Consider the following 144179-nt stretch of genomic DNA (forward strand, 5'->3'; position numbering starts at 1 on the left):
CAAGCACTGGCACTAAATGTGCATCTCAAGTCCCACTGGGGCTCTCAAAACAATATGGCCCCTACACTGCTCCAGGCACCGACAATGTGCCTCGGGGGAGCTCATCTGGGGCCGCCATCAGGCCCCACCATACACTGGAGCACACGGGCTCTCAGGGAAATGCACCAACAAAAAGAACTTGCCCCCTCTGCTGCCTTTAAACAAATATGGCCCACGTTGGAGCCAGATAGGCTCTAGAAATAACATGTCCCCACACGAGGAACTGGCACCCAGCGTTGGAGCCACATAGGCTCTGTAACAAACATAGCCCACGTTGGAGCGGCCCGCTGCACAAACGGGGCCGCTCTGACCGGGTGCCTCTGCCAGGCACCATTCATGTGAGCCCCACTCACCTGGGCTCTTTGCTGGCGAGGATCTCCGGCACCTGGGGAAGGCCTGCGCGCATCCCTCCTCTCACGGGAGCCCCGCTCGGCCTCTGCTACCTTCCCTCTTTACCCGGGCTCCCTCCTGGGACCCGGGACTTCTCTGCACATCTGGCAGGGCTCTCATCGGCATACGAGAGCCCCGCTCGACACTGCTTCTCTTCCTCGCGTTTCCGGGCGGGCGGGACTTCCTTTAGGGAGGCGGAAGTTCCGCCCCGCCCAGGCATTGCGCTGCCTGACTTCCGCCCGGGCCGCAGCGGTGATTTCTTCTCGGCGGGCACAATGAGGGGTAGGCTCCCTCAAATTCCATATAGACAGCGGGGTGGGCATCCGCCATTTAAGCTAAGATAAGCGGGGTGGGCACCCGATTAAAATCATGAAAATAAGCGGGGCGGGCTCCCGCTCGACAAGGCAAATGCGGGGGAATCCCTACGCTGGGGATTCCCTCTGAGGCGACGTGCAGCCCAGTGCTGCGACGATCCAGCGCTTCTCTCCCACATAAAGCGCTCTTCCAGGCGCTAGGTTGAAAGTCCTTAAAAAGTAATGGAGCAAAAAGCTCCCAGCAAAGAGGTCTTCAGGAATGAAGGGGCAGTGCAGGGCCCAGGGAGGCCAGTCTCCCAGCCATCCTCAGGCCAGGTAGGAGGGTCCAAAAGAAGTCCGCCAGTATCCAGGACATCCAGGGGCTGGGCAGGGCCCAGGGAGGCAAGCCTTCCCCTGGGCCCCAGCAGCAGCACGCCCCTGGTAGATTCAAGTCAGAATACAAGAACATTTTCATGGGGTCACAGCCCCCCTTTTATACACCAAATCCTTTGTCTCCAAAGGAGCAGGGAAGGGGCGAACCAGATGCAACTGGTTCCTGAGCACTTTGTTTTGCTCAGCCCCTCTCCCTATTCACAGGACAGGCCAGGGACATTAGACGCACCACAGGGGGTGGAGCCAGCATTGTGTGGGGAAAGCCCAGCCCTATTCAGGTCCCAGGTGTGCTCCTCCCACCCATCTGGCTGCTGACCTCCCCATTCACCACTGGGTGACTCATCCTGTCTCTGGGGATTCCCTAGCCCATCACATGACCTCAGCCAGCCAATCGCCAGACAAGGCACTCATCTCACACTGCACACAGAAATGCCAACTTCTAGAAGTGGCACTTCCACACTAGGTACATTGATGCCGCACACATCATCGCGCAGCATTTCATCACACGAGTCCGCACATACCAAACTCGCACCTGCACTCCCCACGCATCAGGAACTACCAGGGACACATACATTCCCCCATGCATTTCTATGGGAGGGCAGGCCAACCTCACTACACGCACGCACTTTACCCTGGGACACAGTGGTAAAGTGCGCAGAAGCCAAAAATCACTAACATCAGGTCACCATAAAAAGCAAAAAGTTCAGGGGTGAACCTGCCCGAAGGGCCGAGTCCAACACAACCCCCTTCCAGCCAAAACGCAGGGTAGACCAATCACCACCGTGATGGGCTTCCCTGCTTTGGGCGATAGAACACGGACGCGGGCCCGCACGGCAGGGACACCCTCCGGTTCTACGCCACTCTGAACCAACGTGGTTCCCTCTGAAACAAACTCTCAGGCCCAACTAGGCTACCCCACTGGTACTCCCTAGTTGTCCATGGCCAGGACCAGGCCCTAGGCCACCCAGATACCACTGTTCCTTGCCAAACCACAGAGTGGGGGGTAGTAACCCCTGGCATACAAGCCATTCTCCGCTCTCCCTCTCAGTGTAGTTCCCAACTACCACTGATCCTTCAACCTAGGGTCCGCACCCTCAGGCTGACCAGAGGTCACGGGCAAGAATGCCCCACCCTACCTCTACTTCTGGGGTTCCGCGCCCTCCCAGGGAAGCACCCACCAGAACACCACTCTCCTACCAGTTCAGGACCTCTCTCCATCAACTGGTCTACCACCTGGGATCTGGAGACTCTTGTCTTCGGAAAAACAAAGCACACAGCACAGTTTCTCTTCAAGCGGGGGGACACAGCACACAGCAAGTCCCTTAGTCCTCTAGCTCAGCAGAAACAACAAACTATAGGTTAGCCCCCAGACACACATCAATGGCGGCACTCAGCATCGAAAAACAAGCAACAGGGTCAGTCCTGAGACCCTGGGGAGGCGATGAGACAACCCCGCTGCATGCAGCGGGCGTGTGCGACGAATCCGGTCTGTATGGGGAGTGAGGCGATACTTGTATGGATTCCAAGGCGTAGCTTTTCCTAAGTCTATTTAGCTGTTCTCTTCGGCAGGGATTCCCCCTCGACCACGAAGTTTCCAAGCCTCCCAACCTAGGGTCTAAACCCTCAGGTTGCACCAGGGTCAGAGGCGAGGACGCCCTCCCTCTGCACCCCCTTCCAGAGTTCTGCACCCTCCCACCTAGGAGCGGTACCCCTGGAAGACGAACCGGTCAGGACACTGATTACAGATGCCCTTCCCTCCAGGTCAGGCTGAACCTGAACCTGGCCTCCCCAACCTCGGGGCTTAACCCTTTGGTCAGACAATTGCCCAGCGAACCAGGACTTCCGGGAGAGCACGCATGCCCCCCCCCCTTGAGGGTGACACATAACTAATGGGTCGTGTGACAGTCTGCCTGGCTCGAATCTCGCGACCTCCTGTCCACCTGACAGGGCGCAGAGATACCCCAGGACAGAAGTGGCGTCACCATGGTCACTCATTGGTGGTTCAGCCCTTCTGGCTGGCCCCTGACCCAATGGCTCTTCCACTGGGGACTCTTTCCCCCTTTCACCCCTCAACCAGGACTTCTGCACCCTCCACTTAGGAGCGGTACTGCCCAACACCAGGACCCCTGGAGCTCTGGTTACAGACACTCCACGTCCTCTAGACACTGGAAGATCGTCCTCAAATGACCTACAAGTACAGCCTAGGCCCCCGACCTGGTGCTCCCTTAGGGAACCCTCCAGGCCCTGAGACGGGGTTTCAGGCCACCGTGGGACACACCGTCCCACACTCACTCCATCTCCACTGAGACCGGACGTGAGCCCCTACACCCCTCCCATTCCACTGGGACCTAGCTGGGCTACACTGAACCTCTTCCCCCACACAGGAACAGAAGATACCCAAGCCACTACTTTTTGAATCACTCCCCAATGCCTCTACAAGACCTCTAGCACACAGCCAGAGGTCCACCTTCCATGCAAGCTCCCTATCACCAAAAGAACTCACACTCCTTTGTCCAGTGCAATACATCACTCATCCACACACGCCCCCCCCCCAGACTGGTGGGACAGTTCCTCACTGCCCCTGAATCTTAACCTGCACCCCTCTTACTGAGTACCAGGTACCATACTCTGGGAACGGAATGGGGCTTCCTGCACTGGACACACTTCTGCTGCCACCACTGGATCCCCACCTTACTGGTGAATCCAGACACTCACACTACGCTCAGGGGATAACCACCTTCCTGAGCTAGCTGTTTCTCCTCCACACTCCCTCTCTTCCCTCCTATCTACTCACACCTCTGGGGACAGGAACAGGGATTTGGCACTGGACCCAGCAAGGGACTCCCTATCGATGGGAACCTCCCCACCTACTGGCGTCCCGCCCTGTCATTTTCTCTCTTCTGCCACACAACATAAAGGCGCAGAAAACACCATTTAAAAATGACACTCTTGAGGAGAAAACAAAATCATAAACAATAATCCCCACACATGTGACTATCTAAAATGCAGAGTTTTGTAGTGTAGCCAGCTGTCGCTGTGGTACTGCGCAAACGCAAGTCCTAATCCCACCGCTGATCACCAATGTTAGAAATGGGATTACTGGTTAGCTAGGGCTTGCGCCAAAGCCAGGCAGAAACCACCACTCTAGTCAGGGCTGGGGAGTTACACGCCAAAGATAACCCCTGCTCACCCCCTTGGTAGCTTGGCACGAGCAGTCAGGCTTATCCCGGAGGCAATGTGAAAAGCATTTGCGCACGCACACAGCAACAACATCCCAGGCACACTACAAAAGGAACTCCACACAAGGTTATATCAAAAATAGCCTTTGTATTCTCATAACACATTAGAATAGTAATCACACAATATACACTGTGCCAACTGGCACTGGGCAATATTTACAAGGGATTATTTACACGGGACAGGGCCACATGGACCACTGTCAGAATTAGCACAAATCACCAATTGTAAATGTACAACATATACTAATGGTAACACAAATTATCACTGTAGAGCACAACCAGTAACTACTGGCGCAATAATGACCTCAGCGTCATCACACTAGAATCAGGTATAAAACCTATCCTGCATCCATCACAGGGGCATAAACACATTATGCAGTTTCTCATTAGTCTAACGCATTAGACCTAACCACCTAAGTATAACTACACTAGGGGCGTATATCACACAGGGAAGTATAACCTCCCTAACATCAACCTAAACAGGTGAAACAACCTCACAATCATAAGACCACATTTGGAGGTATAACACAGGGTGCGTAAAACATACTACATGAATTACATTTCCTAGCACCAAAATCACATTAGAAATCTAAACGCATTAGACACTAACATCCTAATCATAAATCACATTTAGGGCCGGGCGCCCTACAAACCTAACGATCCCCCCGGCGAACTGGCCATCCCAAAGAGGGGCTCAAATGCCCTGTGTCCCAAAAGTCAGGGCGCACTGCCTATGCAGCGCAAGTCAAGGGTGCGCACTTTTGCGTAGACCTAAACGTTGCAGCTGCCCACTAGTTGCTGGGAAAGATGGCCAGCGAAAACAAGCACTGGCACTAAACGTGCATCTCAAGTCCCACTGGGGCTCTCAAAACAATATGGCCCCTACACTGCTCCAGGCACCGACAATGTGCCTCGGGGGAGCTCATCTGGGGCCGCCATCAGGCCCCACCATACACTGGAGCACACGGGCTCTCAGGCAAATGCACCAACAAGAAGAACTTGCCCCCTCTGCTGCCTTTAAACAAATATGGCCCACGTTGGAGCCACATAGGCTCTAGAAATAACATGTTCCCACACGAGGAACTGGCACCCAGCTTTGGAGCCACGTAGGCTCTGTAACAAACATAGCCCACGTTGGAGCGGCCCGCTGCACAAACGGGGCCGCTCTGACCGGGTGCCTCTGCCAGTCACCATTCACATGAGCCCCACTCACCTGGGCTCTTTGCTGGCGAGGATCTCCGGCACCTGGGGAAGGCCTGCGGGGCTTCCCTCCTCTCACGGGAGCCCCGCTCGGCCTCTGCTACCTTCCCTCTTCACCCGGGCCCCCTCCTGGGACCCGGGACTTCTCTGCACATCCGGCGGGGCTCTCATCGGCATACGAGAGCCCCGCTCGACACTGCTTCTCTTCCTCGCGTCTCTGGGCAGGCGGGACTTCCTTTAGGGATGCGGAAGTTCGCCCCACCCAGGCATCGCGCTGCCTGACTTCCGCCCGGGCCGCTGCGGTGATTTCTTCTCGGTGGGCACAATGAGGGGTAGGCTCCCTCAAATTCCATATAGACAGCGGGGTGGGCACCCGCCATTTAAGCTAAGATAAGCGGGGTGGGCACCAGAATAAAATCATGAAAATAAGCGGGGCGGGCTCCCGCTCGACAAGGCAAATGCGGGGGAATCCCTAAGCTGGGGATTCCCTCTGAGGCGACATGCAGCCCAGTGCTGCGACGATCCAGCGCTTCTCTCCCACATAAAGCACTCTTCCAGGCGCTAGGTTGAAAGTCCTTAAAAAGTAATGGAGCAAAAAGCTCCCAGCAAAGAGGTCTTCAGGAATGAAGGGGCAGTGCAGGGCCCAGGGAGGCCAGTCTCCCAGCCATCCTCAGGCCAGGCAACAGGGTCCAAAAGAAGTCCGCCAGTATCCAGGACATCCAGGGGCTGGGCAGGGCCCAGGGAGGCAAGCCTTCCCCTGGGCCCCAGCAGCAGCACGCCCCTGGTAGATTTAAGTCAGAACACAAGAACATTTTCATGGGGTCACAGCCCCCCTTTTATGCACCAAATCCTTTGTCTCCAAAGGAGCAGGGAAGGGGCGAACCAGATGCAACTGGTTCCTGAGCACTTTGTTGTGCTCAGCCCCTCTCCCTATTCACAGGACAGGCCAGGGACATTAGACGCACCACAGGGGGTGGAACCAGCATTGTGTGGGGAAAGCCCAGCCCTATTCAGGTCCCAGGTGTGCTCCTCCCACCCATCTGGCTGCTGACCTCCCCATTCACCACTGGGTGACTCATCCTGACTCTGGGGTTTCCCTAGCCCATCACATGACCTCAGCCAGCCAATCGCCAGACAAGGCACACAGAAATGCCAACTTCTAGAAGTGGCACTTCCACACTAGGTACATTGATGCCGCACACATCATCGCGCAGCATTTCATCACACGAGTCCGCACATACCAAACTCGCACCTGCACTCCCCACGCATCAGGAACTACCAGGGACACATACATTCCCCCATGCATTCCTATGGGAGGGCAGGCCAACCTCACTACACGCACGCACTTTACCCTGGGACACAGTGGTAAAGTGCGCAGAAGCCAAAAATCACTAACATCAGGTCACCATAAAAAGCAAAAAGTTCAGGGGTGAACATGCCAGAAGGGCCGAGTCCAACAGAAACGTTGGTCAGCTATAGAGAGGGAGGCCTTTGCTGTGGTGTGGGCCCTGAAGAAGCTGAGGCCATAGTTGTTTGGCACTCACTTCATAGTTCAGACTGACCACAAGCCCCTCCTATGGCTCAAACAGATGAAAGGTGAAAACCCAAAACTTTTCAGGTGGTCCATTTCCCTACAGGGGGATGGACTATACAGTGGAACATAGACCTGGGACCCAACATGCCAATGCAGATGGACTCTCAAGGTATTTCCACTTAGAACACGAAGACTCAACTGGTCAAGGTTAGTTTAGTGTCTGTGCGTTTGGGGGAGCGGTTGTGTAGGAGAGTAGGATCTGCCTCTTATGTTGCCCCCACTTTTTTTTCTGATGTTAACACTGGTTTCTGGCTATAGTCGGTCTGCGACCCTGCTAATCAGGGCCCCAGCCTCTCTGTTCTCTCTAAACAACATAGAGTGCATATTAGGTGCACTAGTGATTGGATACTGTGGTACCGTATGAGCCCCTAGTATATGGTACCTTAGGTACCAAGGGCATAGGTACTTCACAGGCCTACCAGGGGCTGAAGCATGTATTATGCCACCCCTGGGAAGCAGCCTAAATCTGACACCACAGGCCTGCTGCTGCAGCCTGGGCGAGGTAGTGTTAGCACTCCTCACTGAGATATAGGTACACTATATCTCTACCTGCACACACATATAGAGCTATCAGTCACTCCTAAGGCAGGCCCTATCAATCCTGAGGGCAGGGTGCTTGGTTTCCATGTGAGGGGGTGCCTCTGCCTGAGCAGGGCCCCTCTGCAGCTCTCAGTGTCCATTCTCTGGGGCTGTTTGTGAATGCAGTTAAACCATGTACTCTTAAGTGCATTATAACCTCGCGGTAAATGCTAACTCTGGGATGGCTGCATCAAAACATGTTGTGTTTGGTGTCAAACGCTTTGGAATCATACCCCCACACCAGTAACAGGTGTGAAAGTATGAAGCCACCCTTCTAGAGGGATAGACATGTACCCACTGTGGAAACACTGTAGAATCCTGAAGAGCCCTGGCATCACAAAATGGATGCCACCAGTCACAGACACTGAGCTGCCCTCCTGCTGCTGACCGAAACTCGCAGTAGAGGAGGCCCAACAATAGGCATCCTGTCACAGGGAGGTGTAACCACCTCCCAGACAGGGTTTAGTGTATTGGGGCTGGGTGGGTGCACTCCTAGAGTGCTTTGAAGTCCCGCACTGGGGGAGCAGTAGGCTCCTCTGTGCATCCACCAGTTCAAACCGGCTCAGGGGCTACCTGCCCCTGCTCTGGCGTGAAACTGGACAAAGGGAAGTGAGTGTAGCCACCCACTCCCCTGACCCTCCCATAGGAGGGGTCATAGAGCTAGTCCCTCCCTTCCTTGTAGTATAAGTTAGGGAACCCTTGCCATTGCAAACTAGATATCCCTGGACGACGCTCTGAAGAAGAATCCTGGACCTTTGACATTCCACTACCTCTGGAAGACGGAAGAATCTCCCTTGGAGTCAAGGAGTGACTCCCCTGCTTGGCGGGCACCCAATCGTGCAATCAACGGTCGCAAACTTTCCCACTCCCGCCGGAGTCCGAAGTCCCTGCAGCCCCGAAAGTAGATTTCTTGACTTCTCCAAGGCCATCGTGAGTCCCCTGCGACGCTGAGGCAAGTGGACCCCACGAGTGACGTGGAACCGCAATACCTGGGTCCGGGCACTATTTTCGAGTGCAACTCCTTCACGACATTGTACGAACTTATGCATTGGACCACATGTGGTCCGAGCCTCCAGCAGGATTTCCTCCGAAGATCAGAGGCCTACCTCATCCCGAGTGACCGTGGGCTCCTGGTGAGTGAATCCTCCCGAGTGAATCCTCTTGAGGCATCTTCGCGATCCCTTGCCGGTTGGCTTGTGAGTCTCCAGAAGACTTTTCTACAGTTTCAAAGGGCTCCCCTGGTTGCTCCAGGCCTGCCCTGTCTTACCCTCGCTGGGTGAGTCCCTCAGACCTTGCTGGTCTGCACCGCTGACTTTTTATCCTTTCCACGAGACTTGCTGTTACCAAGGCTTGTTGGCTCCAGTCTGGTCACCGACACCGCAATAATCTGCAGACTTTGTGGGACACTGTGAATCCAGCTCCTGGTTGTCGTCGACGCCTCCTGGACCTCATGGCTGAAGAGTCAAGACACCCGTGATCACCTGAAATCACCCGACGACTGTGGCCATCTTCCTTGCCCGGGTCACTGCCAAGTGACTTTGAACACTGTCCCTTCTGCTTTCAGGTCTTCCTTCTTCTGAATACAGCCTTGTATTCCACCGGACACTTCTCCTGTCTTCATGAGCAGCAAGTCTTCTTTGGCTCCCATTGAAAACGACGCCGTGACCCGACACCAAAAGACACCTATGCACCCGGCTTCCCTGGGTGAGGTAACTTCAGCACTACGGTGCTCCTGTGGGTGTTGGCTCTAGAACTACTTACCCTGTAAGTGACTTGCTTGTAGACTCTCCCGAAGTATCCTTAAACTCTAAATTTCCAATCGTGACTTGCTCCATTGAAGTCAATTGGGATCCGCGGCTGTGTTCTCACACTGCATGCGTCTCCTGTGGGTCCTTTACTTACCTGCCTTGGGTGGATTAGTGAGGCCCCAGTGCTTCTGAAAGCCCTAGACCTTGTCCCTTCTCAAGTCGTTATTCTTAAGTCTCTTTTTTAGTATATGGTCTGGTACGCCCCTAGGGCCCCAGCCATATTTGTGCTTAACTTGTTGTGAAATGTTGATTTGTGCATATGTTCCTGACTTCTAATCTCATAAAGAGATTAGCAGAGAGTTGTTAGTAATAAATACATATATATTTTATATATATACCTGTGTGGTGTCCTTTCATTTAGTGATTCAAGAGATTATAAGGTAAAACAAGCTGCTTTACATTTCTCTAAAGACTTAGCTGAAGGCTGCTCTCCACAGCTACCACTAGGACAGCTTTCTTTAAAAGGTTGTCTTAAACCTATCTACCATAAAAGTCGAATTGTACTGGTGCAAGGTGGCCACTTTAACTAGTGACCAGCATATACCAGGCCAACTTCTCACAGTGCCGAACCACGTTGGCTAGGGGATTCTGGGAGGCTGTGTGCTTCTGGGAGGCTGGTTGCTTCCTGCTACAGAGAGGACAGAGGCGAGGCGGCAGCCGGCGGTACGCAGCTAGGTGTTTTTTTTATTTTTGTATTCCCCTTTCCGTCCACTCCCCGCCCCACCACCCTCGTTCGGTAGCAGCGGCTACTGCACAAGAGTGGGTCTTAGGTCCAACTAGAAGAATATATATCTGTCACATACTGCTATTGACTGCTTTGTGTATCATTCTGCCTACTGTGGAGTGCTTGCACTGTAATGCACGAGGACTATTTTACTTCTAAAAAGCACACTTAACCATCACACTTTTGTCACCATCAATTATTTTTCTCATACATGCAATACCAGCATCGACACATCACCAAAACCAACACGATTATTATTATTGAATCTTGTATAGCGCGTGGTTACCCTTGGGCATCCCAGCGCTCGTCCAGAGTACACACCAAACCAGCAGAGCACTAAGCAGGGAACAGATGAGTCTTTAAAAGTTTGCGAAATCGCAAGGTGCCAGTTTCGGAGCGAAGGGCATGCGGAAGGGAGTTCCATAATGCTGCCACGTTGACGGAAAATCTTCTACCGCCAGTCCTGGCTTTTTTAACTTTCGCGACTTGCAAGAGATGTTGGTGGTCTGAGCGGAGAGCGCGAGAGGCCCTATAAGGTTGGACCATACTCCACAAGATAGGGGGCCCTTTTCCCTGCAAGATTTTGTGAGCCATGCAGAGTGCTTTAAACTTCACCCTCTCTCTCACAGAGAGCCAGTGGAGCGCCTTCAACGCAGGTCGAGCTGACTGCCGCCTGGGAAGGTCCGTCAAAAGCCTGGCGGCAGCATTTTGCACTTGTTGCAATTTGTTTAGAGTTGATTCTGGAGCCCCCAGAAACAGCGCATTGCTGTAGTCCAGCCGTGAAATGATGAGACCCTGGATTAGTAACCTCCTAGTGGCCATCGGGAGGAGGGGTAGGATCTTCCGGGCTGACCGGAGCAGGCCGAAACACACGCCTGCGGTCTTTTTTGCGTGTGTCTTAAAGGATAGGTCCTGCTCCAGCCAAACCCCCAAGCTCTTAATCTTCTGTTTTGGGGTAGGTGGCGCTCCCAGACAGCTAGGCCAGCTACTAGGGGACAAGGAGGGAGGGGAGTTCCCCAGCATCATCAGTTCGGTTTTTGAACCATTAAGTTTAAGTGCTGAGTTGCACATCCAGGTGAAGACCCTGGCTAAACATGTGTGCAGCAGGTCGGGTTGGTTCGCCGGCTGGGGAAGCCCAACCACCAACTGGCTATCATCCGCATAGCTGATGATCTTGATACCCAGTGGCAGTACCACACTCTCCAGTGGGGCCATATAGATATTAAATAGTGTGGGGCTCAGCGATGAGCCCTGTGGCACACCACACTGGAGGGGAACCGATGTTGACTTCTCGTGGCCTTCCCAGACCTCAAACGTCCGATCTTCTAAGAAGGACGCGAGCCATTTCAGGGCCAACCCGGAGACCCCCACCCCCGACAGCCGCTGGAGTAACACCTGATGGTCTACGGTGTCAAATGCCGCACTAAGGTCCAGGAGGATCACTGCCACCGATCCCCCTGAATCCAAAATGCTCCTGGCATTCTCCACGACTGCCAGCAGGGCAGTGTCCGTCCCCTGGCCAGGGCGAAATCCCATTTGGGAGTCACCCAAGAGAGAGTTGGATTCCAGAAAACCCGAAAGGCGCCTATTCACAAGTTTCTCCGCCACCTTGCTAAGGCCGGGGAGCAGGGAGATAGGCCTAAAATTAGCAAGGTCAGCGGGGTCCAGGCTGGGCTTCTTCAGGAGGGCCTTAACTACCGCTCCTTTCCAGCTGGGAGGCACAACTCCTTGGGTGAAGGATAGGTTCAAAAGGTCCGTCACTGGGCCGCCGATGGTAGAAGCTACCTGCTTCAGGTATTTCATCGGTACCGGATCTCTCGGAGACCCACTCTTCAGGGTCACCAAGACCCCAAGAGCCTCGTCCACAGTGACTGGGCCAAAGGAGTCCAGCTCTGCTGTCCTCACCCCAGGCTGAGATCCAGGGTTGCATTCGGAGGATTGCTCCTGCGCTAACCGAGGGAGGGACGCCAAGATGTTTTCTATCTTAGATTTAAAGAACGTGGCTAATTCTGAGCATTTTTCACGCGGGTTGTCATGAGTGACCGGAGGTTCGGGGGTTTGCAGAAGTTCTCTGATGACCTTAAACGACTCTTTCGAGGAATTAGAAGAGAGTCCTATTCTCTCCTCAAAGAACTAAAATGCCGCTGCCCGGATGGCGGATTTGTATATGTTAAGTGCTGCCCGGTATTCTCTCCGGCTCACTTCGCCCCAGTCCCTCCTCCAGATCCGCTCCTGCCTCTTGCAACCCTTCCTCAAAGCTCTGAGCTCTGGCGTGTACCAGGGAGCTGAGCCCACTCTCTTACCCCTGGTGAGTAGTCTTTTCTTAGGGAGGATAGCATCGAGCGAGTTGGTCAACCAGGTGTTTAAGTTCGAATCAGCGACTAGCGGGTCAGGCCCGGGGGGGGACGTGTCGCCTCCAAGTGTACTGCCCAGGTATCCACTGGGAGCCTAGACCAGGCTCTTTCCACCGTGTATACTCTAGGTGTAGGTACCACTGGGACATCAAACTGCCACAGGGCCGGAACCATAAAATGATCTGTCCAGGGCAGAACCAGCGCGGGCAGTACTTTAAGGCGTTCCGAGTTCGAAAAAATGGGGTCGAGCAAGTGTCCCTTCCCATGCGTTGCACCTGAATTGACCAGCTTAATCTCGAATGCTTTCAGATCACCCTGAAGATCTACTGCCAGAGAGTCAGAGGGGTCATCAAAATGGATGTTAAAGTCACCTAGTGCCACAAAGTTGACTGTGGAAGAGGCAAGAAGCGCGACCGTTTCAAGAAAAGAGTTGAGGAAGTTGCCAATGGTCCCAGGTGGGCGATAGACAAGGAGGCCTGCCAAGGAAGCGGTATGCGACAACCGTAGAGAGAATTGACAGCTCTCACAGTCGCTCATCCCTCCATCCTGGACCTTACAGGTTAACGTATCCCTGTAAAGGATGGCAGTTCCACCTCCCCGCCCTACTGGTCTATCTAGGTGAGATATAAGAAAGCCTGGTGGAAGTGCTCTGACCATATCCGGGCCGGAGCTGGAAGAGATCCAGGTTTCTGTTAAAAACAAGACGTCCAACTTGTGGTCGAGAATGAGGGAATTAATTTCTGTCGCATGACTAGGGAGGGACCGACAGTTCAACAGGGCCATTGACAACAAACAATTGTCTTTGGCCGTTACCAGACCCGTATTACAGGCCCCGCAGGGCAGGAACGGTTGCCCTCCCTCGTGAACATACCTACATGCGGCGAGTTTCGGTGGCCGTCAAAGCATGAGCTCATCCCTCGTGTACCTGATGAAAGCCGGAGATGGCATCCGTGAGTCGGGCAGGGGGACCGGCCCTATGCCCGTCTGGGCCCGGACGGGCACAGACAGGCTGAACTCTGGCGTAACTCCAGCGTCAGTCCGGCGTGACCGCTGCGCGTGACCGCTGCGCGTCAGCATGGCTACCTATAAGCACGCCTAGCGAAATAGAAAGGGGACTAGAGTGCGCGCGAAGGATCACCCACACCCAATATGGCCGCCACGAGTCGGGGGCAAAGGACCCGCAAAGTACGGTGTTTTTCAGGCAATTATAGTGCAGGTTAGATGTCAGCAGTGCGAGTATGCGAGGCCAGACATAAAAACAGGGGATAAGTGTCCAAACACAAACTAAAGTAAAAGACAAAAACGGGTCATTAAAAACACAGAGCTTCCACAAACAAGCGCTGCAAGTATGGCGACACCGCTGGAATAGTAATACCACCACCATTATACCACTGCCCGCAAGTACGATCATTACCAACACTACCACCAAACACCTCCATCTATATGTCCAACAATATGCATACCAATACCACAGCCAGCACCAGCTAAACCATGGTAAATATTACCACCAATATCAACAATAATACCACCAGTACCTCTAATACCACTGCATCACCCAGTAACATACAAATACTCTCCACCCCTGTACCTACGAATGTCACACCACCACCAATACCACCACACCCACCAACACCATACCAGCACCACCATCAATGCCAATACCACCATCACGACTACAACCAATACCCCCACCATCTATACCACTACTAAAATCACCAACAATGCCATAACTGGATTCCCAATATCATCACCAACACAGCTACCAACACCAAAATACGAATACCACCATCACCACTTCCAATATCACCACTACAACCACCAATACCACACTACAATAAATAACAGAATTAATTCAACTACCACCAAATATCATCATACTACCACAGCAATATCATGAACAAGCACTGGCAAAGCCAAACGTCTGACCTAACTGTGCTATCACATGAAAATAAATGTCTGCATGCTTTTGTTTACATGGGCAGACAGAGTAAAATCAGGCCTGTTACTTTGCTGATTCTTGTTCATGTTTGCTTCCTTCCTATGTTCCTGAAGTGATGCGTTGCCCAATACAATGTCCTCTATAAATAAATATGATTTGTGTTACGATAGCCTGCTTAATGTACTCTCAATGAGCCTCATTCACAAAGTCCTGAGTCTGTAAATCGGATATGAGCTCCATTGCATTACTCATACCTTTGCAGATGGTTTAAGAAATTCAGAATGGCTCCATCCAGCCGGTACTCCAAGAAATGATTGTCACTCTGTGAAAGTCATGGCCACATTTAAGAAACCTAGCCAACTCCATCTTGTTTAGATCATGCGCATGAGCACACATCAGGGTTAACATTAGAATTCGTAAAATGGTATTTTGCAGAGATCTACCTTTCCATGCTTTGAAAATTACTATGTATTATGTCCACGGTGTCCTGTTCTCAGACTTCTTGCTGCGTTTCAAGGTCAAATACATGGTGGAAAGAATGTTTCTTTCTCGTTAGTCTTATCAGCTGTACCAGGATGAGCTGTAACGTATTACTAATAAATGCTTATAGTATCTCTGTATGCGCTGTCTGAAAATTTCCTTGACATGTGGTAGCCGAGGCCGGCTTTTGAGGTATTATCAGCTGGAATAAACGCTTCACCGAAAGAATTTCCCAACTAAAAGTGATTATTGAATTGCACTCTTGCAACTAAAATGTTTGCAAAACTTCAATGTGTAGCATTTACTCATGCAGATTTTTCACCATGCGGACCATTCAGCATCTGTAAGTATAAAACAAAAGCTCAATAAAGAAACATTTTCCATACTGGGACTATCCTCTCCTTAATCATCCCTATTTTTCAAGGGGAACAAATGTTAGTGCCATTGTTAGATTCCCTGTGCGTTTTTTTTATCTAATGTTAAATTCTGAATCAATCATCAGTGCGATTTATGTTCACCAGGGGTGTTTTTTTTAATTTCAATAGCTATATATTTTTTTTTACAGCATATGACATATAACATATACTCAGCATCGCTTGTTGTTACACGGCAGCCCATGTTGACTGTGTTAGTTATAGTACAGTTTACCTATTTTGGCTGCCCCCCATCCACTGTCCTCGTATGGATCAAAGTAAGCAAAGGGAGGGACAAGAAAAGGGACCAGAGCAGAGAGAGAGAAAAGATATCGCATGCAGGGAGAATTAGCCTAATCGCTATTGTCTAATGAGGGTTGCTTTCCTGGTGGTTATACCAGGCCTTTTCAGGGCGGGTCATATGGGTCTAGGTACTTGTCCAGGGATGCCCACATTTGCCTGCAGGGCTATCTCCATGGTGGATCACGTAGGGCCACTGTATCCGCTTCTCTGAGATACGTCACCCAGTTGAGCCATCCCTTAAATGTTGCCTTGGAGGTGTCTTTCCATTTATTGAGTACCATTTTGACTCCTGCTGTTAGAAGGAGATCCAGTAGGTCTCTGTCTTGTTGTGAGTCTGCATCTGTCTTAATAAAGGCAGTTACCAGGGTGGCAGGGGTGTTTTAAAAATGAGTTGGAGTAATTATCAAGTTTGTTTCTTGCAGATTTTTTGTCGATGCCCCCAACCTTGCGTCTTTATAGACCAGTGATTTTTAACCTTTTGTCTTCTGTAGACTCCTACAGAATCATTACTGTAAACCTGGGACCCCTACTGAGTCAGTACTGGGAACAAGGGGTCCCGGCCTTAGCAATTTCTATGATTTGAACTTCATAACTATGCACCAAAAAAAAGAAACAAGTTTGGATCAAACACAATCAAAAATGATGAAATATTGTATTGCATTCACACACATAGAAAAAAAGAAATTTTAATTTAAATGGGAAGGTTGGACTTTTCTAATTCGGTTTAATTCCAAAAGACGAAGCAACATGCTAGACTCTAGCATTTCAATTTGCCTTTTTGCTCCTTAAGGATGCGCTCTTCAGACGACATTTCAATTGAGACCACCCATCATAACACTATATTCATTTTTTTGCTTTACTTGTGCTTCTCCCACCAATCAAGCTAAATATGCCAACTTAATTTTTGGGCTCCACTTTCAAATATCTTCACGTTTACAAAATGTTTTAAACTTTCCAATTTTGCTCAATTCATATATATTTTATTAATCTGCAAATATTATTTCACTTTCTAAACAGTCACAGACCCCAGAATAGTCCTGGTCCACGCACACAGGTTAAGAACCACTGTAATAGAGGTTCCAGCTTCAGTCTTCTGTGAGTGGCAGCAGTGTAAATGACATGTAAGGAACAAAGAGATGCCTAAAACCACTCTCGAATCCTCGGGACCCAAAGAAGTCCTGCGGCATGAAAGGAACAAACACAGCTCGTTTTCTTGTGAGAACAAATGGATAAGAAAAATGCGCGCTGTACCACACACACAGACGCCATACTCTGATATCTTTGTACTGCACTTTTTCCTGGACGTGTTGCATTCTTTCAGAACCACGGGACAGACATGAAACGGGGTCTGAGCTCAAGGGGCTGTAGTTCTGCCGTGCTGTCTGTCATGTGTCAGATAATAATAATCCCTACCGAAATGACGTCCACCGGGGGTATTTAAACTCAAAGCTGCAGGGCTGAAGTTTTTTTTTTCTGCCGTTACACTTGCGGGCAGAGAGACTCTGACACACGTATTTTACTCGTTCGCTCCAGTCATCCGCCGTGTGTACTGGGGGTAACCTTTGAAAGCTATAAAGGGCGTTGTTAGGCGTGTTTGTTTATACGGTATTTTGGACTGGATCTAGCGATGGCGCAGCATTGCCTCAGAACGCTGTCCGCGCTCTGGGGGGCGCTGTTCTGGCTGGCAGCCTTTCGGCTCGTCCTCGTGCACGCCCAGTTCCCCCGGGCATGCATGACGGTGGAATCGCTGGTGTCCAAGCAGTGCTGCCCGCCGCTGGGGCCAGAGCCTTCCAACGTGTGCGGTTCTCTGCAGAGCCGGGGCAGGTGCGCGCCGGTACGCGTGGACGAGCGGCCGTGGAGCGGCCCCTACAACCTGCGGAACGTGGACGACCGGGAGAGGTGGCCGGTGAAGTTCTTCAACCAGACCTGCCAGTGTACAGGTAAGAGGCGCGCACATTGCAGCGAGCCGACGACTTCGAGCCTGAGGTACGGCATGCGTTACTTCATTCTGTATGTGTTCAGTGCTTTCAAACTTCCCAGGTCTATGGGAGGAACTCATAAGCGCCCTTATTAAATCAGGACTTCAAGTCCCAGAATGCCATTAATTGGATTGCATAGGCTAATTACTGGACACTTGACAGCCCTGTTATTTTTCACACTCCTATTGCAACGTTGGGGCTCTGAGCGCATGCCTACGTGGGTAGCGCGCTACCAACAAAAGTCGGGTGACGCTAGATATATCTCTCACCCACCCTCCCCATTCAAAAGCCACACAGATGGAGGGAATGTAGAGCAAATCAAACATCCACCCCAGTCAAGAGACGTGGGTTAAATCCATCCTACTTTTGCCTGCCATGCCACCCCAGTTTAGACCCAGCCATATGCAAATCAGTCTTGACCCTGTGCCTCATGGGAACAGTCCAGCCTGAGCTGCCACAGTAGGTCCTCCCTGGACCAGAAACAAGCATCCTCGGACCAGTTTCGGGGCATCACCCCTCCTTCCCCCCCCCCCCCCCCCCCCCCATCAGCCAGGCTAGTTGATTCCAGTGGCACTTAACAAATCGTGACGTAAGTTAGAAACTATGCAGTAGTCCCATGGACAGACGGGTAGCTGGCCAGAAGCCATGTGCCTTCTCTATCCAGTCATAGCATTTTAGCCAAGAACGCGTTTAAAAGCAAGTAGCTTAGTACTTAATATCGTGTGTATTCGAAAATCTAATCATGAAAGTGCTCACGGCGAAGAACGTAGTGTTGGCTGAAGGTGCCGCACGTGACGTGGGGTCACCTGTTAGCTAGCCATTCTAAATGGGGAGTATTTCATCATATCGATTTGCGAAACCTTTATTACGTTTGCAATACTTGGAGTTGGTGTTAGTAATATTTTTTAAACTGTCTGTGCCACAAAGTTAACAGAATCTAAGGGGCATATTATCAAGCCTGGCGATAAAATTATCGCCGCTAAAACGGCGATAATGGGCTTGATAATATGCTCTGTGGAATTCCAATTGAAGCCCATGTTGGATGTCCTTCACATCTAACGGGCTTCAATTGGAATTCCATAGAGCATATTATCAAGCCCATTATCGCCGTTTTAGCGGCAATTTTCTGCCGCTAAAGCGGCGATAATTTTATCGCCCTACTTGATAATATGCCCCTAAATGCGTGACTGGGCCGTCACTTTCGACTGGAATGGCGTCTTCTAAGCTCTCCTCTAGAGTGCTGTAGGCCTCGATGATCGCTTCCGCCCTCCCCCACCAACTTTGAATGAATTCACACCCTCATTTATACTTTATTTCCTTGCGCAAATCACGGAGTGATTATGACGAAGAAATGCTGATAATATAAGCATTTTTCCCGCTGTTGCACTGCAAATTAAATCGTTTTTTAAAAACTTACAGTGGGGAGGATGTTGTGCGGTGAAATACCGGATCTTGTAACCGCACATTATCCACTTCACAACTATTTATGGAGGCTTGACTCAATGTCTTGTGTGTTAGCCAGACATTGCGCCGGCGGCTTATACAGGAAGCCTTACATTTGTGTGTGCCAGCCGCCTTTGATGTTACCCTTAAAACCCCCAAAAGTGATTTTGCCTCTACCTGACATTGGTACAAATTTGGCCAGTAACACAAAACCTCAAGTGTAATTGGCTTAGGCCCTTTTTCCTGTAACATTTTGTTGCCCCCCCCCCAACCTCTCCTTTGCCCAGTATGCCAACCATAGGGGAGACTACCAAAGATTTGTGTGGCTAGGTGCCTCCCTCCACAGTTAGCGCAGTCGTGCCTGAACTTGCATTGCGCTCTTGTGCAGGACCCCTTGTTAAACCACCAGCAAGCCCCATTTCGAGGAAGGTATCCTCTTTCTTGCCACCCACCCCAATAGGGGGATTCCCTCAAAAGGACTTGTACTGTAGTGGAAGACCGCTTGCTTATGTACCAGGGGGGCAGACCACACAGGAGTCATCCACTATATCAATAACTGCTTATCTCCATCTCCCCCCTCTTTGTCCGAATTTGCCGCCAATGTGCAGTAAATTCCTCTTCATAGCGGAACCACCATAATCCATCGGGGCCCTCCACACTATATCCATATATTTGAATTATGTGACGTGACCCCTCTTTCTCCCCCAAATGGCATTGTCCATAAACAGTAGCATAGATCAAAAGGGGAGAAGTCCTGCTAACTTGAGTCCTGCTTTCTATGGTAGTGGGTCTATCACTAGCTCCCATTCTCCTCCTTTGACCCTCCTCTGCCTGAATCCCCCTGTCCGGCAACTTAAAACATCCATAATGTGTGTGTGGGCATCGCTTATCTCTGCATGCACACAACCTAAATCAGGGCGATCCCATCATGGTGTTCTTTGCTAGCTTGTTGTCTTGGTATGTGTGGTAAAGGATTCGGTAGAATCTGAGTATTTGAAACCCAGTTGTACTTGCTGGTGTATAGGCATGGCGGATCCATTGTCAGAAGCTGTCCTTTGGAAGGTTGCTAGTGTGTCCATTGGTCCACCTCAGATGGAAGGTGAGTGGCACTGGTCCCGTGCTTAATTTGGTTAGTGACTGGTGGAAATTCCACCTGGGGAGGGGTGAAGGTAGGATAAACTAGTGACACATAGGACTTCTTGGGCATGCACAGTCACACAGGTGTTTAAGCTACAGGCTGGATAAGTTAGATCACCTCAGGCACCTAACAGAAAGCAGGGGTTTGTCTGGTGATTCTTCAGCTCTTCCTGTCTGTTGGGAGTATTGCGGGTTGTCCACATGGATGTCTCCCAGACACCAAGGATAGATGGCGCCACAGTGCTTCTCCACACAAGCAGTAGTGTCCAGTGGGTGGGGCAACTGCAGCAGTACTCAGGCATGTGACCGTCAACCATTACAGACAGCGGCTTCGTATAGCAGTTATTGTCCTCTGACAAGCGTGGTTCTCTGTGTGAGTTGTTGGGGCTGGCCCTGTGACCTCCTTGTAGTGTACCTCTTTCTCAAATAGTAGCAAAAGGATTCCTAGAGTGCAGCCCTGGCTCTTCAAGGGGGTAAGTATCAGGGAGGGCTGCCACTGGCTCAGTTCTTCTTTGGTCTGACAAGCAACACATTCAAAAGAGAATTGGTATTCTGAGCTAAAGGGCAATGTCTCAGGTGTTTGGCAATTGATGCCACGCCAGACAGCCACTTCAATATTGAGCTACACTTGATGCATGTGGATCCTTCCATAGTTTGGAGGTTGTTTCTTGGCCTGCAGCTCTTCTTGAGCTGAAAACAGGATATGGTGAGAGGCCCTGCTGATTTTATTCCATCTCGTGGGGTAATCGGAACTTTCCTCACTGATTGCTGTAGTTGATCAGAAGCCTTGAACTAAAAGCAGAGCAACACTGAGCTATGTAGGAAGGAGACAGTGAAGACCTGCAGGTGAGAGCGCCCCCCCCCCCACTTTGCTACGCCACAGCTCAGGTTCCTTTCATAGAAGTGTGTGTACATCTTCATAGAGCAAGCAGGGCTCGAGTTGGGGTACCACGCCGGTGGACGGTGTCCCCCACCCACTTATTTTACCGGGTGGACACCGCCCCCCCCCCTGCCCAAAAGCTGGACTTTCAATTATGGCGTTACTTGCCCACAGGGCTGTCCCGTCGATCTCCCTTTACACAGTGACTCGAGAGATTCGTGCGATTGGAATTTTACCTGCATTATTACTATTATAATATTATGCATAACGCAAAGCAAGGAGAGTTGTAAAACCAGGACTGGCTGACCTCGCCCACGACAGTGGAAAACTTGAACTCGATAACTGGAGCAAATGGAGCAACACATTCACTCTTTGGCCTCTCTGGGGCGAGATTGGAGCTCATTCAGTACTCTGCTCATGCGCTGCCTTCTCTGATGCAGTCGCATCTAAGGGGTGAGCGAGGGGAGGGAATGAGTCTGATGGTGCAAGCCACCTTTCGTCACGTCACTTCCGGTGACACCACCTAACTTGGAGCGTCCCCCCACTTCTTTTTTTAGGACTTGTGCCCTGAAGTGAAGCTACCTTTAAAATATCTGTGAATGTCCACAAACTTAAGAGATGGTTTTTAAGTGCATTTTCCATACCCCTTCGATGCTCCCTTTTAAAATTTCAGTGTTGGAATATCCTATTTTTCAGTGATTTGTGCAGCCCATGTTCGTTTAATACATGTCCGTCGTCTATAACTGTACCCGGGCCGTGGTGCAAACTAACGGACTCGGTCCTTCAAGTCTGTGGCGTTACAGAAGGAAGCAAGGGTCGCTGGGGCAAGGGTCAGTGGCGTGGCGATTCTACATGGGGTCTGCGGGCCCTTGCCACATAATTCCTTTGTAGAACAATCCGCTGTTTCAGTGACAGTAATTGGATGCTTTAAAGTGGAAGACATTAAGTCATGTAGACAGCTAATGTGTATTGCCCTTAAAGGCCTGCTGTACCACATTGCATATGTACTTTTCGTAAAACCTGTCTGATCATTATTTTTAGCCACATTTCGCACGCTTCTTTGTCGCTTGACTGGAACAGGTATGCTCTGCATTGTACAAAGTAATGTACATTTTTTTTGTATTTTATAAAGATTATTGTGGTCGATGGACCGTGTAGAGAAGGCAATTACTCTTTATGTGTAATTGGCTCTTTAAGCCGCATTCACTTGTACAGGAATCCAGTAGACAACGGGTCTCTGTAATTGGAGTTTAGGTTCAGACTGCTGAACTCCCACATTAATGGATTAGCGTCTAGTAAATTGCAAAGTGTTTTATGCTAGCACGTGATATTCCTTCTCGTTGGCGGCCTCCCTCGGGTGTGAGAAAGAAGCAATTCCCTGCATATTTGCATACTAAACTTTCCTAATCTTTTATTTTTTATTTTTTTTAAATTTGAATTCCATCACACCCAGTGCTGGAAATTGAAAAAAAAAATAATTTCGACAAATTGAAGGGGAAAGGTGGTGGAGCCATGAAAAGTGGAGTCTGACAATCAGCATACACGTTTTCCTTTTTTTAATTCAGCCCCAAACAAATTGGCAACAAGGCCAAATGAGACAGTAAATTTGTTAGGGCAAACTTAATTAGTCATAAATCGGCTTCATTTTCAAATATCTTATGGGGCTAAGGCACCCACTGCCCCTTTTTCCGGAGGATAAAAAAGGTAAGATAACTCTGGTGTTAATGCACATGCTGGAAAGAGGTGTTTTGCCTTCTAACAGTTTTGACTCCTAAAGCCCTCTAAAGCCACTCCGTAGTCCTCTTGTTGCTGGATCACAGGAGATCCACTCAGTTTGATATTGGCTATTCCATCTATGCCTTGGTGAAGGTCCTCCCTGGTTCCACTCTTTTCTAACAAGAGTCTGTGACTTGATTTTGGATTTCATATCCTCTTTCTCTGAACTCCCTTTGCTGATGCCTGAGACCACTCTTCGGTGTGCTTCAGTTTAGACCACTGTCCTGTGACAGATGGAGGAATAACTGTCTTTGTCCGTCTTCTTTTGTTAATTGGTTAGAACACTGTTAGACCTGGCATCCTTGGTATGGTTTTCCCCTGTCCTTTTTCCTCTGACTCCTGTATTTTTGCTGCGTTCTGGATTTTGTTTTTGCTGGTCTAGATGCTTTGGGCACTTTGCCATTGCTAATCAGTGCCAAATGCAAGTGCTCCCTCTGTAAATTGTGAATATGGATTGGTGTTTCCGTGGTTGGCTTGTTTGACTTATTACTAAGTCCCTAGTACAGTGCAGTGTGTGTGCCCAGGGCCTGTAGTTCAACTGCTGCTAGTTGGCCTGCAGCACTAATTGTACCACCCACACAAGCATCCTCTCAAAGGGATCTCAAATCTGCCACTGCAGTGTCTGCGCACAATCTCTACTGCCATGTCGACCTGGCAAGTGCACCCACTTGCCGGGACCTAAACTTCCCTTATATTACATGTGAGTCACCCCTAAGGTAGGCCCAATGTACCCCTGTGGGCAGGGTGTAATATTTGTGAAAGGTAGGACATGTACAAGTGTGTGTGACATGCCCTGATAGTGAAATACAGTGTGTTTTGTTTTTCACTATTGAAAGGCTATCTGTCCCATACGATAGAACAGGAGTTTATTTATAACATCTTGTATGCATAAATTCCCACTGGGACAAGATAGAAAGGCGGAGTTTAGTATGCCTGAACTCGGAATATAAAAATGCATCTTTTAGTAAAGGGAATTTTTATATTGTGTGTTTGAAAATACCACTTTAAAGAAAGTTATTTTCTTGTTTAGCCATCCTGTGTGCCTTTGCTGGTTTGTGGATTGACTGTCTGGCCTTGGAGTGACAGGGGCTGGGGATGTGCATTCACTGTAGACAGCCACTGGGGGGTTTGAGGTGTGTCCTGCCTTTCCTGGATGACTCAGGGCTGGGATGAATAGACCCGGGCTGCATTTAGAGGAGTGGGAGGAGATTTCCATGCACCTGAATGGGCCTGGTCTGCCTTACAAAGTTCTGTCTCCACCTGCTGCCTGGAAGCCGACAAGAGAGGACAGAACTGATGTGGACTAAGCACAGGGACCCTCTGCCACCAGAGAACAAAGGAAAATGCTGTATAAGTATTGGGGCCAGACCCCAGAACTTTAGAATACTTCTGGACTCAAGGGGACTCTCTGCCAAGGAGTAGTACTGCCCCTTTGCTGTCTGGTGGGTTTGCAGTGGCTGTTTCTGGCAAGGAGAGGACACAGACTTTTCTGTGTGCTGTGTTTCATGCTTGAAGAAGATCTCCAAGGGCTTGAAGTAGAAACCGACGCAGTGCCTACCTGCGGCTGCAGAAATCTCTTCATGCCGAGTCTCATGCACCGATCTCCGAGTTCACCACACCGACTCCGACGCAGGTCCTGCTGTGAGACTGCAATAACTGGCGCATTGGGGGACACGGCTGGAGAGTTCAATCCAATGCCATTGCCACTGCCACATCGAGAGCCGATGCTTCCCGATCCCCCCTGAAATTTTCGGCAGCAAGTTTATAGCAATGTCGGGGCCGCAGTAAAAAAACAACGCATCACCTTCCCGCAGAGTTAGAAACCGATGCATCAGCGCCTCTTCAGTAAGGAACAGATGCCTCACCTCCCCTACTTGGCAGTAAGGAGCTGAGGCATCACCTCCCCTGGAGAAAGGAACTGACTCATCACCTTTCCTGGGCATAGGGACCCTATGCATCACCTTCCCTGCTGCTGTTTTTGCTTATGATTTTGACGCATCCAAGGTACTTTGTGTTAAGTGTCGCATCCGTAGCTTGCTATGGACAGAACTGTTTCTACCTTTTTAAAAGTCACATCTGGATAACCGTATGTTGGATTTTTGTAATTTTGTCCTTGTTTGGTTTAGATAACGCTTGTTTTTCTAAACTGGTTTGGTGTCCATTTGTAGTGTTTTCATTGTATTACTGTGTTTAACAAGAACAAAAGGTGCACCACTAAAAGGTAAGCAATCACACAGCAAATTATCACTGTGTCCAAAGTTGTTTCTTCAAATTCTTCGTTTATTCAAAATATTAAACAGATCAAGTTGAAATGAACAGCCGACGCGTTTCGTCCAAACAAATGGACTTCTTCAGGGCATCTATGAGGCACTCCTAACATATAGCGTCAGGGTGTCCGTGATGGATGAAACCAGCAAAGGAAGTTGGCAAATCCCGTCCACTTTAATATGAGAGCAAAGTATGCTTTACGTTTAGTGAAAAAAACCAGAACCAAGATAAGTCCAGGTAGCAAAATTCATTCAGTCACACAAGTGTAATGTAGACCATATAATAGGGGCAATCACAGGTTCCAAACCATGATAAGCCCGGAACTGCGGCCCAGTCCTGCCTTCTTCCAAGATGTTGTCGGGAAAGACTATGATTGACCCTATTATATGATCTACCTTACACTTTCATCAATTGGTCTTTTCAAGTGCCAGTTACAATTTGCTTGACACCCATTATAGCCAACAGCATGGAACAGTTCTTCAGAGTACAGAGGAAATGTTGTACTTGATGTACATGTTTAACTGGTTATACATTGATGTGGTGTTGGCACTACATCGGAGCAGAAGGAATGGAAGACGCTTGTTTATTGAGCGCGTCGCTTAACATTGAGCCAATCTAGTGGGTTGCACTTTAGGTGCACTGAGCAAGGTCTATAGAAGGTCCAGTTTAGTGTACTTATTCCAACGTGATATTGACCGGCTTTTTATACTGTAATCCGACCGGATGTGAGGCATAGTGTCAGGAGCACATTCTGCATTAACAGACAATCGAAGGTTCTTGAGTCATGACCTTGCTGTGGAGATCCTGATTTTTAGAGGAACAAGATGCATGGGTGAAAACAGTCTTGAATTCCTCAGCAACATCCTGGATGAAATTTTGTGCAGTGTTCTTTTGCTAAGTGTTAGGAACTCATTAAAGGCTTGATTAACCGAGAAATCCCCTTTGATGAAGCCCTAGAGGAGCGCAAAATGCATTATGGGATAGATTCCAGAATGAAGATGAATGATAGGTTTACTGTGCAGCAATGCAATGCAATTTTGTAATGGGTGAATAAAAAGGGTTTTATTGAATAAATACAAAGCCGCATCGGACTCTTCTTTTTTTTTTTTTTTTACAGAACATTGGCTTCTGAGATGTATATTGAGCAATGAAGGGCAATTAACAGAAACAAGAGCTAAAAGATGTGTGCCATTGAGCCAGAATGGAATATGTAGCCTGGACTACAGATCCACATTGTTCATTTTCATGTAGTGCTGAGGGTTGGAGCACTGTGCCTTTACATCCCAATCATTTCAAAGATAGCAGAACAAGTTTTGAAGAAGTTTGGGGGGCGGGCCTGCCGAGCTGCGAAATGGCTACTAGCTAGACGAGCTCCGCCATCCAAGAATTAATCCTTGCATCATCCGCACATCTAGGGAGCTCATGCTGTGTTAAAACACTCCCAGACACGGACCGCAGTGCGGGGTACCGAGAGAGCCGACTCCCGTCCTTGGGTTTGCTCCTGGAGCTGAGAAGTGCATCCCAGCAAGGAGTGGCCTGATCACGGCGGCCGGAGGTGCGAGCGAGTGGCCGGCTGCAGCGAAACTAAAGTCCGTGGTGCCACCGGTGTGGTGGGCTGTTATCTGCGCAGTGGACTGCCAGCCGCCCTAGAGACCGGGAGAGGGGCGCGGTGCCCTCCTGTGGACACCGGGAGGTACTGGCTGGCTGACTGCATTTGGGGTCCGCCGTGGCAGCTTCAATGTCGTGCCCCCGCCAGGGAAACTGATGGCGGGAGGCTGATGCGTGTGGGGCTGAACCGGAGGACATTTGGGTTGCTGGTGGGCAATCTGCACTGTCACAGACATCCCTGAGGCAGCACTTAGTCCAGAGGTTGCTGAAGAGGAGTGAGGGGTTGCCGCCTCGGTGAGATCGGAAGCAGCCTGGTTGCCTGAGAGTGGTAGCGCTGCAGGAGGGCCCTGGACGCCATCTTGGAATCCTGAGGTGCTTCATTTCCATGAGGTGAGGGGCAGTAATTGCTGTGACACTATGTGTGCATTGGGACTGTTGGGAGGGGAGCGCACTTTGGGAGAGCGGGACGTGCAACACCCTCCGGCTGTAGGGATCTGCCTGAGCCTGCGGCGCCTGGGAACTGCGCTCATTTTCAAGATACCTTTGCTTACTGAGGCCCAGGTAAGATGCAGCATGGCCACTGACAACGTTGTGGTGGGGGCGGCCGAACCCAGTTGGATGAGACCTTAATTCTGGAACGCTGATGGCCCCTGGTGGTCTCCAAGTACACGTGCAGCGCGCAGACCACACTTGGGAGTAGCTGCAGACGAGCCGATTGCGAGGTAGATCGGCGAATATCCTGTCCTGTGTCGCCTGCTGACTTTCGAACAGAGGAGGACCAAATGACTGAGAGCAGGATCCAGAGGCTGGTACGGACAGGCCGTCAGAATCGCGGACGGAAGTGAGGATTTGCACACCCTGATGCTTGTAATGAGGTCCAGTCTTCGGAACATAGACAACAAGTTGGATGCGCTAACTTCCCAATTGGATGCTGTTAAACAGGTGGGGTCGCACGAGACCAGGCTCGATGTGCTTGAAAAACAGGCATCGGACTTCCATGAGTTCCAAGTTGAAACGAAGGAACAACTATTACATATGGACAAGGTGTTGGGCATTATCCGCTCCAAAAACAAGGATTTGGAAGCCCGGTCCCGCCGTAACAACCTTCAAATTACTGGCATACCAGAGACGACAGCTATCGACAAAATGGAGTCTTACGTGGCAGATTTGCTTCATGAACCCTTTGACCCAAACCTCTCCTTGGTCTTTGCAGTGGAGCAAGCACACCGCGCCTTGGGCCCCAAGCCTCTGGTCGGTGCTACTCCCAGGCCCATCTTGACCAGGATTCTGAACTATCAAGACCGAAACCTTATCCTATGCCTATCCCGGGGTAAGGTGACTTTCATGCATAAAGGTAACACTATCTCATTTTATCCAGATTTTACTCCAGCGGTGCAGGCAGCGCGGCTGGAGTTTCTCCCTGCTAAACGTATCCTGATGCAGGCCCAGGTTCCCTACTCACTTTTGTATCCCGCAAAGCTAAAGGTCACTCGCGATGGGTCTGCACATTTGTTCACGGATGCCAAATCTGCCCTCATGTTTGCTAGACACATAGGTGGGAAGTAATCCAAGCAAACCTCCAGGGCTACGGACTCTGCTGAGGATCGACTGAGTGACAATGACTGAAGAAGGCTATGACCCAGATATTTTCCTAGTTAGGGTCGTTACGCCTTGTGATGAAGTGGGTCTGTGCTTACTTGACTGGGTTGGAGGGAGGGGTTTCTCTTTACAGTTTTGCGTGCCCGGTCTTTTTTCTACAGAGGTTGGACCTCACTCACATTATCTTTGGCTCAAATGTAGCTGCTATTATAGTGGACTGAGATGGGTCAGAACTTATGAGAATCTTGTTGTTTTTGAACTATGCAGACTGTATATGTTCCTGTTCTGCTGGCTCTGACGTGCTGGGTTTCATTACACTGTATGTGAGACAGGTATGGCTCTCCACAGTTTTCTTGGCCACCCTGATTAGTTGGGGGAAGTACGGCGGCGTTACTGCGCCCCCATGGGAGAGATCCCACTTGTTGCTGTATTCTTTAAGATGCTTGGATGGGTATATTGCAACCTGTTTGGGGGGTTGGAGTGGGTGGAGGAATGGGGGGGTTGTAATGTTTTGTTGTTTGCCAGATCATTGCTTTTCGCTTTCAATTCTTGACGCTGGGTGCAACCATCTATGCTATTATGTTCCACTCCCACTGGCCCTTCACACTGTATTGCGATAGACATCCTATGACCAGTTTACATTTTCTAACCTGGAACATCTGAGGATTAAATGACGGCAGGAAATCCAGGGTAGTCCACTCCTATTTGCTTTGACACCACATTGACATATGCATGTTACAGGAGACACATCTCAGTGTTCCTTCTTCCCCTAGACTGCAACACAGTGGATGGGGCTCAGTTTACTTTTCCATTTACTCAAATTACTCAAGAGGGTTAACAATGCTGATCTGCCAGGATCTTGATTGGAAGGAAGGTGACCTGCAAACTGACCCCTACAATACTGGGCACTCCGGGTGGGATTCCAGTTTTGTTGGTTGCGGTATATGGCCCCAATGTTGACTCCCCTGGGTTTTTCCAAGATATATGGGCCAAGGTGCGGGTGACGAATTGTAAAACCATTATCTTTGGCGGAGACTTCAATGCCATCCTAGATGACCAGCTGGATAGGAAAGGAGTATCTAGAACACTGCACCCACCAGCTAGTATTGCATTGAAGGCCATACTCTCTGACGGGGACCTGGTGGACATCTGGAGAAGTACTCGCCCAATGGTTAAGGAGGGGACATGTATTTCGGAGTAACATAGTGTGGTCACGACTAGACTTCTGGTTAGTGTCCCGTGATGTGGCTACATGGTCCAGGGAGGCCCTACATCTTTCTAGGTCTCTATCAGACCACCCGCCAAGTCTTTTGTGCTTAGAACTTCCCACATCTGTTCCACAAATGTTTACATGGCGGTTACCACAATATGCCCTCTTAGACAATGCACTTAAGGAAGAAATTAGGGGAGATATAACTGACCACTTTACCCTTCACACTGGGTCAGTCGATACTGTGGCTTCCTTATGGGAAGCTTTTAAAACCATCATAAGAGGTAACTGCATTGCCCGGCAAGTTGGGGTGTTGAAAGCCATTCGAGGGACGCTTGCGTCTCTGGAAAATCAGATTAAGGAGTTAGAATCACAGTTTTATTCCTCTGATGATCCTACGATATTGGCCTCACTGAAAGAGAAACTGTGTGAATTTGAAGAAGAGGCAAACCGGGAAGTTACATTTTTGGGTACACATAACGAGGCTAGGAGATGTGGGGAGGGGGATAGGCCAGGGAGAACACTGGCAGCGATGATTCGCGCCCCCGAGGTCTGCAACTTACTGAACTGAAAGGTGCACACCATTCAATAATTAGAGGCCAGAGACACATCCTAGACGAGTTCTCCCGTTTTTTACTTGGAACTATACACCACTATGCAGGGATCTAGCCCAGAGAGACTGTTGCCCTTCTTCGATTCCCTGGAGCTGCTCTGGCTGGGTCAAAGGCATAGAGAGTATCTGGACTTCCCCTTTACGGTGGAAGACGTCGCTCAGGTCTTCAAAAGCTTACCGTTGAACAAGGCCCCTGGATCTGACGGTCTAACCACCGCTTTTTATAAAACATTTGTTGAAGAGTTGGCGCCGCATTTATTAGAGCTGTACGAGGAGGCTCGAGAGTCAGGCGTCCTGCCACCATCAATGCGTGAGGCGATAATAATCACTCTGTTAAAGCCTGGGAAGCCAGACAATGAATTAGACTCTTATAGACCGTTATCATTAAGAAACGTAGATGTAAAGATTTTGGCAAAGCTGATTGCAAATCGGCTGCAGCCTTTACTCCCACTGATCGCTCACCCAGGGAGGTCGACTTCTCATAATCTGAGAACTCTATTCTCAGTACTGCATTATTTACTCCCCGAAGTGCAGGCGGCAGCTGTATTCCTAGACGCTACAAAAGCGTTTGACACTCTGGAGTGGCAATACCTATTGGCCATCTTGAGTCGAATGGGATTTAGTCTGCTGTTTGTTAATCTTATTTGCCTGCTATATACTCAACCAACGGCTCGAGTCAGGGTAAATGGACTCCTATCATCGCCATTTGGTATCTTGCGAGGTACGAGGAAAGGATGCCCACTATCCCCTCTACTATTCGCAATAGCGGTGGAGCCGCTAGCAGCACGCATCCGGGAACATCACACCACCAAGGGGATCGGGTTTAGCCCCCGAAGTCTCTTAATTTCACTGTATGCTGATGACTTCTCCTTATACGTGACAGACCCGGCGTTGAACCTTGATCCGCTACTGCGGGAATTTATTTAATTCGGCTGCCTTTCTGGCATCTCAATTAACCGGGCCAAATCTTTTATTTTTCCTTTAACAGACGCTACCGCTCCCTCTGAGTTTCCTCTTCAGTGGGCAGACAAACCTGTCAAATATTTGGGTATATGGCTCAGTAGAAAAACGCAAGACATATGGGACATGAACTACGGGCGTGCCATAACCTGGCTGGAAGAGAAAGTCGTTGCGTGGGCTTCCTCTAGCTGGGAGATAGCATTGGTCAAGATGGTGGTTCTGCCTAAATTCCTTTATCTATTTGTTAACATTCCTCTCCCCCTCACACAGGCCTTTTTTAAATTTCTTCGGTCCCTGTTGATCTTGGTCTGGGCAGGAGGGCAGGCGAAAATCTTATGGGATCTATTGACACTCCCGCTGCGACAGGGTGGATTGGGGGCTCCAGACAAGCAACTGTACGCATGGAGTGCACAAGCTCAATCTTTACACCACTGGGTACACCCGACCCCTTTTCAACCTCATGTGGCTGTGGAGACAGATGCTGCGGCACCGATCCCCCTGCAGGTCACTTTGTTTCAGGCGTCCTAGAGATGACATAGACACAGTGGAGACCCTGCGATGGGCATGGAATGAGCTGAGAAAGGGCTGGCATTCCTATTCTCTACGCCCCGTCCATACCCCTAGCACATAACCATATGCTGTTCACCACAGGTGAGGGTATCCGTAAAGACCTAGCACAAAAAATGTCCCTACGTACTTTCGCGGACCTCTATCCAGAGGGGGCGTTTCAGCCGCCCGACCTTCGTGGAGGGTCAGCCTGTGTCTTTTTCTGAATTAATTGTATACTACCAACTTAGAGCTGCGTGTCGGTCTATACATGCTACATTTCCAGATGCCCCGTCCACGCTGAATGCATTGGAGAACCTGCTTAAATCGGATTCACCCTGCAGACTCATTACCCGGATATATAATCGCATGCAAACGTCGGCCCCCTTGACACAGCCATGGGTGCTCCAGGCCTGGAATGTAGAACTTCAGCCTCCACTCATGGAGGACCAGTGGACTTATTGCTGTAGCCAACTCACGACACTGTCCCCTAACTACAAACTTTGTCTCATTCACTTCAAGTTCTTGCACAGATTTTATAGGACATCCTCCAGTTTGCATCGCATGGGTCTACATGAAGACCAAAGCTGCTGGAGGTGCAGTACTGCTCCCGCTAATTTCTTACACATAGCATGGAGCTGCCCAAGGCTGGCAACATACTGGTCCAACGTGTTTACTGCAATACACCAAATAACTGGTATGATCAGCAATCCTGACCCTGTAAAAGGATTGTTGGGCTATGTTAAGGACACACCTGTCAAGGTCCGAAAGCTGCATGCCCTTTTACTTTTATTTGCTAAACGCCCGGGTTGCCATACACTGGGGACGTAAGAGGGTTCCCTCTAAAAATGATTGGATTAATAGACGTAACAGTTGGCCACTCACAACTGACCACCTTTTGGGAATTGAGGCCTTCAGCATCTAGGCCCAGGGACATTTGGGAACCTTTTTTTTGTGTGGGCCCAAGAACACCAGGAGGTAACTGTTGATACAACGACGTAGGGTGGACTGGGGGGGTTTGGGGTTGGGGTGTTACACGTCTATTGGGGAGCACTATGTAGATGTCTGTCGTTATGATTAATCACTTGTGATCCCTGGAAGATGCTGCAGAGAATATTTCTGCAACAGTCTCTTGAAAGGTGTCGGTTGTTAATCCCTTATAGGATAGGATGTACTCTCTCCTTTTCAGGTACAAAGCGGTGGAGTGAACTTTGTATGCAAGTATACTTGTAATTAAAGTGTTGGTTCTATGTTGCGATAGTTGTGTCCGATAGCAACTGGCTTGTTGTTTATATTGTTTGTAGCATTGTTTTTAAAGGCCAATAAACACAAATAAAAAAATAAAAAGGTTTTGAAGAAGTTTGAAAGAGTTTAAAATAAGAGGGAGTGCTACCGGATAAGGTCTAGTATTTGGTCAGCACACGTCCTTAACTGTGAGTGACAACCCCTTCCCTCCCCCCCTCCGGCTCTCTTCCAATGGCGCAAGGCACTACTTAGATGGGGAGAGGTAAAAAACTGCACTGCATTGGGAGGAGGCCCGACATAGAACCTGGCATCCCATAGCCGCTGCCTGGGAATACTATGCTTATTCAGTACAAGGAACTGGCTGAAGAGGACATCTCTCCCTCACCGGGACACATTTAAGGGCCTCATATCCCCGGCTACACTTTTCCTCCATCATAATATGCTAAGTATTTTACCATTCTCGCTTCTGCTTCCACTGGTTCCTTTTTCCAAGTTCTGCAACCCATCCCCATTTTTCATTTGGGTCCCCCTCATCCTTCTAGAACACATAGGGAGACAATTTTTACATGGCACCGTGTAACTAAAGGACTCTAACATTTTACATCATTATGAGCCAGTGCAATTTACTACAAGCCTATTGTTTGTGCAGGCATTGAACATTGATTTCTTTCATGTACTAAAATTCGTTCTGTAAATTGCTACCTGTTTTTGGTCTTACCCTGCTACAATTGTTAATGTCTAAAAAATAATGCCACCCATTTGTTTCTCATCGTGCTACAACTGGGAATGTCTAAAGTTGATAAAACCCAATAAAATTGTTTAATTATCATGAACATGCACCTGCAAATGTTGCACTCACCACACGCGCATCTTGGTGTTGAATAAATATCGAAATGGGTGATGAGGATTGGTCCAATCAACCCAACTGATGGAACAGCAACCAGTTCTTTAAGGTTTCATAAACTTCAAAAGAAGAGAGGATTCAGAATGAATGGCTGAGAGTAGTATGTTCAGTCACCGTGAATGCTTTTCCACCAATTGTAGACTATCTTGTCTTACGAGTTCCTAGTAGAAAAGCCTCCTTAAACCTCAACAAATGTCCTGTTGTGTCCAAGTAAAGCAAGACGGTAGAAGATTTTGTTTGTTAAATATAGCTTCCTGTACCAAGCAGAAAGATTTTAAAATCAGTCTTGCAGAGAACAAATGCAAAGAGGTCAAAGTGGTGAAACATGGTAACTGTATGTTTTTGCAAAACATGATGAGGAATGGGAAGTTGAGGTGTATTGATGTAGTCCATGCAAGCTGCAAAGAAAGCATATGATATATGCACCATATACAAAACCAAAAAAAGATGAGAATCCTTTGTGGAGCCTTAAATTGAAAGATGGGGGAGCTCATTACTGACTAGTTACCTTTACATACATGTCAAATTTAGCACCAAATGTTTTTAACGCAGGCAGCTGGCACTAGATAATCGCTTAGGCACTGAGGCTAGAAAGAAGCTTCACAAAAGGGTCACTCTAAAAGGTAATATCGTATCACAATTTAGTTTGACACATCTAGTTCTCAACCCTGCGTAGATGATCGTGAAGATTGGCAATTTTAGTCCTTCACATTTATGATTTTAAGGATGATAGTGTATCCTTTGCATAAATGAAGAATATTAAACTGAAGAAATAAACAAGATGAGCCATAGGGATCATATGAATATTGAATAGCTGTGGTAATAAAACTGATCCCAGTGGTACTTCACAGATCAGAGGTCTGGCTGTGGATCAAAAAGGAGAGAGGATCACGTGTTTGAATGCATGTAAAAAAAAATCTTTGAACGAGGCAAGAGCAGAGTCATTGACGTTGATGGCCTACAGTCCGAATAACAGGATGTGGTGATCCTTGGCATCAAAATTATCTGACTGATCCAGATATCTGTATCCGAGCAGCAATGCAGTTCGTACAGGGCAGGAACTACAACCGATTCAGTGCTGCATACAGGATGGAATCCAGCCTGCATGAAAAACAGAAGACCATTGGCCTCAAAAAATTGTCAGAGCTGTGTAAATACGTATTTTTCTTGAAGGTTGAGCTATATAGGGTACTTGGGATATTAGCTTGTAATTAGACAAATTATTATACTTTTCTTTTTTAAAGAAGCAGTATCAGATGGGCTAACAAAGTAATCAAGCCTAAGAATGCCTTAGAATGATTCTCAAACTTGTTCGACATGCCCTTAAACTGCTTACAGTTTGACCTCACGTTTGTGCACTCTGGACTCGGGCTGGGTAGGACCTCACGACCACCCATGTCTCTTGTGGCTTGATCTTAAAGATAAAAGAAGAAGCCCACACTGATGCTACAAGAAAAATGCCTGCGTTCACGAGCCAAAAGAAGAGGACGCTTATTTCCCTTTGCAGCCAAATAACTCCGGTTAAAAAATGTGGTCCCAGTCTTCCGAACAAAGTAGAGAAGCCAGAAGTAGAATGGTTATTTCAATGTAGAAAACGTGGACACTCTGCCTGTACCTAATGTAAGCAAGATAAGTTCTGTCTAAATTAGCTCCAACAGTACTGTTAGACATGCGACATGGGGTGTACATACTCAGGGTTGTGAAGGGTATGTGTCTTCATGAGATCAAACTAAATGATATGATATTATTACCTTTTAGATCTTCTCTTTAGGGAAGCCTCCATGTTTAAGTGACCATCTTGTGGAAGCTGCCTGTGTTGAAAAATGTTGGTGTCCAAATGTCATGAAGAGTGAAAGGAAGAGATGTTGTTTTGCTGTCCATTTCACCTTCTTCCCCCAACCCGGTCATTGACTTCACCCCTGAAAGGTAGCTAAGACTGGGGTGCCAATTCCAAGTGGAATAAGAAAAGTCAAAGAAAGGAAAGTCTAATTTCTTAATCGTGCAAATATTGTTGGATGTTTCAAGTGACTGACAATCGAGAAGCCACCACACAATTATGGAGATCAAAGTCTGCATTAAAATATGAGATGATGCAATAGCTGGTTTCAGCTCCCACTCCTCTGTAAACCTTGCACGTTTTGTATGCCTTTGAGGCTCCACTATCAATTTTGTTTACACCTCTGGTAAACCTGCACCCCTTCCATTCGGCCATAGACTATTGCAGACTTGAGCACTGGATACTGACAGGCATTTAATTATGTCACTCCTTCCCTTTTCCTCATTACCCTTCTCACGTGTAGTCTTTTCTTTACTAAATCTATAACTCTTGGATTGTTGCTCACCCTTGGCAAGCAGATTTGTACTTTAGCCCTATTATTACAAACTGTGCTAATTTGTGTGTGTAATGGTTGGTTAGGCCAATCACAAGTTAACATACAGTTATCACTAGTTATTTTTGTTTGTTGTAAATAAAAGCTCTTGTTGAGAAACTCAACCTCCTTCCCCATTGTGCTATCCCACGGCGGTAGTTGGATAGTTTAAGATGTCAGGGATGCTAGCTTGCATATATTCTTGCTTTGCTACCTGTTAATACTGTAGTGTCTGTAGAGTTCGATTCCGGAAGGAGCTGCTCTTATGTCTTATTACATTCTGCTCATGGTAATGGATCAGTATGTAAGGCTTCACTGACCCAGCTTCACTGACCCAGCTTCCCTATCTCAAGATCTTGCAACTCCCTTGAATTTACCATTTTCTTTTTGTTTAATCTAGTGGGTTCCTCTTTCTGAAGGTTGGTCGAAATTTACATTTCCTATGTACTGTGTAAAGCATTAAACTCTCAAACAAATTTAGGCAAATCATATACTTCAGGGCTCTTTGTCTAGTGGAATGATATAGAGGGTATGCAGAATCATTAAGTCGCTAGTACATTTGTGGTGAGTGCTCGCAGTATTTGAATATTTTTCTACTTTTATTCAAACAGGCAACTTTTCTGGATATCACTGTGGTGACTGCAAGTTTGGATGGACTGGTCCAAACTGTGACCAAAGAAAAGCACCGGTTGTTCGGAAGAATATTCTTTCTTTGACCCCCCAGGAGAGAGAACGGTTCTTGGATGCCCTGGATCGTGCCAAGAACACTATTCACCCAGACTATGTGATAGCGACACAGCACTGGCTCAGCATCCTGGGACCAAATAAAACCACACCTCAAGTGGCAAATGCCAGTATCTATAACTACTTTGTGTGGCTGCATTACTACTCTGTCAGGGACACATTATTAGGTATGTAAGGATGTAAATCTTATGTTGGGTAACTACTGCCAATGAATGGAGGGAAGGTTGTCTAGTTATGTAGCTTAAACATATCCTTCATTGGATATTTGTTTTGACTGTAGTAAAAGAATGTAGAGCAAGGGCAATTGCAGGGTCATGCCAAACTAAATGAGTAATATCTCCTGATCCACATCATAACTGTCTTGTTGATGAATTTTCCCATATTTAACTAACAATCTTGTAATCAGTAAAACAATTAGCCCGCATCTCTTTTTGCAACATTTGTTGAAGCATGCAGTGCGTTTCAGTATTGTGACTTTATGGTAAACCTTGCTTGTATTTGGAACCCAAAGAGGTAGTAGTAATTTCAGGGCAATCATGCTAAACTGACGGTGATCATAAAAATAAGCATGGCAGTGTAGGTTTGTTAGTCTGTAACCACATTTAACTTGAGGATTTAAGAGATCCAATGCAAAGGCCAAATGTTTTGCTTTGATTATGGCCCAGAAATAAAGTCTATTGGATATTGTTGTAGTGGCTATTGAAGGTAAATGTTTTGGTGTGGGTCTTTATAGAAAACATTTACTTTATATTCTTACATTTGTACAGAATTGCATGTATAATATCAAAGGTCTGGTATTACTTGGAAAATATTTGGAGGAGTTCTCACACCTCTGACAAGGCCCAAAAATTATTATGCATGTGTTGGGTGGGAGGTGGGGTGGTTACTGGGAGTTACATAGTTGATATATGGACCCTGGCTTATTCACAAGCAGTAGCTTTGTGAAACGCCCTAATGTTCAAAATGGGTGGATGGCTGAGTAATAGTTGAAAGGGGTGGAGAAAGACTGATAGTGCATCAAATAACATGGTTGATTCAAAGAAACCTAACAAAGCTTCGGTAGACTTCTAGTCAGATGATACTGTAAATTGAATGGATGCAAGTGCAGACTTTTGAAGCAATGGGGAAAGTAACAGTCGTCAATAATTACCAGTGAATGAAACCGTTTGGGGTGTGTGGGGAGAAATGTAAAGGTCTTCTTGGAGAACAGAGAGCAAAAAGATGAAGAAACCTTAGGGAGTGACGATCCTGCTGAGAGAGTTTTGGACATGTGAAGCTAGAGTGTGTTAGTAATGAGAGTGGACATTTGAAAAGTAAATTTTTGCCCAAAATGAGTGATTGTTCTCTTTGGTTTGAGGTCCCAAGATGTAATGTAAATGTGTTTACTGAATCTGGAGCTCCTAAGTATAGGGATTAAAGAAATGTAGAGAATTATTTGGTTATGTCCTAGAGGACTGGGATAAATGAGGGTTTGATTCTCTTGAAACAGATTTATAGTTGCTCAGAGTTGATATTGAAGAGCTGTTATTTAGTAGTCCTAATTATCCACATTTACAACTTTGCAACCATGACTATACATCAATATTTAGGTCCTTGGTTTGTGTTCAGGTAAAGCACCATATTGTATTGGGCCCCAGCAACTTTCTCTGTGACCCAATTAGATCTCCTTTATGCCCCCCCCCCTTTTAATTTCTCCTGAATAATCTGCAGTTCAGTCTCAAGTACACAATCCTCGCAACCTCTCTAAAAGAAATGTGCCCAACATAACCGATTTAAAAGACAGCCTCATCCATTAAGCCTGTACCTACAGATTGTTTTAAAAATGTCAGGTTTTTATTTTGAAAGTTTCAGGTGGTATCTTTTTGTTAATCAAAGTGCATTTTGGCAATTGGACTCTCTAAATTTATCTGGAAACGCCAATGTAATATTTGTAAATTATGCATTTTCTTTTAACCAGCTCCTTCGTATATCCTTGTCTTGATTAAGCATATTAGCTGAGCTGGCTCATCAGTCTTAACTGAGCTCTGTCTTTGTGCCTCTAATGGGAGGCTAGAGATTCAGTATGAAATCTTTAGTGATCTAGTCATCGGTAGGAGATTCTAACTACCACACTGTCTCTAAATCTGGAGACCACTCGACTGAAGTAGTTACAAGCTCATTGTCTGTGTACTAAACCCCTTTCTTCGGTTTGCGGGGATCTGAATAGCCCACATCGGTCGGTATAGCCCAGTGTGCTTTGCAGTAGCAAGGTCCTGGAACTGGAGAACAATTAAGACTACACAGTAGTCTTACAAGTTGCAAGCTCACATTTTAGGGAGTCCTTCTATTGTTTCTTTAGAGTGACTGTGCATTGTACAGTGTTATCTTTTACGCACTACTGAATGGCAACAAATGGCCTTAAAATGCATTTGTGGTGACATGCGGAGCACCCAAATAGCTCTTATTTCGCTTGGTGCTCTGAAGATCTTTGTAGTAGAGCTGCCCATTATGGCTTCAGAGAAGAGGCAATGACCTGACTACTGTACCTATATGAATTCCTATCTATGGGTTACATTAAGTGGATCTTCACAATATAAAGTGCCCCCATCACCAAATAAGAGGGTTTTTTTTATCAGAGGAGTTATATGGTTTAAGCAGAAATGTGCTATTTGGGCTGACTTTTACCAGATCCTACTCTAGGAGCTTTGCCGATCTTCTACCTCATTGTTAAAACCACACAATTGGTTTGCCAAGCAATGCCTGGGATAGCTGTGGTACCCCAGCCCCACTGGCCTAAACAGTACAAAGCCTTGTTGGTCAATGGTGAAGTCTGAGGAAGACAAAACCGAAGGATACCTACTACAGTTAAAACAACAATTGATGGACAGAATGCATAACAATGTCGTACATTCACCCCAGTACAGAGATCTGGGCCTAAACCCGTCATTTTTTTGCTCACCATGCCATTCCAGTTTGGACCCAGCCATATGCAAATCAGTCTTGACCCTGCGCCCAATGGGAGCAGTCCAGCCCGAACTGCCAGGCCAGGTCCTCCCTGGACTGAAAACAAGCATCCTAGGACCTGTTTCGGGCTTTCAGCCCTCATCAGCCAGGATAACTTGACTCCAGTGGCATGGAGAGCACGGGACAGTTAACACATCAGTACTCCATCAAATTATGTCCAGGACAATCATTTGGTGTAATTGTCCATAGAAAATCCAACCCTTCATAGTCCTGATTAGTCCAGCTGCTTTAAGGACATTTCATCACTTTTCCAGAACAGTCTTTGACCATCTCCATTTAAAGAAACACTGTACTTTGCAAGACCATCTTACAATGTGTCTTACTCATGGTCTGGTTCTTTGTCCAGGTACTACAGAAAAGATCCATTAAGTCCTTTTGGCATGTTCTTGGCCCCGCATTGTAAATTACAATTAAATAACAAATTATTTTAGGGCCTTAGCCAGAGTTTCCTATTGGGGCATTATATATTTTTTTCTCCAGATTACTCCCTATTCAGTCTTGAAATTTAAGGTGTGTGTAGATCAGTCGTACTGTTTATATAGTAACCTTTTTCTGAATCTTATAGACCGTGTTCTAGGAGATTCTTGGCACAACTGTAGATAAATGCAGACAAAGGAGAACTGAATAAACTATTCCCTCCGTCCTTTGGGGGAGAGAAATATACAGTTTCGTCCATTTTACAATGAGACCACATGATTATGTTTACGTTCCTATGTAGCATTACTTTTACAACCCTAGCTAGTGCTGAACAGTGGGGCACCAGCCCTCGGTTCCCATTTGATTGTTACAAGAGGCAAATTATTCATTGATTCCGTTTGCGTGGTGAGGTAGAGTTGGAGCCTTCAATTCCGTTCTCATTTGCAGGAGGGTAGTGGCAGTTCAGTTGAGGGGGATATTACATACTGTGTGCATAAGTGGAGAGAAGGCATGCTGTCTGGTATTTCCTTCTTGTGTTCTGTCTGATGTCCTGTCACCTGGTTTGGGGCTGTCTGAAGTGGTTAATTTCTCAGCTGGGTATACCGGAGTGCCATTTCTGATAGCCTTGTTAGGTGATGCATCTAGTTTTCAAGATGATGCAGTCTTGGACAGGGACTGAATATATTTATTTTATTGTTGGGGCAATATGGTTGACCTCAAACACTTCTCAAGGCACTTCCGTAAGTCCTTAGAGTTAATATTGAGGCTGGTCTTTCCCCCAATGCCAAAAGTAGCATCAAAATAAAGATTTTTATAAATGTGGGACCCTAGATTCCGATTAGTGCAGTGGTACAAATGTCGGGGCATATCAGCAAGGAGGAGATATAAAATTATCGCCGCTTATGCGTCCGTTTTCGGATGAAAAGCGGCAATAATTTTATTGCCTTATCAGCGAGGTCACGCTATCGCGTGAATCCTTGCATTAGCTCCCTTTCCCGTAACGCCCACCTTTGCATCTCTAATGAGATGCAAAATGGGCGTTCCATCCAAAAATAACTGGAGAAATGTCGCTAACCGACATTTCTCCAATTATCAATGGGCACGCTAACAAGCCTAGCGATAAGAAAAGTAGCGCGAACCTTGGTTATCGCTACCTTCCTTACGCCTGCTTTTAGTTTGACTTAGCCATTATATCCAAAGTAAGGTGGATATCATGACTGAGTCTGCCCTGCCCTATCAACAAGCTATTGCCAAACTTTGTGAGATTATCGCTGGATTTCCAGCGATAATCTCACATTTGGCAGTTAGTGCTTGGAATTTTATCGCCTTTGAGATAAGCATTGCTGATAGCACGCTATCTCAGCGATAAAATTCCACGTTAGCCGGCGATAATTATCCTAGCGCTAAGTGCGCTTAGCGATAATTATCGCAAGTCCTTGATGATATGCCCCTTGCTTCTTTCAATTATACACCTCTTAGAAGTGATTTCACCACGCCTCGGATAAGAAAACTTGTCTTTGAAGTGAGGAAATATCTGCACTGGCTTAATGAGAGAGCCTGGACCAGCGTAACATTAGTCCGATGCCTTCATTAAATAGCCCCTAATTAAAATCTAAAAACATTTTTTTTTACTCCCTCTGTCTTTACAAAGTGCCATCTGTAATTATATCTCTGGCCTACATTTTTGTTTGATTTCTAAATAAAAATGCTATTTTTCAAGCAGCTGCCATATTCAATGCTCTTCTGGACCATTTATGGTGCATTCATAACCTCGTCATTATTAAATGCCTGCAAACAGCACACTTGTTCTGATGTGGCATAGGTCATTTGTGCCTAAAGCCGCCAGTCCTATATAGACGTACGCTCAGTCATGTAAAGATGTGAGCTATTAGTGCCTTGATCAGTTAGACTAACCGTACCGGTCTAGAATGGCGCCATTTATTATTCTATTCCCTGTCCTCCCAGCATACCGAGTAGATTCTGGTCTTGCTGTAGTAGTGGAATGGCGCGGCCATGGGATCCACCTGACCTATGTAAATCAATCATGCAATTAAGGAGCACGAGCAGATTCTGAAAATTTCGGTGAAAAATATGTTGTATAAGAATTAAAAGTCCTCTTGTACGCTTTACGCTCTCCCATAGTATATTGATGAAACTGTTTCTCCATATGTATGTATGGGAGTCACATGCCATGCTGAGCTGTGCGTGTAACAAAGCATGTAATCTGGTAATATTTATGGTAGTTGAGAGAGCAAATGCATTTTCCAGTTATTTTACAGTAATTATCTGTGTGGCTCAAATGTGTAACTTGACTGCCACCATATTTCAGCAAGTTATTGCCATTGATTTCTCCAGTCCCATTACCTCCCTAAAAAAGGTCCATTAGCTAAGTCTTAAACTTATGTTTGAAATTGTTTTGAAATGTTTTTTTTTTATTTAGGGCCTGGTCGTCCATTTACAGCGATAGACTTTTCCCATCAAGGGCCTGCTTTTGTAACCTGGCATAGGTACCATTTACTACTCCTGGAAAGAGACCTTCAGGTAATAATTTCCATGTACTGTCCAATGTATGTTATGCAGACTGATGTTCCAAATTAATGCTTTTACTCCCTGGTCATGGCGTTTACAGTCTTTTTTCTTTTTTCGATTTAACAGAAAGCATGATGTTGTTCTTTGTATGATCCAGCCAATATATTCATTTTTTTTAATTGTTTCTATTTATTTTACATTAAACATCAATAGTTTACCATGCAATAACAATTGTCATAGAAATGGTTGGTTGGGTACATCTCTGTGGGATGAAGTTGCTCCCTTTCATGGAAACAGAATTCTTCCTTTCAAACTAAATGGCCAGTAAATCCTCATTGGAGAGACAGTGGGAAAAAAAAATGCAGTCAAGATATTCATCTTAACTTACAACTCCCTTGTGCATTTATGTGAATAAAATTTGATAAAACATTGTGTACAAGAGTTGGGCTACTAGTGTCTAGCAACCGGAAGTATGAAGCTACTGTTTACTGTAGTGACACATCTTCTTGGCCATGGTTTAAAACCAACATGAAGTAATTTTTCTCTGTGGTAGGTGACCTTCAGTTAGCTTTTAGGGCAGGGCTGTGCTACTGCCTGCAGCCTTTGCTCCTACAAGAAGCAAAGACTGAGTGTAGAGATAAGGCAAGTTGAATTGTGGAATGTGAACATGGACCTAGGAAGGTGGATTTTATCATGTGAAAGTGAACTGGAGCTGCTGCTGAGCTGTAGCTGGATATATGCTGGGAGCATCTGATGACAATAAAACCCATTTGAAAAGGACCCTCTCAAATGAGATTCTTACATAGGCCCCGTAAGGAATCTCACCAGAGTTATCGCTCTGGCCGTAATACCTTAACTGGTAATGAGGGCTCTAGCAAGCTGTTGAGGAATCACTTACTACTCTAGCCAGATTCAGGATACTGCTGTGGTATTTCTTGGGCCATTAACAAATAAACCACAATGAAGTCTGTGATCTGACATTTTGAATAATTTCCACTCTCTTGGTCCTCCTATGGACTTTGCTTTGTGCCAAGAGGGGTTGGATATAAAAGGGTTTTAACAGTCATCCAATGAGGACAAGGAATTGGATAACTGGACTACAGATTTGAAATCAAACTCCTATAAATTCCTCTCCACACAATGTTATAAAGATATAAGATTAATACGGCAGGCCCAAATCACCTGAAGAAATGTAGGCGAGCCAAAATCATAAAATCATATCCACTAAGAGTTCAGACAAAGTAATACAAAATAGGAGCATTAGTATTTGAGGTCCTGACATCTCTCTAATCCGATTACCCTTAATCATTAGTAAAACTTAATTTGAGAATGCTCATTCACTGTAAGTGGTTAAATCATGATAGCTGAGTTAAATTTAGTTAATATATTTTAGTTGATCAAATCTTCATTAGAACAAGTGCATCAAATAGAAAATAAGACACTTAGTGAAACAAAACAATACCCAACGCTCACAAGTACAGGAAAGGATGTGAATTACCAGTTCTAGTGGTCCAGACAGAAGGGAATACTGTGCACATGTAGGCTTTGTGCTAATTAGGAAAGGAAGCCAGTTGAGTCGGCATCAAAAGTTCTGCAAATCTCTTCATTCGGTTTGTAATTTCCCCGCATGCAGATAATCAGCTGTCCGTCACCACCATCAGCTGCACAAGAGTCTCTCTCCAAGAATGCATCAACTCCCTTTAAAACTTTCTTATCAGGCAATATTCTATTCTTCGCATTTCCGGGGATGGCACCTCCAGGGGTCACCTCATTGGATTCGACCACTCCGTTCATAGGTCAGTTCAAGTGGAATGTAGATCGGGTGACAAAGAATACACTAAATGCAGAGGAAATAGGTGGAACAAATCATCTTGTTATATGACATGATAAATAATGCTCATTTAGCTAGAGCCTGTATTAAAGTTTGAAAGGGCAGCTTCCCAGGCAGCTGTCCTGAAAGTGGTAACATAAATGTAGCAGAATCTTAATACAATACATGACAACTCCGGAAAAGTAGAGTTTGGATACCTACAAATGGTTACATCAGGGAAGTCTCTCGCGTTCAGTTTGCTTAGCAAAGCAGAAAACGTTAAGTACAGTTTGCCCAGCGGTTAATTTAGGCTAATATAACACTGAATATAAAGAATTCATAAGTTTACATTTATATGAAATCATGAAGTGGAGATTCTAGTGTAATTTCTGATGCACTTTGTAACTTTTATTATGATCAAAATTAATTTAGGTATAAATAGCGTACTACTTAAAAGTACCAACATATATAAAGTATAGATTAAAATTTTAATTTCAAGTAATTATAACATGTGTAAAGAACATTTTCTGAAAGTTTCACTAATGCATTGTTTAGTACAAAGGTGTAACATCTATTTTTCTTTTTATCATTTTCGGGGCACACGTTATTACATATATAAGTATTTCTATAACATTCACTACCAAAATCAGTATTGTATCATTTCATACATCTCATTAGTTATTCCATTATGTAAATGAAATTTGAGAATGATTAGAGGTAAAACTCAACGTGAGAATTCACCATGTACACATTTTCTAACCAGTTATGAAAATAAAATTATTTTGCTGAAATAAATCACAACCTATTTTACTTATACGTATAATATCATCCAGACTACTGTCTTTCAGCATGCTTTTACAATGCAGTAACTAAAATCCTTTATTTTTGTTATTTCTATAACGGGTACTCAACACACCTTAATTTTCTCTCTCTCACAAAGTGTCATCCATTTTTTGTTCATCTTGAAAATGACACATACTGTCTAAAATCAGTGTTGTACTCCCTACACCTTTCCCCTGGTACAGTTTGATATTGCCAAAGCTAAAAAGGTGATCCCTCAGGCTGAATAATATTAGTGACAGGATTATTGTACCACCATGAATTAACTCTCCATTTTCACAAGAAAGAGCTAAAACAGACTCGCGTCACACATGGAATTCTACTCTAGCCAAGTAACTGGGTTTTTTGTGTGCCTTTTTATCAACATTTTCTGGTGAAAAAGGGACATCTGTCCGGCCCATCCAGTTTTCAAAACTCAATCCGACATGCGTAGCATGCAAATGATAGTTCTAAATCACATTATCCCTGTCGCTTCATCTCAGTCCCTATATTTGCGCTTTATTCCCCCACCTTCTGCCTCCTCAACTGCAGAAGGAGAACCCACAATGAGTGCATGCTGGGCATTCTTCTTTTTTCAGTTATGAGCTATTGTTATTTTGAAGCTCCTAGGCACTGAAGATGTGCTATTCATGATTAGTTGTAGCTCTCATGTCTGTAGATTTCAGGCCCAGAAGCATCACCTTTGGCATGAAGGGAATCTGATAGGTCAGGACTCTATGTAATACCATGGAAACCTCCTCCCAAAAGGAACAGGTCCCCCGGGGTCGCACCATATATGCATCTCTGTAATAAAGCAGCTCTTAACACGGAGAGATGATCTGACGGTTGAACTTTATTGAAGCAGGCATCTATAGATAAAACGTCCTATCCGCGCAGTGCCAGCAGCAACTGACACGCTAGTTCCACAACATCTCAAACTCCATCAACACTCTGGAATTGAGAATCTTAGCACTCACAAAGTAATACAAGACGTGCTGGACACTATGTAATACAAAACATCCTGGTCATTACACACCTTTCCCCTTTACATAAAGCAAAAAAAAGTAACATAAGAACAGGAACACTAGTGTAAAACATAGTCATGAAGCAACACTGGAGTCTTCATAGTACGAGTACTTCTGCACAACACGGGCGCACTCTTGGAAGATCCTTCTGGGACTACAGCCACGGATTGACCCTTAGTACGCATGGGAGCAATCCTACTCAAGTTCCAAATTCATCCATCATCTAATTTGACAGCATTTTGAAAACGTTTTTTAACCACAAATGGTGAGGAAAACTTAGAAAGACCCCATGACTTCTTGGGTAGGCGGACTCTCACCTTATCACCCACACGCACATGTTTGTGTGAAACAGCGTGCCTGGCATCAAAATAATCCTTCCTCTTGCCAGGGCACCTCTCCAGAACTTACACTTGAATCCCCACTCATACACTTGTCCCTCATCCATGATTGAAACATGTGGCTGTTGGGACTCCGTTCCCTAAAGAGTTCAAAGGGAACATTATTCGTGGTGGAGTGGGGCGTGAGACGGTAAACCATCACACGCTCCACAATTTCTGACTTCCAGTCCTTGCCTTGGACCATGGCCAGTTGAATGGACTCTTTCAGGACTCGATTGAACCTCTCTACCATTCCATTAGTTTCGGGATGATAGAGAGCACAACGTTTGTGTTTAATACCTCTTTTCGACAAATACTCCTCCATCTCTCTCGAGACCAGCTGGACACCATTGTGCATCAATAGACAGTCAGGCAGTCCTTCTTTGGAGAAAATGTCATCCAGGAAATTGACCGCATCCTTAGTTTCAGTGCTCCGTGTAATCTTGATCTCCGGCCATCTAGAAAACATGTCCATCAGCACCAACACATAAAACTGACCAGAACTACTTGTAATTGGTCCCAGGAGGTCTAAAGCTACTTCTTGCCAACAGCGAGTGGGAGTGTCCCATACGACCATGGGTTGAACTCTAGTCATAAATGTTTTGTCACACGCATTACATTCCCTGCATCCCTCACCATACGCTCTACAAGAAGATCAATGCCAGGCCACCAGAAGTGCAAGCGAATCCTCTCCTTGGTCTTCGAAATGCCAAGATGTCCCTGATGAGCTTGGTGGACAATTCTCGACCTGACAGGAGACTGAGGAACTAGTTTTGTACCCCTCCACAGCAAACCAGAGCTAATAGACAATTCATCACGCACATTTCAGAACTTGCGGGCTTCCTCACTCAAACCTTTTATGCCCCTCCACCCTTCAGTCACCAACTTACACACTTCGAGAAGAGCCATATCACTTCCCATTTAAGTTCTCCATTCTTCCTAACTCAAAACATCCGCCATGACTTACACACCTTGTAATCCTCATCTTCCCATAGGTCTTCTGAGCCATCAGGGGTAACAATTGAATTGGTTTGAACCAGGCGAGAAAGACCGTCTGAAACTTTGTTCTCCGCACCAGGAATATAGTTTACGACAAAGTCATAGTCTTGAAGTGCGACTATCCACCTACAAATTCTTGAGGAGACAGCATCTCGACTCTTCTTAGTGAACAAGTCCTTCAATGGTTTATGGTCAGAGCACACTACAAACCGTTTCCCCAAAGACATTTCTTGAGCTTTCTAATAACCCAAAAGATACCCAAAGTTTCTTTCTCTATGCCCGAGTACTGTACTTCCAGTCCTACTAGTGCTCTTGAAAGAAACATAATGGTCATTTCCTTACCATTCTTTACTTGTTTGAGGACCGCACCCAGACCCTTAGAACTTGCATCAGTAATCAAAATGGAATGAGCCGTCATGTCAAAACTCTGGAGAGCTTGGGCACCACTCAAAGCATTTTTGATATCATCAAATTCTACTTGACACTGGGCAGACCAGATAAACTTTGCACCTTTCTTTAGAAGCGACCTTAAGGTAAAGGTGCTCGAAGCAAACTGTGAAACAAATTTATTATAGTATTCAGCCATGCCAAGAAAGGTGACCAGATCATCCCTGGATTGTGGTATGGGAAGACTCTTGATGGTTCTTACCAGATGATCTCTAGGTTTAACACCTTCCTTCGTCAACTTACATCCCAAGTAATCCATTTCCGAGAGGTTGAACCTACACTTGTTGTCACGTAAAGTCAGGCTGCGTGACCTAAACCATTCTAAAACTGCCCTAAGCCTCTCATCATGGACTTTTTGGGAGGAACCATGTACCAGGACATCGTCTTGGTATATCTTGACACCTGACAACCCATGTAGGACATCCTCCATGGCTCGCTGAAAGACGGAGGTTGCAGAATTTAGGCCAAATGGAAGACGGGTAAATTTATATGTTCCAAACGGTGTGATAAAGGCTGTCGGATTCATTGAACCACTATCAATCCTGATCTGATGATATGCGGCTCTAAGATCTAGGGTAGAAAAAACCTCAGCCCCCTCTAATTGGGTCACCATCTCCGTAATATTAGGGAGAGGGTACCTCTTGGCAATAACAGCACAATTAAGAGCACTAAGGTCCACACACAGCCTCACCTCACCAGAAGCCTTACGGGGGAGAACAGGAGCCAATCACTAGCTTCAGTCTCCTCTATGATCCCTTCTTTCTTCAACTTCTCTAGTTCAGTGCGCATGGGCTCCCTTAGCGCCCAAGACACACTAGGGACTTTGCAAGAAACAGGATAAGCATCAACTCGAAGAGTGATTTTGTGTGTATAGCCAGATAGACAACCCAACTTTTCACTTAAGACTTGTTCAAACTCACTGCGTAAGTCACCCACTTGAACAATTTTAATGTGCCCAGGGTTTTTGTCACTGCAAGGGAATGACGGGGAAAAACTATCCTTTAAGACAATACAAGGATCGCCACCAGGAATCAACATCACCCCAAGATCAGCTTGATGGAGCCAGCTCATGATACTGTCTCCCCTGGACGAGATATAGATCTTCCCAGCAGTAAGTCTACCTTTGTACTTGTAGGTTGTCCACCATATGCGAGCGGTTTGATATCTGGTTTAAAGACCTTCAATTTGTCGCACAAGGCAGTGTCATAAAAACTTTTTGGAATCAAGGTAACTTTCGCCCCAAAATCAAAGAGCATTTTGACAGTGTGACCATTCACTTCAACACTGTCAACAGGACTCTTAGAACTCTTGCCAATGCTCTGCACAACCTGAACCAAGACCTTACCACAGTGTAGTTTGTCAAGGTACAAACTTCTTCACCCGCTTGTTCTTCTTGTATTTCTGTGCTCTACAGGCTTTCGCCACATGACCTACTTTCCCACAATTATGACACTTCGAGGTTAAAGCAGGACATGACTTATCATTAGCCAGGTGGCCAACCATGTCAGTGATAACACTTGACAGCAAACCCCTTCTTAAATTTTAGATGCAGGGTTTCACTTTGTTTGGGAGCTTTAGTCTTGGTCACACTTTGTACTTTTTCACCACTGGTACCGTGCTCCTTTTTTATAACCTCAGAACAGGCAAGAGTGCTCAAGGCATTTTGCAATTGAGATGACTTCATCTAATTTGGGGTCATCTTTCTGCCACAACTCATCCTTGAACTTTTCTATGTTGCAACCCAACATAAATTGGTCACGAATGCGTTCTTCAAGTGTACTCCAAAATTTACAGGTTGAAGCGAGTTTTCGCAAGTGAGTAACATACACCTCAACAGACTCTTGGGCCAATTGTATACGCTTCCCAAAATGGTATCGCTCTAACACGGTGCTCACTCTAGGGAGGTAATGTTTGTCTAACTTCTTTAAACAAATCTCAAACTCATTGAGGCGATCAGATTCAGCATCAGTCAGATCAGGTAAGTGTTCAAAAAGTCTTGTCCCTCTGAGCCCAGACAGTGTAAGTGCAAAGCGGACTTCCTCTCGGCACTCAAAGAAACTCCACATACTCCTGTGTAATTGAGAAAAACCTTCTTCCACTTGGACCACCGAATGGAAGGTTCACCTGGATTGGAGAGAAAGAAAGGAGGCGAAGTAACATTCTGCATTGCAAGAGCAACCTATGACAGAAGAGGATGATAGTCTCTGTAATTTAGTAAGTGTGAAAACACTGTAGCGGCAAGTTATTACAGGAAATATGATGGAGTTTCATATGAAAAACAACAGTGTGCCTATCACTGTAGAAAGTACATAAAGGGAAGGCACTGAGGATATGAAAAGGTGTGCCTAACACCATAAAATAGCAAAGTATTGAAAGCACTTGAATGGTAGTGTGCTTATCACTGTAGCAGAGTTGGAAAATGAGGCACTCCGGTAGTGCAGTGAGCTTATTGAAGTAAAGCTGAAAGCAGCTTCCGGTTTCCACATATGTACATGGATCTGCTTCCAGGCTGTTGGATCGACAGAAGGTATAGCTGTTCCTGTCAGCGATAAAAAGGCACTAGAAAATGAACGCCCATGTTGCAGTAGCTGAGATGAAGGACTGCCATTGTTTACTGAAGTTGAAGCAAGTTAGTTGACCAGGCAACGTGCAGTTTAAAAGGAAGTCACACAGGTTGCACAAAGCAAACACAAAGATGATGGATGGAGTGCTGAAACCTTTCAAACACTCCCCCTCAGTCACAGATCTGGGTTGAATCCATCATCATCATTCTTTAGCTCACTTTGCCACCCCAGTTCAGACACAGCTATATGCAAATTAGTCTTGACCCTGTACCTCATGGGAACAGTCCAGCCCGAACTGCCAAGCCATGTTTGCATTGTCCAGCATTCCGTCCATCAATTGTTTCTTTCGCATTTGTAACCCTAAGTGGGAAGAGTATGCCCAGACGTGGGCACCGTGCTCACTACACCACTGGATTCAAGCTAGCCTGGCTGATGAAGGGTGATACCCTCAAACCAGACCCAGGATGCTTGTTTCCGATCCAGGGCTTGGCAGTTCAGGCTGGACTATACCCACAAGGAACAGGGTCAAGACTGATTTGCATATGGCTGGGTCCAAACTGGGGTGGTGTGGTGAGCAAAAGAATGATGGATTAAACCCAGATCTTTGTGACTGGGGTGAATGTTTGCATTGTCCAGCATTCCGTCCATCAATTGTTTCTTTTGCATTTGTCACACAGGTTGCAACAGTAATCCCTTGAAAGTCACAGTATCACAGGCATAATGCCGAAGAAAAATGCAGCGACAGAACAATTTTGTTGATACACGGGTTGCCACAGTAACCCCTTGTGAGAAATTGGCCTGATATATGCTGTCCACTAGTTATAGTGGGCACCTTGTATCAGTCCAAACGACCCCTTATGGTGATAGGTTAAAGACAACCTTTATTGAAAGCTATCCTAGTGGTAGCTATGGAGAGCAGCCTTCAGGCTAAGTCTTGAAGGAATGTAAAGCAGCTTGTTTTACCAGTCTATAATCTCTTGAATGACCAAATGAAAGGTCAACCACACCAGGTATATATTTAAAATAAATGTATTTAAGATAAAACACACCCCTCTAGTCTCTTTATGAGACTGGAGTTCGAAGTACTTAAGTTACAAGTCAGTATTAGCACAAATACACGTTTGGGCCCTAGGGGCATACCAAACCATATACCAATAAAGTGGTATAAGAACCACAAATGAACTAGACACAAGGCCTAGAGCCTGTAGAATTGCTGGGACCCCAGGGAACCACCCAAGGTAGTGACACAGGGGACCCACGGGGGGCGTGTGCAGTGTGTGAACACAGCCGCGGGTTCCCTTTAGCTTCTATGGGCAATGTCGCGGTTGGAAATTTAAAGATTAGGGACACTTAGAAATGAGTCCGAACCAAACCCTTTTAGACTTAGGAAGTTCTAGGGCTAGCACCCACGGGAGCTCCGGAGTACTCGTGTTACCTCACCCAGGGAAGCCGGGTGCATAGGTGTCTTTTGGTGTCGGGTCGCGTCATCGATTTCAATGGGAGCTGGCGAAGAAGTGCTGCTGCCATGAAGAAAAGTGTCCGAAGCGATCCAAGCCTGGATCTAGGATGGAAGGAACCTGAAAGCAGAGGGGACAGAGTCTGGGTCACTTACCAGTGACCAAGGGCACGATAGACCAATGCCCACAGATGTCGGGTGTTTCAGGTGAGTTGACGGGTGTCTTGACTCTTCAGCCACAAGATCTAGAAGGCACGATGACCACCAGGAGCTGGATTCGAGCTGTCCCACGAAGTCTGTCGAGTGCTGCGGTGTCTGTGACCAGATTGGATCCAACAAACCTTGGCAACGGCAAGTCACTTGGAATCAGAGAAAGGACGTAGGTTCAGACCAGCAAGGTCTGGGGGACTCACACAGCGAGGGTAAGTCGGGGCACGTCTGGAGCAACCAGGAAAGCTCAATCAGAAGAGGAGTCTCCTTCATGGGGACCTACTAGCCAACGGGCTAGCAATCGCGAAGGAGCCTCAAGCGGTCACACTGGAAACTGGCCCACGGGTCACTCGTGGAGTGGAGGCCAGAAATCTTCGGTGCAGGAGGTGCTCAAGGCTGGGGCTACTTGGAGCCCAAAGCACAACTTCGAGGAAGACCAGGAAGATGGAGCTGCAAAAGTTCACGGTGTGCAGGGGTCATGGTTCCACGTCACCCACGATAGCCACGGGCCTGAGCTTTGCTGTGGACTCGGGGTAGCCTCGGAAGTCTGGAAATCCACCTCTGGGGATGCAGAGACTTCAGCGTCCGGCAGGAGCTTCAGAATTGCAGACCGGACAGTTGCTTCTTTGGTGCCTGCCAAGCAGGGGAGTTACTCCTTGACCCCAAGGGAGATTTCTTCAGTCTTCTAGTTAAAGTAGAACGTCGTAGGTCCAGGATATATGTTAGAGTTTTGTCCAGGGTAATCTAAAGTCTCAAGGACTGGGTTCCCATACTTATACAAAGTTTGGGGGTTGGACACACTCTAGGGACCTACCTATGGGAGGATTTGGAAAGAGGGGTGGTTACACCCATTTCCTTTGTCCAGTTTCGTGCAGGGGCAGGTAGCCCCTGCAACCGGTTTGAACTGGGCTATGCACAGGGACACCAAGTGTGCCCCCAGTGCAGGACTTCAAAGCACCAGAGTGCTCCCGCCCAGCCCCAATACACATCTGCCTGTCTGGGGAGGTGATTACACCTCCCTGGGACAGGAAACCTATTGTCCAGTCCTCCCCTGCCGGAGTTTCGGTCTGCAGCAGGAGGCCAGACCCCTGTCTGTGGCAGTGGCATCCATTTTGTGATGCCAGGGCTGTAGAAAGTCTTTAGCGGGTTAGGCCAGTGTGAACATGTCTCTCCCTCTAGAAGGGTGGAATGCTACCCTCGCCGCCAGAACTGGCGTGGGGGGGGGGGGGGGGGGGGTAGTATTCCAAAGCGTTTGACACCAGACACAACATGTTTCCGTGCAGCCAGTCCAAAGTTGGCATTTACCGCGAGGTTATAATGCACTGAGTATATAGTCCGGCTGCACCACAAACCGCATCAGAGGAGGTACTCTGAACGCTGCAGAGGGGCTCTGCTCATGCAGGGGCACCCTCTCACATTAAAACCAAGCACTCTACCTTCAGGATTGTTAAGGCCTGCCACTGGAGTGACTTATAAGTTTTGTGTGTGCAATGGTAGTGATATAGGTAGCCTATACCACAGTAAGGGGTGCAAGCACCACCTTACCCAGGCTGCAGTAGCAGACCTGTGGTGTCCTTTTGGAGTGCTTCCCAGGGGTGGCATAATACATGCTTGAACCCCTGGTAGGCCTCTGAGGTACCTATGCCCTAGGTACATAGTATACCATATACTAGGGGCTTATAAGGCACTCCAGAATCCAATTAGAAATGTACATGGAAACCATATTAGAGAGGAAGCAGCTAGCCTGGGGTCCTGATTAGCAGGGCCACAGCCAGACTAAGGTAAAAGAAACTGTGAAACACCAGCAAAAAGTGGGGGTACCCATGTGAAGCAGATCCTACACCCCTTGAGACTCTGTACGTGACTGACGTAATGCCGTAGAAGAATGCAGCGGTGCTGCTGTGAAGGGAATACAGTTGCCAGGGAGACTCTGTTTTGCTGACAAGCCCAAAGTTACAAGGGTTGCCACAGTAACCCCTCGAAATTCTATGCGTGGTCGACGTAACTCCGTTGAAGAATGCAGAGGCGCTTTTGTGAGGTGAGGGTAGTTGCCAGGGTAACGCTGCTTTGCTGATGGCCCCGAGGAGGTATGCGCGAGAAGATGATGCGCACGAGGTAATGGTGGGGTTTTTCAACAAAATGTGTCTAAAGTCGTTATTAAGGAAAATGGGTAAAAGTGGGGGCAAGCAATGGAAACCGTACCTCATAATGGCTAGTCGAGCCCCAGCATAGCAGAGGGTCGTCGTGTAAACAGCCATGTTAGGACGTTTCTTCCTGTTAAGTGTAGATGTGTCTCTGGGTCCTTCTCTTTTCGCCAGATCGTCGCCAGTGTAATAAAGCAGCTCATAACACTGAGAGATGATCTGAAGGTTGATCTTTATTGAAGCAGGCATCTATCCACGCAGCGCCAGCAGCAAATGACACACTAGAGTTCCACAACATCTCAAACTCTATCAACACTGTAGAATAGAGAATATTCACACTTGCAAAGTAATACAAGACATGCTGGACACTATGTAATATAACACATGCTGGTCATTACAAGTGCCTCTCAGAGTACTCTTTAACCCCCCCCCCCCCCCCCCCCCCCCAGCAAGCATCTAGTAGAAGCATTGTGGTACATGGAGTGTAATCTTTGGGTGGGTAATGCCATCGATACTACACTTTATAATGCATTTCCCTCCCCAGGTTTGAGATAGTTGTGGGGTGTTTATCCCTGCTTAGTCTGTCCCAGTGCTTGCTTGCAACCTGGAGTCCCAAGATAATTTCCCACTCCCTGTGGTAACGCCAAGTCTGTGGGGTATCGTGCAACCGTAGCGGCCTTTAGAGGTTGACAATCATTCCTTGAGGGAATAGTGTTTCGAAGGGTGTCTGTCGCCCAGTGCCTTATCTGAGCATAACTGAGCCTCTATCACTTGGGTAGGTCAAATGATTCTTTATATTACAGAAAGGGCTGGGGGATAGTGTTGTCTAATATATCACAGATCATTTTACAGCCTCCCTTTCCCCATTCGTTGAAGGATTGGACCTCCAGGGTTGGTGTAAAACTTGAATTGTAGTGAATGGGAGTGTAGGAGTGATTGGGTATGACACCAGACCTCGTGACTCTACTTATGTATCCCATGTCTTGAGAGTGGATGGTACCAGGGTGCTGATGAATGCTTTGGCAGGGTGTTTTGGCACCTGTACAGCAACACCAAATCCTAAAGAAGTCTTCGCGCTATGGCATGGTCCACTGTTGTCAAATCTTCTGTGACGCCATTGGTACCACCTCACCACTATCTGCCGTTGGTCTGCTGCGTAATAATGGGGAACACTGGAGACAGCCAGGCCTCCTGACTCCCGTGGTTGGGTCAGTAATTTCTGGGAGACCCTAGGAGCCATTCCCTTCCATATAAAGGACACAAGTTGTCGCTGAATATGTTTTAGGTAGGAAGTACCTAGCCATATTGAGAGGGCTTGAAGCAGGTAGAGGAGACATGAGAGGACGTTCATTCTAATTGCCTTAATCCTGCCCAGCCAGGAGAACATCTGATTTCCCCTAAGAGTAAAGCTCTTTTGTTCTAACCGCTATTTGAAAAGAGAGGGAAGTGGAATAGTTGGCATCAGAGTTCTCTGGTGGTCCGCACAATTTGAACTCCCAGACATTTAATGGAAGATTTGGCCCACCTGAATGGGAATAGCTCAGGAATTCTGGCCTTCTCCCCATTTACCAACGTCCTGTTGAGTATCTCAGATTTGTCATATTTGACATTATGGCCCAAGGCCAGCTCATAGTACTGAAGTAAGTCTCCAACTGACTGGTGTGAGGTGCTCAGGGATTTCAACATTAGAAGCACATCCGCGTAAAGGGAGATTTCTGAATTCTCACAGCCCAAACATGAGGCCAGTCACAGCTACGGACTGCTGGATCAAGGAAGCTAGGGGTTCTATAAAGAGAGAAAACAGAAGCGTTTATTGGGGGGGGGGGGGTAGACCTGCCTTGTGTCTCTGGAAAGAGAAGGGGGTCGAGAGATCTATGCAAGGCGAATCTAGGAGAACGATCTTCATGGATTACGCAAACCCTGTGGCCAAACTTGGAATGCAAGCCCATCTTCTGCAGTGCGAGACAGAGGAAAGCCCAGGCTACCCTGTCAAAGGCCTTATGTCTAGGAATAGGAGAACCGTAGGTATGTTACTTAGCGAGTCCTCCATCAGGTAAATCACTGTTCAAATGTCATGAGCTTGGTGACCCTGGATAAATCTACTCTGGTCCTGATGCGCCGGAGTGGGAAGCAACTTATTGGGGCAAGTGGCCAGGTACTTCGTGAAAAGTTTTGCGCCCGTATTCAGAAGGCCGGTAGGACATGCAGTGCCTGGAATTCTTGTTAGCTTTACGTATGACCACTACTGCCACTTCCCCCATTGCTAGACCCACAAAACCAGAGTCAATACTATGGTTGAACAGGGCCGTAAGTTTCGGAACCAGTTTGGAACAGTATATTTTGTAAAACTGGGCTGTGGGGCCATACGGAACCAGGGATTTATTGCGTTTGAGAGATTTAATAGCTTGTTTGACCTCTTCTGGTAGAACTATGCCCTCTGAAGAATTTCTCTGAATATCTGTGAGTCTCGGGAGTTGAAGCTTATTTAGGAAGGTCTTCCAAGGCCTGGAGGAGAGGGAAGTTCCACGATGGAGGTTTGTAGTATCCTGCATTTGTAATGTAATGTATTCTCATAAAAGTGACAAAATTCATCTGCTTTTGTCACGTCTTCTACCACTTCCTGATGTACACTTTTTCTCTTGCCCGCTTTTCTCAAGGCCCAAGAGAACTGGGTGCCTACTTTATCTCCTAAAATTCATGAACGTTTTCTAAGGCGAAGCAGAGAGAGCTCCACCTTGTTAGTAAAGTACATATTTAGCTTGTCACTAGTCTTAATGGTGTGGCAAGAAGGGTGCTGCAGCCATTCTTTTTTCAGATTCAGATTCTCACTCTTCAGCTGCTGAACCTCAGCCTGAAGTCTAGAACGCTCAGTTGCTGTTGCAGGGAAACAAACCCGATGACTTCCTTGAAGGCATTACATACCCCACCGACAAACCTCTAGTCCTTCATTAAGTTTGACGTATTCATCAGTTTGTTTTCCTATTTCATCTTTTATTACCTGATCCCTCTGCAAGGAGGGGTGTAGCAGCCTCCTCCTTAGTCGTCTCAATGTTCGAAGATCCAACCGAATCAGGACAGATCGGTTCAGTCCCACAAGGGGATTGCTCAATAGAATCTAATCGATACAGGAACATGTCCGAAGGACAGAGTAGAATGTCAAGCCATGATTTCTCACATGTCACCTGGAATGGCAGAGGCCCAGCTCCTCCAGAGTAATCTTCAACCACTTAGACTTTTGCATGTGTTCCCCCCCCCCCCCCCCCCCTTCCCTTGTCTGTCCCTGTGAGTCCCATCCCATATTGAAGTCCCCGGTAAGGTTAATTTCCCCCTGGCCACTCCAGTCAGATCCTCCAAGTAACCTAATCTGAATGGGTCCTGCACTGCGTCAAGTGCATATACCATGACTAAGGTGACAGGTCATCCCTCTAGCTTCTAAACAATATGAGATCTACCGTCCCTGTCAGATTTAGTGTGTGAGATTACTAAAGGGAGATTGTGTCCCTTCAGACCATGCCGATGACTCAGTTAAGTAACTTCCATGTTAATATTTTAATTAGAATAAGGAAAGAGCTAGTGCTGCTGGGCCTTAATCACTCACAGGAAGGTAATGTGAAATTTTGATAAGCACATCTCTTGGTCTCTGATTTTGGGACTGTCTCCTGGAAATGTATCCTATCTGCTTATAGCAGGGTGATTGTCACCCGGCAGGGATGAGAACATTTCTACCACAAAGGGTTTCAAGTTGGTGTCTAGAATTTTTTCACTTAGAATCTCTCGCTTGGAGGACTCTCGATCCTTGGTCATCCAGATTGTGTATGGCACATTTGAGTTGTTCTTTTAATGTTGTGCATCTTGCTGCTGTGGTGGACAGGTTCACGGAGACTGCTTTCAGCTGGCCCGCGAAGCCCATGTCGGTTCACAGTTAAGCTTTTTTTTTGTGCTTTGGCCTGAGTGCAAGTCAGCAAGTCCTTTGGTGGGGGTTCCTGTGGCAGTTTAGTTTTAAAAACGCAAAGGCTGTCCAGCAAGTCGGACTCTGTGTGCCATGGTGTGGCAAGCCTTAGCGCTCTCAGGGGTCAAAGGTTTTGGCTCGGGGGGTGGGGGGGTGGGAGGGTGCTGTCCAGGTAGGCGAGGAGGCTACCATGGAAGTTCCTTCTTTTTGGGGGGCATGAGGAGATCCTCCCCACTGTTTATGAAGCACCACCAGGCCCCAGGTGGTCCTGCCGGGCACAGAGTGAGCACCATACTCCAAGACACAGCCTGCCCAATGTTTGTCGCAGTCATCCAACTCTTCTAAGATCGCTTGAAGTGGACTATCTCATTTGGACTTCTAACTTTAAGGCTACAGCAGCTCTGCCACCTCCCCCCCCCCCCCCCCCCCACACACACAGGGGTGGCTCATCCTACCAAGCTGTGGCTCCTATGGCTAGAGTTCAAATGCATGCCATCGTTTGGTGTCCTGCCACTAGATCAGACCCCAAGAGTCCTGCAGGGATAGAGTAAAAGTTAAAGGTGCTTCCCAGAACAGGTGCCACCCCAGTGTTCCTGCAAGCAAAACCTGTCCGCTCAGCGGTATACTGACTTCTAATGGTCAACCACAGCATGGCACACGGGGTCTCCCATCATTGGCCTCAAGGTCACTTTTGCACTAGGCCAAGTGGCCTATACTTATTGACCCCGCTGCCCACCATTGTCCTTGTCGGCAGTGTCCTTGTGAATGTACACTATGGCTAGAGCTAGTAGGGAAATAAAAACTAAAGCACAGGGCGTATGTTGCAAGAGGGGAGCAGTAGTTGCAAGGCAGCTTCTGAATAAATACCTAAAATGCAACTTGGTGAGATGGGTGGGGATTTGGGCATTCCTTAATTTAAGCCAGTGGTTTCCTAAACTCTGCACCGGCTCTTAATTTTTGACACTGGTGCCTGTGAGTCTGCCACTAGGTGGTGCTTTCTGGTGAATTTAGAAAGTACCACAACAACAGTTAATTATAAATTCAATAGACATTAAAAATGATTGTTACCTGCTGCCCAAGCCATTCTTATAGCTGTGGGAGCCTGAAAGAGTCTGAATTGGCTCCCTTGGAAGAGTGTGATGGTTACTAGTAGTGGTGTTACTGTAATTGGCGGCGGTGGCAAAGGCATTGTTGTGAGAAGTTGGCCTGCAATATGCTGGTCACTAGTTATAGTGGGCACCTTGTATCAGTCCAAACAACCCCTTATTGGTTATAGGTTAAAGACCACCTTTATTGAAAGCTATCCTAGTGGTAGCTATGGAGAGCAGCCTTCAGGCTAAGTCTTGAAGGAATGTAAAGCAGCTTGTTTTACCAGTCTATAATCTCTTGAGTCACTAAATGAAAGATATCCATACCAGGTATATATATAAAATGTGTTTATTACTAAACACACCTTCCTAGTCTCTTTATGAGACTAGAGGTCAAAACACATAAGTTACACTTCAATAATCACAGTAAAATAGCACAAATACACGACAGGCCCTAGGGGCGAGCCAAACCATATACTAAAATAGTGGTATAAGAACCATGACTGAACTAGACACAAGTCGAAAAACAGTGAAACACCAGCAAAAAGTGGGGGTAAACCTGTGAAGCAGATCCTAAAATTGTGTGGTGCAAGCTGCAGTAAACCTCCTGACCAGAACCCTGTCACTTATGTTTTTTACAAATTAAGCAGTGGACTTGTGACCGAAGATAAAACTCTGGAAGGAGGAAAGGTGGCACAAGAAGCGGGTGAGCCAACAAATTAACAGGGAGAGCCAAGCCAAGCGTCTGGCTCAGATCTTGGAGCCCCTTCACGACTGAGCCCTGAAAATGTGTTATGTAAATCATACAACAAACAACGTAAAATATACTAACGTCTCTTAAAAGTTGGAAAAATATCTCTTTAATGTGTAAGCTTCGACATTAATAATACACATTATAGCACTGCACTGAGAAGTACTCATTAAAACTGTAGTTTTGTACAACTGATAGTCTGCAATCACATTATCGAAAGTGATTTCATATTCGATAGTGAAGAAGTGTTTTGGTGGAATAAAATATTTGCCTAAAATCACACAATCTAAGTGGGAAAGCTGTAATTTATCCAGTTTTTTTTCTAGTTTCACTCTGTACAAATCAGCCAGTAAATTGGTATTATTTGAATTTCCTTATACTAAAGGCCTTGTTTCCCTCGTAGTGCATTGTTCGGTGGATTTAAAATACAGCGCAAACTCGACCCAAAGGCATTGGAGTACTTTCTATGAGTACTAGTTACATTACACAAAGTCACATTCATTGTTTATAGGTCACAGGGTGTTGAGCCGACGCCCAGACTAGAAAGTGGGTCCCGGGGTCCACTGTCGGTAGCTCTGGCATTAATGCCACATCCTGGGTAGAAGGCAGGCAGAAGCCACATGAATGCCGGTCTCCAACAGGACCTCAAGCTGAGCCCGATCCAGGCTTCAGGTTCGAGCCTGGATCGAGCTTTTAGTGGCTCGCCCACCTCTAGGTTGGACTTCGCCCTAGGTAGGTAAGAGATGCATTGTTTTATTAAGCGTGGGCCAATGCCTGTTAAAATAAATCCAACCTCCAAGATACGAGAAAAAGTGCACATGGGATTTTTTACAGTGACATTTCTTAATGGTTTTGTGTTATTATTTCATGCTTTGTTTGATTGGATCTGTCTTTTGTGTTCAGAATTTATCAGTTTGTCATCACACTTGATCATATATCACAAGATGAACAACTCTCATCTGCACTTTTTGGAGGTTGTGTATTTTACTTTTGGAACATTTCTTTTCTTGTAAGTAATTTAGTTTGGAATTATATTTAACTTGTGTGTCGTGTATTCTTTCCATGTCTTGGTTTCCATTTTCAAATTACAATTAATGTTTTTTTTGTGAAGTAAACCTATGGCATTAATATTGTTTCCTAAGAAAGTATTGCTATTATTTCTTCATGCAGCGAATGCTTGGAGATGAGTCGTTTGCTTTACCATATTGGAATTTTGCCACTGGCAAAAATGAATGTGACATATGTACAGATGAACTTTTTGGCGCATCAAGACTAGATGACACAAGCCGAATTAATGAGAATTCTAGATTTTCACGCTGGAACATAGTGTGTAACAGGTAATTTTAGTAATCTGCATTTTCAACAACCTTTACTATTTTATTTCATGCAATTTATGTATCGTCTAAGGAGGAACCTGATAACCTGATGGACCCTTAAAATGATCATGTCTGTTTTCTGGTTCCGTTTTGATAATAGCCTTGAAAAATGCTCTAGAGCAGGTCAAACTTGGAGATAGAGTATGGTAGCTAGAGTCCCATGGTACGGGCCTAAGTAAGCGCCTTTTTTTCTCTACTCCTATATGCCCTATGTACCACCAAAATGCATCCACGACCAAGAATAAATAAATAGGAACAATTTTCAAATCTACAGTGATGAAACGAGGACAAATTTACCATTATAATATTTTTCATAAAATAATTTGATTTCTTATTCTAAAATGTAACTCCATTTTCAGGGGATCCAAACCTCTTGCTTTACCTTTTCGCTCTTTTTTTTTCTTCCACAAATTACTTGCATGTGCTGCCAGAAAGCTCTATTGGAATTGAGGCATTTTGTGTTTATCTAACATTTTGAAGTTCTAGTTTTTGAATCTCCTGGTGCCCTCAGTCCTTCCTTTAAAACCACAAGAACCTTTAGCCCCCACCCTCCTGCTCCCAATCGGAACAGGGGACCCCCCGTCCATAGCGGGCTTGTTGAGGTGCTTTGAGGGCTGGGCGAGCTTGAGTGAACCTTAGACCCTCCAGTCTTGCCGCAGCCCTGAGTCTACACCATGTTCCCCTACTGACTGAGGATGCTCTTCTGTGCTCTGCTACACAGTGTAGAACATGGGTACTCGCAAATATTTGCCCAGGTGCCACAAAGTATAGCCTGTGGTGTGACAGAGGGCTGCACTGATGGCGGCAGGGTGGCGTGAGGGTGACTGTATGATTCTGGGATTGTGTAAGGAGGTCTAAAAAAATGTTAAATAGGCAGACATTTATTTGCAGTTTACCTACAGTTAAGTGGTTCAGGACACCACCGTAGGTGCTTCATAACTTATTTTAACCTGCAAATAAATGCTTGACTGTTTATTTAACATTTTTATCTGAATATTAGTGCTCAGTAGGTAAACAGCGGCTTGTGCTGCCGTTCACCAGGGGGGCCGCATGTAAAGGTCAAGAGGGTCGCAGGTGGCCCTCGGGCCCTACTTTGAGTATCACTGGTGTAGAGGAAACATATCAATTTATTCCTAGAGCTGTCCTTAGAACCTATGGCCTCGTAGAAAACGATTTGAAAAAGGCCATGCTTTACAATGAGACTTAGACTTGATCTTAACATTTAAAATGAGGTTCATATTAAAAACCCTTTTCAAGCATGTTTTAGCTTGCAGGCAAGCCCCAATATTTATTGTTTTTGGTTTACAAAATATCCAACATAGAGATATTCTATTTTCCTTTCACAAACACTTAAATCAGTCTATGGGGACGGGTTCGAACACGGGGAAGGATAAGGCCTTCCCCTCTTGGGAATGCATTCTGCCAGGAGATGGGCATGGTGGTCTCCAAGACTCCAGAGTCTCGTAGCGGCATGTCACTGATTGTCCCTTAAGATTCAAAGAAGGAGAACCTTCTCGCTGAGGTCCGTACAAATGTTCTCAGTCCTTCCTAGTTTCAGTTCTGAACACCTTGAAAAAGGGCCTGATGGGATGGTCTGTGAAATCCAACCTTCTCACCCTCTCTTCAAAGATGGCTTCCCCCATAAGAGTTGAAGAAATATACTACCCATGTCTTCCTCAGAATTCTTAACAGCACAGGCATTTTTTGGACAATAACTCAGTTTTGCTTACTCTTAAGGCTTTCCTTCTCTTGCCGCATGGAGGAAGGTTTTCATTTTACACAAATAATGCTGCACTCAAACTTTACATCAACAAACAAGGCAGCAGTCACTCACATTTCCTGCTCCAAGACTATCTATGGCTTAGGTTAGACAAAAAGAATATTGCTAAAGGTTACTCACTTGAGAGGACTGATTCAACACGTGCACAGACTTTCCTCTGTCTCATGAACAGCCAGGTTGTGTAATATATCCTTCATAGGCTTGGCTTCCCATAAGTAGGTTTTTCATGTTTGGGACGTTCAACAAGATTTAGTGGAGTCTGATCTGATGTGAAGCACAGGATCAGGTTTTGACAATAACATATTTTTGTTGATCCAAAGACATCCTAACGGGAAAGGAAATTATTCTGAGAGTTGGGAAGTCCACAACCAAACCCAAAAATAGTTTATTGAACTGAGACCAATATTAATCTGCCCTTGATGGAAATTGATGGACGTTTAAGAAGTAAAGGCCGGGAAGCCCTTTGTAATCAAATTCAAATGCCTATTTAGAATAATATGACTTGTTCCTTCTTAGCTGTTCACTGTTTATTCTACTGTTTGCATGGATAGCCGCCCATTGGCTTTACTGTCCTATTATTACTTTTCTGAAGAATATAAATATAATTCTTGATGTACATGAACTTCTGGTGGAAGAAATTCTTCACATTCTATCTGTCACACAGGCTTTCAAAAACCCTAAAAATCTTAATTATTCGCCGTAGAACTAAGGTGCCAGAAAGTACTTTAACACCTCCTCAGTATATGGGCTGTATTCAGAAAACTACCTTCTAATTCTGGCTCAAACAGAGAATGGATGTCTTGGCTGCAAATACTTTTGAGCAGACAGTTCATGGAATGGAAAACCACTTACATGGGAGTTGACTTTATGGCATAAGAATACACAAACCGCAGCCTACCCGAAGAGCTTTATCAGTTTTTATGAAAAAAGTTATTTTAGGTTTCATTCTTTGGGATTTTCACAGGACACCAAGGTATATTACCCCTTTTTTTTCTTCCAAAGCTGAGGGGCTCTTCACTGTTCAATTGTAAGTATAGCACTCGGGCCTTATTTATTAAAGGGGTTTACCCATTCTGTGTCTAAGGAGAAATGTGTTGGTACATAAGGGGTTTCGTTTTTTAGGTCGAGCCTGGGCAGCGCATGCTCTGCAAGACATGCCGTATTCTAGTACGGACTTGAAGCTCCGCCCATTCTCCGGCCATAATTTGTATTTGCTTGTGTCATTGTCCTTTGTAAATGCTAGCTTCTGATTCGTTAATGGGCTTGTTGGTCCCTCCTTAGTACCCTTGTCTTCATTTGTAACCTCCCATGAGGACTGGCAATCTTACTTCGGTTGTTGCACGGTATGTCTTATTCAGTCTGTGAGCACTATTTTCTTTAATGAGTTTCTCCTACTGCAACATTCAGCATGCCATGCGCGCTTTCATTTTCCAAGCAGCCTGGGACAATGGCGGCCACTTAAATACGTCTCAAATTTACAAGAGTTTGAGCTATTGGCTTTGTAAAATGACAATGCCTTTTATTTAGGTGTTTATTATCAAAACAGATAAATTAAAGGCATTGTCATTTACAATGCCAATAGCTTAAACTCTCGCAAATGCGAGACCTATTGCATTGCAAATGGTTGTCTCAAGAGCTTCCCTGTGGCACAAACACTGGGCTGGGAACTCCCAGCAAATTTAATGAGACCAATTGAGGATCTGTACTCCGACACCTGGGTGCGGGTTACACTAGGGGATGGCGCGCGCATTTCAAAAAAGATACCCACAAACTCTGCTGAAACAGGGTTACGTTCTGCCACCATGCTCTTTAATCGTTCTAGGGCTTCCAACAGGTCAGAGATGTAAAAGGTCAACTGCCACCCTTCCAAACTGGGAGGTCAACGTATGACACGCCTGCCTTACGCGGATGACCTGGGTCCGCTAGACCAATGCAAAATGGCCTTCAGCATCCCCTCTCCACCCTACACACTCTCACTGTTAGGGACAGTCTTGAAAGAAACCATACAAAAGCCATGACGGTCACCTTTGGAATGAAACCAGCAGGTTGTGGTAGCTGGCACTTCAATGGGGAATGGCTTCAGCACAGTGCAGAGTATAACTATCTGGGCATCTATCTGGATAGTCAAGGCATGTTTAAATCTCATTTGCTCTCCCTGAAAAACGAAGGCACCAGCCTAATGCTTGCCCTTACGACTCTTGCCCAGAAACTTTGGAGAACGAGCCTAGACCCCTTACTTCAGGTGATAAAAGCAAAGCTCATTCAGACACTCTTATGGGAGGTAAATCCGTATGAAGGCCACTCTGCTGGATAAATCCATCCCTCAAACCTATAAAGCTGCTCTTCGTCTGCCAAAGAGAGCATCACCAGCACAAATAAGGCTCATGTTTAACATAATAAAGCAGCCCTGGGCCAGAAGCAGCTCATTTAAAAAACATTTTTTAATAGGCTTTGGCTTGCCCTGTCAGATGCTATGAATGGCTTACTCTGGTGAGGCCAAACGAGCTCAGGATCCTAGTACAACCGCTATCTCCAAGACAAATTAAACAAACCTTCACTCCGGGGCATGGGGAAAATCTCCCACAGCTGGCTTTCAAAAAGCTCACTGTAGCAACCACATAAAAACTGTCAAGGCTAGAATATATGTCCGCACTGAGCAAGCGCTCGCACGCCTGGGCAGTAATCAACTCTTATACCCCCTGGAAACAGCAAAAATACATCGCCTGCACCCATCCGCTATGCCTAAAAGCCAGATTAGTGGCACTTGAACTGGGGAAGTTGAACATGAGGGCTTACCTTCCGGCATGACGAGACACTCCAACTCGAGGAGCAATGTGTCGTCTCCGTGCCTTTAGCGAGTAAAACAATCACTCACATATCATGCATCTGCCGTTCTGTGCTACAGCTAAGAAAATATCTACTTTAGAGACTGTTCGCTTGGGAGTCTGAACCTGCTGTAATCGCCATCCTGAACCCGGACAATACCACTCTAAATGTCAAAACAGTTAAACTACTTCAGATGGCCATAGCTAAACAGGATTTATATAGCGCAAACTCGACCTGAAGGTATTGGAGCACTTTACATGAGCACCGGTTACGATACACAAGGACACATTCATTTTTTTGGTAGGCACGGGGAGATTGAGTGATTTGCCCAGAATTACAGGACGTGGATGCACCCCTGAGGCTCGAACCTTGGTTTCCCAGCTTCAAAGTCGGCGGTCTAGCCGTCAGGCCACACCCTCCATTGTTCCATCGCACTTTCTACATGCTCGAACCCCCAAGAGGAATGCTATGTGGAACGTCGCTACACTGCCACTACTAAACATCAAACATCCGCAGCAACCTTGAGACCACTTCTGCTGCCTGTGCATCTGTATTTTACATATCTGCTCTGGCCATCAAAATGATCATTTGAGGAACGCTCTGAGCCAACATCTGAAGCAACCTTGGGTTAGCAGTTTGCTGCCTCGCGCACAGCACTTTGTATATCTGCTCAGCTGTCTCAAAATGAATGCTCAGGCCAATTATGACAACCTTTGCACAGGCTAAAATGACGTTTCTGCGCTTTGCACTTTCTCTTGCACACTGTGCTTTTTGATCCTTTATGTACTCTGCTGCTAAGTATTTGACTCATAAGGAAAGCTTCCCCTGTTCTGATGCTAAGTTTCTGTCTATAAAATCGTCTGTCTTGCACTTTTGCCTCTTTAAGGTTGATTACGCTAAATTGCACCCCTGTCTTTTTCTTAACTATCGGCGCTCAGGATCTTTTATTTACCTATTAAACAGTGATGGAGGGGAAAAACAGTTCATAACACAGCAACAATAGCATACCTAAAAGTACCACAGACTCCGACTTTAGGTTTGTCCAATTATTATAAGGCCAAGAATAATCAGATGTACACACATCATAAGATTAGCATATAAAGATATAAGAAAATCAATACAGAGCCGATTCTATGGATATAAGTAATTCGGCATAACAAGAATAAAATGGTAAACTCGAGGACTAGAATACAACTCAAAATAGTCAGTCTAGGTCCCTTTTCATCAGAAGTAAAACAAATCTGTCCCTACACTATACTAAAAGGAGATGCTATCTAATATCCTTCCGTCTATTCCCAAAGGTGTCAGCACGTGTTGACTTCCTGAGAAGTACTCGCGTCAAATGAGTTAGGGTGTTTAAGGCTAGGAGCGAGTTCTAAGACTCTCCTTTCTCTCCGAAAGCTAGCAGAAGTCTGGGGTCTCTGTCCCTGCGCATCATATAATATAGAATTCGATTCTTAGTTACATCCTGATAACATTTTCCATTGCAGGTTTTTCTAAATGGAAAGGTTCAGACGTTCTAATTAGGTTTTCTTTGTTCGGCGTGGTGACCTTGATTCCCAGAGCTGCCAGACACGAAAGATACCCTCCCTTCTCGCTTCCAACTGTCTTCAAAGCATTCCTTGTATCTTCTCCAATCTGAAAATAACGAGTTGGCATTGCGATACCTGCAGTAGGATGAGAACACTGCTATTTCTTGAAAACAACATGCATTTCATTATTTATTTCTCGAAGCCAAGGAGGTGCAAAATCAAATACAGCCTTGAGCAATTTAACAACGTACTGTTACATTATATGATTATAAACTGTCCTGCTTCTGTGTATGACGATGCATATGTGATCCTATTATAACATTTAACTATAAAGAATATATGCATAACTCTACTGAGTACATTTTCAGTGATTATAAAACACTGCACACAATACTGGATTGTGGGTGCATGGCAGTTATGACTACAAGGCACCCATACAAAATAGGGTGCTGAAAGTGCTCTATCAAGGTCTTAACTAACTCCCTCGGGAGTCCCAAAGTTTGTTTTGATGCGTTATTATTATTACTATTATTATAAAAAAAAAATTTTTAATGGTGGTTTGCATTCTTTTTTTTTTTTTTAAACTGTTGTCCCCAACATACGCCATGAGATGCACACACGTGAAGGCTTTAGTTAATTGCACAATAAATTCTTACTTGCTTATGATAGTTGCACAAAATTGTGAAATGTTTTTTCCGTGAGATTTATTGGAAATTCAGCAAAATTGCACTTTTAATACAATATGCGGTTTGCTACTATTGTGTATGTTTTCTTTTAAGCGATTACATACTTGATGCAAAGTGGTGTGAGATGATGGCAGGTGGCTCTGGTTAGACAAGAGAATGTACCTCAGTGAGACGTTTTCTACACGAATGGTCTCCCTGATAAAAAATTATGCGACAGCTCATGATTTGAAATTGCGTAGTTTTGTAAATTTCACTCGGGCCTAATTCCTACCTGTGTGTTTTTTACATTTACTGATAGCTGGCCTACCTTTGCAATGAAGACTTTATTTGTTTCAAAATCTTATTTTGGCGAATTGCTGTAGTCCAGCACAATACCTTCTTTAGCACCCCTCCCCCTCACCCCACCCCCCATACCCCACTAGTCCTCTCTTGGGGCAGTTGATTGAGGTTTTATTCTTGTTCATGACTGACAGGTTCTTATAGCAACTCTTGCTCAAAGGCACAACCATTTACATTCACATTTTTTTTTCTTCTTTTTTTGTTCAATAATTCAGCCTGGATGACTACAACCGTTTGGTCACTCTATGTAATGGAACGAACGAAGGCCAACTCCGGAGAAACCCAATTGGAGGCGCTAATGGAACACTACCAACAATGGAAGATGTACAGAAGTGCTTATCAATTAAAGAATTCGATAATCCTCCTTTCTTCCGGAATTCAACCTTCAGCTTTAGGTATGTGTGCTGCCTTTTTAAAATCATATTTTCATTAATTTATTTTGGGCGGCGGCCAGTTTGTGGGCGGAGTGGCTGGGTCGGAGGGACAATGGGTGATGAAGAAAACACGAAAAAAAGTACTTGTCTGCCGCTCTTCTGCTCGGTGCTTTCTGCAGCACAGGCTCCCAGACTCCCCTTGCTTCCAATCCTGATGTTGCTCTTGTGCTGCTGGCAGAATGAAAGAAGCGTCCAGATTGGTCGGAGCCCCCTGAATTTGCGCTTCCATAAAGACTGGGAGCCTGTGCTTGCCGTCTCCATCCTGGCAATGCAGTTCGGGTAGGAGACCGCTCAGTGTGCATGTCCTGAGATGGCCAACCAAACTGACATGCTCAGTAATAGCATTGCCCGCCACTCCCCCTTGTGACTGCCCAGTCATAGCAGTGCCCACCACTCTCCCTTGTTACTGCCCCGGCTATGACTCCGACCCCAAAACTCGGCCCCGCCCATAGAACTTGAAAACAAAAACCATACTAAACCTGTTTTATTATTATTTTATTTTTCAAGTTTTAAGGCTGGCGGCAGAGGGGGGGGGGGGGGCGTGACACTCCTCTGCCATAGTGAAGGAGCCTCCTGTTTATTTTAGAATGAGGAAGGAGAATCGGCGAGGGTGAAGGGTACTTGGGCACATAATTAAAATTTGCAGTTCACTTTTGATTTTTTTTTTTTCCTTAACTGAGCTTTAGTTTTGAGTTGCATTGCTGCCCGGGTAAGTAACTTGTGACCAGCATTCCAAAAGTAGATTCATTTTAAGTTGCTGATGTTGTTAACACCTCTCGTGTTATGGAAATACTATAATAGTGGAGGACTCGTAGGTCCTGGATAGGGTCAAGACCAGGTAAGAGTCGCTTCCCCTGGACTACAGCAACTGAGCCTTAAGCTTGCTGCAGAGTTACCTAGTAAAGAGTGTGCCCAGCTTCCCCACTGACTTATATGTAGGTCTCTCCTTTTAGAATTGAGAAATGATCCTTGAAGCAAGTGGAGAACTATACCGCCCACTGAATTATATCCGTTCAAGTAACAAATGGCTGCCTGCCATTTCCTGTTTTTCCAAATCTTACTCCCACACCGCCAGATATTCACTCTGTGCTGCCCATGCCCCTTCTTGATACAATGTAAGCATTGCAAACTTTCCCTCCAGTATCCTCTGTAGGCAGGATGGAGACTTTTAAAAAACTGAGTCCGCTTGTGCCTCTTACTTCGAATTATTGCTCTCTGAACTGCATGCATTGTTTTTAGAGGAGCTTTCCATATATTATAACTCCTTAAATAATTTGCCTTCTTTTCAGAAATGCCCTTGAAGGATTCGATAAACCAGATGGAACATTAGATTCACCAGCGGCGAGCCTTCACAACCTCGTTCACTCCTTTCTAAACGGAACAAATGCTTTGTCTCATTCTGCAGCCAATGATCCCATCTTTGTGGTATGTTGTAAAGTTGCAATTGTGGCTTTTTATCTTCTAAGGCACATTTTGGCATTCCTGCTCAGAAAGGACTTTGGGCCAGATGTACCAAATCGCATGTTTGCGATTTCCTAATAGAACATTTTAGCGATTCGCTATTTGGTAATCGCCAACTGTGATGAACAACAGTGTGTATGACACTGTTAGCGATTCGCAGTGGATCACAAATGAACCAGACTCCTCAATATTTATGAGACGGGTCGCAATTTGAATGGCTACAATCACAAGGATGGTGGCCTTCTGGGGTCAGCAGACCACCATGCCTGTGATTGCTTTTCTAATATAGCAATATTTTTTTGTAATGCAGCCCGTTTTCCATAAAAACGAGATGCATTTCAAAAATGAAAAGCTACCTGCTCTTAAAAAAAATGTTGCCCATTTTCAAAAAGTGGAAGGGGTCCCTTGTGGACCCCTTTTTGTTTGCGAATGGGTTACCACCAACTGAAGTTGGTGGTAACTGCGAATGATTTGCAACCACTTTTCCGGGCGTAAAACATTCATGCGTACCAGTGCTATTCGGTATTAGGAAGGGATGCCCTAAACACCGCCCTTCCCTAATACCGATAAGCAAAATGTGGTTTGGTAGCAAGTTACTGAGTCGCATTATGCCTTCCGTGCATGGCAAAATGCAGTTTTCCGTTCGCAAACGGTGACTGGTTCGTACATCTGGCCCTTTCTTTGGTACCACCTGTTGGCTATATTTTGATTTGTGATTTTCTAACGTTGGTTGAAACCAATTTGAAACTGAATTTCAAAGTGTAGTATTCTCACATAATTATGTTTGTAACTTTCTTCCTCCAACATCAGACCTCTTGAACCCGAATTGGGTACTCGGCACACCACCTGTAGTAGGGTGAGGCAATCTGATTATCTTTTCAGCAAGGGGCATCTTTAGTAATAATTAGGCTATAATGATTTTAGTCTTAAAATGGTGTTCAAATTGGTTATCACTTTGGCTTGGATAAAGAAATGAATATTTGAAAAGGAATAAATGCCATGCCAGTCTATTCTGAAGTGTATGCTAGCTACCCCTCAGTGCCTACCAACAGCTGTCTACACCATTATTTAAGTTTCGCAGCATTGCCACTCCATCCCAGGAAGACACTTCCTCTTGTCACTAATTGATTAAGCCCACATATGTACACACTCTTGCCTAAACCTAAGTGATTGCATCTTGGGGAGTAGCCTGCATAGCTCTTATGTAGGTAGAAGAAAGCCCCATTCTTGTGACTTTAGGACATGAATATTAAACTCCTGGGGAAACCAGTACCCATTTAAAAATACTGGAGTAACCTTACTTTTAAGGCCGTTCTTGCACCCTATGCTTGAAATGATTTTTTTACAGAGTTTTATATAGCATGACCTTGACCCCAATTGGGTATCAGAGCGCTTTACATAACACCAGTTGCATTACGTGAGGACACATTCCTTTTAGTTAGGCACGGGGAGATTAAGTAATTTGCCCAGAATCACAGGATGTTCAGCGTCCTTGCCGAGACTCGAACCCAGTTCCCCAGATTCGAGGTCGAGCGCCCTAGCTGTTAGGCCAACTCCTCTCCCCTTGGTTGACAAAAATGCCTGCCTTGTTAAATTACACCTTTGGTGCATAATGTATTTATCTTTATACAGCCTGATTCATTAGAGAATAGGAAAGTTTGGTGCCATATTTTGACGTTGCAGCTTAGTCCTAGGATGCTAGCCATGGCGCCTTGACCTTGCGCTCAAGGAGTGTTATGCATTGCGTTATGGAATTATGTTCCCTCTGAAAACGACCGGTTTCAAGCCAGACCATGAGTGCAGGAAGCAGATATCGGTCACACTCGTACGAGGGGTGCCTTTGGGTTCTGAGCTTCAGATACAACTGTAAGTTGAGTGATAATGCCAATTTATGCACCTGAAGGAGATTTGAGACCAGGAGGCTAAGTTGCGTATCTGTGAACACAAGAAGTTGAGGTGTTCATGCAGGTTCTACCCCAAGTGTTGGGCCTTGTCACAGGCTGGACCCATGACTGCTGCACTCTTTAAATCTTTGCCACCTCCCCATCCACCAGAGATGGCGTCAAGATTTTTTTTCACTCGAGGCCACTGGCTGCAGAGCAGATTCCTTTGTTGGTTACAATGTACCCTGAGCTCCCTGGGCCACCATCAACCCTAAAGCAGATAAAGACCTTCAAAGAGATCAGGCTACACATCTTCAGTGTGCTTCCTGCACGTTCTGGTGTGCCTTTGGGCCTTATGGAATCTCTGGGGTCTTGTCTGGTCCTTCCCTGCACCTTCTGTCCCATTAGGACTCCTTAGCAGATTGTGCCAACTGCAGTACAGACTTTGACTCTGGCCCAAGAGCCACGCTGGTACCAGCACCACCGGTGCCATTTGATGATCCAGTGCTGATGCTCTTGCTGGACCCCAAATCAATGTCTGCTCAAATTCAACTGATGTCATGCTATGAAATTACTAAAGTGCAACCAGTGGTGATGCAGCCCGACTTTAATGCAGTGCTTCTAACGCATCACCAAGATCTCCATGAGCACCATATTTTTTTACTATGATCCTGTGCCAGAGCAGGGTGCACCTCACTATAGTGATAATGATGACTATGGAGAGGGGTGTTGCATGCACCACCGTCCTTGTACTAATGATTTTATACCTTACTAAAAAAAAAAAAAAAAAAAAAAGAAGCCGCCCAAGGGGCTTATTGCCTCTCTCGAGATAGACCTTGACTCACCACATGGGCCACCAGAAAAGAAAGCTCCTCATTTGCAGTGGTGGCCTGGAGGGCATTTGAAGTACCAGAATTACAGCTGCTCTCAATTCAGACTAAAAAGAATGTTCTGGCAGAAATTCAGCAACCTGGCCCAGCAACACAGGAGCCCTTGCTCCCATTCAATGGTGCCCTCTCAGATACCATGATGGCTACCTTTTACTAAAACATGTATTCTTACCCACCTATTCCCCTGCAGGTGGACAGTTGGCATAGGCTGGTACCTGGTGCTGGTATTTTCTCACCAAGCATCCTACTCCCGAGAGTCTTATTGCACAGGCCTCAACCCTCATGGTGAATCACAATTAATTTCCGGCCAATCTCTCTGGATATAGAATCCAAAAGGATTGATGCCTTTTGGCAAACACATTTTTTATTTTTCTTGCTAGGCTGGCACTGAGGGTCCATAAATGCAGACTGTCTGCTGTCTGTTGGGCTGCTATACACATACCCTTTGGGACATGACCAGTAAGATCTAACTGGAGGCTCTGCAAGGCCTCTTAGTCTCTCATGATCCAGGACTATTACAGGGGACTAGCATATAGGCAGAGACTACCTTCCCAGACAGTCCTTTTCAGGGACCTGCAGACTCTTAACTGGCAGGATGTGTGTAGGCCCGGGGGGGACACCAATCTTCTAACTCCTCTTATCCCTACTACAACGGCCAACCATCTGCTTTTGTTTCCCCTCAGTGATGCATGCCTAACCAGTGGGAGGGGGGCAGGATCCAACAATTCCTCCTGGAATCCATTACATTTAACAGAAGGTTTCCTACTAATTGTACAAAAAGGCTACACCCTACCTTTTCTCTCCTCCCCACCCAATATACCTCCCACTCCAGAGTAGGTTTTCTTTTTTAAAGCATCTGTCCATCCTGCTGCAGGAAATACACCAGTTGCTCTATAGAGTTCTATAGAGACTGCTGCACTTTGAGAAAGGCAGCTCTTGCCATTTTCTTGTCCTTCAAAAGGATGGTGGCTCAGGCTTATCTTCGAACTCCAACCCCTCAGTGACTTTCTGCCGCGGGATGTTGCCATTGCCTAGGTCCCTTCCTACGCTGAACCCGGGAAACTTGATTGTGTCCTTGAACTTGCAGGTACAGCAATAAGCAGGGTAATGTGGTATCCAATTGCCAGGAGGCTTTCTTTCTATTGGTAGCTGGATCACCAGGACACCTTCTTGGTCACCAACCACCTGGAAGGTTCCCCGAATACCATTATGGACAAACTGAGCATATGTCTGGCAGACCATGAGTGGTGCCTACACCCCAAGGGAAGTGCAGGGACTCTTTGGCTAGTGGTGAGAGCCTTGGCTAGATTTTTTTTCTCTGCTGTGAGGAAAAAAAGGTGGTTGGGGTGTAAAACCCTACTCGAGCAACAGCCACAATTCTTGTCAAGGTGAACCACAAAATGTCGCTAAATGTAACCTGTGTTTAACCTTCTGGTATCTTGGCACAAATGCATTTAGGCTTAACTTGGAGGCAATATGTAAAGTATTTATGCAGCCCTTAACCAGTGATAAAGTGAAAACACAACAGAAGAAACATCCCACACCAATTTAGAATTTTTTTTTAATAAATGCTTTCAGGAAAACATGAGATGTGTAATTTCAAAGGTTTCAGCGAAGTATAGCGCCTAAAAGTACAACACACCCCTCATGCGTATCTGGGCATGTCAGACCGGGTAAAAGTCAGGAGGTCAGGCTGACCGCAATGGAGAGCGATCTGGAAACAAGTACCAGGTTAGTCCCACTGAAAAAGTTACCTTCTAAAGTCTAACATAAAGAATTATGTTTGCGAAGGAGGGCTGCCACGGAAAGCAGGTAGAGCATAGTGAAAGGTTTTTGCTGTAGCTGGAATCACACATGGTTGTCGCTGTAGCACGAAGTTTGTGTCTGAAGTCGTGAATATTCATTGATGGAGACTCGTGTTGGTGGTCATCACGGGCTGTTGATGCTGTAGTGTGAAGTGCAGATCTTGTGTTGCCGGTTGGCGCTGGTGTTCTCTGTAGCGCTAACAGTCAGTTTCACCGGAGTGTCCCCTTACAACAGTGTATGGAATTTCCTGCCTCTCTGCCTTGGTCCCATTCAGGGCCGGACTGGCCATAGCAGGCACCGGGCATTTCCCCAGTGGACCGCCAGGGTTGGGGCCGGTTTTGGGCCCCTGGGTGGTCATTTTTATGACCGGGCCATTTTTGCAGCATAACTGCACAATCGGCCCCTGTAACAAAATCGGCAGAAAGCGGCCCTGGCAAACAGATCGGCTGCACCCCCAACCCCCTGAGGGGCTGGCTGAGCACTGTGCTAGGGCCGGTTTTGGTTCCCAGTCCGGCCCTGACCATCTGCACGCACACAATAGGCTAGTGTGAAGTCCTCTGGGTGTGTGAGCTGAGCAGTGTCTTTTTAAGTTGAAGTGTTACAGGTGACAGCTCCACCCCATATCAAGTCAGGATGGCCTATTCTGCCAGCACCCAGGCCTTCTATTGTGTGGCTGTCTGGAAGGACTACAGATGGAGCAACTTCAAACTACACCTAGTCATGTGACCCAAAAAGTAGGCTGCAGGCACCAAATGGTTTGGACAAGAAAATGCCAACTTTTTAAAAGTGACAATTTCAGAATGTGACTTATAATCCAACTTCACCATTCAAGAGAATTTAAAATTACAATTACTCAGACACCAAACTTGAAATTTCTACTTACTAACAAATAAAGTTATTGCTTATTAAATGTAATGAGGTAACTCAATTGTATCCTATGGGAGAGATAGGCATCGCAATTGTGGAAATCAAATTTGTGAGTTTTTCACTGCCTGGACATGTAAAACTTAAAAGTACATGTCCAACTTTTTAAATGCAATCCACCCTGCCCTGTTGGCTATTTAGGGCCTACCGTAAGGGTGACTTTTATGTATCAAAAGGTTTAGGCTTGGCAAAAGGTTTACTTTGCCAGGCTGAAATGGCAGTGTAACACTGCACACACAGTCTGCAGTGACCGGTCTCAGACATGTTTAAAAGGGGTTCCATACGTGGGTGGTACAATAAGTGCTTCAGGCTGACTAGTAGCAATTAATTTACATGTCCTGGATACATATAATTTACTTTAAGTTCATAATAAAGGGGTATTACATGTGCCAATTGGCTGTAAGCCAATTTCACTGTGTTCTAAATGAGAGAGCACTTTAACACTTGTTAGCAGTGGTAAAGTGCTCAGTCCTAAAAAGACAGCAAAACTCAGCAAAACAGGAGGGGTGAAGGCAAATGTTTAGGGGTGACCCTGCACAGGGGGGCGGGTCCAACACCACTTTCAAATGTCAGTTTTGCGAGTTGGGAATCTTTGCAAGAACACTTGTTGGGAGATGCATTCTGGCTGGAATGTAACAAGGGGCTAGTGCACATCTTCCTGAATCTATCTCTTGCTCTGAATTCTGAAGATCATTAGCGACCAGACCCAAGTCATCCTGGTGTATTGGGCCAGGAGAGTGGCATACACTGAACTCCTAAGCATCTGTCTTCTGATCAGTCTACTGCTTCTGGAGGACCTTCTGTATCAGCAGCAGGGAAGGGTTCTCCTGAATGTATGCAACTTAAAACTCCATGCGTGGAGATTGAGAGGAGGCAAGTGGTTATTTAGATGTAGTGTTTGAAGTGGTGAATGTCATCCGGTCTATCGGACACCCCTCCACTAAATCCATCTATGCTGCATGCGGCGATAAAACTATTACCTGGTATCGTGGCTGGGGCACTGACCTGGACGTCCTTTTGTGTTTTTTTGTCCTAAGCCCAGAAATGTCTTTTTAGTGGTCTATTATGAAAGGTTATTGGTCACTCCTTAAGACTTTCTCCATTTGAAAAATCAACAGTCCTTGTTTTAAACTTTTTGCGAAGAGGTTTATAAAAGGTTTGATACACTTTTTCCCTCCCAAAACGTTTGTTATTGCATGGTGGGACCTTAACATGGCCTTGACATGGGGTATAAAAAAGTAAGTGATCGATGGAATGCTTGATTTAATCTCAGCCAGTGGCAATCACTTGGGCCTCATTACAATCCATTGTTTTTCACCCACCATGCCACCTAATTTAGGATGCAGTCATATGCAAATACATATTGACCCTGCTCCAGTGGGAACAGTCCAGATCACACCACCAGGCCAGGTCCTCCTTTAACAAGCAAACAAGAAACCCTCATCAGCCGGGTATAGCTGGATTCCAGTGGGACGTGAGCAAAGGACACGTCTGGGCATATCCATCCCACTTAGGGCATCAAAAGTGAAGGACGGAAGGCTTGAATTAATCTGAGCCACTCGTAATTACTCGGGTGATCAGTGTAATTACCAGCGGCTGAGACTAATTCTAGCATTCCATCCATCCCTTTCTTGTATACTTTAGTGTGAGGCCCTAAGTGGGTCGGGTATGCCCGGACGTGGGTCCTGTGCACCCTGTTCCTCAGGAACCAAGTTATACCTGGCAGATGAGCATTAATAAATGCAAAACTGGTCCTGGGTTACTTGTCCTCTGGTTTAGGGAGGGCCTGGCAGTTTGGGCTGGACTGTTTCCATTGGAACAGGGTTCAAGACTGATTTGCATGTCTGTGTCTAAACTGAGGTGGCATGGGGAGCAAAATAATGAGTAATTTTCAGCAGCTTAGTTTAATTCTAACATTCCACCCATCATTGTTTTGTATACTTCAGTTGGTTTTGACATGGTGCAGTCATCTGGAAGGTTTTCTGCCTGCCCCAGACAGCTGTATGCCCCTCATAGTGAGGGTGGGCATTTTTTTTTTATTATACTACTTTCGAAGGAAAGGTTAATATTTTCAGCTGGCATCATAATAAAATGGGGGCAGAAAACAATAAGGATGGAGCCCCGAATCCTATACTGGCTAAGGAATCTCTCGTTCTGGGAGTAGTGAATTCCTGTTTTCACTTCCATTTTGCATATTTTTCTGACAGAAATAATGAATAACGTCCTGCACCTTTTCCCTGTAGGTGCTTCACTCTTTCACTGATGCCATTTTTGACGAATGGATGAAGCGTGTTGCCCCCACTGATGGCGTTTGGCCTCAAGAATTGGCTCCAATAGGCCACAACCGCATGTACAACATGGTGCCCTTCTTTCCCCCGGTGACGAACGATGAACTTTTCCAAACTGCAGAACAACTTGGCTATTCCTATGCCGTAGAACTCCCAGGTACGTTCTCTTGCTACCGCATTTGTGATGTGAAAGGCGCCGTTTAACAAGTGACCTGGAACTGCTCATTGGAAGGCGCTTAATCAAGCACATCTAATGAGCTGTTTGATGGCATACAGTAGTAACAGCAGAACCTAACAATGTAATATTTATTTCACTAGATTAAATATGCCCACATATCGCTTTTTTTAAGTTTGTTTTCTTGAGCCAGTGCTGGAAATAAAAATAATTGCTTTCAGGCCACAACTCAGTCTTTCGTTATTTAAGGTTGATTGTAATGGGTTTGGTTGTGTAATAATAAATACTGACGTGTTGACAACAGCGTAGTTGCACACCAACATGCAGGCGTGCCTGACATGCCTAGCACTGTACCAGGGCATGCTGTTGGGTATTTGCACACTCTTTAAAACTTCCTAATCGTTGCCACACAATACACCTACTTGGTAGTAAATCTCAATTGTGAACTCACACTCCAGTGTAATGTTTGCTCCGGTTCCTCCTACCCTCCGCCCCCATGCGCACCATCCTCCCCCTATTTAGCTTTAACTTTTTAAAGCACAGTGATTGCACAAGAAGTATGCTGCTTCCCTTTTTGACCACCTGCCCTACCTTCTTTTTACTGCTTGACCATGAAGCCAGCTAGCTTTGTCCCTGTGATCCCAAATAGCAATTGTGGACTCTCTGCACCCTCTGGTACACATTGTACTCTGAGCTCCTTTGAAATACTTTCTCAGGCAGAGAGAAATGTGGTTGTTTAATGGAAAAAAAGTATTCTACTGTCCAGTGAGACCTGACTTTACTTTGTTTAACCCCAAAAATTGGATTTTGGTTGATCTACTCTGTACTTGCTGTGATGTTCTTGCTCTTCATCTGTTACTCAAGGTAATGACTGATTACTTTTAATTCTTTTTTCAGCATCTGAAGAAGAGGTCCGCGCCATGACCATTATGCTTGGCTCCACCGTTGGCGGGCTCCTCCTTGCTTTACTTGTACTGGTGCTGCTGCTTGCACTGTTCATGCACCGAAAGAGGAGGCGAGGATTTGAGCCACTGCTGAATGCTAAGTTCACTAGTCAACCAAAATACACGGAAGAAGCCTAATATTTTGATATTTTCTAAAGGATTTGCAAATTCTTGGATTGCGTGTTAACATTATATTAAAATTGGTCTTTCATACCAAAGGTTATAAATTGAGTTTATTCTTAGGACATTTCTGAGCTCCTGTCATGGTTTTGCTTTGGGCGAAATTGAATGCTTACTATTGATAGTGTTCGATTGACTGCCTAACTGGGATGTATTCATGAGTTTTTCCATACAATGTTACTAGTCTTTTGAGACAAAATGGTATCCTGCAGTCCAGAGTCAGCTGCAGATTATAAATCATAAGAAACTACTGAACTGCACTTTGAAAAGGTGGACTTCATTCATTATAAGGGGATTTTGAATTGCAGAAGAGTGAATACAAATTTATAGGTGTACTCTTGAATCCACTGGCTTTCATAGTGTTATTGGAAGAAACGTCAACAAGACAGTATCTCCTACCTGCGGTGCTCGTCCTTGTAATGGCCACCCTTCCAGACGAGATCGCCTTGGACTATATGCTCACTTAATGTAAACTATTCTTAAAATGTTTATGCAAGTTCAGGGTTCCATTTTCAGCACTGTGCCCTGTTATATAAATTGGTTGCTGATGACCACCTATACTGGGATTGTCCTGCCCAGACGCTATAGGGGTGAATGTAGAAATGGATATAAAAGCCAACAGCCATTACATGGCACATTAGATTACTTTGTGATCTCTTATTGCCTTTGAAATTATTTTCCAAAACTACTGTTTTTTTCTCGATCAAGGCATGATTCAATAGATCCCAATTCCCCTCTAGCTCCTGTCTAACCATAAAGCTGGACCTTTGTGAATTTCTTATACTATGCTCTCATAAGAGGTAGTAAAGGCACTAGTGTAAGTAGGCCACCTTTATTAATTTCTTTAAGTACCATGCTAATAAATTGAGCACCAGACCAGACTACCACTTTTTTGTTTTTTGTTGCAATTCTTGGTGTAAGGTAACTCAAAATCCGTTGTATCTTCAATTCCACAACTGCTTGATTGAAATAAAAGGTGGTTCACCCCTAAGATTTGACAAATAGGCAACATTATTGTACTAATTAGGATATTGAAATGTGCGCTTTCTACAGTCCCACTGTTTGGGTATACAAAAGTGTGGTTAAGGGACATAATCACTGGTAAAAAAAGGTGATCTCCCTGGAAGAGTTGGCAATACTGGAGTCATGGTTACTCATCCTGAACTGTTGTAAACAGTTCTTCACAGAACTTCACTGGCTAAAATTTGCCACAGTCTAACTCAACCACAACCAAGAAGTTCCTTTTCAAAATGCTCTTAAAGGGATTTAGATGGGAATCTCCCTTTCTGAGGCCAAGCGTTAGAGTAATAAAAGTGAGTTACTTGAAAACCTTAGTTTATGTACTTTATTGCTTAACATTGGTTGTGGTATAACTGATTCTATGTAACTTGTGCATCTCCGGAGGTAAAGGGCAAGGGTCCTTAAAGGGAGACTCAATGCCATCCAGCAGCACTTAGACTGGATAGATACCACCCTCAAATCCGATGGTGGCACCATATCCTAAAAAGGATCCAGTTCTACTAAAGTGACTGAAGCCTTACTTGGAGAGTTAGGCCGATTAGATATTAAAGAAAATTCACCAATAATGCAAAATAGGTTATCTCTACTATCCATGTGTAAGCTAATATCTGTGTTGGGCCACAATATGACCCCCCCCCCCGCCCCCCACCTCTTAGTGTCTTAATTGTTGGAATCATTGTAGTGTATAGAAAGGAACAACTCCCAGGTTTCCTGGGAACAGACACCCGATTTAGAAATGAAGATTTAAATCACAACTCATTTTTGCTACCAGTCCATCTGTGTTCAAGGTTTGTGAAGGACGGTGATAACCCACATCCTGCTCGTTGGTGCACCTAACAGTACTTGACGTTGATATCTAACACTGTCAAACCACACCTTCCACATTCACTTAATGCCCTGTACTAGGACTCCGAGCAAATAACCCTGTATTCCTGGGTGTATGTAAGTAAGTTGGTGCCAGCAAGCTGGATGAAGGTGAGGATACAGGGTTCTCATCCACCTTCAGGCATATGTGTAAATAGGGACGCCGTGGAGGGGCACACCGTTCTGCCCCTCACATGTATGGTGTTCCATTGCAGTGCATCTGCAGGGGGTATATTTAGGTTTCTAAAACAAGTGCCCTCCTCCCGAGAGAATAGTATCTTAGACTAACATTACCCCTTATTTAGATAGCTGTCGGAAAATGTGAAACTGACCTAGATTCCATGTTAAGTAACCATGTCTCCAAATCTTGGAGAACCAAATACATGTATATTAAATTGAATTTCTAGTATGGTCTGAGAACTTTTCGGAATTGGTCTGCTTTGGATTACAGACACCCACCAAACCATAGCCAATAAAATTCCTTCCCCCCCCCCCCCTCCCAGATCTGGAGGTGGGTGGTCCATTTAAGCATATGGTTTAATCGTTCCTGGCCATTGTGGGCCCTGAGCCTCTTTTTTTAAACTAAAAGCTAGTCCCTTCCCCCTGGCCATGCTGGGCTGTAAGTGTTATGTTGCCTTGAAACTTAGATCTCAGACCTTACATGAGTTGCTAAGTGGAGGGGGTTCCAATAAATTGGTGTTGAGGTTGATAGGCTGACCATTATAAGAGTGGAAGAGGACTGTCATGAACATGGTTTCTGGGCACCTGGCCAAGGACGTGCTCTGGGTTAACCCTGGAAAGCAAGCTTTTGTCAAATTCTAGCAAAAGGTTTCACTGATTTTAAACATTATAATTCTCCCACCAAGATGACGTTTCCATAATATAACTTTGGGTTTACTTTCTGCATTCAGCATTTGAGTTAACCCAGCACCAGGAGTGAACTCTAGACCGCTGGGAGAGGCATCTAGTTTGGGTTGCAGGGATCCAAACCTATTAATAAAAGGAATTATTAAAACCGTTCCCCCCCAGTCACCCCTCTTATCTTTCATGCAAAGCTCTTCAGTTTATCTCACTGCTTTCACTATTGAACTGTGATCTTGTGCTGCAACGTGGCCTTGATGTTGCTTGAAACAAATCGACTAAAAAGGAGCAGCAGTGGGGGCTCACAAGGTGAGAGCAGGACAAACTGGGAAGGAGCATAGAGTCCTTCAAGAGTGGCAGCACAGGTCAAAGCCCCAAAAGGATTTGGACACTAAAGGACCCGAACATACTTGGAAGAGGGAACACGAGTTGAGTGTGCTCAGTAGAACATGACCCTCTTGGACATGTACTCCCTGCAGAGTCCAAACGTCGCCTGTTCAATGAAGAAATCATACATTTGACACTCTCCTCAGGAGACGGAGGCGGCGTGGAGGATGACAAGGTGGGATCTGACAAACTCCGAATCCTTCCAAGGAATCGGGTGGCATGACAGTGTATAGCCTGGACTGGTTAGACACTGCAAGTGCTGCCCCTTGATTAAATCAGGGTCCCGAGCCAAGTGTTCAGTAACCCGTGGGTATTCGGGTATACATAGTCCCTCCAAATAGTCTGACCATCACTGCAAGCTGAAGAATTACATAACCCCCCCACAAACTTTGGAGGTGGAAGAGGAACTGGAGAGACCCAGTGAGGTGGGAGATGGTGTGAGGGCAAACTGGGCAGCACAGAGTGTGCTCCAAGAGTAAAAGGAGGCACTTGTTCAAGTCGGGCATCAGGCTTGGTGTAGTTCTTCCAGTCTCCTCTAGCTGCCAACGATTTGTAGGCCTGAGCAGGGCCTTCCAGCCATCAATGTCTGCCAGGACTGGTGGAGACATGCTGGCTCTTAGCAAGATTTCCGTGACAACCAGTGTGATTTGGACAGGCTCAAGTTAATCAGTGGTGTGAGGCTTGCCATTGCGAAGTTTGACCAAATTCAACCAGCCCCCTTGACTACCAATCTTTGGAGTTTGGCCTGGCCAAAATCTAGGCACAAATGCCTGCTAGGCATTGGTCAAGGAAGCACAGGCTCCTAGCCATCCAGATACCTCCGTTAGTTTGGAATTTTCCCAGTTGCTAGCCATCAATGTCTGCCTGGTCTCCAGGTGAGTGTACTGGCACTGGCATTTGTGTGTGCCAGGACTTTATTGAAGTTTTTAGAGGCTACGGAGAAGCTACTTGTTTAGTTTTTCTTTCCCAAGTCCTGTTGAAGTTTGACCAGGCCTCGATGTTGTCTTTCCTAGTTCCCATCCAGACAGAGGTGTCTGTCAGACATTGTTGGAGTCTGGCCAGGCATGCGTTTCTATCACTAGATCATAACTGTTTTGCACAGGGCTCTGCTAATGTCCCCCCCCCCCCCTGATCTGAAGCATTACTTGCTATTCCAATATGGCTACTCACACACAGTTCTACCCATGCAACCCCATCATGACCCGCAGTCCTCGACCTCTGATCAGTAACAGTGGAGCATACACATGGCTCTGCTAATATGTTATACTAATAGGATTTATAGCGCTCGTGGCAGCCCTATGCAAGCATTTGCCAGCGCGTACCAGAGCTAGTGAAGTAAGACAACATGTACAGCTGAAACAGCCAGGTTTCTAAAAACTGACATTTTTGGCCACTGTTCTTAAATGGCTGGGGAGTTTGTTCCATGAAGTGGGTGCCAGGGCATGAAATGACTGCTCTCCCTGCCTTATCTTTTTAAAATGAGGAAAGCCCGATAGATAAATGTCAGCTGATCTTGGTGGCCTAGTTTCACAGAAAATGTGATGTACCAAGCATAAGGCCTGATGATACAGTCTGTTCTCTATGGGAAGCCAATGTAAGGCCCTCACCTGCTGCACCACGGATTGAGTACATGGCACATGGCATAAACGCCTCACTGCTGCGTTCTGCATGATTTGTAGGGTATTTTGTTTGGCAGAGCAAGACCGATCTAGGTATAGCATATTGCCAATTTCCTTGAATTTCAGTGACCTCGCTGTTCTAGTATAAGGGGCCTTCACATGATTTTCCAAATACATCCTTTCAGACCCACCAGCTATTGCAGTATTGGGGCTCGCCACAACTCTGGGAGGGCATCTCAATACTAACCTACACCAACCACTGTCAATCCTCATGTTCTGTTGGCTTCCTCACTCCTTCTCTTCCATGGTGGTCCAGCATTGTTGCCAGAGTACACCAGGACATCTCCACTGCCCCAGTACTGACCTGCAGCTCACTCTGATCTTCCAATGTAGGGTTTCACATATAATCCCAGAAGTGCACCAAAATCTAGAGTTGAAACGCCAGTTTCTTTTCCAGTATGGAGATATTCACAACACTCCCACTGCACCCTAGTCTTGCTCTGTGATATCTCCTGGGATTTCCTTGCTATCCAGCCTCTATATCAACACACCTGCTCCCACTCCGAGTTCCCCTTAGTCTGGCTCTGCAGCAACAGGCAATCTGCCAGAACACCTCAATCTTGCTCAACAGTCCCCATGTTACACATGAACCTGGACCCACACACAGCTCCATCAGTGCACTACAGTTCTAGCCTCTAGTTACCTGATCTATGCGCTACAGGAGTAACTCCGAACACTGTCAGTGCACACAAGAAACTTTGCCGGAAAGCAATACTTACTACTCAAGTATTGGCTCTGACAACTTATGCACAGCTCTGACAGTGTACACGGTACCAAGGTCTGGGCATACCCATCGCACCTAGGGCAACACATCAAAGTATACAAATAAGTGATGAATGGAATGCTTGAATTATTCTTAGCCACTAGTAATTACTCAGGGCTTCATCTCAATCCATCGTTGTTTTGCACACCAAGCCACCTCAGTTTGGACCCATCTATATGCAAATCAGTCTTGACCCCACTCCGACAGGAAAAGTTCAGCCTGAACTGCCAAGATGTGGGTTCTTGGCTCAGTGTGCCACTGGAACCAAGCTATACCTGGCTGAAGAGCCCATAACCAGAGCAAAAATGGTCCTGGGTTGCCTTTGTTCCAGTTCAGGGAGGGCCTGGCAGTTGGGGCTGTTCTGTTCCCATGAGGGGCAGCGTCAAGTCTGATTTACATATGGCTGGGTCCAAACTGAGGTGGCATGTTGGGTGAAAAGCGATGGCTTGGGATACGATCAGAGCGATTGCCAGTGGATGAGATTAATTCAAGCATTCTATCAATCAGCTTATTATTTTTGCATTTGACGCCAGGTATGCCTGGACATGGGACTCTGGCTCACTGTGCCACTGGAACTGAGCTATACCCGGCTAAAGAGCCCATAACAAAGACGAAACCTGTCCTGGGTTGTTTGCGTTTTGGCTCAGGGTAGCCCATGACCTGGTAGTTTTGGCTGGACTTTTCCCATGAGGATCAGGGTCCAGACTGATTTACATAAGGCTGGGTCCCAACTGGGGTTGCATAGTCTGCAAAAATGTATGGCTTAGGAATTTAGGAATGCGGCCCTGAGCAATTGCCAGTGGCTGAGATAAATTTAAGCATTCCACCCAGCACCACCTTGTTTTTGCATTTAATGCTTCAAGTGTGCTGGGTATGCTGAGATGTGGGTCCTGGTCTCACTGTGCCACTGGCACCAAGCTGTACCCTGCTGAAGAGCCCATAACCAGTGCGTAACTGGTCCTGGGTTGCTTGTGTGCTGGTTCGGAAGAGCCTGGCCTGGTAGTTTGGGCTGGACTGTTCCCTTGAGGAGCAGGGTCAAGACCGATTTAGATATGGCTGGGTCCAAACTGAGGTGGCATGGTGGGCGAAAAATGATGGATTGGGATGTAGCCCGAGCTATTGCCAGTGGCTGAGATTAATTCAAGCATTCCATCCATCACCTTGTTGTTTTTGCACAGGATATATAAATAGTTACATGTCATAAAACACCTCGGGTGAAGCCGTCGAAGTGGAGTGTTTTTCTCTTGCTAGTTCCTGATTAGCTGCAGGGATTTCTTCTGCAGCAATTGTGTAGAGATGTTGCCTGCTAGTCAGTCATTACTCGCAGCACTGCCTCCCTAATATACCTCTTCAGTTCATGGGTGTCTGAAAGTGACCCTTATTGAGTGGTCGCAACCAATTTATTTGGACTGATGCTGGTGGTTTTTGTACTCTGTGCACTGGGACACTGCTGTCCAGGCCCCAGTATATGTGCTCTGACTCCTAAAACACGGTTAAATTGGTTAACTAAAGAAAGGTAAATGTAACATGAACTGCAGCATTTTTTGTGCCATACATTAGCATGACAAGGCAGACATGCCTTCACGTCTATCATTGTAGAATGACTGCTGTAGTTTAAACCTGGAGCCCGACCTGTCAAAACAGTTAACAGGGGAAAAGTCTTCCTTTTACATATTAAAAGGTGACCTCTATGTAGGCCTTTTATCCCACAAAGTAGGTTGCATAATATTTAAAAATGGGACATGTAGAAATTTAATTTCACAAGTTCCCTGCAGGGACGAGCCCCCAAAAACTATTCTCACTGTGGAAGGCCCTGGATGTCCTATGAGAACTAGTATACTGATTAAGATCTTCTATATCTCGTATTTGGGACCAGCTAGAAAAATAATTCAACCACTCTTTCTGATATTTTTTTAAAACCCAATTCAATGATTAAGTCAGAATTTTAATACATTTTTAGGTAACTTAACTTTTAGAAAATTACTTCTTCTCTGCCTGAAGCCCCTGGAGTTAAATTTACATTGGCTTCCAGGCAGCTGTTCAGGTGCTGGCCTAGGTGTGAGATGTTTTCTTACCCCTGGCAGGCAGACCGGATGGATGGGCCCAGAAACTTAATGAACTCCAAAGGAGCCTGCCTTGCCACAAGTAAATTGAAGATGGCACCTGGAGAGTACTAGCTGTTGTCATCCTAGTCAGGTGGGCTCAAATTCCAGTGGAAAGGGAGCTACCCCTAAAACAAGTTTTGAGTAACCACAGAATAGGGGGCTGGTCATTGCCTTGGCCTTATCTCTGGGTGGAAACACAGGCTCTGCACAAGGAGAAAAGGGTTTTCACATCTTAGATTCTTGTAGTAAGTTGGATTTTTGCTGTAGAGGAAAAGGGACGACAGCAAAAGGGGGTAGGGTTGCCCCTGGGAACTTTAACCCCATTTTTTTTAGGAGGAGCCAAGAATCGGCCCCACCTACTAGATGGAGCCAACCATAAATGTGACTTCCAAAGACACCATTCTCTGAACACGTTCTAGACCTGTGGAAGATCTGAAGGGTTGCACCTACTGTTTGAGAGCTGTAACCAGCACGAAGGGCTGGACCTGCTTTCATTGGTACCTAGGACAAAGAAGTGGACTACAGGGGTCAGTTGGCTGACCTCCTGTGTGGCCAGAGGGAGAAGCAAGATGCCTTTCCCTCAAGTTTACATCTGACCTGCTACAATTGGACCTAGACTGAACACTTCTGATGGCATCTGCTTGAGTAAGTCTTGACCCCTAAGTGCTGTGCTTGAGGTCGTAGGACACATGGCTGATGTCTAACTGGACTTCTCATAAAACCTCAGAAAATTTGGGATTTTGAAAATATTTGGACTTCCAGACGACCGGTGGACTGGGACCAACCACCCAAACTAATCTGCCCAAGGTGCAACTTTGCTGGGCTGAAGAAACCAGTTTCTCCCACTTGGAACTTCTCCACAGCAGTAAATCCATTTCAGCAGGCCCTAAGTGCAAACGTTGCTGGCCTTTTGGAACTCTCATCAATTACAGCCTGCACATTTTCCCACTGGAGGAATCTGAACTCCGCAAAAGAGAATAAGGGCCATATGTACGAAGGTTTCTGCTTGCATTATATAGATTTAATAGAAATCGCTATTTGCTAATTGCATAATGATATGTATGAAGGTAAGTACTCCAGTATTAGTGATTCCGTCCAATTCGCAATCGTAATTAGGACATTGTCTGTTTGGAATTTGCCCTGATGCGATTTCCAAATAGAGAATCGCTATTTGAAAATGTTGTGTTTTGTTTGCAGATTTATTTTGTAGGAACCTGGAAGTTTAGAAATGCAGGGCTTGGCCACAGCCCAGAAGGCTAGGAAGTTGCTGGAAGGAAGGTGTGTTACTGTGTGCTGACTGACTGTGACATTTGCCTATAACACCATGTCTAAGGATGAGGGAGAGAAGGACCTTGGCAGTAGGAATAGAAAAGTGACATTTTCTGAGAAAGAAGTGGAGCTGTTGACTGAGGAATGTGTGGCACACACAGACCAGCTTTTGGCAAGTCTTCTTTTACTGCACCTGTGGCCCAGAAAACAAAATTAGGCATCCTTGACAAAGTGAACTCTCGTGGTGTCAACCAGAGGACCATACCAGAAAAAAGGAAACACTGGTATGACTTAAGATCCCGTACAAAAGAAAGTGGCCACGGGGTGGCTGAGGCTCATAGTACAGGTGGTGGTGGTCTCTCAAACATCCTACTTCCACTCCAATGGAATCACTTATTGAGGGGACACTTGAACCTGAGGGTATGGTGGGAGTGTTGGACATTGACATCTCCAATATGTGGGCTCCAGCCAAGATACATTCTTTTTCTTGTCTTACATTTTCCATTATATCATGTTTGTTAGTCTTAAAGTACAACATATTAGCTACAAAATCTCCATTTAAATGTTTGCTGTAATTTGGCAATGCATTATGGGAGTTGTAGTGTGTTGATTTATAAACTACGTATAGCTATATATAATCTGAAGGTAAAAAACACATAAATCACATAGGAACTATATTACGCAAACTTAGTAACTATTTATTGAAAATAACTATATACATACATTTCCACGGACCATTCTCAGGACGTGTCTGAAGACATTGATGCTGATAAAGCTATTGACACACAAGTGGAAGTTGAGGACAACACAATTGCTACTAATACACCCTTAATTCAAACTCCAACTACTAGGAAAGCAAATGTGGCACCATTAACAGACTTTAAGGAAGGTGATGAAGAGCAAACACAAGGCAGGAACACAACTTCATCTGTACGCATGACACGCAGACAACGTAGAGTACAACAAAAAACATTACACATTGACATATCAAACTGTACACAATTGTTTGGTAGGCTTGAGAGATCCATAGTCACAGTACAGCGCCTGCAAGCCAAACGGATTAAAAACTGTGAATAGGAGTATGCAAAGCATGTCACGTTCAATGCTGAAATTGAAGAAAGGTCAAGAAAGTTGGATTGCTGTCATGGAAAAGGAGCAATGTATGTAAAGGCACAAGCAGCGTTTGGCATGCTGTGAAGCATTTACCAAATAAATAAATCAATTGGCTCTAGCCACCGCCACTCTTGCCAGGAGAACTGTGACCATCTAAAATGACGATAGGCACTGCTGCCAAGATGTAGCACTTTGAATGTTCTCCAAAGCTGTGCTCACTTGGACCAGACCGACATATAGCCAGTCAGTCCCCAACATTTTACTTCCACCTGAAAGCGAAGACTGTTCTAGCCTCAGTGGCATAGCTGTGCCAGATGGATGCTGTACAAGGCGATCACACCAAAATACATCTGGCACAGATATATCCCCAACTCCACAGCCAGGTCCTGCTGAGGAGGAGACCAACACTAGAGGTCAAAAAAAGTTACTTTTGTATGCTTCAGATGTATGTTTCTAGATTGTTTGTGTTCTCAAACTTTGATGCTTTGTTTAAACAATGACATCCTAGAAGGATCCAGATGATGCCACACAATTACAAAACTTGATTACAACCTGAATATAAGGTTATCTTTCAGTAATGGCTAAACATGATATCATCATGTGTGTTGGCTATTTTTTAGATGTGGTCATCATACTTTAGTTGTTTCTGATCTCTGTGTGTCATGCTCGACCCGCATGTGTCACAGCCTGATGAATCTGTAGTGTGGTAGTTTGTCGTCTGATTCTGGCTCTATGTTGACGTTGTGAAGTCCCATCCTCATGGCTATGTTGTGAAGAATAGCACACGTGGCAATGATTTTGCAAAAGGTTTCTGGTCTGTAAAGCAGTGCTCCACCAGTCTTGTGTAGGAATCTAAAACTTGATTTTAATGTATTCCAAAAGTTCATTCAATTATTGTTTGCGTGATTTTATGTGCCCTGTTGAACTGCCTTTCACTACTGACTATTAGATTAAAGTATGGTGTCCGTATCCAAGGGCGCAAGGCCTATGCACTGTCTTCTTAAATAGTATGAAAAGGAGAAACAATTTGATTACTTTACAAACACGCTACTGAACACTGTATGATTGAGTTTGCAGTCCTCTTACCAAGTGAAAAACCATCGCCAGGTTCACCCTGAGACAGACTGTTGTATATTCCACTGTGGCGGAACATAAATGAGCCGTATGCTGCCTGGGAATGTGGCTACAAGGTCCGTCATGATGCATCACACTCTATACCTTACCATTGAGTGAATGAGTGCTTTTCCTGTTTTTATCAAAGAATTCGCTTGCAGATGGGGGGGATATATGGCAATATGTGTACTATCAAAACAACCAGTAACATTTGGAAACTGTGCTACCTCATGAAACATTAGTTTTGTATATCTTGGGAAGTGTTTGTGAAAAAAATTAATTGGTTAAATTTGCCAATCATGATGTCAAAAAAGCTTTGAAATAAACCTAGAAAATGCACTTCCCCGGCTATAACTAACTGCCAAAAGCTAAAAGATGTAGACAACACAATACTTGCACATGTGGTGGAATTGCATTGCTTCTGACTGTTGGAGTTTGTAGCTCAGAGTGCAACTAGGCAATTAATTCCAAAATTAGCTCACTACTCAATCTATACTTTTCATAAATCTCCTCAGTCTGTTAAAAAAAGGTGACCCTCATCCTAAATATTCTCTCCGGTCTCCTTCTCTGCCTACCAGCCAAAATCCTCACCCTCTTCGCCAAGATATGCAGAGTGGCCGTTCTGAAAGAGCCAGATTAATTTTAGGTGACTTTTTTATAGATTGCACATAATTACCAACCTGAAACAGATTGATGGTATTTGCATTTCCTAAATGGTCAATTTGCGACGATCGCTATCAGGAAATCCTTTGTTAATAGTGTTAGCAAATTGCTACTTGGTAATACCAATTTGCGATTTCCAATTTCGAAATGCAAAAAATGCTATTTCTACATTATGGAAATCGCAAATTGCCACACTGAAAATGCCTTCTGTGTGTGCGAAAACATCATATTGCATTTCCAAACGACCTGAAATAACGAATTGCACTGTTAGGAAAGGCAAAATAACTTCGTATCTGTGGTCCAAAGTCCGAAAGTTGAAATCTTGACTGCGTGAAATTTTAATTTCCCGCCCCAACCATTGACTTTAGCGGGATCTTGTCCAACAACTATCTGACCTTCTGGAACTATTTTTGGATAAAGCCTGACACCTTGCCCAACTGGAGAACTTCCTCTTTGAATTTCAGAGAGTAAGTCGCAAGGTAAGATCTCCAACTAAAACAAACCTATTTGGTTTATCCGACTCAAGCTCCATCGAGGTCAGTTTTAAAATGTACCTAGATCTGTCAAATGTAACCCTGGACTATTATAAGTGCTTTACTTTTTCTTGACATTTTTCACTTAATATTATAAAAAATGCTGTCCGTTTCCTTTTACTGGATTTTTGTCCTTTTATAATTTTGTGTATGACAGTTTATTCTATTTCGCTAAATTGGAGTGCAATTTTTTTTACTTTTTTAAAAACTTTTTAACTGTTTTGTTACTTCTAAATACATTACACATTTTCTCTGTTAAGCCTGTCTTCTCTGGGCCACAGCAACCAGGGGTTGAGTTCAGGTTAAAATTGCTGAATTCTTAGTTTGACTGGATCTTACAGGTTTGTGACTTCATTATTCACCCCCAACTAATAATTCACTTTCTTATATTGGCCAATTATATTGTCAGTGCAAGGTGCAATGTTTCAGAGTAAGCCTGCAAGACATTTTTTGTTTCATTTTGAGAGCTAACTAACTCGCAGGCAGTAGTTTTAAGTTTGTTGTCTAGCCAAGTATTTCACATAATGGCACATTCACATTTGTCCACTTGTTACCATCTAGTCTGCTCTGGGGTGTGCAAGGGTAACACACATCTGTGAATCCATTCCCCTTCTGTTTTCCAAAGTTCTAATTTTCTTTTCCAGCTACTTGGCTGTACTATTAAGGACTACTTCTCTCCGTTGGATGTTCTATTGCATAAGCCAGGTAAATAACCCTTGGAGGCTTCCCATTCTGTCAGTACATCAATGGTTGAGCCAGCATTTTCCAAGAAGTATTAGACCATATCTTATTCAATGTATTTTCTATAGGCTACTCCCTAGATTGACATTACCTGCATGGTCCAGTCTTTCTGCGAACAAATAGATTTTGTCTCAGTCGGCGTATGGGGTTCTGATCACTGATGGTACTCCATGTGTTATATGCTCACTCGCATGCTCCAAGTGCAGAACCATATCCAATTTGGAGTGTAAATCACGTATGTATAATGTGTGTATTCTGATTCAGCTAAATTCTGCATCTGCCAGCTATCTAACAGATTCCAACTGTGGAGCAAAATTGTGAATCGTTCTGTATTCGAAACTGGACTAGCCATACAGGGCATCGGGTTTTTCCCTGGGAGGCTGGAAGGGCGGGGGCTAGTTTGTAGCAGTACAGCAGTTTTAATAGCACCCTCTTCAGAATTCCTTGTATAACCAGCAGTTTTCAGGCAACAATAAAGGCATCAAAATGACCCTGGTAATTAATGTACCTACTGCATAGAGACCGGAAATGTTTCTAGCTCAAACCGATCAAAAGTTGCCAAGAACATCTCAACGTGGTTTCGCACAAAGTGTAAAGTCCTTTGCAAAAGTTAACGGGGTGTTCTTTTCTGTATTTGGCGGTTAAACTGGTACTAATGAGGTGAAAGTTTCGCATAATTTGGTGCTCCCCTGCCGCATAATTACAGTGGCCCTGACTATAATTCCACCCACTATTTCCAAAGTAGTATTGGTTCTCCCACTTCATACAGGAAGTGGCTGGTGGCATATTGGTAGCTGCCATAATACTGATATGGAACAATGCCTAATAAAATAAGGCAGTGGAAAATAATAATCTGAAATAATAAATAAAATTTAGAGTTAAAACAAAATCTTAAATAAAAAGGAAAGCATGCAGTGCTCTGATGACCTCTGAGAAAGATAGCATTTTTCTTACAATACCGGTTCTTTGTACAGCATGGAAGAAACTGTAATCCTGTTTTTATAATTTCTCTGTTTTCCACTCACACAATCTTCAAAAGCACCGCAGGTGAATGTGAAGCTCCACCTCGCTTCCTGAATAGGAGTAGAAGACGTGGGAGCTCCACCTCGCTTCCTGAATAGGTGTAGAAGACGACAGTGGTGGCTGGTGACATTTGCAAGTGGTGTGACATAAACTTTGTGGGAGAGCACTGTGGCGTGCGAGTGCGCCCGAACAATTAAAGGGGGGTTCGCGGGTATCCTCCCCCCTCTGAGAAAATTTTGAAAAAAGAGTGGGTTAATAGTGCATTTTCAAGCAAATCTGAGAAGCAAGAAGGTTAATAAAGCAATTGTTAAAGTGCAGTTATTACATTAATAAAGGGATGTCATATAACAACAACATGGTAGCTGCTCATTCAGTATAACCACAGAGCTTCATAACAGACTTCAAGATACAATGCTGAGAACCTGCGTTGCTTTCAAGTTTCACCCCTGGTCTCACGTGATCCAGTCAGACTCCGATCTTATTTTGTGCTTTACCTCTGCGCAATGGGCCGACGTATGGAAAACTTAAAGTCGAAACGAGGAAATTAATAATGAGTGTCAACCAATGGCAAGCAAAAGCATTGAAAGCAAGTGTAAATATAAAGCAGCAAAATTAGAACCTCTCGCGGACCCGCCGTTGACAGGCTGTCTTAGCGCATTATCGAATAACTTAATGCAGTCATAAACGGCATGATAAATTATCATGCCATTTATGACAACATTAAGTTGTTTGCTCTGAATCACACATGCACATCACAGGGAACTTGGGGAAGAAAGGAAGCCTTCGCCGAGGCGAGATTAAGACTCAGAATCAGATCATCACCTATGGGCCTTCGGCAGCAAACGAAGTAACGATCGAACCACCAGACCTGCTCAGCAGCAAACAAATACTGATCACGTTATGTCCACCGGCACCAAGATAATTATTTTCTTCCGATCGGCGAAGGATCATAACCTGCCTGCCTGCCAGTCTGTCTGTAGAGCCTCTGGCCATTATTACGGCCATGACTGTGCTGCGTCACGGTTAAGAGTAGAACAACAGACTGCCGAGTGACTTTCAGTTTCAGTTTTTCAGACGAGTCGACTCTGGTCTCTCTCAGGCTCAGCCACGTCGACGATTGACGAATTATGCAGGCCAGGCCAGGGCCTACCACTGACTGAGTGACATGACGCAGCAGCACTGCCGCACACAGACCGCAGTAATAATGGCCAGGGCAGAACTGCTGCTGACTTTAGTAGTTTGGAGATGTGAGAGAGACACCAAAGTCAGCAGTGATGAGTTTGGTGTCTCTCTTGCGTCTCCAAACTAGTAAAGTCAGCAGCAGCTGCTGACTGTGCTCTGACCACACCACAGCGTACGGTCACAGAGCAGACCAGGGCCTGGCCACACAAGATTCAGTGACTGAGTCAAATGCTGCTGGTCAGTCAGTCACATCACATGCAAGTGCAACAACAAATCAATATTTAAATGCATAATAAATAGCGCTGCGCAGGTTCGTGTAGACTCGTACTCAGTTATCCCCCGAGCCTAGTGGCCAAGTCACAGTCTGACTGCACTCAGCCTCAGGACAGGACAGGTGACAGGTTCAATGCGATGATGATGATGGCACACACTGTTTAGCTCAACAGCAGCAGCCGGGCTTGCACTGGTGGCCTGGCATGTAGTAGAGACACAGGCTTCCCCAGGGGCAATGAGGTAAGGCGGAGCTCGAGTGCTAGGCTGACTCTCACTCGCTCAGTGTGTGCAAATGGCACGTGACTTACGCACACATGGAGGGGAGGGGGACCACCCAGAGGAGCAGAGAAAGCGGGGCTGATGACCATGACCAATCACTGCACGGCCTTACAATAAAGCCATGCAGTGATTGGTCAATATGCCCCTATTCTCCTGGACATGCCCCGACTCTGCCCAGTGACTAAAGCAGCCAATCCAGGCACTGCTAAAGTAGCGGTTGGATTGATTGGCTAGGGGCAGGTGACCTCGCTGCTCCTTAGGAGGCCGTGGGGCTGTGGCTTCGACCCACCCCCCCTCCTTGAATTGTACAGCGAGAGTGGCAAGACCAGTAAGACTGCGCATTTCGGGCTGGCCAAGGAAAGGCACCCGGCCAACCCAACATGCACACTTTTGCTGCACTGGCATGCCACAAGCCAAGTTGCTCCGAGTCCTAACAACTCCTCCCCCCTGTGAGTGACGTCATCATGGTAATGGCATGCCCGCGGCTGAGTGACAGAGTGAGAGCCGTGCCGCGGGCTGAAATTAAGTAAGAACTTAGTGCTGCTACTGGTGGTCCCCTGGGGGCAAAATGATCAGTGGGGCGATGCCCCTACACCCATACAAAGGAACCGCCACTGGAAGACGGACAGTGCACAGCAAGTTGAAAGAGAAGAGTTTTCACCATTGGTATTAAAAGGGCTGTGCATGAGTTCTTGGGGCCTCATTTATGAGCACTTGTGCTCCACTGGGATGCCACTTTTTATTTACGCAATGTGCCTCCGCATATTTACAAGGCCACGTAAAGCCACTTTACGTGGCTTTTCATGGCCTTGTAAATATGTGTCTCTTTAATGCAGAACACTGCATGAAAGGGGCATTTCATGGGTGTTGCTGTAGGTGTTCCCAAGCAAACACACAGAATCTGAAGCATTCCCAGATTTACGAGAAATCGTAAACCTGGGAATGATGCGTCAGAATCTAACGCCACCCTTGAGTTGGCCTTAGTGAGGCGCAACAAGGAGAAATGTTTTCCTTTCTCCTAGTTTTTTCCTTTTTCTATGTGTACTGCAGAATGCAGCACACATTAAAAGTGGAAATCACCTAAATTGATTGATTTTTGTGCAGGAAGGTGTCCCTTTGTGCATAAAATCAATCAGCCCGCAATGCAGACACCCTTGAACCATTGTGCAAGGATGCTTGCATTGGTGCATGGCAGACCATTGTGCGCCAGCGCAGGGGAAAAGGACCAGAAGCACCGTATCTCATAGATGTGGTGCATTCTTGCCTATTTGTTTTGACGTAGGGCAGCGCAGCGAGATTCCTGCATCAAAACCTCATAAATGAGCCCTTGGTGTGCAGGATTGTGGGCCATAAACCTCAAATGACAAAATAATTAAATAATACTCTCACAAAATGCGTGGCATTATGCTGCATAATTTGCCTTTTCTTGCCACGTAATTTAGCCAACCCTGCCTCATAATTTGGCCCTCTTCTAATGCATAAATCCAGTGGCCCTGATTAGGAGGCAGTTGCTCGACCAGGCACCAGGTTGCCCCCTGGCGGGTGATAGTTGAATGGCTCAAGCAGCAGAGAATCTGTTTCTTGCCACACCTGAGGGGACCATCAATGGCCTGCACTCTCTCTAGTACACAGGCACCTTCTTGTGCTCTAGCTGGTAGAACTTCAAACAGCTCAGCAGGACAAGGAATCTGCGTAATGTGTTAATGCCTCTCCTGAGGGGGTCTCTGGCGGCTCACAGCGGGATCTCACATCCCAGTTGGTACAGGCTCACGCCCCGGTTGCTTCGCCAGGGAGCAGATGACAAGGCTTAAGCAGAAAACTGCTAGTACACTCCTGTCCTTAGGCAAATGGCCCCACCCACTGGCTTCTGCAAGTAGCAAGTAACATGGCTTAAGCAGAAAACCAGTGCTGAATTTCAGCTGGTGGTTTCTGGTGCTCGACACCAGTTCTTAATTGTCAACGTCAGCACTTATGACAATCTGCCACTTGGTGGAGCTGTGTGTCTAATTGAGAAATGAGAACAACTACAGTTGTTTATGAATTCATTATATATTAAAAATGACTAATACCTGCTGGCCAAGCCATTCTTTATAGCTTTGAGAGCATGCAATAGTTTGAATCGTCACACTTGTAGGTGTGCAATGGGTAATAGTTGTGTTGGTTCTGTCATTAGCAGCCCCAGCGGGGTCAATGGGTGGTGCAAGCTGCAGTGTTCTCCTGAGGAGGGCCCTGGCACTTATATTTGTTTACAAATTAAACACTAAAGAAAACTGCTGGTAGACTTCTGCACATCCAAGGCATACGGAGATCCCCAATGGCTGGTTCTAATGAACAATAATAGAAAGGCGAACGGTTTGTGTAATTTGAACAAAGACCGTGCTACATCAACAGAGTTAATAAATGTGCATGTAGGCTCCACACATTACTGGCAATAAGGTAATTGACCTGGGCTAATTATGTATTATTCACTGGAAAAAAAATGCAAGGTGGCAGGATGTAGATGTTCAATAGTGAATTTTGTTAAAGGAAGAATTTGTGTACAAAAGTTCTTTGGGCAAGGTAAAGCACACATTCAGAGGTGGTGGCACTGAAAGCTGCCCTCTACGTTGGTCGTTCAGTCCCTCATCGCCAGTGTAAGAATAATATCCAAAACTATAGATTGGAGAGGATTTTTGGGCCAATTTACTAAGAAGTCTTCACTGCAGGGTAACAACTAAAGTTGCTAGGTTGCATGAAAGAGCAGGACATGCCATGTCTACTAAGATATGGTGCTGATGCTCCCTCCCCTCCACTGTTGGGCTTTCTTGTCTGGCAGATCACCTGTCCAGTTTTAAATACTATGCTTAAACATAGTTTAAAGTGTATCCATGTTTGTATGTGTGCTGTAAAGTACAGCACAAATGCCAAGTTGTGAAAATTCAGAAATAAGAAAACCTGCTCCATACTTTATACCTGTCTCGAGGAAGCCTCATTTACTGGTGCAAAGCCCTGCCTACCATTTTTAGTAGTTATGGATTTGATTAAAAAACCATGGGCGGTTGCATGGGAACGCCAACGCAACCACCAATGGGACACCCCTTTACACACACAGTAGCACAAAGTAGTGAAAACACTACTTTGTACTTCTAAAGGGTGACTTTCTAGCGCTCTGGACAGTAAATAGTTTATCAAGACTTTTCACCAGTTTGCCTCACTTTTTGTGACTTTGCACCTGCGCAAAGCCTTGGGAAATCTGGCCCTTTGATTATTGCAGTATGTAGCACCACTGGTACTCCTTGACCCCTACTGCTGCAGGTCGTGATTGCCACACAGTTGTACGTTTGGTATGAACATAAAGGAGTATTCTAACTGGAGAAAATGACTGGGGTAGGTGCCGTGGACAAGGAGATGATGGGTGAAACCAAATATCAGCAAAGTATAACACATACTATAAAACCTAAAAGAAGGTTACAATTGTGGAGGTTCGACTAGATAACCATCTTCTAACGCTGGACCAAATTCAAATAGTGGTCCAAACTGTTCCATTTATAATTGCAAGTCTGAGAAAAATAATACAGCAAACACATATTGCATTGAAAGTGATCCTTGTAGCAGCAATTGTGAATGCAAGGATTGATTATGGGAACACTCTGGGGCAGATTTACAAGGACTGGTGCATCCCTACATAATAGCAGGAATGCGCCAGTAAAGATGAGATACTCAGGAATACCCTTGCGCCACCACGGATGCATCGCATTTACAATGTGACACACCGTGGCGCAAGGATAGCCAGATGCATGACGCATCTTCTGGCGTAAGGGCAGCGCATAGCTAGAGTCGTGTCGCAAACGCGACACAATTCCAGCAATGTTCAGGGGCGCCCTATACCTAACATGCTGCACCATACCTTATGCCTGCTTCCAGCAGGCATAAGGTTTACGTGGCATGGACGTAAAAGTGACTGTGAAATCTTGTAGATTTCACTGCGTTACTTTTACGGGGCTTCCTTGTGACGGAACGCCCACCCTGCATACATTATACCTAAGGCTCCCTGTTTTCCGTTTTTACGGATTTTTACAGATAAATTCAGACAGAAAACAATGTGTTTTCTGTGTGCATTTATTTTTAAAAGTGGATAAATACAGAAAATTGTGCTTCTATTAAGTAATTATCTGTGCAGTCTTTCATGAATTATAGGCCAGCAGCTGAGCAGATGGACAGCAAGGGAAATTAAAAAACAGGATGAAATTTCTTTAAATAACAGAATATGTCAACATACATTTATGGTAAAATGCTAGTATTTACCAGTAGATCTACTGTTATGTAATATTTGGCAGCTTAAATAGCTAAAACACGACAGACGTCATAGTATGAGTCTGCGTCTTATCAGTTAAATAGATACGGAAAAGTACAGTTTTACAACTTTATGTATACAAAAAACACAAAATAAATATGGATAAATACAGACAGGAATGGCCCAAAAATAAATACCATAAAACCGGGAGCCCTAATTATACTAGCGCAGGACTTTACAATGTGACGCATCTCACTAGATGCGTCACGTTGTAAATCTGTTGCATAGTGGCGAATTATTTACGACGCCGCTGCGTCACAGAAGTGACGCAATGGTGCTGTAAAGATGACACAAGGGGCCTGTAAATCTGCCCCTCTGTACGTCGGCATTCCCAAAAAGAACGATGCTGAGAATTCCACAAAATATGAAAGTCCGATTGGCAGGAAGGGACATCTTCCTGCACATAAACAATCATTGGTGTTGTGCTGTTTCCAAGTGTGTTGCACAACACAGCACACGTGGAAACAGTAAAAACAAGATATTCGCCAGGGTAAAACCAGGTTTTCCCTGGTGGTAATTTTAAGCGCTGCCCCATGTTCACGCCACCCTTGTAAATATGGAGCAGCGTCAAAATCAATGGGTGTTGCAGTGGAATGCTCACAGCAACACTCATTGCCCTCCCGTTTCATGCTAAATATATTGTGAAAGGGTGCCTTATTTTCAAGGCAGAGTTCAGCCACATTAAGTGGCTTAAAGCTGCCTTGAAATAAGGCGAAGCCCCTATCGCAACCTCAACGTCCTGAAAAGTGACGTTGTGGTGGCAATAGGGGCTTGTAAATATGCCCCAAAGTTGCTGCACTGCTTTGTGTAACGGGGAGAAAACCACACAGGGCCATTTTTAGTAAAAAAACAAATGACTTGCTTCTACAGTCATCTCTGGGAATGGCACACTAAAAAGTCCTGCTGTTGGGGTGTACAGCTTCGCACCAAGGTGCGGAGATGAAGGTGCATTGCCTATCCTAGCATTTGTACTAGAATCATTCCCAACCAGTACAAATTCCTATACCTAGACAAACTCTGCAGCATGCCACACATTGGATGTGTGATGTTCACTGTAACACACATGCAATGTGTGGATTGTATGGTGAAACAAAAGCATTTCTCCTTTTAACATCTGCTTCAAGGAGACATTATTTTTGTATGTAGAACTCGCTCTGCCTATCTTAGTACATTAGGCTTTACATCAAAATCTATGGGAGGCTGCACTGATCCACCAAAGTACACCCGAGTAACACCTTCTTGGAGCAAAGTGAGGCAAATCAGAGCAAAGTGCTAATTGCACTAAATAAAGGGCAAATTTCCAGCACAAAATATATTTTGTGCTTATAGGTTATTAGCCTTGTGAAACTGTGTTTGGTTTTGTAACAATTTGTGCTTGTGCAAATCTTTAATAAATCTAGGACCAAAACTCCCCACAGCCCTGCTCTTAGCTGGATAATCCAGGAATCTAGGGCTTCATTTATGAGGCCCCTTGTGGCTCTTTAGCGCCGCTAGAACTTCACTTTTTTGATGGCACATTTTTTACTCAGCTTTTCGTGCCCTTCTAAGTATGTGTCCCTTTCACGCAGAACACTGCATTAAAGGGGTGTTCCATGGGTGTTTCTGTGGGTGTTCCCACGCAACATCCATGGAATCTGAAGCATTCCTAGATTTACCAGAAAACGTAAACCTGGGAATGCGTTGGAGTCAATGCTAACATTTCTCCATGTTTTTTCCTTTTACTATTTGTACTGCATTCTCCAACACACGTAGAAAGAGCAATTCAGCCCCACAGTGAAGGCACCCTTGCACCATGCTACAAGGGTACCTGCATTGGTTCATGGTAGCCCATTGTGCGCCTGCACAGGGGAAAAGGACAGGAATGTGCCATATCTCATAGATAAGGCTCATTCTTGCCCTTTTGTTTTGACGCGGGACAGCACAGCAAGATTCCTTTCTGCGCTGCCCTCTGCTAAAACCTCATAAATGAGGACTCTAGTTTTTACATGAGGACGCAGCCTCAAGTACTGTAGTAGGTCCCAAACTGGGAGCACAATGTACACTGTAGGAAATAAAGTGAGCCAGCACCAAAATTCCTATTATGACTGTATCAGACCCCAATTACACACATACTTTTTTAAACAAACTTTTCCTTGTGCTGAGTGTCTCATATAAAAGACCAATTAACCATTCCCGTGTGTGCATTCCATTCAATCTTTACCTCACCAGTATGGGTCAAAACCCACAAAGTACTGAAAGGTGGGAGGCAGAGCCAAAATGACTGTGATGAGTAAATATAGAACTAGATTTCATAGATATTATCAGTAAACATTCAAGCCAGGGGCACCTTGCAAGATATTGGGTTATTGGGAATGAGTGGGGTGGTAATCCTACGCAGGAATCACTATTCTTGCCATGAACAACTAAAAAAGTTTTTAAATTAATCTGTGCTTAACCCTCTGGTAGCCTGGCACAAAAGTAGTTAGCCTTAACTTGGATGCACTGGGTAAAATATTTATGCAGCACACAACAGTAATACATTGAAAACAAAACACAAGAAAAATCACAAGCCGATTTAGAAAACAGAGTAAAAATTAATAAATAAAACAACAGCAAAACCAATTAAAATCAATCAGTAGAACCAGAGTTATAAATGTAGAATTATTTTACTGAAATCTAGCGCCTAAGAGACCAAACCACCAACCACGTGTCTCTGGTCACGCAAGGCCGGGTGAAAGTCGAAAGTTAAGGCTGACCACGATGTAGCACAGGTCGGATACACAACAGATTAAAACAGGTCGCAGCTTACCTTCAGACTTAGAACATTTCTTGAAGAAAAGTCCAAGAGAAAGTAGCGTTTAGAAGGGCAGGACAGCAGGCTGTGACAAAGGATTTGTTGACATTTCTGGGGAGCCACTGGACAAAGTCTCTGTGAAGCTGTTGATGATGGTGGGAAAAAGCTCAGAGTGGGAGAAGCTGATTTTCTAGGCTGAGGAAGTCATCAATGAAGAGCCAGTCGCCATCGAACCTGGTGAAGGTCTTTAACTTCGGACTTAGACAACGATTGGAAGTTGAAAACCTCAAGCGGGACAAGGCTGCAGGGTGTAGCCGGAAAGCGCCCCACAAGGCCTAATACCAACACTGAGAGGTCCAGCCGAAAGGGATTTACTGCTGCGGAGAGGAACATAGCGGGGGTACCTTAAAGTCAGGCCTACCGGCAATGCACCTTGGAAAGATCAGCTTGCAGGTAAATTCCAGTGTTCTGTCGGTTCTCCCGGCACTTTTTTCAGAAAAAGTTTTTACGTCCCAGCGTTTCAGTTTTGCATGTAGGAGTACCACCAACATTACTTCCAAGAGTCAAAGACATGGTAGGCACCACTGGGGGGGCAAGGACTCACTCCAGCAGAGGCCAGATGCAGGGTTCACAGGCCCAGGCTTTTCTTACGTCCCTTTAGCTCACAGAGAAGAGCAGCCAACTAGCCCTGGGAGACACTTCTGGTGGTCTAGGGTTCAAGGAGATGGTCTATTTCCCCTTCAATCAGTGAGGCAGGCCTTGAAGCAGCAGGTATGTCCTCTGGTAAGAGCAGGGCAGTCTTCTGGGTGTCCAGGCATCCTTGTGAAGTCTTCCACACGTCATAGAATGTAATGAAGAGGTGTTCTGAGGGCCCAATATTTGTATCTGGGGCCAGCCTTTGAAGTGGGAGAACACCATGGGCTACCTTCACATCTAGTTCTATAACATTCTTCCCTTCCCCGACTAAGGACCCAAAGAGTCTGTTGTAACAAAAGGCTTGTGTCAGGTTCCTTTGTGGGTGCTGGAGGCAAGTCCTTTGAAGTGTAAGTGGGGCAAGGAACAGCTTCATCCCAGTCAGACTGGCAGGATTGCCTATACTACCTACACCCACTTGTCTTCGTCTCACTCTCTGGCAGGAATACACAAACCCAAGCAGCAGAGAAATTCACAGTCATGTTATGTTCTATTGAATTGTATAGTGCACTAATCACCCGAGAGGGTATCCAAGTACTTGGGCAAGTGTGTAGGTGTGTGGTCCCCAAGGTGCTTATGCGAAGAGCCAGGTCTTCAGCTTCTTGAGGGGAACTCGAGAAGTTAGGAGGAGGCTCTGATGTCTTGAGGGAGGTTGTTTGTTCCATGCATTGGGTGTGATGTAAGAGAATGAGCAACCTCAAATTTTGCTTTTGCGGATGTGGAGAATTTGTGCAAGTGAGAGTGAGGCAGAGCATAGGTGTCAGGTTGGTTGGTGAAAGCGCATGCGGCTTTTCAGGTATTCTGTTCCTCTGTTGTGTAGGGCTTTGTATGTATGTGTGAGAAGTTTGAATTGGCTGTGCTTGTGAATGGGGAGCCATTGAAGCTTCCTGAGGTGTGGTGTGATGTGGGCGCGGCATGGAAAGTCGAATATGAGTCTTGAGGCAGTGTTCTGGATCATCTTAAATCTATGCATGAGTTGTGTGAAGATTCCAACATAGAGGTGTTGCTATAGTCCACCCTGCTGGTGATGAATGATGAGTGATGGTCCGTCTGGTGTTCTGAGGCAACCATTTGAAGATCTTTCACAGCATGGGTAGGATGTGGAGGCAGGATGTGCACACTGCATTGACTTGAGCTGCCATGTTGACCTTGTCATCTAGGATGATCCCTAGATTTCATGTGTAGTCTGTGGATTTTGGTTGTAGCTCTGATGGCCACCAGGTGGAGTGCTATGGGTATGTCTTGTTACCAAAGACTAGTACTTCTGTCTTGTCAGAGTTGAGTTTCAGACAGTTGGTTGACATCCAGTCTGCTACCATGGTCATACAGTTGGTCCTGGTGGTGGTTGTCTTGTCTGTCAGGGAGAGGGTGAGTTGGATGTCATTGACGTAGGAGATGACAGTGCAGTCTTGTGATCGAACGATGTTAGCGAGTAATGTCATGTATATGTTGATAGGGGTGGGGCTGAGTGTCAATCCCTGTGGGACTCCGCATATCAGTTTCTTGGAGTCTGAAGTGAAGGGAGTCAGCCTGACCTTTTGTGTTCTTCCCATGACGAAAGAACAGATCTCTTTGAGAGCGGATCCTTGCATGCTAATCTCATGGAGTCTTCTGATGAGAATGTTATGGGAGACAGTGTTAAAGGTCACAGAGAGGTTGAGCAGGATAAGGGCCGCTGTTTCTCCTGAGTCCAAGGTGACTTAAATGAAGTCAGTGGCAGCAATGAGTGTTGTTTCGGTGCTGTGGTGCTTTCTGAATCCTGACTGAGTGTTGTCTAGACGATATTGAAGTTCAAGGTGGGTTGTGAGTTGCTTGTTTATGGCTTTTTCAATCATTTTGGCTGGATAGGAGAGCAGGGAGATGGGGCGGAAGTAGCTCAGTTGATTTAAAACCTCTGTGGGCTTCTTGAGGAAGGCATTGATTTCTGAAAGGTTCCATTCATCCAGTAAAGTGGTGGACTTGATGGAGGTGTTGAGGATATGGGTCAGCGTGGAGCTGATTGGTGATGTTCCGAGGTGTAGGTGTAGTGGGGCATGCATTCATTGGGCTCCCGAGTGGGTGGTTCACATGATTGCTTCTGTGGATGGGTTAGTGATGAGTTCTCTGGGATTGGGCTAGTGAGCAAAGTTACTGAAGATGTTTGCGATTTTGCTGTGGAAGAAATTTGATAGGTTGTTGCAGATTTTTTGGGAGGCAGCGATGTTGTTGACAGTGACTGAGGGCGAGGTGAAATCCTTAACAATCAAGAGGATCTCCCTGTAGCTGTTGGAGCTTCCTTCGATGCTTTTTTCTTGGTGTCTCTTATTTGCTGATGATAGCATCTGAGTGCAGCCTTGCTCTGTCAATGGTGTCGTGGCTGACTTCCCATTTTTTTTCTGAGTACCAGCTGGCCTGCTTGTTTGATCTCCTATCATGTGACCCAGGACACTGGCAGCAGACACCCAATGGATAGGGCAATAAAATGCCAACTTTCTTACAGTGACATTTTCAGAATTGTGACTTGAAATACAGCTTTACTGTTAAAGAGGGTTCTTAATTACAATTTATTTGAGTCCAAACATGATACTCCTCCCAATCAAAAGTTAGCATTTATTAAAGGTAACAAGGTAACCCAATGTTATCCCATGGGAGACATAGGCCTTACAGTAGTGAAAAACAAATGTAGGAGTTTTTCACTAGCGGGACATGTAAAACTTAAACTCACATGTCCTTCTTTTTAAATATGTCACCCTGCCATATGAGCCTTTAGGGCCTACATTAAGGGCTGACTTACATCTCTTAAAATGAAAGGTTTAGGCTTGGCAAAAGTTTTATTTTAAAACTGCACATAGACAGCAACAGCGGGCCTGAAACATCTCTAAAGAGGCTGCTTAAGTAGGTGGCACAATGAGTGCGATGGATGGATTTAACCCAGATCTTTTGACTGAGGGAGAATGTTTGCATTGTCAGCATTCCATTCATCATTTGTTTGCTGTAACACTTTTCGTCCTAAGTGGGATGGGTATGCCCAGACGTGGGCCCCTTGCTCACTGTGCCACTGGATTCAAGCTAGCCTGGCTAAAGATGGGTGACATACCCTGAAACCGGTCCCAGAATGCTTGTTTCCGGTCCAGGGAGGACCTGGCCTGGCAGTTCGGTCTGGACTGTTCCCATGGGGCACAGGGTCAAGACTGATTTGCATATGGCTGGGTCCAAACTGGGGTGGCGAAGTGGGCAAAAGAACGATGGATTTAACCCAAATCTTTTGACTGAGGGAGAATGTTTGCATTGTCAGCATTCCGTCCATCATTTGTTTGCTGTAACACTGCAGGCCCACTAACAGCATTTAATGTAAGGCTCTTGGATCGTGTGGTACCACTTTTCTGGGGACATACAAGCAAATTAAATGTGCCAATTGGGTTTAAGCCAATTTTACCCTTTTTAAGAGAAAGAGCACACGCATTTGAAAACTGGTTCGCAGTGGTAAAGTGCATAGAGTCCTAATGACAACAAAAACAAATTCATAAAACAGGAGATGTGATGACAAAAAGTTAGAGGGATGTCCAGATCAAGGCTGTCAGGTATAATACACCTCTTACTTGTTTCATGTCTTTACTATAAAGGGAGGCCCAAGCTGCATCTGAGAGTCTGACCAAGTCATCATTAATAACAAGACAGTGAAATATTACCAAACCTCCATCTAGGCTCAGATTGAAGAACGTACACATGAGACACTGAGTGAAGTGCTCTAGACTTAATAAAGAGCATTATTGAGTGCCTCACTCACTTCCCTGTATCTCTGAGAATCATACATTGCGAATTGTCTGGAAAGAAAACAACCCATGCTGGTAGATTCATATCTTGGCAGATTTGAAATATGAAAAGGTTACTTTTCTGGACAGGCACAAACCAAGTAAAAAAGGCATGCCAATCACTTCTTTAGTCAGATGAATGTGAGAGGAAGCCTTTGAAAGAAAACCCTAGTCATTATGCTGAACCACTGTGTCAGGAGAAAACATAAGAAAGTGTCCCAAATAGAAGTATGAATCCTCCCATCCTTTTGCTGAGTTTAAAGATGCCATAAACCTTATGAAGAGTAAAGCAAAAAACACCTCAGTCAAACATACTCATGGTGTGACCTGACAGAACTGAAACACCAATGAGAAATCCCAAGGTGGTAAAATAGACTTACTTGAAAAATGAATGAAAATGTACAACCCTCAAAATCGGAGGAGGCTTCAGGCTTACACTAAGGGTTATATTCTCAAGACCGTGTGATAATCATCGCAAAATTAGCCGAACGCAACTCTCAACATCGCAGCCCATTGCGGGAAAATTACGCTGTCACAACCAAGTAATCACAATGCGGTGGTAGCATGCGATTGTCACCAGATAACACGTCAGATGGTCGCACAAAATTAAACGCCACACCTGCAAAAATGCGAAATGCGAACGCAAAAATTCATGCGATGAGGCTAATCGTGGTACCAAAAGCAGCGAAAACCAGCCACAGGCCTGCAAATCCCACGCGTCTGGTGGGAAAATACACCATAAAAACCACAGAAACAACACACCAGAAACAAGCCAAAGCACATAGGAACATGGATGCACCCTGACCCAGCGCAGAGTCCAACGCAAACCCCACAACCCCCACAGACCACCAGCAAGGAACAACGGGGTCGGGGAAGGCCAAGGAGAAGAGGGCAAGGAAGACGGGGTGCAGACCGCAGGAAAACAATACCAGTGTCATGGAGGTGACAGAACACTACCAGCAACTGATCCACAAGCAGACCACCTGGAATGCAGTCGGAGTGCAGAGGAGGCCAATTGAGGAGGCCAAGAGGTGCCGGCATGACGTGACAACCTAAACCAGGCACAAACCCGCTGCCAACAGGAAGGCAGCAACAGCAACAGGAGGTGGCAGTCCTGCGCCACAGGAGGAGCTGGAGGAAACCGAGGCCACAGTCATCATTGTGGAGATGGTGCAAGGAGTAGGGAGTACGGACACAGCTCGAGAGGACCTGACACAACATCAAAAGGGAGAGTAACGAACAGGGACTGGGGGACGGGGAGATGGGCACAATGGCACACATGCACAATGAGGTGTAGCACACTGCACACCCACAATTACCCAGGATCATGTCCCTGATCCCCTTGGCACACTGCAGCACACACACATAGCAAGAACAGCACACCCACATTGACGACGACAACGTGGTACAATGCACATAGCCGACACTGCAGAACAGAGGACACAACTGGCTCCGCAAATGCACAGAAACATGCCTACTACATATGATAGAGCTGGAAACTGCAAAATGGAAATGTACGCGTACAACCTCACATCCGTCATGTAGTCCAAATGTACACTGACCTGCAGAAGAATCCAGCACCTCACAGTCACAACGTACATTGTCATACAGCCTGCATGTAAACAAGAACAATGCACCAACATACATGTCAACACAATGTCAACATGCATCTCCCCTTCACATTGCAGAGGGGCACACAACACCTCCAGCAGAGCACAGAAGACAACACATATGTGATGCCGGAGAGGCCCACCACACCGTTGACACCGACGCCCTACAACAGCCCATGGATATTCCACACAACCCACCACCAGGACCCGGACAGCAAAGCTACTCAGAGGAGAACACAGAGCCTGCAACAGACCAAACAGCAGGAAGCACCCACAAGCACAGCTGGCTCACGACACTTCATCCACCCACACATGTCACCCCAATGCCATGTGTCAGCACGCCAAAAGGAGGTGGCCCAACAGGTGTGGGTGGGGTCCGAACCCATGGAAGGCAAACTAGATCACATACATTGGTGTCTATCACCCTTCAGAGACCACCTTCACCCCACAAAGGAGACCCAAACTGCCATAGACACACATGCAGATGCACATTCACAGTATAGGACCATGCCCAGGGGCGTGCATATAGCAGTCACACACCCACGTTGGCTCTGCGTACGACGGCCCTTGCCACTCCCCTTACGAATTGAGTGGGTGACGACAAAGCTTCATGTCCAAGCTCCAACCCACTGCCTGCGGTGACATGTCTCCATCCGATGCACACAGCATAATGTAGTGACGTAGGGCCCAGGGCCCTCATGCATACAACAAGACCACAGGGACACACACAGACATTATGTTGTACTGGCTAGGGGCACGTGCGCCTGGCCCCTTTATTGGCAAGGCCACAAGTACAGTGACGCCTGTGCTGGATGTGTGTGGGTTGAGTGTAAGCCAGCCCGCACGGAGTGCTTGGTGCTGGCAACCACTTGAACAGTGGACACCAGTGCAACAGAAACTGAAAACACCTTCATAACAGAGTCAACTGCTGAGCAACATGGAGGGAGATGGAGCAAGGACAGCGGTCAGCCAGCATTCAAACACAAGTGTCCGTGAGTTGCAGTGCACTGAGGTTGGGGCACTAGAGATGAGCGCGCTCATGTGAAGAGATTGCTAGGATTGTGTCCCTTCGGGTTAATCCTGATGCAGATGCAGTGGGGTGTGTTACGCCTGCATCAACTTCCTCATCAACGTCCCAGGTCTCCCACTCTGCCTGAGGAGACATTGCTGCGCAACCTCTCCACAGCACAAAACTCAATCAGAGCAGTCCATGGGTTGAAGTGAACTGAGTCAGTGGCACCTGGAGTGCTGAGCAAGGGATCAGGCAGATGATGGCATCCACGACAGGTCTGAGCAACTCAGTTAGTCTGCCAGTACCACTGTTTCGACTCTGGCAGATGGTGGATGGAGTTGGCCCTTGTGATGGTGGTGTGTGCCTCCTGCGGTGATGCGATGTCCGCTTGGGGGGGGGACGTAACAGGCAACATTTGCGCAAACTCCCCCACTGGCCGGGGTGACATGGTTGCGTCCACTGTCCACTACACTCCATACACCATAGGTGTATGTCGCCATGGATATGGGTGTGTTCTGCATACTGCGGTCTGTCCAGCACATCTCTGCCACTCTTGGCATTGTGTACTTTCCCAATCATGGTTCTCCTGTCTCCTTCACACATGCCTGGTTGCCACCTCTGCCCACATTCGGCTAATGTGTGGCTGAGGTGCCATGCTGTTGATGGCTCGTGTTCAAGGCTTGCCCAGTTTACCATTGTGAGTTGTTCTGTCGTGTCTGGTGGGTGGGCATGTTGTTTTGCATGTTGGTTTTGATTTTGTGACGTGTGCATTGCCAGAGTTGTGAGTTGCATGGTTGTGGAGGTGAGGTGAGTGGGGTATTTATTTGGAACTTGCCAGGGGGCTGTGCATTTCCCTTGGTGCCATCCTGGGAACGCTGGTTGCTGATGGACTGTCGGAGGATGGAGGAATCATGCACACTGGCTGGGTATTTGGAGGCAACATTGGTGGAGGTTCCACGGTGTTGAGATGTTGCCTGCACGTTGATGTGAAACGTATGCTTTCTGTTGCGGTGATTGTGTGCTGTGTTGGCAGGGGGCACAGGTATGACATGTGTGCTGTGGATTGCCCCAACACTTGCGTGCATCCAACTATGGCGTATGGTCCTTGCTTGGTGTCCAGCGGATCCTGCTCATTGTGTTGGACTTATAGGGACTGGGGTACCAGGCTGATGGTGATGTCCAGGACAGGTGTGAGGGACTTGGATGTGGCTGGCTGTGTGACTACTCCGACTCTGGCGGGTGATGGTTGGGGAGTACCAGGAGCCAACAGGTGCAGCACAGCCAGCAGCTTTGTGTGGGGTGGGATGTTGGTTGTCTGCTGTGTTAGTGCTGTCGGCCTGTTGGGTGTTGTTGGTCAGGATGCATACAATGGTTGTCCTTTTGAGCCTGTAGTGGGCAATGACATTGTCAGGTGTCGGGTCTGTGAGGCTGGTGCTTTTCCTGGGGGTCCGCTGTCTTTGTCTGCACTGCCTCTGTGGTGGTCTGGGGGGGGTGTTCCGGGTGGGGGTTGGGGTCCTGGGGTGGTGACAGTGGGTGTTGTGGCCCTCTTGGGTGTTTGGGCCGCATGACCAGTGGCTCCATGGCATCTGTTGACCTTCCAATGTGGCTGTGGGCTGTGCTCTCTTTTGTGGAGCAGGCTGTGGTCCGACTTTGCACCAGGTCAGAGCAGGTGTTATTTTCCTGCTACTAACACGCCTTATCGCCTGTTTGTGTTCTTATGGCAGTTCTGGCTGTTCGTTGTCAATGTTGTGGAGTGGTGTTGTCGTGGCTTTTGTCACGGGAATGCCTACTCTGCATCTCATTAGCGATAGTTGTGGGGGTCTTCTGTGGCGATGTTATTTGCGGCTGCTATTGCGGGTATACTGCTGCTGTGGGCTGTTAACACCAGCTTGTGAATGGGGCAATAAATTTATCGCAACTTTGGCTGCAATAAAGTGCCATTAACTCGGTGATAGATCCTTGTGAATATCCCCCTAAGACTTTCAACTCCTCTAGAGTAAGAATACCCTGCAAAAAGTGTATGGCTCTCCTAAACCTACAGCAGAAAGACTGAATATTTTGAAAGGAAGATAAAATCTTATGACAGGTATCAAGTTCAGATTGTCTACAATGTTAAGTTAGCCATGCACCAGCAAGGGCACACTCCCAGACACACCTCTGTTTAAGGAGTATAATGTTATAGCCTCCACATTGAGGGCCCTAGGCAGGGGTAAAACTAAACAAGAAGCAGAGGGGACAGGCAGAATCATCTCATAAAAGAGTCACTGGTAAGTAGAATTCAGGAGAAGATTGAGATGGTATTGGAGAAGATTGTCAGCTCTTCAGGTATGAATCACTGACAACAATACTAGAGTCACATCTGCTTAGGGACTGATTTGAAGTATCAACAAGGTTGTATCATTTTGGCATGACCGCAGTTCTGGCGATCCAGACACAATTTGAGAGTTACTTCACCAGGTGAACATAGTGTTGCACCACGGACTGTGATTCGACCCACGGTACTGCCTGCTTCTTCCTCACGGGCTGTAATACAGCCCGCAGCGCCTCCCTCTTATCTTCGGATGCATTGCGGTGCTGTGCAGTGACCCGCTGTTGCAGTTTTGACGTCGCGGGTGCGTCCTGCGGTGCCTCCTCTCTTTCTGTGTCGGGCACGCCGCCTACCTACGTGGCAGCCCGTTATCTGACAATTGGCATGACAGAAATGCCGCAGCTCTGGTTTTGGAGCTGCGGCTTTCTATTTTCACATGTTGGGGCACTATATTCTTACCTTACTTTCACTGGCTATATATTTCTTTCTTCAGGTTTTCTTGGGGTCATCTTGCCGTCCCATGATTCCATAGTCTTCTTCCCAGAAGACCTTGGGAAGTATCTGCTCTACCAATTCAAGATGGCGACCTTCCTTTTCCTTCTACTATCCTTTTCCTTATCCAAGATGGTGGTTACTTACTTTCTGTTTGGTCACTTCCTGTTCCTAGTTGGTCACTTCCTGTTCATGGGTATTTAAAGGGCTGGATCATTCATTCCCTTGCATTGCAACACTCTTCACTCCTGCTGGTGTGTCCTCGCTCCTGTGGTATCCTGTGCTACTACCTTGTGAATTCGTGATTCCTGTTGGCCTACCTTGTTCCTGATTTAGCCTTCTATTCTGGTTCTGATTCCGGCCTTCTTTTTCTTCTTCTGAAGGTTTCTTTCCTTCCTCTTAATTACTGGATTTCCCACTTCCACTAGAAGTTTTTCCTACGGGTTTTGTTTTCCTCTTGGGACTCCTTTTGGAGGGCACGGTCTACTTTGGCTATTTCATTGTCAGAGGCACCGTGGCTACCAGAAGGGGTCGCCCTTACCTCAGACAGACCAGAGCCCTCAAGAACCAAAGTCAAGAATCTCTCCAACACACCACAGCCAGTAAGAACATCACAAGTCTTGACACATAGAGTTTGACGGCCTTAATATGTCTATTGGTATTTATATAGTTCAAACCTAGCTGTGAAGCAGCGGAGCTACATGCATTAAGTGAGGGCACGGGAGGCGATTTACAAGACTGTGTATATCTAGTGGGGATTACACAAATACATTTTACACACACTGATATTAAGTGATTTGCCCAGAATCACATGATGTTTTGTTTAGCACTGAGGCTGAAATTCGAGTCTGGGTCTCGAGGATTCAAAGGCAGCAGCTGCTGGTCCATATCTTCTCCCTAATGCCGCAAACATTTCCTTCTAGTTTTATTATGTGGACAATTCCTGGCATACCATGGCTGAATGCAGAGTTGCATTGCCACATTAGCCTTTGGCATTGCTGATTAGGACCTGTGGAGTAGGAGATGCCTGAAAGATACTTTGACTGAGCATGGGACAGACTCAGACATGACGTTACCTAAATCACCAGGAAACCATTCTTGATCAACATGTTGCATGTCTGTGGCTTTTTTTATTGGCTGCATGCTGTCAAGAAGATGCATGATAGAACCATTTGGCCATATTTACATGGTTCATCATCTCTGGTTATTAATGACAACCACCAGAGAAATGAGAAACTAAAATAAAGGAGTGGTGGATAAATAGAGGATTTAGATTTGGTCTATTTCATCACATGTTCTCTTTTCCTTAGGGTTGGATTTCTGTTGATTTTGTTTTTCTATACTCTTATGATGAAACTGCTCAACAGACTGGTATCTTCTTTATCTTTTTCTGTGAATTCTTTGTTTTAATTGGAATAAAATTAATTATTCCACTACTAACATGGTAGGGCCTCATTTACTATATTTTGACACACTGCAGTGCTGCAAGCCTTCTTGCTGTTCTGCTGTGAGTCAAAAAAAAAAGGCAGGAATGTGCCATAGACATAGTATAGCGCCAAGACGCCCTTGGGCATACGTGCGCTCTATAAGTCTGTAAATCAAATCAAATCAAATATCTACAAAATGCAGCACATTCCTGTCCTGTGCCCGCAAACGAACAGCAGCCGTGCGCCAACGCAGACACACTTGCGTCATGTGGCAAGGGTGCCTGCATTGCGGGGATGATTTGTTTTGTGCAGGAAGGAAAACCTTCCCGCACAAAAACAATAATTGAAGGCAATTTACTCTTTCTATGCAGCACAAATAGAAAGAGAAAAAAACTAGAAAAAAGAAAGTATTTCTAGTTGTTGCACCACTCTTACGCCTCGCCTGGGAAGGCCTAGGATTCTATTGCATTCCCATCTTTCCAAAACGTTGTTAATCTGGGAATGTGTCAGGTTCCATGGATGTTGAGTGGGAACACCCGCAGCAACACCCATGAAATGCTGACTGGGACCAGGGCAGGTAGGCAGGGACTTTGTAAGGGGGAACTCCAGAAGCTTCTCCAACTTCAAAGTGGGCACAGGGACATAAAAAACTCCAGAGGCCTCTCGGCAACTACCCAGCTGACCTTTTGCAACTGGACCTGCCTAGACCTACAACTGGACCTGCCTGAGTCATTTTGGCCTCTACTGGAGTGTGTTTCTGAACCCAAGAGCTGCCTATCAGGTCCGGGACTATTGGTGTGGCATCAGTTGAGCTCCTCCTTAAAGAAATGAAGAAATCCTGAGGTTTTGGGCTCTTCGCGACTGCGAATAAGTCATTTGTGCCATAAACTTGCTGCTTGTGCTGACCGCCAACTCGATGCTTCAGTGAACCTGACTCTTTGCACTACAGTGGCCACCAGCAAAGACCAGCAGCATGACTTCACGCTACAGCATCGACGGCCTGGGGTGACCACCAATGTGAATCTCCAGCAGCAGCATCCGCAATGCCTGAAAGGATTTTCAGTCTACAACAATGACCATACACAATGCCAGGCCAGCACTTTGTGCTAAAGCGACGACCATCAATGGTGCTCTCCTTGCTCCTCACTGCCTCCTTCACCACGAACTTAACTCTTCATTCTGAACTTTCGAAGGTAACTTTTTCACCGGGTCCCTGTATCCGGCCCACACTCCATCGTGGTCGGTCTGAACTTGTGACTTTCACCTGGTTGTGCATGACCAGCCAGCCTTGAGTGGTGCTTTTTCTTTAGGCTATATACTTACTGAAAACCTTTAAAATTGCATATATCCAGTTCTACTGATTGGATTTTTGTTGTTTATGTGTCAAATAATGTATTAAATTGAACTCTATTTCTCTAAATTGGTGTGGGATTTTTCTGTTGTGTTTTCACGTTATTACTGTTTGGGTGTTGCATAAATCCTTTAGATATTGCCTCTAAATTAAGCCTGACAATGTTTGTGGAAAGCAAACCGAGTTTTAACCCTTTCAGTGCTCATGACGGAATGGTTCCGTCATGAGCACAAGTGCTGCTGTGCTCATGACGGAACCATTCCGTCATGAGCACATGCTCAGAGAATCCCTCTGCTGCAGGCAGCAGAGGGATTTCCCATTTTTTTTTGTTTTTGCCTGGGGAGGTGGGGCAGAGCTCCCCCAACCTCCCCAGGCACAGTGAGCAAGGGACCCATGTCTGGGCATACCCATCCCACTTAGCGCGAAACGTGTTACAGCAAACAAATGATGGACAGAATGCTGACAATGCAAACATTCTCCCCCAGTCAAAAGATCTGGGTTAAATCCATTGTTCTTTTGCCCACTACGCCACCCCAGTTTGGACCCCGCCATATGCAAATCAGTCTTGACCCTGTGCCCCATGGGAACAGTCCAGACCGAATTGCCAGGCCAGCAACTCCCTGGACCGGAAACAAGCATCCTGGGACCGGTTTCAGGGTATGTCACCCTTCTTCAGCCAGGCTAGCTTGAATCCAGTGGCACAGTGAGCAAGGGACCCACATCTGGGCATACCCATCCCACTTAGGGCGAAAAGTGTTACAGCAAACAAATGATGGACGGAATGCTGACAATGCAAACATTCTCCCCCAGTCAAAAGATCTGGGTTAAATCCATCATTCTTTTGCCCACTACGCCACCCCAGTTTGGACCCAGCCATATGCAAAACAGTCTTGACCCTGTGCGCCATGGAAACAGTCCAGACAGAACTGCCAGGCCATCTCCTCCCTGGACCGGAAACAAGCATCTGAGGACCGGTTTCAGGGTATGTCACCCTTTTTCAGCCAGGCTAGCTTGAATCCAGTGACACAGTGAGCAAGGGACCCACTTCTGGGCATACCCATCCCACTTAGGGCGAAACATGTTACAGCAAACAAATCATGGACGGAATGCTGACAATGCAAACATTCTCCCCCGGTCAAAAGATCTGGGTTAAATCCATCATTCTTTTGCCCACTACGCCACCCCAGTTTGGACCCAGCCATATGCAAATCAGTCTTGACCCTGTGCCCCATGGGAACAGTCCAGACAAAACTGCCAGGCCAGCTCCTCCCTGAACCGGAAACAAGCATCCTAGGACCGGTTTCAGGGATGTCACCCTTCTTCAGCCAGGCTAGCTTGAAACCAGTGGCAGAGTGAGCAAGGGACCCACGTCTGGACATACCCATCCCACTTAGGGCAAAATGAGTTTCAGCAAACAAATTCACGTTGGAAGCAGCCCCCAGGAACAGACGTTCGGCATGAAGAGCAGGTCAACCGTCGTGGACAGTCTTTGCTGGAGCACAAAAATCCAATCATTGCTGGGGCTTCACTTTGGTGGTCATCATGGACGGTTGCTTTTGGCATGACGAACAGGTTACACAGCATTGGCAATCATCGCGGGTAGCAGGGTTTCAGTGCGAAATAGCCTGGTCGCGTCATGAGGAGCCCAAACATTAGTACTTTTACCTTTTCTTCCTGGAGGAGTTTCAACTGATATCAGCCAAGGGTCCGGGATTTGGGGGTACCTCTTGGGGATCCAGTCTTACTCCAGCAGGTGCCAGCAGTGCGGTTTAGCTAGGTCCAGTTGCAGATGGTCAGCTGGGCAGTTGCTGGGTGCAGCTGGAAACTTTTTATGTCTCTGTAGCTCACACAAGTCACCCAACTGACCCTTGGTGTCCCTCTGAATAGCCTGAGATCAAAGCAATCAGATCCAGTCTTCCTTCGTCGGACAGCAAGGCAGTCCTTCATATAGCAGGGCAGTCCTCTTGTTAATCTTCCACAAGTCCAGGATTGTACTGATGAATAGCTCTAGAAGGTCCAATATTTATACTGTGCGCTAGTCTTTCCATGGGGATGATGCCCTGTCCTACCACCAAAACTGGTTCTGGAAAGTTATTCCTCTTCTGCTGGTAAAGGCTCCAAACCGTCTGGGGTGACAAAAGGCAGGGCAGGCCTGGTGTCAAGTTCCTTTGTGTGTGCTATAAGGGAAGCCCTTTGAAGTGTAAGTGGGGCTGGATACTGCCCCTTTGCAGCCATCCTATCAGAATAGATCATTCAGTCCATATGTAAGCTCCTTTTGTCTCCCTGTCTAGCAGCAATTCACAAACCCCAACACCAGGGCCATTCACAGGGATGTGCCCAGGGCACTGGCAGAAAGGCACAGTTGGCTATCATGCAAAAATCTCAACTTTCTAGAAAATGTAATTTTTTTTAATTGTCACCTAAAATCTGACTTACCATTAAAGAGAATTTTATATTACAATTCAAAGAATACGAAGACGTATTTTTCTACCTGCACCCAATCAAAAGTTAGCAATCATTAAACTTAATAAAGTAAGCCAGTGTTAGTCAGTGGGAAAGATAGGCCTTACAATTTTGAAAAGCATCTTTAGATGTTTTTCACTGGCAGAACATGTAAAAGCTAAGTACACATGTTTTACTTTTTAAATACAATGCACCCCGACCGATTAGCTTTTCTGGCCTAACTTCGGGTGGCTTATAAGTATAAATAAAAGGGAGGTTGAGGACTGGAAAACACTTTATTTTGTCAGTTCGAAATGACAGTTTAAAACTGCCCACACAGGTTGTAGTGCTAGGCCTGAGCCATGCTTTACAGTGCTACTTTAGTGGGTGGCAGAATAAGCGCTGCTACCCATTAGCAGAATTTCATTTACAGGCCCTGGGTACACATAGTAGACTATTGACTAGTGTAGGAAGCTGGCTCTTTATATAGTGTACTAAAACAAAGTACACTGTGGAGAAAGTCCAGTGTATCCCATATTGGTATACAGAGGTGAAAGTAGATAATTTTAATGCTCTCTTTGTGGAAGTGTGGGCGAGCAGTTAGGCTTATCAGAGAAAAGTGAAAGGCGTTTGTTGTACTCACAGAAGCAATAAACGTGACACACAATCAAGAATAAGTCCAAGACCAATTTGCAAAAACAAAATAGATTTTTATATAATTTTTCTGACCACGACCTTTGTTCTAAGGTAAGTACTTTTTAAGTTAGGAATTTTAAAATTTCGCAAAAGAAATCACTGTTTCACACAATAGAAGTCAATAGGAGAAAATAGGAAAAAGCATAAAAAATCACACAGTGGTTTCTTGAGGTTCACCTTTTGAATGCGGGTAGTAGAAAAGCCAGGTTCAATGTTCCGTATAGAAAACAATGGTCCTAGACTAATTTCCTTCAAAGTATATTCATTAAAGCAAAATCTATAAACCTGGTACACATAGAACTCAATTTACATCATAAGTGTACCCCAGTGGTTTCTCAATTCAATTAGGTATATCCTCAAAATGACACACAAGCACCATAGATAGCTTCAATAGTGACTGTTTAATCTCACAGTTATTATAACAGATCGCTGTAGATAACGTTTCAAAACAGAAAAGAGGGTTGCTCCAGGGGGAGTGTGGAAAAAGGATTGTGCTTGTGAGCATAGAACAGATATATAGGGAGGGAAATCAGAGAGTAGTTAAAACAATCAATTACACATAGTAATGTCCTTAGTAAACTGGTCGTGGTTTACAGTAACACCAGTTTTACAGTGGGGCCTGTCTCACATGGATTTGGAAGTACTTTTCTGGTTCTTGAAGTTGTACAGAGTATAATCATCTATAAAGAGGCAGGGATGGGATGAAGTAGGGTGCAGGCCCACTAGGGGAAAGTGTCCACGTTTCGACCCTGGCGCATAGAGGGTGGTTTGTATCCTCTGACCTTACTGGCTCAATGTGTGTTTTTTACTCAGGGAGAGGGTACACTTTGCATCTACTCTTCATCCCTGTGGTAGCACTTCTACTGGCCTATGTCCATGATTGTCCAATCCTCCTATACACACCACCTATAAACTGGCTCACGATTTTCGGGACACTCCATTAGCGGCCCGGACCTATTAAGCACGCCTCTCTCATAAGCATAGTTTTGCAGTTACCTGAGTCTGCCATGGTATTTACACGGCTGTGTGCCTTCACTTTATCCTCTATTATTGCAATTTGGTATTCCAGTGAGTGTTCCACTCTGCTGCAATGATTGGGGCAATTACCCCCCCCGCCAAATTGGTAAGTCTCAATGGCCGGTTCCGGGGTACCTGCCTACAAAATACGTTAGCTCTATCTCAGGTCTTACGCTGTACTCTGCTTAATCATATGCACTTGTTCTCAACCCTCACACGAGTCAATTAGGACACCGGTCCTGATGAAATGCCATGATCTTTTTTGACAGTAACAGGGCATGAAACATGTTGACCTTCTTTTAAATATCACTTTGTGCCTGATTGCATCATTATATCCATTTCATATGTTTTTGACCATAACAAAAGAACCCTGTTATTAAAGAGTGCTTTGGGTTCTCTTGGTTATTTTTACTTCACATTTTTTACCAATCTACTCACTTCTCACACACACACACCACACCTCACTCTTCACTTCGGCAAAAACAAAAGAACTCCAGTAAGGGCATGAAACATGTTGACCTTCTTTTAAATATCACTTTGTGCCTGATTGCATCATTATATCCATTTCATATGTTTTTGACCATAACAAAAGAACCCTGTTATTAAAGAGTGCTTTGGGTTCTCTTGGTTATTTTTACTTCACATTTTTTACCAATCTACTCACTTCTCACACACACACACCACACCTCACTCTTCACTTCGGCAAAAACAAAAGAACTCCAGTAAAGGCCCCCTCTACAGCACCCTTGGGCATTGCAGCACTGGCCCAACGAGGAGCTTCCCAATGTTGAAGAAAAACACCCCTTGAGGTGTGTGAGGGCCTTAGCTCCTGAGGGAGCAGATCCCCTGATCTGGCTCCTTGGCAGCCTTCGACCGTCCCCCACTGATGGGAACTGCATACTTTTTCCACACATAGGGGCTTATTTATGAGCCCTTGCGACAGTTTTGCGCTTCCGTTGCGTCACTTTATTTGACGCATCGGCGGCGTAAAACATGCCTCCTGTTGCGCCCTATTTACAAAGTGACGCATCTTAGTAGATGCGTCACTTTGTAAACCCCTGCGCTACATTATACCTGCGTCCGGTATAATGTATGCATGGTGGGCGTTCCCATGTAAGTAAGCCTCATAGAAGTGACGCAGTGAAATCTACGAGATTTCACTGTGGCACTTCTAGGGTGCAAATGCGTCAATATCTTACGCCTGCCTCACAGCAGGCGTAAGACTGACGTAGGCCCTTTCACATGGGGCTTGCCCCGTGTGAAAGGACACATTGATGGAGTTGCGTCACTTTTGTGACACACTCCAGCAATGCGTCACTTTTGCGCCTACAGATACGTCAGAAATACTGACATATCTGTAACTCCTTGCGACATGATGCGTCATACAGTAAATATGACGCATCCATTATGTCGCAAGGAGGGCGCACTGAGAGGTAACGCATCGCTGCTGTTACGCAGTGATGCGTCACTTCTCATAAATGAGGCCCATAGTCTGTGGCAGTACAAATGATTGTGCGGAGGAAAGGGGAGCAAAGGTTCATAGAAGTTGATCAAAATCATGTCCATCAAGTGGAAAATGCAATTCACATTGCTGAATTTTGTGATTTGTTCTGAATCCCTCCATGTTATGTCAAGCCTGGAGGCCACCCGAGATTCGAGTCCAGGATTTGTATTACCTACAGTGCCCAGTCCCAGAGGGCGCAATGGGCCTGCATGCCAATTTTCTGCACCCCGGGCACTGTAGTATGACAATGAGCCGCAGACTGTAGGATCAGCGCTATTGTGAGAAGATGTTTTGCTCATTTGCAGGGGGGCATAGCCCCATGCAAATGAGGGAATCACTTTACTTTAGGGTTGCCACACTTCCAAGAGAAAAAAACACTTTGTTTATTGTTATTTTAAGAGTCTGCAAATGCATGGATGTGATATTAAATAGTACTTTAAACAAAATTGCATGGATTCCTTGTAACTTGACATTTCCGCCTTTGATAATTTTCATTATTGGTCAGAGATTTTTAAAGTAGCTCTAAAACACATTTAAAAGTAGTTCCTATTTATATTTGCTGTTTAAAATATGTATGGATAAATGCTAAAAATACTGGCTTCATATGATTATGCTTATTTCCGTATAAGGCAGGAATATTCAGCTACACATGTGCTAAAGGAAAACAGGTCAGGTGGCAACCCTACTTTGCCTCTCTGCCCACACCCTCCTATTACAGATGTGGGTGCAGAGGCAGACAGGCCCTTAGGAGGTGCACTGACAGTGCACCCCAAAAAAAGACACAATGTCAGTGCTCTGCCTGAGGGCAGCCCCCTGGAGGGGGCCAAGTGGGTCGCATGGACCCCCAAGACATTATCCTGCAGGTGGGCGCAGTCACTCACTGCATCTGCCTGCAGGAGTATGTCTGTCTCCACTTTAAGCACAGGTCGGAAGTCGCCTGCACAGTGAAGCAGCTGCTCCATTTTTCACTAATGTGCTGCCCCCAAGACAACCACGAGTTTGTGTCCGCCCTGGGTGTAGTCCATTCTTGTAATAGGGAGACCGGTCCTGTTAAAATTTGTTCCATGAAACTAATCCAGGGGCATATTATCAAGGGGCCACGATAAAATTATCGCCGCTTTAGCGTCCGTTTTCGGGCGAAAAGTGGCGATAATTTTATCGCATTCTCATCAAGGACACGCTAGCGCGTGATTCCTTGACTTAGCGCCCGTTTTCCACACGCCTCGCCTTGCATTGATAATGAGATGCAAAGGAGGTGTGGCTGTGAAAACAACATGGGATAGCCTTGGCGATATTATCAACGAGGGGTAGCGATATTTGAAATTGCGTTAAGTATGCCTTAACGCAGGAATTTAACGTCTGTTAAATTCCTGACTAAGGCATACCTAACACGGGGGTGGATTGTGTGGCTAAGACCACAGGCCCTATCATCAAGGATATCACCGTTTTTCATGGAACATCGCTGGAAAACTATCGATGTTCCATGGAAAACACCGCTATTGCTGGAATAATTATCGCCATTGCGCTATGCGTTGTTAATACAGTGCTAGCATCGTCGCTTCCTGTTTGCTTCTCTAGCACCTAATCAAACACATACTTTACCTAATTAGGTCTGATTTTTTTATTTGTTAAATGTGGGGAAAAAAATAGCCTAGAACTAACAATTGAGCTAGAAGTCATGTCATTGTTTCTGCCCGTTGTGTCTGAATCATGCTTCATACTCCAGATCCAGGGACCAATTCACGAACTGCATTTGTAGTATATAAAGCAGCACTAGAGTAGCGTTACCCATGTAAACAAAATTCAATTGACAAAGATATGGCCTGAGAGCTCTGCCTACAACTTTCCTATCTTTTCTGCAAAGAGAACTCTGCCAATGTTTCAAAACGGGTGTAAATATACTCCATCATTGAAATACGTGAAGCAACACACATGGCTAACCAATACCCTGCTAACGCGCAAGAAAGTAGAAGATGGCATGCAGACTTTTCAGTTTCTTTAAATCAATCGAAGCAGTTTCTCGTTTTACGTCTTCTTTTGCAAAGTGTAAGAATAAAAAGTCGAAAGCTTAATCGGATTTGTAAACCAGTTTTGTAATGTCAGATCACATAGTCGGTGGTAGTGTAATTCTATCAAATAGCCACATGGTGGCAGTATCTGCCTTTTCCATGTTTGTAAATGCTATAAGTAAATTGTGGCAGTTCTTTTATGGTCAAATACTTTGCTGTACGATAAAAACATAGCAGGGCATATTTATCAAACTTTCACGCAGCGCGGCAAGCCACTTTGTCAATGTTCCCTATTTAACATCACATGGAGCATTCCTGTCCTTTCCATCCGCTCGTGCACTTCTGGTTGACTAGCGCCAAGTGCCATGATGCCTGAGGGGTAAACAGGAGTGTGTTTGTGCAGGAAGGAACACCTTCCTGCACAAACACAATCCTGAGAGGCATTCTCCTCTTTCTATGTGTGCTGCAGAGGAAAAAAAGAGGAGAAATAAAGATATTTCTCCTTGTTCCACCTCACCTGCGGAGACGTAGCATTTTGACACATTTCCAGGTCTACCACTAATGGTAAATCTGGGAAATGCACCATAATGGATGGGTGGATGATTGGGAACACCCACGCTCCACCCATGGAACGCCTCCCTGGGCATAGTAATCGTCCAGTAGCGGGGTTGATGCTGTGTAGCAGTTGGATGGCACTATCATGTTGCTATTATGTCCCCTTTGAAATTCTTGGAAACTCCAAGTTTCTCTCCCTGTTAATGTGTCCCTCCTCTTCTTTATGCATGGCTTAGCGTGGGCTCCTATTACCGAAGTTCATTGTTGGAGCTTTAGGCATGAGGGAAAGTGATCACAGAGGATGGCAATCCTGAAAATGGCATGGGAGTAATCTGCCAAAGATATTCTACAAGCAGCTAACACAGCATATGTATCATAACGAACAATGATGTAGACAAATGCCGCAAACAACAATATCCATAGTAATAGCCACAGCTTATAAAGTGAGGGTGAATGTCAGCATTGGGGAGGAGGGTGCTCCTACCAAATCAGCAAACCCAGTCTGATTAGGTCAAAACATCATTCTAAGAGAATCTCTGCTCAGCCCCCGATAGCAGTAGACAATTCCCAGAGAAGTGCGCGCAGGTCCAGTAATTTTAAAATAAAGAACATAACACAATAAAATTTCCAAACCAATTTTGAAAAATAGATAAAAATCTGAAGAGCATAAAGACACAAATGGGTGAAGCAGCACCAGCTATAAGAATTTTCTACGTTTTAGGATAAAAAGCACTATGAAAAAGCAAAGTGACAATCATAGGTCACTTTTACTTTTCGTGGTTGATTGAGATATAGCTATAATTTCAAGCTAACTGTGATGGTGCGAAGTAGCATATGTAATTGAGCTCACATTGAAGCCCTTAGTTCTGGTGCAAAAAAATACAAAGGGAACAAACCTGGATTTTATGACTGCCAAGGGTGTTCTGCTAGTCCGATAGATTTGCTGTTTCGCCCTGATATAAGGTTTTACTTTAAGACATGGTTGCTTTTTTGGAAGTCGAAATTCTCCAGTGGTGCAAGGCTGGAATCTGTAGTTGGGCAGGACTCTATGAGGCTACATACTTTTTCCACAAAGTCCCACTGAACCTGTTTTCCCTGCTGCAAAACCTCTGAGCGGGAAAAAACGGCAGGCTTCTTGCCACCAGGTCTTTCTCCAGCCAAGTTTCCTGCAGGCTCCAGTCCCCAGTGTTCAGCTGGGCCCTCTTGAGCTCAGAAGTTCATCTGCTTTCTGTGTCCCTGAAGCAGGCCGGACTGGCCGTAGCGGGTATCGGACATTTTTCCTGAAACTGGAAGGGTGGAGGCTGGTTTTGCATTGGGGGAGGGGTGTTTCTTTTGTTACTGTGGGACGGTTTTGCAGTGGTGCTGCAATATTGACCCCAGGTAACAAAAGCAGCAGTGATTCACACTTGCACCTCCCCAACCCCCACTCCTTGCTTCTGGGGGCTGGTCCTTCAAAAATGGCAGGGCTGCTTTGGGTTCCCAGCTTGGCCCTGACCTCAAGCAAGAAAAGAGGAGACCAGCCAGTTGACCCGTGAAGAGCAGTTCCAGTCCAGGGTGCCAGCAGTAGTTTGGGATTCTTTAGTCCTTTTGTAAGCCCTCTTCTTTCAGTAAGAGCCCAGAATTTTATTTTTCAGATGGAGTCTTCCGGGGTCCCAAAATGTTCTGAGGAGTTGGTGGCAGAGATGCCACATTGACCCTGTGCACTAGCTAGTGACTGCAGTGCCATCCAATCCTAACTATTTTCTTGAAGTTTCCCGCACCTTTTTTGCAGCACCTTCTCTCTACCTTCCTGTAAAATTACTCAGGGCCCCTGTTTCAAGATTGTAAAAGCCAGTTGCCACCAGGCAGGCTTGTCCTATGCTCTTAAGCCATACCCCTATATAAATGAGCTTTTCTCCCACCTGACAGGTCAAAATGTTTTCCCTCCCACTGTGACTGGAGCCTGGCTGTTTGTGAGGGTCCTGGAAATGATTAGGAAATGCCCTCCTTAGCATCTACATCTAACATCAGACGAAGTAGTGCTAAAGCTGCCGTTTGTTATGCCAATTTCCCTGTTCACTCACAGATAGATAATCCCTGCTACGTGGTCAGCAAATACACAAATTGCTCCTTCCTTTGCTCCAAATCAGAACATTACCCTCTGAGCCAGAATCACTAACTCTCCGAGCCAAGGATGTGTATTCCAGCTCTGGAGGCATGATGATTGACACAACTGGTTTTAAAGGGTCAGGCAGCCTAAAGCATGTTTTTATAAAGTTACTTTTCTTCTTAAGTTATCAAAAATCTGATTTCACTATTACATCAGATCGTAAAAACCAAGCAAGAAATAAGCATGGACTATTTCTCTATCATTTACCTAGGCGGAAACAGGGATTTAGGGTTGTAATCCCATCTAAACTTACTTAGGGAAAAGTTTAGCAAAGCCTGCACAGTAAAATATTTTATTTTATTTTACTATGGGGTCCCACTAACCCCAACACGCAGTGTGCCCTCATTGTTTAAAATATATTTTAATACCCTTTCTTATGGACTAGCAAGGCACACCTTATGGGTGGCTTATGAATACATAAATAGTCTTTTCCTACATGGCATAGGTATTTTTCCCTGCCATGTGTCAATTTTGTATTTAAACCTCAGCCTGCCAGATCACATTGGTTCTCCTGTCAGATGTGTATTGTTTGTCAAATGTGTGTGTGTGGCACACTGCAGCCTACATATGACATTTACTTTTCCATGCGATGCTTTAGACCGTGCTTACAATTGGAAGATATGGCATTTAAATAGAGCAAATACAGAGTTCAAATGTACATCACATGCTTTAGAGGGGAAGCACAGGCCCTTAACTACTGTTTAACACTGGTAAAATGCACACAGTTCTAAAGTTAGCAAAAACAGGATCCTGAAAAGCTGAGAAATCTGGACCATGTAGATTAGGTGGGTTTGCTACAATAAACACCATAAACAAATAGTTTATTAATTAGAGAAAACACTTAGGAGGAGTGGACAAGTAACATTTGAAGGCAAAAGTATACAAGACTCAGGGCCAAAATTATCATTCTTTCATGCAACGCAACACAGCAAAACAACTTGCTGTGCTGTGCTGCACAGCAAGTTGGTACTTTGGCTCTTTCAAAAGCAATACAGAAGCAAACATAACCCGATGCTGTGTACCCTGCATTTGTGCTTGCATTCATGTATGCATACACCTCTTTATGCATCTTGTTGCGCAATATGTCTTCCCACAACCTGCAATCACAGAAAATAGTAAACCCCTTATATATTGTTCCCCAAATGCTACCATTCAAGCAATGAGTAAAGGTTTGCAAACAGCATCTGAACACAGCGATTGGCACAGAATCCTGCTACACAGCAATGCACTAGGAATACATTTGCTCCACTTTTTGTATATATGTTAACTACCATCAAAATTCATCTGGACTGAAAAGAAGCACAGAGGTGCACATACTTGTTGGAGACTGCCTGCTAAGGAGGGAACGTTTTCTCTGATTCTCCATTTGCCTGACCAGCAGAGGGTGGGATTATATTTTCCTTGTACACTTACCCAAGGAGCTGCACTACTGCCAAGTTTTCAGTCTGCCCAAGTGTGACATGTTCATGTTTTCAACGTATTTAGGTGTGACATTTACTGCATTATGTGCTTATACAAAGTCCCTAATGTCTGACTCCATCTTATATAGGCCTTAACTCCATTTTGGCTAATGGAGGTTGCCATCTGCCCTCTCTCAAAGAATGGAAGTCACCATCTTACCCAATTTATGCATAATCTTTGTCATGTCTGCTATTAGACGCAGATATTGCCTGACCTTATCTTTCTAAAACTGTGAAAGTTTCAAATCATAAAATTGAAGACATGTTCATAAGGAAATATCTGGGATGCATATTGTGATTCATATAATCTATATCAGACATTCTTAAACTTATGTCAGAAATTCCAGTTTCTGATAAGATTTAGTATATAAGAAGGACCACTTGACCACTTATGAAGAGAGGTTCTTCGCCCAGGTTATTGTCTGAGATTCTACCAGAGACAGCCACAACTGTTGTTGGCACACTTTGCACTTCACAGATGCTACATCTTGCCTGAAACTGAAGCTGATCATGCTGAGTCTGACCGACTGCAACCACAGCATGTTCTTGTACTTCGTGGGGAACACTGTTTTTGCGCCTGATAAAGACAGCCTTTGCTGTTAACAAGGTATGCAGTGCTTCTCTTCTCCATAAGGAACTCTAGACAGCAAGTTGCTCTGCCTTCCCTGCTCTCTTAGTATAGGGCATAGAAGTAGACGTTAGGGTTTTAGGTTCTAGATGATATTTTATATGGCATTTTGAAACATGCTAGAAATTTTCATTTTCTTCTTGTTATTCATAACGTGCCTTTTTGCTGTTTTTATAATATTCAGTGTAGTTGTTTTAGATGTACTAAGAAAGAAATTGTTCCTGTAGTAGTAAATACATTGCAAATTAAAAAAAATTCAGTTTGAATTATTTAAATTAATCAACAACACCCAACAATATATTGAAAAAGACATAATAAAAGTGTTATAAACATGGTAAAAATAAAACAATGCAATAAAACATTCACATTCAGTTTTACAACATCAAATCCTCAAGTTTAAAATACAAGCTAGCACTGAAAAGCAAAAATAGATCAAACCAAGTGACCCATGCAAATTTAATGCATATATAAAGGTGCAAAGTGTAAAATTCGCTAGTCAGTGCTTAAGTTGTTTTAGTCTTCTAAACCGAACTGCTTAGTTTAAAAGTGCTCACTCTTCTTAGTACAGTATGTGTGTGAGATAAGGTGAATAACGAAAAAAGGATTGTTGCTGTTTCCACAGTTCCCCTGATCCCTTTATCGGTTTGTTAGTAACCCAAAAGCAATTCTTTTATGTCAATTACACATTGAATAGTGTTTTGCAGGCTGCAATAATCTGTCTTTCACATTCATCGCTGGTTTATTGAACCGAGCGGGTGGGAAGGAACACCTCGTAGAGTTATGCCGAAGTTGCAACTCCCTCAAAAAACACCTCATTGGAGCGCAGGGTAGAAACAGAATGACAGGGACAGACAGCATGCATAGCTACCAAGTTTTGTTTTCGCTCAATTGAGATTTTCATTTTTCAGCATAATTAGGTGTGACATTTACTGGAATATGTGTGACACTTTGAGTGACACACTACTGAAGCACGGGGAAGGGGCAGAATGACAGAGACACACAGCACGAGAGACAAAGAAAGAAGCTGTGGAACTGATCGAAGAGGAAAAAGTGTAGGGACAGTGTACAGAAAAGCATGGGGGAAAATGAAGTATTAGGCAAAGAGCTGGGTGGGAATGAAGGAATGGGACCGAAAGCATAGGAAGGAAAAAGAATGGGACTGAGAGCACAGGTGGTATAAAGAATAAGGACTGATAAGGACAGATATCATTCAGGCAGATGAGATGGGCAGAGAGAGTACGTGTAGTCTAAAAGTGGGCTGAGGATCCTGGCGGTCCTAGTTCTACCCTCAAGCCTTCATCACATGAACAAACTGTGATTTCTTAGGCATGTAACTTTATCTTTATTTGCCCCGTTCCATAAATGCCCAAAATTGGGGTGCTTAGAAATGGGGTAAATGCTCTCAGACTAACTTTCTTTAACATTTTACCACTGCTTATACATTGATTACCCTCAATTAATTTGCAGCTCATCCCATAAAGTTCAGCACCATGTATACATATGTGCAACTCAAAATATGCACATGCTGTAACAAATAGCTTTCATATTCTACTTTTAAAAAGAGTCCCTGCCCTGTCCCACCAAAGAGCAGGATAAAAGTGTTCAAATACTCACTTCCTGTCTTGTACACAATCTCTTCAGCCTTCCTGGGCAGGGAGGCACTCTTCGCAGCTTGAAGCTCCTTGGAGGGGAATCCCGGGGCCGGCTGTGCAGGTGGGTAGGGCAGGGCAGAGCGAGATAAGGATGTGGGGCAGTCCCAGGATGGCAGTGAACACAGGTCCCTCCACGGATCACTAACATAATTTCAATTAATATAATATGGAAACACATAAATATTGATTACAAAAATATATACTTCGTATATTTATCTATAAAAAGCACAAATATCGAGAACACAAATATCGTTATCAAAAATATCGACTTTTTACCTATATAGAAAACAAAAACATTGTAAGCATTAAATAAACATAAAATATATCAAAACATATTGATTCAAACAATATCGACCACAATATTATTGCCAAATAATAAATAGATTAAAAAAACACTTTTTACATAAAACATTTACTTCAAATTAACCCAAAACTTGTTCTACATATATTTAAATTAAATAAAAATTCATGACATCAACAAAATATTTACCATTGACCCCAAAAAATCTTTTAGCTAAAATATTAACAATACGACTTCCCAAATAATCAGACCAACACAAATATATTAGCAACAAAGACGTACACATGACAACAGTCACAGTCAACTTCTGGAGTACACAGAACATAGGTGAATGTCACCAACACAAAGCACCTACATGTATACCTCATGGACCTCCTCACAACACCACAACAACACTCACTGTAACTGTCACAGTCATGACATCTCACAGCATACTTACACTCAAGGGACAAAGTTGTTGATGAGCTATTGACTAATGCCAACTCCTTCCTCTTACCACTATCATCACCACTTGTCGTGTTAGGGTTATCACTTGGTGGCTCCTGCTGGTCTCCATCCCCTATGATCAGAGGGGATGTTACTCTGCAATGCGAGGTTATGGAGCCTGCAGCAAGCGACTAAGATCTGACGCTCCTTTCTGGGTGAGTAGAGGAGGGCTCCTCCAGACTAGTCGAGACATCTGAACATGGTTTTCTGGAGCCCAACACCCGCTCCACTGGCTGCCATGTTCTACCATGGGTCTCATTAAAGCAGACTTTCCCTGGCGTTGTCGGATTCCTCAGCGGTGCCAACAACCATGGCTGGTTGGGATACGCTGAGTGTCCTAGATGGAAGACACACATATGTGCAATCATGAGTCACACATCAGCGAAACATTGTAAAATTATATCACATACACCAAGGTTGGAAACAACATATTCACCAACATGCCAGGTCCTCTGTGGTTGTAGTTATGACATCAACTGGGGTATGGTACTCTTCCACAGTATGAAGGAGTCATGGGCAGAACCTGGGAATTTGGCACAGAAATGTGAGATGTATAAATCCGGTCAACATGCCACTTGCACGTTGATAGAATGGAAGTACTTCCTGTACCTACATACCTGTTCACTGGCTTGTAGTGGTGTCAAAGCAACCTGTGTGCCATAGATAGCTCCTACAACATGTGGTATGCGTCCTAATCCATAAAAGTCAAGCTTCACATTGACCAATTCTTTTTGTCTAGGGAACTGAATGTAGTTGTCCAGATGTCTCAGCAGCGCATTAAGCACATCATGTACCACCAAACTGAACATAGGCTGTGACATTCCTCCTGATACAGCCACAGTGTATTGAAAGAATTCTGTGGCCAGGAAATGCAGTGATGCAATGATTTTCACCATTGGTGTCAGTGATGTGGGAAAGGTCCTTCGAGGGTGCAAAACAGGCTCCAACTGGGCACAGAGATCTTGCCCTTATGAAGTCTCCTCCATAGTCTGTAGGTCAGGAAAAGGCATGTATACAGGAGGGAGTCGTCTCCTCCCTCTGCCAGGGTACCTATGTGTGGAGTGTACACACAACATGTCATTGATCACTGTGTCCACACTAACACATACCTAGACACAGCCAAATGTGTTGTTGACACACATGCCTGCATAAGTGAGCAGTACACAGCATCTCACATCATAACTGTATGGCATGACAAAGCATTCATAGCAACTTCTCATATGAGGAAAGTGTATGTGATTCCTCACAATTATCTCGATCATACATTTACCCCATTGTCCACTGTTCTCTGAGAGGAAATTCCTGGCATTAAACAGCCCAGAGAACAGTACTGACCATCCAGTGAACTACAGGAGTCAACAGGGAAAAATCTGAATGACTGCCATTGCTGTAATCGCCACCCATCATCCCCAATCTGGACTACTCATGTGTCTGTACCAGCACTTTGCACGGCAAACAAGCTACAAATGTATGGTGGACACCGTCATGTTGTTGAGTCTGCATAGCACACATAAGTACCATCACTGTTGTTGTACACTGCACTGCGATATACGTGTGTACATATACAGTCCTATACAACACTGACGCATGACTATTGGTATAGGGCAGAGGTATGGACTCATACATCAGGTAATATGTTCCTTTAAATTAGTAGTGGTGGCGACCCACTTAGGAGACTGTATGTAAGTCATGTCGATGACACTTACATGGTAGATGCCAGATCCCAACTATGGGATATGCTGGTTCACCTACCGCCGGCCGAGTCTAACTATGCAAAGGAAGGACCAAGCACGGCTGTCACAGCCATAGGCTACCATTGAAAAATACGACTGTCGCGGAACAATGCCTGTGGCCGCCTACAGATGAGACCGCCAATGTGGAGGGCTAAGCTGACGATTGGGACTTGCTTATATGTCAAACGCTGGCTGTTTGAACCGTGGGGTAGGCGGTATCGACCACGGCTGTCACAGTCATAGGCCAACATTGAACAATGTGACCGCCGAGTACCAATGGCTGTGTCCGTCTCCATAGACGTCTGCCTATGTGGCTTACTTATAGGTGACCGGTTCAGCATTAAATCACTTGCCTTCAGCCACTGCTGCTTACAAATCCTCCTCTTTGTTAGCTGCTGTTTGCCACCTCTGGGAGCAGTGATGATATGTTCTACATGGAGCAGGGCCCCTGCCTTCACTCCTGAGGAGCTGGATACTCTGGTGGATGAGGTCCTTTCCCTGTACCATCAGCTCTATGGCTCACCAGAGCAATAGGTGAGTACTTCTAATACAGTCTGTAATCTGCTAAGTTGTTAGTATTCAAGCCCATAGGCCACATTGTGGCTCAGAGTCCCAAACTGAAGTAAGTGTTGTCTGTGAAAGTAGGTGTGGGACAAACATAGCATGTAATGCTTTGTGTTGTAGTATACTTTGTGGTGATAACATCATACTGGTGATGTGTAAACAGGCCTCGACCCATGCACTAACTATGATGAAACAGCTGATCAGTGAATGGACGATGTGCTAAGGTGTAGGTGTTACATACTAACTTGTCTACGTGTCCTGTGAGTAGCATGTGAGGATGATGCTAGATAGATGTACAGTTCCACATTTCCAGCTATGACAAATGAGGCCTCACCAACTTCCTATCAGGGAGATACCGTGTCTTCACAGCCCCCTCCATTGTAACCCTCAACTGTTAGGTCACATATAGATTGGCCACAAGGTGTACTGTTACGTATGGAATATGTGGGCATATAATGGTCATGTGGGAACAGTATGCTCAACATGCAGAGAGCAAACAATGACACTCATATGTGGCCTGTGTGGTCCATGGCCCAGGCTGCAGCAGAGTTGAAGTGCAATAGGAACTGCTGCACAAAATATACTACCTGTACATCTGCTGATTCTCAGATGTGGTATACATCAGTGTAACAGGAACATGGGTTGAGCTATTTACACCTAGTATAGACTTATTTGGTTTGGTACAAAGTGAGAAGGCCATACCTGAGAGTACTGTGTGTCATTCCCCTAGGACAGGTAGCCTACTCCCACGTGTCTGGCGTCTTACCATCATATGAGTGATGGTGGCATTGTACAGCAGCTTTACTCGAGTGACACATGTACACTGCAGATAATTGGTTACATCTGCTGTGCCGTTCAGAAGTGCATCACCAGCTGTGTCAGAATAACCAAGTATACAGTATGTACAATGGAATGTTAATGTTGTCCATTACATACAGACACATGTGGCATGAGGTGTGTTCCATGATGGCAGGACTTACCACGTACACAGACTCTGACGTAGTATGATGTCCTTATGAGTACATCACAAGTTCACTGAGCCTCAGAGTGGGAGCTCTCTGTGAAACACATGCCTGCCCTTTTGTTGTGACCTACATCTTGAAATGTGATGATGACGATGATAGCAGTGATGTGTCGGAATATAAGAATCAAGTCATTTGTCCAGGCCGTTCAGATGGCAGTCCAGTTATGCACTAATATTGTACCCTTCAGGAGGGCACAATGTGTGCTATGTCAGACTGTAAATAATTTCAGAGTACATTTGGAGTGGCCCTGGGCTATGTGATGTCAATGGACTAGCCTACTTAGTATTGGCATGATCATGATTGAGGCAAGTCCTCAAATGACAGTGTGCTGTACAGTTTTCGTTGTGTTCAGTTTGTGCCCAGTACACATGTACTATGTGCACTTTTGATCAATGGTAATGCTAACTGTCTAAAACCTCAGTGCCACCCAAGCAGATTAGCTATATCTTTCATGTCAGGTCAGTCTGTTCATCTATTGCATCTATGCAGGTCAACGCCCATCAGAAGGTGTTTATGTGGAATGCCATCACCCGGAAGGTGCAGACCCTGGAGGTCACTCTGTGGAGTAGTGTCCACTACAGAAAACAGTGGGAGGACCTGAGACACTGGACCAGGGATATCATTGAGGTCCAGCTGAGGCTGTCCTCCCCAGGCAGAAGGGGCACGTGCCAGACCCTGACCCTGACCCCCCGATGACCTGCTTCTTGGCGATGGTATACCCAAACCTCAATGGGCAGTTGCAAGCCCAACAGCAGCTAGAAGGGGTAAATATTGGCTTGAATGTAAATTTCTGCATAACTTTGTAGCTTTTGTTTCAGGCTGCTATCACAACATCAGTCTTGATGGTGACTCATGTCCCACGCAATGGGAGAATTGTTGCATGTGTAGGCCTTGCAGTCGGAGCATGCTGACACATGCAGGCCATTGTACATGTGACCAGGTACTAAGCTGGGTCCAGTCAAACAACGGCAAACAGAGTTTAGCACCCACAGGGCTAGCCAATGTCACAGGTAGGCTACATCATCAGTTGATATCATGTGTGACAGTGGTCCCAAACAGCCCACTTTACATCCTTGTGTCTGGAGTGATGCTTCCTCACTACTGTGTCTCATGTGAAGGTGGACCACAGGGTTGTGGCAAGCCATACAATGCACTCTGGATGCAGACACTGTGCACTACTTCCCCTTGGTAAGTAGGGAATGTACAGTATCCTGATATGGCTGACAACATTGGTGCCTAAAGGCTGCCACGTGTATCTTTAGGTGAGGTACTGTAATATGTACAACTGTTCCATACATGATCTGAGGGCCTACATGCAATTCATTCAGATTCCATCATATGGGTATGTGTTGGTCAATGCGTACATGAGAAAAGGCTTTGCATGATAGATGTACAGAATAGGTGTAACCACATACAGGGGTCTAGAGACATAGGTGGGTGAGTCACGTATACCCAATGACATTGTTGGATATCTTTAGGCAGGGCAAACTGTTGTGGCATTGACACACTGTCATGAAGAGGGTACCTCCGAGCTGGAATACAAGGAGGATGAGGTCAAGTGGGGGTGTGTGCCACATCAAGTAGACCCTCTTCTGTTTTCGCAGCCCATAAATGTGGAAGCCTGGGTAGAAGAACAAGACTCCCTCAACTACATTAATCCAGACATAAAACAATGTGGTTCCTTTAAGTGGAGTCATCTACCATCAGGCTCCACCCTAGAGGAGGATGTCATCCCCCACGTGGACCAAAACCTTAAAAAAATACCCAGAAGAGAGACCAAGGAAGACGCGCAAGGGAAGCACGCTGACAAGAATATAGGAGACCGAAGACCAGAGAATGAGCCAGAGAGGACTGATCCTCAGAGTCCAGGAAGAGAAGTCCAATGAGGAAAAGCAGCCTGCGAGAAACCAGGAGGCCAACAAATCAGAAAATCACCCTGCCACGCTCCCGTAGGAGTGTGGCTTACACAGGTATGTTTGTGTCTCCAGGGGCTGCTCAGGAAGAGGGAGGTTGCCAGCACAACTGGGGAAATCACAGACAACCCCGAGGATGGTCAAACGCACAACCCTCCCCTAGGTTTACCTCACATGTGGTGGTGGACTACGTTAGTCCGGGTGATCCCTCACTTCCCTCCCCCAATAATAGATAGGTAGTTTGACTGAAATGCTTACCTTTACCCGCTTTGTTTCCTCAAGGAATACTGATCGGATAGAAGATTCCCTTGGTGAAGGAAGACGGATGGACTGGAAGATAGGAGTTCCAAATAAATAACATAAAGAACAGTTAAAGAAGAAGTGAATGAAAATAAATATTACTGAAATTCCCCTACTGGTCCCGCTTGGTTATTGTAGTATTTGACACACACATGATAGGAAGACTTGCACTACTATCGGCCAATGTGAGCTTGCATGCCATTGAGATGGGTGTACTCAGTGAGGTGTGATGCATCTGTGTACGCTGTTTGTCTGTGTATCTGTGTAGGCTGATACACTGGCAGGTTAAATGCATCAGGCCAATACATGCAGATATGTTGGGGCCATTTGTGTGTTAGTACTAACTACAACATTGGTATGAGTATTTGCACAACTAGAAAGGTACTGTAAAATCCCTTCTCTTTTGCACACAAGTGACACCATTTTCTGGACTGGATATTTCCTAATCCTCAAGTACTTTTAGTGTTCTAATGGCATTGGCATTTACATTGTTCAAAAGGTGTGCTGACATGGAACATTACAGACTGGGGATGTTCCTAGTCAGACTCATGTCTAATGCTTATTTGTGGTGACATCTCACAACACTTGGAGCCACATTGTCTCCATTCTACTCTTCGGTACTACATATGATACCTACCTAAAGCACACGTGCAGCTTTCAACTGCATCATCTGGTAGTAGACAGACATGTAAGTGTCACTTGAAAAGTGTGAACAGTCTGGAGTGTGCATTTCCATGGCACCTCATTCTTGGTAGTCACTGATTGCTGTGACTAAGCTGTAGCAGGTGCCCAGCTACTCTCTCTGTTGTGGGTTAGGGACACTTGGCCATTTGCTGATTGCACGGCCTTGTGTGGATAGTTAGATTTGGATTCCATGTGGACATCCCATTTGATGACACCAGGTAACTAAGTATGCTACAAGGACATAGGTTTACAGGCTATTGCTATCTCCAGCTACACACATGTGGCTTGTGTGTGGACAAGGTCACACATGCAGCTGGAGCTGACAGTGGTAATGCACCATTATGTGTGACTGTGCACAGGTAAGGCATCAATTATGAACGTGTTCATGCCAATGTTTGAGCCAATGTAGTCATCCTTGTAGGTGTTGTGATCTGAGCAAGTGTGTAATATGTTGCATTATGATCTGTTTGCCCAGTGTGTTTATGCAATAGCAATTGACCTATTTCTGCTATTCTTGCATCATCAAACAAGGGCAGTGAAGGAGATGGGGCAGTGACTGCTGGGAAGCAGGTGGCCAGAGTAGTTCCTGTCACACCAGTGACACCGAGGTAACCACAGACACAGAGGCTAAAGGAGGAGGCATCTGGCACAGCATCTACAACATCAGAGTCATCCTCCAGTGGCCACTCCCTCGTGGTGGACTCCCCAGGAACTGCGTTTGCAGCACCCATGTCTGCCACCCCTGTTCAATCTCCATCCTCCCTGCTGCTCTCCAACCAGCTCTCCGTGTCCACACTCAGTCTCCTTGTCTCCAAGCACCTCAGCCCCTGCCCTGGTCTCCCCTGCTGCCCTGAGTGTGGAGGCCATTGACATCCTGAGGCAGATATCTGTGGGTCAGAGTGCAGTGCAGATTGCCATCCAGGTGCAGGGCCCACAGCTGATGCAGATGGTCTCGTACCATACCTGGAGGGTATTCACTCTGACATGTCTGCCCTACAGAGATCTTTTCATGCTCTGGCTTCAACACTCACAGCAGCCTTCCACCATTTCCAACTTTCAACCCACCTCCTGCCTCCACCCCAATCCCATTTCCCAGTCCCATACCTGCCCAAAGCACACGCACACATGAGCATGCATCCACATCAACATCCACACACAGCACACGCAAAGAGAAACATCAGGAAAAACACAGGCATGCACTCACTCCAAAGGCACTTGCACCCCTCACCACCACATTCACTGACATGCAGAAAGACACCACACCACCAGAAACTACACCCACGCAGTAGGACACCACATCACCAGACACTTCCACCACCCACATCACACACCCAGACACCACAACAACACCATCAGCTGCATACACACCAGACATTGCTACAGACCAGACACATGCCTCAACCACACATGCATCAGACTCAGAGACACATGCACGCATAGCCACAGCCCACACAACACATCCCTCTACCTCCAAACACCATCCCTTGTCTAACCTCCTCCTCTGTATCACCAAGGATCCTGCCTTGTTGCCCTAACCTATTTCATGCAACAGCAGCCCGCCCCCCTCCCAAAACCATGTCTGGATTCCCACCCTTACCCCTCCATCCCAGTTCAAAACCAGAAAAAACACTAGACAAAAAGAGAGGTCCATGCCCACGGACAGACTAAACTCCTCTTATAACCCCAAGGACCTCATCCCCTCCCCAGCCCAAATCCACACAAAAAACAAATATATAAGAAACAGCTGGTCCGACCCTCCCTACACCCATCACTAGCCGTAAGGGCTATAAGATTCCAGGATTGATTTTGCCCATCCCTCCCCATCTCCATCCCAGATCTCCCACAGCCCAACACAGCCTTCCCCATTTTGAGCCCAGAACTCCCACAGCCCAACCCAGCCTTCCCCATCCCGAGCGCCCATGCCTCCCACAGCCCAACACAAGCACTCTCCATCCAGAGACCCGACCAACCACAGCTCAACTGAACCCTCCATATTCCAAACCCAGCCCACCCAAGTGACTTAATTTAGGTGCCTGGCCTGCCCACTAGAAGCCCCTTTCTGGGGAGGTTTCTCTGGCAGTGTACTAGAAGGCAAGTGTGTGGAATAGCAGTGGCAGGTCCTCACTGCTTACACAATAGCCACATGTGCATGTAACTTTATGAGAAAATTGTTTATCCCTGCTGTACCTCATGGCACAGGCCCTGTGCAAATGGAGACTATGAGGCAGATGCAATATGAACTGTGCCTTGGCCCTTCGCCTGCCATGAGTGCCCCAGGTTAGAGTAACCCATTTCTGCATGGAGTCTTTACATTGTGGACTTCAAACATTTGACAACGTGGTTTGTGAGAATTCCATTTCCCTGCCTTCCCTTTTTCATGTGGGTGATGTGTGAAGGCCCATCCAGTGGTTTAACAGTAGAGGTGTGTTGTATGTTCCTCATACATCCATGCAGATGTCTCTTCAATGTGACAACAGGACCTACCTTATGAGCAATGTGATGGTGTCACAGTAGTTGATAGCTATATCATTGATGAGATATGGTTGTTTTGTGACACTGGTTATTGCACACATCAATACACAATCCTCAGAGCTGATCACTAATTCCTCCTCCTTTTGCCATTGCACAACAGCAAGGTGTGTGATACAAGGAGTAGCATTGCACATATATGAAGCCAATGGTTGTTACTAGCATTAGTCACTGGATATGTCAACTCTGGCATCATTGCACTGGATTATAATACTGTCTCAGTACTGAGCTGCCAACACTGGAACTGGAGTACTGTGAGTGTCTTTGCAGTTATCTCTGCCATTGAGGTTCTGCTGCAAAGTTGAGATAATGTAGTGCGCCGAGGGCGAAGACAAATATGGAGTGTCCAATGAGAGCCATCTCTGCATCAGCTTTTTGGGTCTGCAGGTGATAACAACTGGCAGAACCCTACCACTTTAAGCCATGCTACACATCTCTTACTACTTACTCTGTCTACTGTCCCTTCAGGCCCACTCATTTGCAGCTTCTCATGCATTATATATTGACAAGTTTTCCCAGAGTGATGACTTGGGAACATGTTGCACCCCCTCCCCCCCCGCCCCCAGAGAGGGTACTATGATATGTGGGGCCCTGGGCAGACTTGGAATACGCAAGGCCTATATAATTAGTGTATGACGTAAGTGAGTAAGTAATATTTATTTGCAGATTAATTAAAATCATTGCAATTTACATAAAATGCCTGGGTAAGAAAACATTTACAAGTTAAAATAATGAATTCCTTATTAAAATTTCATTACTTTGCAAAAAATAGTGTATGACATGAATTAACCTGATGCGCCTTAATTGCCTGTCAACCCTCTGGCATTGTTTACTCAACATTGCAGGAAGCAACCTTCATGATGCAAATATCAATAAAGCATGAGAACATAAATGTCAACCCTAATAACATAAGTACATCTATTTAAAACCTTTGATAAGTGGAAATTCATTTGATTGTCACTCTGCTTCCAAAATTTCTATATTTACACCAATGTTAATAAAGGAGAAATGCAGGGTTAGTACGGTATCATTATTATATTGGGTGGCATTTATGTAGTGCCAACCCTACCCTCCTGGGCCTCACAGCACTACACCAGAACTGTGAGTCTCAGGGAAATGGCCCCATGTCCTGGGCATCTAAGCTATGACACAAGATTTCTGTGCTGTCCCTCCTCAATCATTGTGAAGTGCTTTGTGGCCCAGATTATAGGGCCCCCTTCTTTGGGCGTCGGAGCAAGGATATAGTAATACTAGGCCTAAACGAGGGGCCCCCTCTCCTAGGCCTCTCAGTATGGATCATGACTGTGAGGCCCAGAGAAGGTGGCACCTCTGGTGGGCCTCACAGCCACAGTACCCAATACCAAAACAAAATATATTAAATATGAACCCCAACCCCCAACCTCCAGGAGCCAATACAGTGACGCCTCCTATTGCATGGTGACACGCCTCATTAAATTAGGTGCACAAACCTTTCATCTTGCTTTTTTTCCAAGCACTGCCCTGCCCCTGATGTCCTGGGCTAAGTGCTGATATTCATCTCCCCCTCCACAGAAATGCCACCACACCCTTAAGAGTGAAATGAGCCTGAGACCGCGACACATGTGAATGGACAGAGGATGTAGCACAAGAGGAGCTAACAGTGTAGGCAATTTACGAAGCCATGACGTGGCCTGTGGGCACTGCCGTGTGGCCCCTTCTTGGTAAGATGTGCATGGGGACCTGGGCAGCTGCCCACACTGTCCATGCCTAGCACCAGCCATGCCCCCACATACTCATACTGAGCAAGCTCTGCCACTGCTTATCCACGGTGGTGCATTGCTAGGCTGTGGACTGACTTTACAGGGTTAAGTGTGAGATATACCGGCAGTTGCGTCAACGATGGTGTGGATTTTGCACAGCATCGAGCAGGTAATGCAGCGGCAGGATGTGTGCGATGGGCTCCATGGCTCCATGGCTGCACAGGATGTGTGGTGCTGGGTCCTGTTGAGCTGGTTGGACCGCCATATCTGGCTCATAGGAATAACACATCCTAATTGGGCAGGCAGGCTGTGAGGCAATCCACTGTCCGACGGCTTCCATTGGTCCTTTCTGACGGTTGGAAAACTGCCAATTTGCATGCATTGTAATACAGCGGTCGGGTTGACCACTTCCGACAGTACCGCGGCGGTCCGACTGCCACCGACAGGACCGCAGAAGCGGGTCCAACCGCCATGGTAATGAGCCCCAAAGACTAAAAATAACACAAATGGATTACAAAATAGAGGGTAGCGGAAGAAAAAAAGGGCCACTAAATTAAACTGAAAAAGGAATATCTCTCCAAAGAAATGAATGGTTAATATTGTAAAAATGTTGATTAAATATTGTTACAAAATAAAATAAAAATATTAAACATGTAAAACATTTAAAACAAATGTATAAAAAACTATGAAAAAATTGTAAAGTATAAATTAAATAATAGCATAAAATATATAGAATTTTTTTATGTATATTAATAAAACAATGTGTTAAATAATGGAAAATAAAAGTTGAAAATGTACAACAAACAAATGTATATAAATTTAATTTGAATGCTTTTTATTAATAAATAATCTTAAAAAATATTTTATTTACCTAACTTTATAGAATTATTTTTTTACTTGAAGTATTTGATTAAAAATGTGCAATAAATAAAAATTGAAAACATAAATAAAAATAGAAAAATGTGTGACTTCTTCATTTTACAGCAAAATGTAATTAATAATATTATTGGTTACAAACATACAACTAACTATTTTTTTTAATGGTAATCATCAACAATAATATCAATATAAAGCATTTCCACTGCAGACAGATAAAAGTAAAATAAATATTTTTTAATACAATCATAAAATTAAATTATTACACTCCAACAAACATCTTTTACAAAAAATGATTAGACACTAAAGAGGTGACATTTACTATTCCCTCTACAATCTTAACCAATTTGGGGTAGGTGTAGGACACTAAAGGGGTCACATTTGCTATTCCCACTCCTATCTAAACCAATTTGGAGAAGGTTTTGTGCACTTGAGGGGTGACATTTACAATTCCCACTTCATGAATCATCTGAGAGACCTGAGGCAAACATGTGAGAATCTTAGTCTACATCAGTTAGTACAGCAACCAACCCATTTGGGAGGACATGTGTTGGACCTATTATTTGCAAACCAGACCGAGACGGAGGTGATCACTGTATTGCCTCAAAGCTGGACCGATCACTCATTAATTTATTTCAGGATTACTATGCCCAATGTAGTGAATAATAACAATCGCTCAGTGGCCTAGCACAAGGGCAGAGACTGGGCTAAATTATTAAAAAACAGACCGGATTCAATATTCCCGAATTAGACCTTTTTTGTTCCCGATGACAAAGTGGACAAGAATTATCAAACCTACTGTAACCATATTTCCAACACTCTGGACCTATGCGCCCCTATAAAACGGATAAAGAATAAAAGGAAACCTTCAGCCCCCTGGTACTGTGAGGAGCTGAAACTACTGCAAATCACATGTAGACAGGCCGAGAGGAGGTGGCGAAGGTTTTACTCAGAGTTAGATAGGAAAGCGCTGAAACTAGTGCAGGCCCAATACAAGGAGACTATTGCACTCTTCTTTGCTAAATCCATCCTACATGCGCCGAATAGTACAAAAGCCCTCTTTAATATCATAAGGGATCTTTCTAGCCCCGCCTGCACGGGCAATAAAGTGGTTGCATCACAGAAATTATGTGATGAGATTGGCACTCATTTTGAAGAAAAGATCGCCAAAATTGTCAGAGGTTTTGATCCAGGCAATATTAGTTGCCAGGATGAATTGCCTCAGACACTAGCTGAGGAACCCTGGGCAGAAACATCCTTGGAGTACTTCCAACCCCTTACCAAGGAGCTTTTTGACAGCTGCGCTCAGAGTGTATCATCTGGGTCCCCCCTAGACCCCCTCCCTCATAAGATATGGAAGGAATGTGTGCAAGAATTACTTCCCTGGATGCGACAGATTTGCAGTCAATCCTTAGAAGACGGCGGGGTCCCAGAGGCCTGGAAGCAGGCAGTGGTAACCCCCTTGCTTAAGAAGCTCTCCTTGGATCCAACAAATCCGGCAAACTTTAGGCCCATATCCCTTCTGCCCTATCCTATAAAAATTCTGAAAAAAGGTTGTCAGCAAGTCCTTATCAGGCTACCTTGAAACGAATCATCTGCTGGACAGGGATCAGTTTGGTTTTCGCCCAGGACATGGGACAGAAACAGCCCTGGCAACTGTATTGGATAACCTGCGAATGCGAGCCGACAACGGTAACTTATCTGTGTCAGTGTTGCTAGATATGTCGGCCGCATTCGACACAGTGAGCCATGCATTGTTGATGGGAAGGCTGGAGAGAATGGGTGTGAAAGGTCGTGCCCTGAAGTGGCTGCAATCGTACCTTTCAGAGAGACAACAGGTGGTAACCATGACTCCGTTTGCCTCCTCTAAGTCTCCGGTACGTTATGGAGTGCCGCAGGGTTCAGCAATAAGCTCCATTCTTTTTAATATATATCTGCGCCCGCTGATTCCTATCATTAAATCTTTCGGGATTGACCTGGTAAACTATGCTGACGACACCCAACTGGTTTTCTCTCTGGAAGGGAAGCGTGCAGTGACCATGGATACTTTCCAGGAATGCATGCGCCAGACCGCCGGTTGGCTCAAAGAAAACTCTTTGCAGTTCAACGGGGGAAAAC

The 144179-nt window shown here is 45.5% G+C and overlaps 1 protein-coding gene across 1 annotated transcript; it reads left to right on the plus strand.

The window, feature by feature from the left end:
• The first annotated feature begins 17230 nt into the window (after positions 1-17230).
• DCT (dopachrome tautomerase) lies at positions 17231-81022 on the plus strand. Its single transcript, XM_085622130.1, has 8 exons — positions 17231-17688; positions 36897-37196; positions 42890-42990; positions 61788-61954; positions 69372-69551; positions 70880-71015; positions 78798-78999; positions 79915-81022. The coding sequence occupies exons 1-8, from the start codon at positions 17376-17378 to the stop codon at positions 80097-80099; spliced, it is 1584 nt and encodes a 527-aa protein (XP_085478256.1). The 5' UTR covers positions 17231-17375; the 3' UTR covers positions 80100-81022.
• The last annotated feature ends 63157 nt before the right edge of the window (positions 81023-144179 follow it).

Source organism: Triturus cristatus, chromosome 8 (genome assembly GCF_964204655.1).
Source record: "Triturus cristatus chromosome 8, aTriCri1.1, whole genome shotgun sequence".
NCBI classification, from domain to species: domain Eukaryota; kingdom Metazoa; phylum Chordata; class Amphibia; order Caudata; family Salamandridae; genus Triturus; species Triturus cristatus.

Excerpts from the sequence above, each read along its gene's own strand:
- DCT (XM_085622130.1), top strand. The coding sequence starts at position 17,376 with ATGGCGCAGCATTGCCTCAGAACGCTGTCCGCGCTCTGGGGGGCGCTG. Across the intron at positions 69,552-70,879 it reads AATTCAACCTTCAGCTTTAG|AAATGCCCTTGAAGGATTCG; the intron begins GTATGTGTGCTG and ends CCTTCTTTTCAG. Across the intron at positions 79,000-79,914 it reads CTATGCCGTAGAACTCCCAG|CATCTGAAGAAGAGGTCCGC; the intron begins GTACGTTCTCTT and ends TTCTTTTTTCAG.